At 39.6% G+C, this 140,951-nt stretch overlaps 1 long non-coding RNA gene across 1 annotated transcript; it reads left to right on the forward strand.

The window, feature by feature from the left end:
- Nucleotides 1–22,950: 22,950 nt before the first annotated feature.
- LOC144290699 (uncharacterized) lies at nt 22,951–93,626 on the forward strand. The gene is made up of 3 exons (XR_013358268.1): nt 22,951–23,192; nt 67,815–67,965; nt 93,552–93,626. It is a non-coding gene; the product is annotated as an uncharacterized LOC144290699 (long non-coding RNA).
- The last annotated feature ends 47,325 nt before the right edge of the window (nt 93,627–140,951 follow it).

Here is a 140,951-nt window from a genome sequence, read left to right on the forward strand (position 1 = left end):
GGCTGGATATCTGTCTGTAGGTAAATGCAAAGGTAGTTCAAGAAAGTGACCAAATGGTCTTTCTTAGTTTTCATAGTTTGGTGGAACATGAAGAAACTGGAGACAAGTCTGCAGTTATAAGTGAAAGGTCTGTTAGTGGAGCCACAATAACTTTGGGAAACTCAGGATTTCATAACTGAGTCTCAAGTCTTATGACAGTTTTCCCACTGAGATTTTGTGTCATTGACATCATTCTCTACAATGCAAACAGATTGTCTTCTACATAATACATGCATTCCTAAAAGGTTGTGTGCAAATCAAATTTTTATATTTGGGAGACAGTTCTAATCTCAGCTGCTTCACCTATACAATGCAGAAAATCAAATTCTATTTCAAACCCACCAGGAAGCATTATATTATTTAAAAAGCCATGTTGTGAATTTTCTCTGTGGTTGGAATACCAGTCCACTAATTGATCTGTTTTGCAAATTTGGATTTTCATCCATCAGGCTTTCTTGAAACTATCTTAGAAAGCCAAACAGTAGTGTTGGAGAAAGTCTAAGTGCCAGAAAAATAAAAAATACTTATAAGCTGAAATGTGAAACCCAGAATTCTAAGTTCCACTTAGCAATTTAAGTAAATTACATTGATTCAAGGATGATCTTCAGTGATCCAAAGTAGCAGAGTTCTTTTTTTTTGAAGTCCTTTGCATTTTAATAGTCTCTGCCTCTGTAAGTAACAAGCAAGCTTCTGTAAAGAACCCATTTCAAATCCCTGCCTAAAAGCTCTGCTCTTCACCTTTCAAGGAATAGAACTCATGAAATTGAGTAAACAAATTGCAGATGGCATGCCACATTCATTCAGAAAACATGCTGATTACTCAGCAAAATGGCATTTAGCACCACAAAGAAGCCAAGAACTGAGCTGCTACATCAAATCCTCAATGGAATCCAATATCCCCACCTGTGGGATGCCTAGAGATAACAGGCAATTGTGTCCAAAAATGCAATCACCAGAAGGAAAGAAAAAAGATGTACTCTCTTTCCTGAGGAATGGAATCATGAAAAGAGTCTTTCATCATGGACCAAGTATACTCAAAGCCTGGTTTATCCTGTCTTAACGCCCAGTAATGGTCTGATTCCCCCCTCTCATTATCTACTCAGTGGATGCAAGATGGCCTTATCATTTGCATCTAGAATAGCATCTTACTCCCCACCCCCGTGCCCAGGCAGTCAGTCAGCCTGTTGTACTGACCAGCCTGTTGTACTGTACCAGTACTGACATAGAGCAACTACAAATAAATAGGACCAATATTCTTTTTTTTTTTCCAAAAAGGTGAGCTTTCAGAATCTCTTTTTCCTCACAACACATTTTTAAGGGTGTTATTGTAATCATAAAAATAACCTGAATGAATGAGAATCGGCAATTGAATATCATCAAAATAAACTTGGGAGGGGGTAGGTAAAGCATACAGTGACCAGGAAAAGTCCAAGCATTTTCTTCAATACCTACATACATTTATGGGTAGGTGGAAAATATCATCCCTGGTTTACTGATGAGGAAAGGGAGATCGTGCTTGCCTAAAAGACATATTTAGGATGTCTAAATCATCCCCCCAAAATATTAATTAACCAGGTGACTTCTCCACCTAAGGATGACATGGCTTTAGAGTCTGAGTCTCTCCCATGGGTCCTCCAACAGACAGAATACCACAGGAGGCTGAGACTGCTCTTCAAGAAGCAGGCGGGGAAACATCCATGACGAGGAAGGGGAAGGAAAACGCGCTTCTACCCTCTCAGGTTCTGTGACTGGGTCTAGGATCGAACTAACATAAGATAAATCAACAAGAGAAAAACTAACACAAGTTGTAATTAATACTTTTACATGCATGAGAGCCTTCATAAGTAAAACAAAAACCTCAAGAAACCATCAAGCCCAAAAGCTTTTCAAATAAAGAACAATTAATTGTGGAAATGTGACAAGACAAAAAGGTTTGGATCGGGGCAGTAAATTGTGGGACTGTGGGAAATATATGTGGGAAGCTAACAGAAAGTAAGGATTTTTTACTAGGTTTGTTTATACAGATCTATTTCAGCATCGACCCCCAACTTCCAGTGATAAGAATGTTCTCTTCCCAGTACAGGGAGGTTACCTTTCTAGTGGGAAATTTTATGACCTGCTTTTAGGTAGAAATGGGAAGATCAGAGAGTTGATCCTACAGCTCCTGTTTCTCAAGAGCCTTCAGCTCAAAATAATCAATATGTCAAAGTGCTGTATCTTGAGGGGCACATTCTTGAACCTCTCCAATGACAAGAGACACCATACACTTTGAAGAGTGACTAGCATCTATCCCCTTCAGCTCCAGAGTGGAGGCATTCTGTGTCATCATAAGCCAGCAGGGGCCTAATCGGATGCATCCTGCCTTCCCTTCCAAAAACTTTTATGTTAGAAGATAATGATGACTTAGTCAAAAATCATGTTGAAAGATTTCAGGAAAGATGGTGCCTTACAAGTCGAGGAGATATTTGGCAGAAGCAAAAGCTGAAAGGACTCCATGATAGGTATACCACCCACAAAGGGCAAGGCATTCAGTACAGATGAAAGTGGAATAAAACAGAAGCAAGAGAAGTCCAACCCTGAACTGTGTGACTCTGAGCAGGTCACCTCACTTACTCGGGGACCCAGCTCTCCTACATGTAAAATGTTTTAAAAAATAATTTCCATGCTAGCTTCTTCAGTCTGGATGGACCCACAAGGGAATGAAGCTGGGGACTCAGTTGGTGAGGTTGGGAGGCCTGGGGGAAGTATCCCACCACTGCCCATCAACTAGTAAATAAAACATTTACCACTTGCAAATACTGAAGTACTGTCTACCCACCAAAGAGAGACCACTGGCAAGCACATATGCATTATTTAGTTCGTACGCACTTGTTTATATGTGTATGTAGATTTAATAAGTATCCAGTGGCAGCTAGATACAGAATTATATCCCTGTCTTCAGGAACATGCCTCCAAGGAGGATTCGAAAGCTGTATTTCTCCACTCCTTGCCCGGCAGGTCTCAGAAGGTCAAGGTTTTGTGTTGCCCTGGCAACAGCTGATAGCATCACTACCACCTGAAGCCACCCAGGGGGCTGCAGGCTCAGCAGCCTATAAGTGGTTATGATGTTATCCCAGTTGCTGGGGAAACGCACAACCTTGCACCAAGCAGGTGGGTAACCGTGGAGTCGATTTCCAACCATTTTGCTTTTAACAGTCTATACTGGCAAATGCATTCATCTCTGCATAAATTCTGTGAACAATTGGGATCTTAAAGAGTTTGAGTCGTGTGTTCCCTTTTTAAAAAGCTCTTAAGTGGTTCACCTTTACCACCCGAAACATAGTGCTTTTGTATGAAAAAATAAAAACAGATTTATTATTGCTCTATTTTAAATGAAATTGCCACCTACACTAAAGTAGGCCAGTTACTCTTCTACCTCTCCTCCCTAAGCAAGCCCATGGAATTTTTTAGGTCTCTGCTATATCTGTGGGGGGAAAAATGTCTTAAGATAATATTGGATCTTTAAAAGTAGATTCATAAAAGCAGAGAAGTCCTGTTCACCATCTGAGTCATCCTTGATTGGCTCTCTTTTAAAATGCATCCTCTGTCTTTCTTATAACCAAGGGCTTTAAAATTCAAATGTTCATGAACACCAGCTTTATTAAAATTAGAGCTTGGGGAAATGGCTTGGAAAAGGGAGAAAAGAATATTACCCAACCATTTAAAAGATGCTAATTAATGAAGTTCTGAAGCCCAGGGAGGACATTTGATACAGCAAGGGTTTCTCTACCAAGGAGGAATGAAACTCATCTAAAAACAAAAAAAACCCAGAATAAAATAAAATTGAAGTAGATCAACCCAAATCTTCCCCTAGGTGCTGGAGTGGCCTCAGGAGCTCTGTTAGCTTGCAAGAACTCCTGTGTGCCTGCCCACAAGCTGAACGTATTAGCATTTTCTGGTCCCACTCCAAGTCGATGTCTTAGCTCTTGGGGACTTGACTTTAATGCTCAGGGAAAGCCACCTCACCCATTGGATTTGAGTTGCCTGCCTGTCCTGAGCACCTACTCAGCAGTGCAGGAAGTGGGGAATGGGAGGAGAGAGGCTATCCAAATGTGTGTCTCCATTCTGCTTTATCTCTCTTGGCCAGAAGCTCCTCTCATGCTTAATTATGGGGAAGGGACACATTCTCCCCTCTCTATGCCACACCCTTCTCACCTCATTCATCCGCCACCCTTTAGGATTTGGAGCTTACAGCAATATTTCCCTGCCATGTGTTAGACATCAGAGGATCCTTTCAAAAAGCCCAGAGTTAATCTTGTATCAACGTTGCCAGTGGTTCCCTACATTCAATGGACTAAGTTATGTTTGATTTTATCTTTTTAGTACTTCATGTTGTGGAAGCCTTGTCCTGAATTCTACAGAAATTTCTCTCATTCTCTCTGTCTCTATCTCTGTCTCTCTCTTTCTCTCCAGATATAGCTGTAAGCCAAGAACTGAAAATTTTCATTGAGTGAAAAATAGATTCCTTGATTCGAAAATAAATAATTAACCCCAGTTCTGTAACAGAAAATCATTTTCTGGGGCCTAATAATGATTTCCTAATCCTGAGATATCCATCAGATGATCCATGTGTTGTCTAACAAAAGTGCTGGGTCTAGAGGAGAAGTGCTAAGTCTGTGGAGGAGAAGAAGATGGCCCCATGGATGCAAGGCTGGGAGAAGAAGAAACAGCAGGATAGCACTCAACGTCAAAACTCTGAAAACAGGGTTTAGAATCGCGTATATGGTAATTCTGCTGCCCTGTGAATATTCAGATGCCTTCCTGTTGAGCTCTACCTTCCCTAGACCAGGGCCAGATCTTATATTTTATAGCTCTGCAAGTCCAAGGGGTAGCAGCAGGGGAAGAGATATCCCTAACCTTTGTATATGCTGTGCTGTCTTCTGGAATGTTCTCCTTTTTGCCCACTCATTTGTCTCTCAATAAACACAACATTAATATTAAAATAGCTAAGGTAGCTTTGTGTCAGGCACCTTGCTAAGTGCTTGATATATCTCATTCACGTTCGCCACAATCCTAGGTCTTCTATTTCCTACTTTCCATATGGCAAGTCTGGGCCTTGGAGAGGTTAAGTTAGTGGGGCAAGGGTGTCTAGGTTAGGAGCAGCAGAGAAGGGATTTATCCATTCAAAGCTTTTGTTTTCCTTCTTTTTTCTTTAATATTTTATTTATTTATTCATGAGAGACACAGGGAGAGAAAGGCACAGAGAGAAAGGCACAGACACAGGCATAGGAAGAAGCAGGCTCCATGCAGAGAGCCTGATGTGGGACTCGATCCAGGATCTACCAGGATCAAGCCCTGGGCTGAAGGCAGCACTAAACCGCTGAGCCACCGGGGCTGTCCAAAGCTTTTGTTTTCAACTACTATAAAAGAAGCAGCTCAAAAGTGGCCTCCTCTAGGTAGCCTTTTCTAACGTCCCCAGAAAACATGTCCATACCCCCCTACCATCAAAACTCGGATATCTTGTATAAACTTCTCTTAGAGCACTTCTTACACTGAATTGCACGTAGTTCATGGAATATTTTAAATATTTCCTTCTCTATTGGAACACGTGCTGCATGGAAGTATCTCTACAGTCTTGACACCTAGAAAATTACCTGACACACATCAGTTGCTCAAAAATGTTTGCAGAAAGGAAGAATAGTGGCTCATGTGAATAGATGGTGAGACGGAATAGCACAGTCTAGGGGACCTCTGGACATAGACACCAGGGTCCTTCCTTTTCAGCTGATTGAGATGAAGATTAGAACTCTCTTTTCATCAAGGGGTTTGAGGAGGTTAGCCAGAGAGTCTGCATCAGGAAGAGGGCTGGAGAGCTGACTGCAGGCTGACATCTAGACCCAGGACCACATTTACCTGTGTATCCCCAAAGGTGATGAGATGGGGCTGGGATTGGGTCAAGAAAGACAATAAAATCTCACAATTTCCATCTTAAAGATCCAGACTGCCTGGCAGGGAATCAGCAAGGACCAATGTGGCACAGAGCAGAGGAGAGACCTTCACTCTGCAGAGGGGCCACTCACCCTGCTCTGTGCTACTGAGGATTTCTCTAGCCAGGAGAGGAGCAGATACATGGGAATATTCAACCTTCTTTTCTTTAATCCTCCAGCTGTGCAAACCAGGTATAAGAGATGGCAGGACAAACATTATATGTTCTCATTCATTTGGGGAATATAAATAATAGTGAAGGGGAATAGAAGGGAAGGGAGAAGAAATATGTGGGAAATATCAGAAAGGGAGACAGAACGTAAAGACTGCTGACTCTGGGAAACGAACTGGGGGTGGTGGAAGGGGAGAAGGGCGGGGGGTGGGAGTGAATGGGTGACGGGCACTGGGGGTTATTCTGTATGTTAGTAAATTGAACACCAATAAAAAATAAATTAAAAAATAAAAAATAAAAAAAAAGAGATGGCAGGCAAGGGACTCTGGGGTAAGTAGAGAGCAGGGCTGTGTGGGTCCTCAGATAGGAAGCCACTCAGGGCAGGTAGAGCAGGGCAGCATGTACTTGGAGTCTCTCACCTGGACAAGATGGATGCTGAGAGGAGTGGCTGCTACTCAGGCAATTTCCTTGCCATTAAAGGTCACACAGACATCACAGCTTCTGTGACAATGACAGGGATATTTATGCATAGTTCTCTTATAGGCATGTGTTCATTATCTCTTTATCTCGTTTTTTTTCAAAATACAACTCAATGCAAACATGTAAATAAAAGAAAGGCTAATAAGGTACATGGAGCTGACATGAAGGAGTGTGGAGAGATGCAGGTAAGTAGACCCAGGAATCTTAAAACGGTCCTACTGCAAGCACTCTCTGGGTTGTCATCAGAAGGTCCTTGGAAAGGGGGAACCCTGAGCATGCTGGATTCTCTTATTTGAGAGTCCCTATTACTGACAAACCCCTTCTAGGGGTGAGTGGGTTATAAAGATCTTGAGAGAGAAGGGGTGTTTTGCATCTCGTATGCTGGGAACTCTGGATCCCAGAGCCCTTGGCAAAGCTGCAAACCAAAGACAGTCAGTTCAAGGCTCTTCCTGCAGAGGCTGGACAGGGTCACAGCAAAGTCGTCCAAGGGAAGAGCTCAGAGGCAACTAGAAGTCATGGGGTCTGACTTGCTCATTTGATGAGGCCCAGAGAAAATGTCAGAGCTGGATTTCCAGTAACCAAGCAAGTGTGTTCTTAGAGGATCAACGAAAGAGGGCATCACCCAAATAAATAAGTGATAAAAGCAAAATAAATTAGAAAAATTCAGCTTCAGTGAACTTATCTAGAATCAGGTAATAAGAGGAAACTTAAGCTATTTTAACCTTAGCATTTGTGTAAGTTTGGGGTTTGGATACCTTTAATTGCACAGAGGAGATGGTTCCTACACATAATATTTTAGCACTTTGTGTCACAGAAGGTCTTCCCGGGGCTGTAGAGAGGGTTATCATATTCTTACAGAATCAAGTTCAGTCTGGAGAACCCAGAGTGAGGGCAGATAATTTTTTAAAAGAGGTGACTCTTCAGGAAAGTAAAGTTTTTCTAGGTTATACGAAATGGAAAACAACATATGAATACATCTCAAAATAACACAGACTGAATTCCTGAACTAAAATGTCCCACCTGGCCTGCCTGGCTCTTCCTCCTCATCTCGACCATCAGACTTCATTTTGCACAAGGTATCACTTACTCGGTTCCTGTTGTCTTTCCAAAAGCCTTTTGCATGTCTTCATTACTTGTAGTTAAAACAGCAATTCCCCAGCATGAGCTACACAACATTCATGATGTAATAGGAGGGTTAGTAAAAGGAGACCCTGCTCAGGTACTAAATGATGGTGTGCACCCGCCTAGGGTCTTTAGCTCCTCAACATCTGTTTCCCTATGTCTAAATATGAGGTTGGAATAAATGGATTCTAAGAAGCTTCTCAGTTCTAGTATGTGGTTCAGAATTTGCCTTACTTCTTGGTTTCTTTGATCTAAATAGAAGTTCTTTTCCTTCTATGCCACAGAGTAGTAGTTAAATCCCTACTTGTTGGTTCTGCTCAGGCTGCTCCCCCATGGGAATGCTCTCTTCCCTTACCGCTTCCTGTACTTTCTCCCCTTCTGCCTCAAAATGCACTCATCACGTAGATCTGATCCAACTCAGCTGAGAATGTGAACCAATGCCAACCTCCAGTTGCCTAAAACCCTCGAGTGTCCATGGTGGCCCCAACAGACACAGAGCTCCCCTTGCCCCTAATTTAGACTTAAGAGCGCTGTCCCAAAAGTGAATTCTATTCCATTTATCTCTTACTCCATATTTCTTAGTGTATCCCTCCACTGTGGTCTTGCCATGATCAGATTTCTAGCACTGACTCTCCCTTGAGTGTCGCTCATCAATCCAACAGCCTTTTTTTTTTTTACATCTATGTGGTATCTAAGAGATGCTTCCAATTTATATGCCTCCCCACATATACCCCAAACCTGTAGATGATACCATTGCTTATCTAGTGTCTCAGAACTCCAAATTCCACTTTCCCTCATCTCTGACATCTAATCCACAAGCAAATTCCATTGGTGATACCTAGAAAATATATTGCAAAAGTAGTCACTTCTCATCATCTCCATTGCTAGACATCTAAAGGCAAAATATCACACTCTTTTGTCTGGACAGTTGATTACCTGAGTCTGTCTTGTCTTGTTACAATGTAATTTCCAAATAACATTGACAGGTGGACTTCAGATCTTTAGGGTGGTCCACAAAGATTCTATGAGCCCTACAAGTCCCGTGTCTGGCTGTTTCTCCTACTGATGCCTTTCTCATGAAACCTGCTCCTCAAACACAGAAGTACATTCCTGCCTCGGGGCCTTCACACTTCTGTTCATTCTGCTCACTTTGCTGCACCCTACCTCAGTTGTTTGCATATTTAGGTCTGTCTTACCATTCCAGGTGATATTCAACTGTCACCTCTTGGAGACCACTTTCCTGATGGCCTAATCTGAAGTCCTCTTCACCTCTTCCTGTGTCTTTTGACCATGTTACCCTGCTTTATTTCCTTTATGAACTTACTAATACATCAGTTTTTGTTGTCGTTCCTTATTCAATTTTTTTCTCTTTTCTCTAATACAAGTTCTATGAAGACAAGTACCTAGCCTGTCGTATTCATCCTTGTATTTACAATGTTTAACAGAACAGTTGGCACCTAGCAGGCTTTCAAATAAGTATTGGATAAATAAATGAATGACAAGTGAATGGGCCACATTGGAATCTATCTACTCGATAGTAAAATGTGTTTGTCCATGGAGTCTTGGCTGGCCCAGAGCAGTATAATCACATCTAAGTTTCCCTAAGGAGCTTCTCTTTGTGCCTCTTACAAGGCATTTGTCCTGGTGATTGAGCTACTCTCTTAACTCACCCTTCTCTGTGTTCTGGGATGCTGAGGCTGGACTCGAACACCCCACCTCATCTTGGCCCGCTGCTCCCCGCTGACGTCTCGTGTAGGGGGCGCCTGGGGGAGATTGGGAGGTAGCCTTGCTTTCTCCCTCCTGCGTCCAGCCCCGCCCAACTTTCTGCAGTCGTGAGTCTGCCCCTGGCAGGTGCAGGGATCTCAAAACCTGCACCCTCCTCCCACCCACCCACCTGCACAGGCCCGGACACTTCCTCCCGCGTCCCTCTTTGACTTCCTCGGTACCTGTGTGGGGAGGGCCACCTGACTCCTCGGAGACCTGGGTCCAACTCCACCGGCCCCTCCTCCAGCTCCTGGGCTCTAGACAGCCCCTTCCTCTAGTTTTCCCCCAGCCTGGGAAGTCATGGAACTTGCTTCTTGAAGTTAGCATCTCTGTGTTACTCAACAGCCACATTTGCCTTTTGCTGTTCAGGATCGGCTCACTAAATCCTGGTAATCATTTCTGAATGTTTAAAGTAACTGGATGAGGGCACCTGGGTGGCTCAGATGTTTAAGTGTCTGCGCTTGGCTCAGGTCATGATCCTGGGTCTTGGGATCGAGCTTCGCATCTCTTCTCCTTTTGCCCACCCTCCTTGTACTCTCTCTGTCTCAAATAAATAAATATATATTTTTTTAAGTACCTAAGGTGGTTTTTATTGCCCAGACTGGACATTGGCCAACAGAGGAATTTACAGTTTGACACCTGTTCTGTCTCAGAGCACGTTTCTCTTGGCTCCTAAGGACTGCGATCTTATTTAGAGTAGGAATTACCTCTGTGCCTACCGCCCGTGGTGCCTCCCACGCTGCAAAGAGTCGGTGCGTGTCTGATAACTGACCGGTTGTAGTTTCAGAGGTAAATGGGGTCATCCTTCTGTTTTTAGAAGTAACTTTCTTCAACCTTTCTGGAGAGTAGCTATCTTAGTCTTCAAACCCTCCAGAAGAAATTCCTCAAATGGTTATTCTAATTGTAAAAAAACTGCTTGTAAACCGGGCCAGAGAATCTTTGCTCTCAAGAAGGGCTTCCCATGTAGACCTGGCAGGAGAGACTCCCACAAAGGGGGAAATGCTTGGATCTGAGAAAAACGTTGATCGGGAAAATGGGGAATGAAATGTGTCCCCCAAACAGGTTCCTGCTGATTTCCAAATAACTTAATTATCTGACCCATCTCCAGTTGGGTTCTCGCTTTCTCTTCTCTACCCTAGTTTCTCTGTGTGTGTAGAGAAGGACTGTTTGTTTAGTATGTGTGAAAACTTCCTGGTAAATACACCTGGCTGAAATCAGCTCTCCCTGCCAAAATTAAAAGTGTATTAATTTGTTTTTAAAAGATGTAATATTTTGGGACTGTGTGGTATGCCATTCCTGCTTCCCTTAGCAGTGAAACCTAGGGTCCCCTGGGCCTGGCACTCAAACAGGGAGGGGAGTAGGAGCACCTGCAGGTGGAGCCCAATGCCCTGGTCCCTCTTGGATGTGCATGCAGTTCACCTCAGTGGCAAGGTCATTGCCTTCCTTTCCCGGTTATCATTTAGTTTTATGTTTGATCTAGGAGGACCCTGCCCTGCCCTGCAGACTGCTAGCTCTGCGGCATCCGTGAATCCCCACCGGTTATTATAATCCCTCTTCTTTAGTATTGGATGGCATCCCCTCCAGCACCTGTCCACTCTCTCCCCACCACTTCCCCCCAGACTGGCCTCCATCCTCCCATGTTCACTCCTGTATCCTTGGACTGGAGTTTTCTATGACACTTTGAAAACTGACACATGAACTTCTGGCTACTTTCCTTCTGTGTAGTCTTTTCCTGAGGCCCTGGTTTTCTCTGGCTCTGACCTCCTTGCTTCCCTATTGTCCTGGGGTCTCTGTCTGTCCCCCATCCCCCTCTCCTATCCCCCTCCTTCTCCCTCTATCCCTCCTGCACTGCCTCCCCTCTGGTCCCTGTTGCCTTGGGGTCTCTGTCTGTCTGTCTGTCTGTCTCTGTCTGTCATGTCAGGAGCAACACTATAGATGGTCACAGTAATTAGAAGGAACTCCCTCTGTCTCTGCTACCTCATGGGGAGTGTTGGATTCTTCTAGTGACCTGGAAGAGACCACCTGCATGGCTCATGGAAATGTCCTAGCCACTTACTTCAAAGAATTTTGGCTCACAATTTTGTTTAGCAGTAATTAGCTATTTGCATCTCAAGATTACTTTTTCAGTCAAATAGAGGCTTCATTCTGACTTTAAAATAACAGTGCTGATTTCCATATATGATGTATGAAATTGGTCTTCTTACTTCATCATTATATCATTGTTTTCTTTATTTTTTTCATTGTTTTCTTTAAATTTTTACTTAAAATCCAATTAGGTAGCATACAGTATAGTATTAGTGTCAGGTGTACAATGTAGTGATTCAACACTTCCATACAACACCCAGTGCTCATCATAGCAAGTGGACTCCTTGCTATCTCATCCCCTCTCCCATCCCCCTCCTCCTCCCTGTATCCTTCCTCCACCTCCTTTTCCTCTGGTAACCAGCAGTTTGTTATCTATAGTAAAGAGGCTGTTTCTTGCTTTGCTTCTCCCGCACACACACTTTTTTTCCATTTGCTCATTTGTTTTGCTTCCAAATTCCACATATGAGTGAGATCATATGGTATTTGTCTTTCTCTGACTGACTTGTTTTACTTAGCATCATACTTTCTAGATCCAGTCATGTAATTGTAAATGGTAAGATTTCATTCTTTGTATGGCCAAGTAATACTCCTTTGTGTGTGTGTGTGTATCACATATTCTGTGGTTTGATAACTGACCAATTGTAATTTCAGATGTAAATGGGGTCATCCTTCTGTTTTTAAAAGTAGCATTTTAAAACCTTTCTGGAGAGAAGCTATCTTAATCTTCAAGCCCATTTTTTAAAGATTTTATTTATTTATTCATGAGACACACACACACAGAGAGAAAGAGAGAGAGAGAGAGAGAGAGAGAGAGAGAGAGGCAGAGACACAGGCAGAGGGAAAAGCAGGCTCCATGCAGGGAGCCCGATGTGAGACTCAATCTCGGGACTCCAGGATCACGCCCTGGGCCGAAGGCAGGGGCTAAACTGCTGAGCCACCCAGGGATCCCCTTCAAGCCCATTTTTTATCCATTCATCAGTTGATGAACCCTTGGGCTGTTTCCATAATTCAGTTCTTTTTTTTTTTTTTTAATTTTTATTTATGATAGTCACACAGAGAGAGAGAGAGAGGCAGAGACACAGGCAGAGGGAGAAGCAGGCTCCATGCAGGGAGCCCGACGTGGGATTCGATCCTGGGTCTCCAGGATCGCGCCCTGGGCCAAAGGCAGGCGCCAAACCGCTGAGCCACTCAGGGATCCCCATAATTCAGTTCTTATAGATAATGCTGCTATAAACATCAGAGTGCATATATCCCTTTAAATTAGTATGTTTTGTATTCTTTGGGCAAATACCCAGAAGTGTAATTGCTGGAATATAACAAAGAACTCTTTTCTAAGTTGTAGTATCTCATTATAGGGCTACCATTTGTGGGTGTTTTCCAATAGCAGTAATGATAATGTTAACATTTGAGTCAATATGTGTTAAGCAAAATCTTTAGTGCTTTTTGCATATTAACTCAGATTATTCTCAAAAAAAGAACCCCAGGGAATAGATTTTATTATTTTCTCCACTTAATACATAAAGAAACTGAAAAGCTGCAAAGCTGAAGTAACTCACCTAAGTTTGCTAGTTAAGCAGTAAACTGGTAAACGACCCCAGGTCTCCCAAGTCTAGGGCTCAAGCTCTTGAGCACTATTGTGCTACTTCTCCAGGTGGATGCAAGTCCTCTCCATTCCTTTTTCTGTCTTGATTTCCAGCAAGTCCTGCAAAACAGAATGGCCAGCCACAACCTACTTGAGTAAGAGGTTCTGGAAAGTTTCAGACTTGGACTCCAGTCTAAGTCCCTCATATGCAAGCTGTGTGACCCAGATAAATTACTTAACCTTTCTGATCCTTAGTTTTCTCTTAATATTCTGTTGCTTTTCTCTTTTCTCTGACATTGCTTCTGACACCAAATAAGTGTCCAACTCTTCCATCCCATTCTGATGCTAACTACTTGGTGTTAGCACAGATCTCACAAATCAAGAGCTCAGTCCCCCTAGATTGCTCCTACTTCAGACATGAGCTGCAAGTCCTGGGGCAAACCTGCATTTCGGATGAACCAGTGATAAATCTGAGGTTTCTACTACCCCTTCCTCAGGTTTGATAATCCAACTAGAACAATTCACAGAACTCAGGAAAACACTTTACTTATGTTTACTGGCTAAATATTAAAGATCCAACTCAAGAACTGCCAAATGGAAGAGATTCACAGAATGAGGTTTGTTGAGCACAAAGCTTCCATGACCCCTCTCTGTGGGTGTTACCTTCCCAGCATCTAAATATGTTCACCAACCCATATCTCCAAATACTATCTTTTCATGGAAGTTCCATTACATAGGCATGGTTGATTGAATCATTGGCCGTTGGTGATCGAACTCAATCACCGGCCCTCCCCCCTCCCCAGAAGTCAGGGGTTGAACTAAACTCTCTAATCATGGCTTGGTCTTTTTTTTTTTTTTATAAAGATTTTATTTATTTATTCATGAGAAACACAGAGGAGAGAGAGAGGCAGAGACACAGGCAGAGGGAGAAGCAGGCTCCATGCAGGGAGCCCGACGCGGGACTCGATCCCGGGTCTCCAGAATCATGCCCCGGGCTGAAGGCAGGCACCAAACCACTGAGCTACCCAGGCTGCCCATGGCTTGGTCTTTCTAGAAACAAGCCCCATCCTGAAGCTACCTAGAGGCTCCAGCCATGAGCCATCTCATTAACTTACCAAAGACACCATTCTGGAAGTTCTAAGCTATAGGACCAACAGCCTGGTATGAATTCTTTATTATAGCACAATTGCAAAAGGGATGAAAGAACATCTATGTCATGGGTTTAAATTAGATAGATTGATATAAAATTGATATAATTAGTCCATTGAAAGCCTTAAAACAAATGAGAGTTATTTCTATTTTTCTTCACATGGCCCCTAGTGCTGCTCCATGTATCACTTTCCTTATTATAAGTCACACCAGGCACAGGATATATACCTCAGCTTATTTGAGAATCTTTAGTACATTTAACATGACATGTCCAAGTGGACTAGGAGTCCCTGTCAGAGGTGATCTGTGTCTCAATCATGAAATGCGGGCAGCCCCGTGGTGCAGCAGTTTAGCACTGCCTGCAGCCTGGGGTGTGATCTTGGAGACCCAGAATCAAGTCCCATGTCAGGCTCCCTGCATGAAGCCTGCTTCTCCCTCTGCCTGTGTCTCTGCCTCTCTCTCTCTCTCTCTCTCTCTCTCTCTGTGTGTGTGTGTATGTGTGTCTCTATGAACGAATAAATAAAAATCTTTAAAAAAATAATAAAATCAATCATGAAATGCAACAAAATAATTGTGAGTTTTCACTGAGCACCTATTGCATGCAGCCCACTTTATCAGCCACTGGAAGAATCCAGAGGCTCATAATCAAAGGTGTTTACTTGGTGACTTTTTCTCCATCACCCATATAGCTAGTTGCAATGAACTGAATATGTATGCCCCCCTCTCCCCCAGCTCAGACATTTAAATCCTAACCCCCAATGTAATGGTTTTAGAAGGTGGGGTCTTTTGGAGGTGATTATGTCATAAGGGTGCAGCCTTCATAAATAGAATCAATGCCCTTATAAAAGAACTCTAGGGAGCTCTGTGGCCCTCTTTCCACCATGTGATGACATGACACAATGAGAATCAGCAGGCTAACATGTCAGAAGAAGGTTGTTACTAGAACCTAAACAACGTCCAGCCTCCAGAAACTATGAGAAATACATCTTTGGTTTTTGTAAGCCACTCAGTCTATGGCACTTGTTATAGGAGCCAGAAGGGGCTCATCAGTCTAAATTTGCCCCCACATTGTCTTTAAAACACATCTCCATTGTTTACGATCTTATATTTATTCATAATGCCATCCACTGTCTGGTGGAATGCCCACTGCTGCTGAGTGTCAGTCCCAATGCCAATTGCTCCAGGTGGTCCACCTCACAAGGACATCCCCTCAGCAGATCTGCTCTTGCTATTTGCATCATAGCACAGCACCCTCACCCCCAGTGGCATCAGCTGTTTGAGGATTCCTGTGCAAACCTCATAGAATTTCTGGATAGAAAGTTCCAAAAAGGCAAATGTATCACCTTACGCATCTCCCAAATAACCCAGTGTTCTACAGAGAATGGACTGGGAACGGATGTGCATTGAGTGAAATATGAAATAGATTCAAATCTAATCAAGCACAACAAGCTGTGACTAACTGTAACTATGAACACCTTCCATGGACTTAGCACTACTCCCCCCTCCTTGCCAAAATTCCAGAGCCACTTGTTGCCTCAAACAGGCTTTCTGGAAGCATTTCACCCCTCCAAGAGATGAGGTCTGGCTGCTGAGCCCTCTCACTAAGATCAAAGCAGGCGTTACCAAAAAAATCTCTCAGCCTTGAAAATTAAAATTGTAATAAAAAGTTTGCTTGGAAGAAGGGTAAATAATACAAAATTGTCTCTGAGGGAGAGACACTTGGATCATCTCAGATCCACCCCTCTGGTCCCATGAATATTCCTGTATTCTGGATTCAGTTTGTCCTTCCCCTTTCCTGTCTTTCTCTCAGTTCCACTGTGTCTCTCTACCTCTCTATCTCTCTTTCTCTTTCTTTCTGTTTTCCTGCCTCTGTCTCTCCTCATATCGCTTGTCTCCTGCAATGCTGAATAAAAAATAGCAAAGCCTTAATCTTCTACCCTTTCTTTTCCTAGACTCTGTCAATTCTCTTGAGACCTTCTTCCTTCCTTCCTTGATGCTAATATACCTGATTGGAGTCCAGGTTTCTTTGCTGTGGATCACAGTCAAGCTGGACCTCTGCACATGTGATACCTCAGCCTGCTTGATTGGACCTGGGTGTTGCCCAAATTTTTCCGTATCCACACAGATGTTCAGACTGTTTTCAGAGAGCTTAATTCAACAGATGGTTAATCTCATTTTTTGTGTTGATTTTTCCTAGTGCCTCTCACAGAGGGTAATTTATTTCTAAGCTCCAGGAACACTTTACTGTAACCTCTTCTTTGTTGGTTATCACAATAATAACAACCATCATTTATTGGATGCTTATTATGCATCAGTCACAGTGTTAAGGACTTTGTGTAAGTTCACTGATTTAATTTCCACAATAACCCCATGAGATATGTGTTTTGTCTGTTTGTTAAATTTTTAAAATACATTCTGCGTTGCTTTAAAGATGAGGAGACCAAGACTGAGGGAGATTAATGAAATTTCCAAAGACCCAAATAGGAGCTTAACTCTTAACAATGTCCCTTTCTGCCACTGTTCTTTTAAGCATATCGGACTGGACAGAACCTGCCTCAGAGGCCAGGCCTGCAGCCAGGGCAGGTTCTGCAACCCTAGTCCCACCCAGAGTCCACTCATTCCCAGCTGTTTCTCCTTCACCATCTCCCAGGACAGGTAGGCGACACACCTCCAGACACACCCTGCTCAGGCTTGGTGTACAGCTCAGGGCTGAGCTATACACCAAGAGAGACACATCTTTGTACTATGTCTTAGATTCAGTTCCAACCAAGTGATACAGATGATACAGTTGAAAGAAGTACCGAGAATGCATGTGGAGACAACGAAAGGTTGTAGCATTCAATGCTGCCGTCACATAGGAGATGGATTCTGAAGAAACAGTATAACTCAGACAGAAAGAGAAGAGTTTGGAGGACCCCTTGGGTAGGAAATGGTTGGAGCCAGTTTGGGAGCCAGGAATGCATCTGCCGCCTCTGGGGACACTGTGAGAACCGTGTCTCCATAGAAGAATCAGGAGTAGATACTATTGGAAGCATCTGGTACCAGGTTATGAAGGCATATGAAATGTCAAGACAAGAAATCTGGTTACAGTGTATGTATTCAGAAGCTCATTTTCCACCAATAGAATTTTCACATGTAAAAGGTCCATAGGTTAAAACATGTTCCTTCAGCTATAAGGAATTAGGGATGCTCAACCACGGTTTATAGTTCATCTAATGTCCTCTAGAGGCCATTCCCACAAGGCAAAGGAAACAAGAGTTGCTTTCCTGAAAGTTTTCTGAGCTGTACAAATTTAAGTTATATTATCTTATTCAAAAATAGTATATATTCAATTTTCTAAGCCTGAGGCAGAATTCTCCAGCATGTGGATTCTGTTTAAACTCATTGCCATTACCATGCACAAACCAATTGATCATTTCTTATTTTGTCAATCATGACACTTTAGTAGCAAATATCATGGGATCCGCAAGTTAATTTATCTTTAAATTACACAGCAAAGTGCATAAAGGTAAAGGACATATCTCCAATGTGGGTGATTACACATAGTTTCATGCTACCGCCAGTGACCTTTCTAGCAGGCAATGAATTAACCATGTCCCTCCCCAATTAAAAAAATCCCCCAGTGAGTCTCCACAGATGCAAGGGAAGCTCCATAAAACTTGACACTCACTGCTTTCTATATCTGGACACAATAGACCTTGAACCCAAAAGCCAGTTCTATTCACTCTTTGTAATCCATCCCATCTCTATAGATCAGCAAATGCCTTAGCTTCTGCCTGGAAATATCCTCTCCTCAAAATGTGTGGCAGTGTTTCAAAAGCAATTTAGTAACTTATTTAATATTTATTTCCTTTTTGTACTTTGTTACATTTATTAAGCCATTATTCTTATTAATCATTAGTAGTATGATTTTGCCCAGTACCCGGCTTGTATAAGCCTCAAAAGTGTGTATTAAGGCAGATATTATGAGTACTCCTATTTTATATAAGAAAAACTGAGGACCAAAAAATCTTAAGATATCTTCTCAAGGGCAAAATCCACAAGGTTCAAAATTAGAATTTGAGCCCTGGTATCTATGTATGCTCTGAACTTATAAACCCTACTACCTGCTGTGCAAGCAAAGGGAGACCCCTGGGAGGGGGATGAGTGTAAAACACAAACATGATCTTGTTGCAGAAGGCAGACTTCACCACTGCCTGGGGGCCTGTAATAAGGAGCAACATATGTCCAGGAAGATGAGTCCAGAGAAACTCTCTCCCTGGGGAAAGAGTGGTTGTATTTCCTCACCTGAAAAATTCCCTCTCAGGGGTGTCTGTAGCCAGTGCCTTTTATTTGGTAGTTTTGCTCCAAATGTGGGCTTTGAAGGCCCAATAGGCCTACTGAATATTTGGCCCATTACCTGATGTGAGGCAGGCTCATAGATTTTCTTTCGTCTTTCCTGTCTCCTGGGAATAGCTCTATTCACACACTAGTATGCCTCATCTCTTCCTGCCTCAGTGTTTTAAATGGGGATGTCAATATCACTGCACAGAGGCTCACGGGTCACCAGGGAATTGGCAATCCCATCTGTAATAGGCCCTTTACACTGAGGACACTGAATAGCTAAGGTGTAACGTACCAGAGGAAAAAGAAATGAAGCTTCGAGTGAAATCATTGTTTAAAACAGCATTTCCCAAATTATGCCCCATAGAATGCAGTCCTGTGAGATGCTCTGTTAAAATATTGATAATTGATGAACCATGGGTTTCGGAAGTTTTGCAAATGCTGTTTACTATATCCTTATGCTAGAGATTCACATTCTACGCTAGAATACTAAAGGCTCTGAGATGTCCTGTATTATGGACTTTAACTTCAATTTCTGAATTCATTTGGACACAGAACATCTCTTCAAGCCTCCCCTTTGATTTGTATAAGATCTATTAATAACTCACAGAATTAGCATTCCATGAATCACAGTTTAGGGAGCACTGATTTAAAGCACCTATTTTACTAACTGGAGTTTAAATAAAAATCTCAAAAAAAAAAAAGCACCTACTTTAATTGCCTACTTTTAGACTGTCAGCTAATATCTAAAATTGTACCCCTGGGAGGAAGGAAAAGTTCAATTCACAAGTTCTTTGTGTTCATAAATTGGGCATCAGAACAGCTGGATTGTCTTTCCTTTCAATTTTTTCTTACATTACCTACATTCCAAGCAGCTACCAGCACTAACAGCCCTGGGACAGGAAGCAGCGATTGTGTCCCAAACACAGCTCTGGTGGCCACCTTTCTTTTTAGAAGAAAGGCTTCTCATTGATGCCTCTGGACTATGTCCCTTCTTTCCACTAATTTAGTTCAAATTATTTCACCAGGACTACTGCAGTAGTCACTTAACTGGTTTATCTACTCTCAGCTTCACCTTGCTCCCATCTAAATGGAATGCACATCACTGACCGATTTGTTTTCCTAAAACACCACTTTGATCAAAGATGCCAGTGAGGATCAGGTTTCCTTACAGTCCTACCATTTTCTCTTTATTGCCCTAAAAACTATATTGTCTTCTCATGGTTACAATGTAGCAGCTGCAGCTCTAGGCACCAGCGATGTTAAATAAAAATTTGTTTTCTCCATGTTATTGGTTGATTGTACCCCTTCAAAATTCTTATTTTGAAATCCTAATCCCCAGTGCCTCATAGTGCAGACTTATTTGGAGATAAGATTGTTACAGAGGTGGGGCTCCTGGGTGCTCAGTCAGTTACACATCTGCTTTCTGCTCAGGTCATGATCCCAAGACCCTGGGATTGAGCCCTGCATCAGACTCCCTGTGGAGCAGGGAGCCTGCTTCCCCCCTCCCTCTGACTCTACCCCTACTTGTACACTGTCTCTCTTTCTCTCTCTCCCAAATAAATAAATAAAATCTTAAAAAAAAAAAAAAAGATTGTTACAGAGATAATAAAGCCAAAATGAGGTCATTCAACTGAGCCCTAATTCAATATGACTGATGTCCTCATGAAAAGGAGAAATTTGGACACAGGGACACACACACACACACAGGGAGAATATAAAGATGACCATTTAAAACTGAGATAGAGATCCCTGGGTGGCGCAGCGGTTTGGCGCCTGCCTTTGGCCCAGGGCACGATCCTGGAGACCCGGGATCAAATCCCACGTCGGGCTCCCTGCATGGAGCCTGCTTCTCCCTCTGCCTGTGTTTCTGCCTCTCTCTCTCTCACTGTTGCCTATCATAAATAAATAAAAAACTTAAAAAAATATTATTAAAACTGAGATAAACTTAGACCAGATCTTTAACAGCCCTCAGAAGGAACCACCCTGTTGGCACCTTGATTTCATACTTCTAACTCCCAGAACTGCAAGACCATAAATTTCTGTTGTTTAAGCCACTTAGTTTGTGGTACTTTGTTACAGCAGCCTTAACAAACCTATATGCTTCCTCTTCTTATTACTTTGGAAAATGTACTCTAGAGGCTTTGCCCCAGGCAGGAGAAAAATTCAAAAGTGCTACAGAGAGCTCAGGTGAAAGGAGGACTCAGAAGAAAACATTAGATCTGGCAAGTAAGGCTTCCAGGTGACTTTATTAAGAATAATTTCAGCAGAGATTTGATGCAAGACCAAGTGCATACTTCAATAGACTGATGAGCCAATAGTAGGTAAGGCACTAAGGCAGCATGGTTGGCGGTCATTCTATACTGTAAGTTGCAGGTCACCTACAATTACATATGGTCAGCAAAATAGCAAATGAAGAACTTGCACTGGGATGATGTCGCTAGTTCCACCACTGCTGCCATTGTGGTTTGCAAAATGGGAGATAGGTTACAAGATTAATGGGGTAACGAAATGGACTTAGTGGAAGAGGATTATGGATAATATTTTTCAGGTCCCATCCCTAAGAAAGAGAAATTTACTATGAATTCACACCATTAAGGCAATACTTCTTTCCTATTCCTTGCATTTCTTGTCTTATGAAGGGAGTCTGTTAGTGCCATAGCCCCGGCCTCCTGCCACTGCTCTCTTTATTCCACTTAGCGGAGGTAGAGTACATGCATTATCTGCAAGCCATGCTTGCTTTATCAGGACTTCCTTTTCCTTTTGAGAACCTGCCAACCCATGGAAAGCAAGACTTTTCCAGTGTTCCATGTAGGTCTTTATCATGTGTGGGGCATGATGTGCTTTGGGATTGCCCATGACTCAGTAGATAGATCTTTCTGCTGTGGGTGTTTGACTTATAGCGTGATTTAACTCTCACATTAAACTGTGTCTTCTGACTTAGTCATTACTGATAATGAAGTGATGATTGGCCCCCATCTGTCTTATGCCTTACTTTATTTCCTTGTTTCAAAAAAATAAGGTAGGGACAGGAGGCTCTGTTTAATGGGCTCTCTCATCCCCATGACCACACACATAGCCAAAGAAATTGAGTTTCCCTCTGGAAACCATCATCTACAAAGAATAGTTCAGACAGCAATCCAATTATCAGAGCAAAACATCTAACATTGTTTTTCCCATCCCATAAAATGGTAAAAATGTTCTGGAAAATCTACAGTTCATGAAAAACACTCAATACCATATGGACAATTTCTCTACTCTTCTAGCCCTCTTCCTTATTAAACCCAAACCACAGGGGGTGCCTGAGTGTGGGTGGATCAGTCAGTTAAGTGTCTGATTCTTGATTTCAGCTCAGGTCGTGATGTCAGGGTTGCAAGATGGAGCTCTACATTGGGCATGGAGTCTGCTCAAGATTCTCTCTCTCCCTCTGTGCCTCAATCCCACTTTCTTTCACTGTTTCTCTGTCTCTCTCTCTCTTAATAATAATAATAATAATAATAATAATAATAATAATTTAAAATAAACCTAAACCACAGATTTATAATGCAGATAGTTATCGCTGTGCTTCTCATTAATGACTGCTAAAGCAGCAATTACTATAATGTTTTACAAAATTTATTCACTAATTAGTAGTACTAATTCTTTTTATCTGCAAAAACCTTTTCCAGTGCTTCAAATATGAGGAGGGATTTGATACTTAAGCATAACAATAGTATTAAAGATTGACTAGATGGACTGAAAGAGGGATGGATGAGATAAATACATTAATGGTTTAAGAATCCTTGAAAAAAGGCAGATGGACTTGAGTGTCCTCAGCTACATCCTCATGAAATCATGAATAAATGTTCTTTCCATGAACCCATTGTGCTCAAGTTGGATTCTACAGTGTAGGCATTTACAAAATTCACATGTATCTCTGCATGAGTGCTTCCAAAATTCCAGGCTCACTTCCAGCTTGTCCATCGTCATTGCAGGCACCAACATCCCTGCTGCAGCAACTGCAGATTCCCAAGACGAGTGGTTTTTCTTGGAAATGTTGATAAGCCCCAACAAAGACTAAATTAAGACTGTTCATGTCACCTCAGTACTCAGACCCATCTCCAAGGAAAGGAGCCCCATGCCTTAAGCACATCAACACCCTACTGAGCACCTTTGCACCAGTGAGGATTTGATCATAAAAGCAGAGCAGTGATGTAGAATAAGCAATTGTTATAGGGATTGGACCTGAAGCCATATGGTAGTTGGTGGAGGAGTTTGTAATTGAGTCTAAGTCAACAGAGGTCAGGCAGACCACATCCATGATGGGTGTGGATAAGGACAAAGATGAACTGGAACCCACATCTTTCTCCCAGCACCTAAAACCTGGATTGTGAGGGTGATATGCAAGAGAAGCCAGCACCCTTGGCCCTGGAGTTGTAGGCACACTTGGCCCAGGAATTGGAAAATCTGAAACAGGAGATTTAGTGAAAGCTGGAGTCACTGGAATGCTAGGTGCTTCTCCACACCAATAAGGTGAGTCAATAGATCAGCAGCAACGTACATGAGCTGACTCAGGATCTGATGCCTCATATTAACCTTCTGAGAATAAAAACTATACTGCCTAATCTCCACCTTCTAAGTGGCTCTTATGACTGTTAAGGGAATAGTCTTATGGGAGAAAATTTCTGTTTCAATTGCTACTATTGCATGATAAATCACCCCAAAACTCAGTGGCTTAAAATAAGCACAATTATTTTTATCATATCTCCGTTTGTATGGATCAGAGATTCAGAAGCACTTGGCTGGATGTTCTTACCTGGGCTCTCTCCTGCAATTGCAAACAATCTGTAACTGGATTTGAAAGAGCAAGAAGGTAGAGCAGCTGCAGGATGTAGCTCTAGGACCTCTCTGCATGGTCTGCCCATGTGGGCTACTTTTGGTCTCATTATATTTGGGCTGCTAGCAAGAATCTAGCATATTGTATTGTTTGAAACAGTGCACTCAGAGTCAAGGGAGGATGGGTGTTCACTTCTTTTTATGAGAGAGAGAGAGAGACAGAGAGAGAGAGACACAGAGAGAGAAGGTGGAGGGGGCAAAAGGAGAGGGAGAGAAAGTCTTAAGCAGACTGCGTTGAATGCAGAGCTTGATCTCATAGGGCTTGATCTCACAACTTGAGCCAAAGCCAAGTTTAAGATATTCAACCAACCTTGCCACCTAGGCAACCTAGGGGTTTACCTATTGATGGGGAAGTGATAAGGTTCTAAAAGAGCACATGGGATAGGAGACATTGGAAGGTACAATTCTAACATATTTAATGTCCAAACAAATACATGGGGAATGTTAAAGAAATCAGCTCTTGAGCTTTTCCACCTTTCATATTCCCCAGTAATTCTTGAAGCCAAACAATATCAATGATTAATATCAGGTTAATGTAAATTCTGTTTGTACTTCCTGACGTAATTGTGATATATCTCTAAGTGTGGTCATGATAATCTCGGCAATAAATATTTTTTGAAGATTGAGATGATGTTTATCCAGGAGATGAGACATCAGTGAAATAAAATAAAACCAACACTAAAATGATTATAAACAACTTTAAAGTACTCATTATTTTAACTTCTCTGGGCCTCCATTTTCTCGTCTATGAAATGAAAACATTCTACTTGAATGACTTTATCTGATCTTTCCCATATTTATTGAATATGCAATAAAGAAGATTAAAACACTCTGCAAGAACTATTAACTATTTTCTTACCAAATGATAAAACCAGTCTTGAGGAATGGTATTTTTGCCTATTCTTTCCTATAGTTTTACATGAGAAGTAAACAGCAATGCTAAGAAATATAACTCTGTGTCCTTCCAATCGTTTTGATTTTCAGACATGTGCAGTGATTTTTATCTAAAGCTATGATTCAAAGATAAGCCAATTTTAAGAGATGGATATGGATTACTAAAATATTTACTGTTCAAAAAAGAAAAGAAAGCTGCTATAATTCTCCTATATTTCTCCTCATTATAACCCTCCACAATGTTTGCTCATATGGATCACAAATGAATCTTGGGAAAAAATCTAGCAGAGACTTTTGATTAAAAGGTATGTTGAATAAACAATGCTGAGACATTTTAATGAGGTCAGATAAAAAGGCTCTGCTGAAAAGAAATATTTTAAAAATCACTTTGAGGCTCTATCCTTAAACCATTTCCTGGAGACTTGGGGCTCTATTTCTTCTTCTTGTGCCATTATTCAAAGACTTTCAAAACCCTCATTGGTTTTGCTACCATGAATGATCCAGGGCTCCTCAGCACATAGATTTCTATTGCTAGATTTCTGAAAAATTACTGAGGCCCATTCTAGTGAAATCCACATAAATAAACATCCTGTTCAAAATCAATGGCATTAAGTCACCTTTTTACAGAAATAAAAAACAATTAATAGTATGCCTATAGCTCTTTATGAAGCAATGCTAAGACATTGCTTCTTGCCTATGATGGTTGCTGATTGCCACTGAGTTATGGGACTTATAAAAGTCAATTAGAGAATTTTGAGACAAAGGACCAAAGACTTGAAAAGTGAAATGCACAGACCAAACTCATATAATCAATTAACAACTGTTGCTGAATCTGACTTTAATATGATTGGCTTGGAAATGAAGTAAGAGCATACGGGAAGAAAAATCCTTATCTATAGCGGGCATGCAAACAAGGGGAAAAAAGAATCAGAAGAAACCAACCAATGGCAGGCAGAGCCACTGAGTATGGTCAGCAAATAGAAGATTGGCATTGCATATAGAAGGGTTAGAATGGTTTGAGCTAATATAAAGGTCCAGGGTGACCTCATGGAGATTGGTGACGTAAGTAGAATGAAGTCAAGAAACCAAGACAGGCACGGGTGGCAACTGGGACATTGACATACCTACTAGGACCCCCCCACCCCAGATGATGGCAATATGCAGTGGAGAGAAAGGCTGTAAGTTTTCAAAGTATAACTGATTTAGAGGACTAAAGAGGAGGTCACCAGATGACAGGAACAATGGGGAGATGAGGACAATAGCTAGATGCAAGGGATCTCAGGGGACTAAGGGTTCTCTCAGGGGGTTGGAGACATACTGGTGTAGAATTGGCATGGGAAGTCTAGAAGTGGGCCACTTTCTGTTCTTGACATATTTGAGTCTTGGGAAAATGAACTTGTATGCTTAAGTGGGCCACCCAGAACTGTAACCTCTGAGAAAAACAGGATTCAGTGAAGACAACAAAATAAACGAATGTGCTTGTAAGAAATGATGATGCAAAGACATTTGTTCAACTTATAAGTGGAAATCTCCAAAAGGCAAAACAGAAAAATTTGAGAGGGTGGGTTGTGGTAGAAACTTGGGTCCAGAGGTCTAAGGGTCTGAGGGATGGAACCAGGAAGCTAAAGATATAGCCAGCAACATAAAAGATAAAAATACAGAAGCATTTGCTGCAAAAAGAATACAGTCTATTTGATAAGACTGCTCTAGCAAATGTAGCTATTGTTAAAATAGTATCTCTATTATACATATTTTTATGTCCATATAGCAAGAATACACATAGATACTTTTTTTTTTTTTTTAGTTTTTTTTTTTTTTTTTCAATTTTTTTATGATAGTCACAGAGAGAGAGAGAGAGAGGCAGAGACACAGGCCGAGGGAGAAGCAGGCTCCATGCACCGGGAGCCCGATGTGGGATTCGATCCCGGGTCTCCAGGATCGCGCCCTGGGCCAAAGGCAGGCGCCAAACCGCTGCGCCACCCAGGGATCCCCCACATAGATACTTTTAAAAGTTGTTCGCTATTTATTCAGGGATAAATCTTATCTCTTATTTAGATTGTAAGCTATTAAGAAAAAGACTATGTTGTGTTATCAGCATTATTAGCATTGATCAATATCCAACCAACAATCAATGTGCCCAACCAAATTAAGATTACCTGAGAATGCTCACCCACTTTCTTTTTTTCATTTGCTGAATATAAAATTAATATATTTTCCTATCTGAGACTCCTAAGAATCTGTCACTGTGAGCCACCATGTTGATAATGAGGCTGAAGACAGCAAAGGCACGTCTCTTTCATTGAACTCACTGAATTCTCATTCCCGATTTCACTTCTGAAGCTTCTACTTCTACACCATAGCTCCTGTCATTGGCGATGTTCTACAAGATTGTCTCTTGCTAATTCCAACTATATTTCACCACTCCAGTCCCTGGAACTTGAAAATTCCCACAAAGCAAAACAATGGGATTAATCTAGGAAACAATTGTCTTTATTTCCAACAGTGCTCAGAAATCCAACAAGGAGAAGTCAGCCTGAGAAGCTTCTTTACAAGTAGTAAATCAGGAATCATTTGGATTCAGGTCCAAATACATAGTCCATTCTGATGAACTCCCATCAGAAGTGACTCCATCATTGGCACTGCTTATTGGTTAAAATTGTGAAAGGCAATTGTGAACACATTTCCCAGGAAAGGTGAAAATAGTCAAGCCAAGTGGTTTTAGTAATAACAGGTCATTGTTCTATCCTGGCTCCATAAGACCATTATGTTAGAAGAGGCAGGGCTTCCATCGACCTTGCACTAGTTTATTCCCATCTTCTGTCTGAATGATGCTTCTGGGCCTACTCAGAAAAGAGTGGCTTGAAGCAAGTACTTTCCTTTGCCCCACTCAAATCTTTAAATTCCTAAGTTTAACCTGTTCCCCTCATTTTTATCTTCAGTGCATATCCCTAGCAGGAGTACTATCTAAGTTTTATGTATATCCCTGGAGACTGAAAGACTATACTTTTTCAATCCATTACACAGCCATAAAGACTGAATCTAAAACTGGTAGCTTTGATTTATTTTTTTTCTGTCTTGCATCAAAGCACATGCAACATGACAATGGAGTCTTTTGCTCCTAAGACTACTGTATCATACGGAATTCTTACTTCCTGGTTCCACTCAGCTGATAAGCCATATGGCACCAATGTATTGGGAAGAGTCTGAGCAAGCTTTTCCAAATACAAATTATTATTCATATTTTCCTAAATTATGCAAATGATACCATTCATTTTCCTACCTAATCCTCGCTGGAGATGCTCCAAGGTTTGAAATGAAAGAAATTCTTTCAGATATATGTAATCCACATTAATCGCTTTTGACAGCAAGGAGTGGGATGGTTAGATACTGCAGTAGTTAATACTTTGATCATTTCACCTCTGCAATAAACTTAGCTGGATGCAGTGCTCTAAAGAACAGCCATGCCAAAGCACTCTCATTGTAGAATCAAAATGCAAAAGTTCATATTTCTCCAATGGATTTTAATGTAAGTGAACTTAAGGCAGGTGAAGGAGAAAAGAGGATCAGAAGTGGGGGAAGACTTATCTAACATCTCTGGGGACAAAAACATTGATCTTGCCATTTAGTCTCTTCCTATGGAAAAAAAGGTCCAGTTTTCAAGCCTATGAGAGTTTGAATAAATTATCCTGCCTTTCCTCTATTTCTGCCTCTATTACCTCCAGTAGCCTCATTCTGCCCACTCCCCACCTCTGGTTTCTCACTCGTATCTCTACTTTTGCATTTGTTTTATTTTTATTTTTTTCTTTTACTTTTGCTTTTAATACTCTATTCATCCTCCAAGCCTTAATTCAAATGCCAAAAGGCTCATGGATTTTTTTTCTTCTTTCCCGAGCTAGAAATTACCTTTCTCTTCTCTATAATGTCATAACACATCCAAGCCCTGTAATAGCATTTATCCAGAAAGACCCTATAATTTAGTTATTGGTATTTATGTCTTACTTTCCTGAGGTTTATGTCTGGGGATCAAGGGAAAAGAAAAATCATAGCTTGACAAAAGCAAAACAAAAATTTAAAAATATTGCTTAGTGCAGGCACATAATAGATGCACAATTTTAAAAAATTCATGAATGTCTTAATGAATAAATGAATATCTACTTTGATAAATCATGAGCTCTGAGAAGGAGGAGACTATGTCTTCAAGATGTATATGGTACTTTCCAAACTCTACTCCCATTAAACAAAATCTAGTGGGGTGCCAGAGTGACTCAGTTTGTTGAACATCCAACTCTTGGTTTTGGTTCAGGTTGTGATCTCACAGTGGTGAAATTGAGCCCTGCGTGTGCCTCTGCACTCAGTGGAGAGTCTGCTTGAAGATTCCCTCCCTCTGCCCCTCTTTTCCATCTCTCTCTCTCTCGGATGAATAAACCTTTTAAAAAAATCTAGCAAGACATCTTACTCCTGATAGAGCTTAATGAACATAAGTGGGAATTACATTGAACTGTGATGGCGATAACAGGTGGTTGTGATGAGCCAGATATGATATGTAGTTACAGCAATGGACCTTAGACTTTCTGTCTCTGAGTTCGAGAACAATGGGAGTTCTTTGCCTCTCCTGAAAAAAAAAATTAATTGACTGGGGTTAGACCCAGGATGAAAGTCCTCTCTTAAGACATCTAAATTTTAATTCAACCATTATGGAATTATGTTCCCAAGAAAAAGAATGGCAAAGATTAAAAAAAATAAGTAGTTATGAATTTCATTTATACTGTTCATAAATAAAAGAATTGATTACAAGACAGTTGAAAAACAGAACATATGTTAGTTTCATAAGCTAAATTTAGACTGTTTGTAATTTCTTATAATTTCTACCATTGAATGTGAGGCATCACAAACTGTAGGTAAGGCAATTAAATGAAAGTAGTAAATAAATCTCCCAAACAAGCTGCCATATTTTTAATGGGGTCTATTTAACAGTCAATATGAACACAAAGACAAAGTGTTTTCACAAAAGCCACAATAATAGCAGCATAGTGAGTCATAAGGCAGAGAAAGTTTTCAATAAATATTTCTGGAAGGAATACCTCATGGCTATGAAATATTAACTACCCTAGAATCCTCTATGACCCAGTCATCATTTATGCACATTTATGACAACTGTTGAAACTCAAAGGAAAAAATTAACTTTCAATCATAATGCCTATCAAAACTTCATTCCACTCAATGCTTAAGAGTCTACTTGGTGTTTACATAGTTATTTAAACAACCAAAGCCCTAAAAATTCTGCAAATCATTGTATAATAATCTTTAAAATTTGTCATTGGAGCCACAGTGCACCCTAAAGGACTTCTCTGAAGTCTAAAAAACAAACAAACAAACAAACAAACAAACAAACAAACACAGCATGTCAGGATGTTTGGCTGTTTCTCTGACACATCATCTCGACCAATCCCTCTATCCTGACTTCAGTGACAGCATGGCTTTGGTTGATTCGGCATTAGTGACACTGATCTAGATATGCAGAGCCAATTGGAAAATGTGGATGTTGCTTTCCTCCTCTATACTCACAACCTGCATGAATAATGACTCATGAGTCCCTCCAGCTCTCCTTGCAGAGTATCAGCAATATATACATCTGCCCACCTTTTCAGGATTTCTAGGAAGATTAATGGGATAACTATAAAGCAGTCTAAAATGTTTGAGGATACAGAAGTCATAATAATAATAATAAATGCCATGATTCTGTGGTTCCTTTATATATTTTAATTGCACACTTATAATTTCTAGGACAAAAACAAAAAAAAATACGTCAATTCTAATGGGTGAATCATGAAAGAATTTAGTCCCATTTCTATGGCAAGTCCTATCAACCCAATATGATGGACATTTTGACTTTGTTCACCTCCCTAATGGGTGGGGGGCTGAGTCAAGGGTGATTTTTCTCTGGTCATTAAGATGACCAATGTTTCAAACCTATTTAATCAACATGCTGCCTCATGCCAATATAGAATTAAATTCTTTTTTTTTTAATTTTTTTATTGGAGTTCAATTTGCCAACATATAGCATAACACACAGTGCTCATCCCGCCAAGTGACCCCCTCAGTGCCCATCACCCAGTCACCCCAATAGAATTAAATTCTAAACCTGCAAGCAGATACTTCCAAAAGGAGTCCTCTACCCTCTGTGAATTATTATTGCTTCGTGCAAGGAACCTCTTAATTCATCGTTTTCTAAACTTAAGTTATTCTTGTACCACTTTCCAATTTTCATCATGTCTATGATACCACCTGTAATGTAAATTACTTAAAATATTTCTTTATATCTTTAAGCAATACTATCCACAAAATAAGGTTTGAGGTGTTAGTTAGAATTTCATACATGAAATAAATACTTTACTTCAAAACTTCCTCCACTTATGATGGGGTTACATCCCAATAAACCCATAATAAGGTGAAAATACTGGAAGTTGAAAATGCATTTTAACACACCTAACACCGTAGCTTCACCTAGCCTATCTTAAATGTGCTCAGAACACTTATATTAGCCTAAATAGGGCAAAATCATCTTACACAAAGCCTCTTTTATAATAAAGTATTAAATACTGCATGTCATTTATTGAATACTGTATGGGAAGTGAAAAACAGAATGGTTGAATGGGTACAGAATGGTTGTAAGTGTATCAGTTGTTCACCCTCATGATTGCACAGCTCATTTTGAGTTGTGGTTTGTCGGCATTGGTAGCATCAGGAGAAAGTATTGTACTGCTTATTACAAGGCCAGGAAAAGATAAAAATAAAGCATGTTTCTACTGAATCCATGTCACTCACACACCATCACAAAGTTGAAAAATCATTAAGTCAAATCATCTTAAATCAGAGACTACTGTATAAAAATTAAAAAGTGCTACCAGAGATCTTTTTTAAGATTTTATTTACTTATTCGTGAAAGACACAGAGGCAGAGACACAGGCAGAGGGAGAGGCAAAGGGAGAAGCGGGCTTCCTATGGGGAGCCCAATGCAGGACTCAATCCCAGGACCCTGGGTTCATGCCCTGAGTGGAAGGCAGATGCTCAACCACTGAGCCACTCAGGCATCCCAACCAGAGATCATTTCAGACAACATCACAGTTATATACGCCATATTCTGAGGAATATTCTTTGAATATATTACTGAAAACCAAACTACTTATGAAGAGGTTCAGGATTTGTACCAGCATTACATTCACATGAATCCTGTAATGTCTGGGACATATTTATTGAGCACATTATTCTTTTTTTTTAAAAAAAATGTAAGACCAATTAGTAAATAAATAAATGTACAATCATTAACTCTTATGCTTTTTCTGCTCTTCCTTTGTGCATATACTAAAAGATACATGTTGATCATTATCAAATGCTTGTACACCCCTTTCAGAAAAGGTTGGACTGTTAAACTAAATATAACCTAAGGTCTTTTTTTTTTTTAGCTCTATTTCCTTTAGCCCATAATTAATCCATCCTAAAGATTTAATGTAAAGGAATATTAGAGGCCTGGTCTCATAAGCTTCCTCAAAAGTGCTTTACAAGTGTCTCCTAAACTAAATTCCAATTTCCTTTTTTGAATATATAAAATTAATATTGTATTTGGAAAATGTACACCCCATAATCATACAATAAATAAACAATTTTCTACCAAAGAATGGCCTCAATGTTTGGCTTTGAGGAAAATAGCCAATCTCATTCATCACCTGAGCAGACAAACTGGGAATTTATAGAAGAGAACAATAGTTATAATTTCTAAATGTTCTCTGAGAGGGTAAATTAAACTCAGCCTGCATTCCAGTCCTTGCCAGAGGAATTCTACCGAAAGACAAGAGAGCTAAAATAGTTTTAGGAACAGCAAACTTTAGGGAGACTCACATTCATTCTCTGTATTACTTTCCTATTGTTTATCTTTTAATTTGGATATATTTGCTTACATGTAAGCCTTGCCAGTTATTTTTATAGCCCAATATTTTTTATTTCTTACATTGCCTGAAAGCTTAGAGAATTTTCTCTAGAGAGGTAGTACGTGTTCATCTCTATGTTCTTCTAATTTTTTTCCTAACCAATGTCACTATAATCATTTGTTCTCAACCCAAACATGTGTTTATTCATTTGCTCATAAAGCTGAATGGGAAAGTCTTCTAAGGCTTTTGGGCTCTCTATGACATATTCCATGCAGAGAGTGAATTGTCCATGTGCATCCCTCAAACCTCTAAAAGTATAAGGATGGATTCCTACTGTAGAGTTAACAAGTGCTAGAAGGCATTCTTTTCAGTATGTTATTATTTTTCTCATTATATGTGGTCATTAGAAACAATGTAAATAAAGCCAAAGGAATATAATTGAAAAAAATTGGCAATTAAAGCCACTCAATTACAAACCAACCCATGGGATACCATACTGATGTAATTCTTCTATGAAAAGACCCTTATCTTTTTTCCCCATTTTTGGGGGGTTAAAATGTTAAATTTAATCATGTTTGTGATCATTCTTCTGTACATGATTTTGTATCCTGTCTTTCCTGTAATATAATAACATAATACTTTATATTATTACAAGTTATCTACATACATTTTTAACATCCACATGGTATTTCATTTGATAACTGAATCACATTTAACCTAACATTATCCATTTTTAAACTCTTAGTTTATTTCCAAATTTGTATAGTATAAACAATAAATGTCTTCTCTTGCAAATCTGAGATTTATTTCCGGTTTTTGTTGTAATTATTTTAGTATTATTTTTCCAAAAGTAGAATTATTAGATCAGTAGGTCAAATCATTTTTATGGATCTTGACAAATATCACTAAATTTCTTTCTTTGCAAGGCTTGTGTAAATTTACTTTCCCATCAGCATTATATATAAGGCCTTTTCCCCTTTGAGAGGGTAGGATTTTTTTTTATTGAGTTTTGCAAATTTGATAGGAGAAAACAAAATAAAACCTTACTTTTATTTTGTATTTTTTAGTTTATAAATTGAATTTTTGCCTATAATCATATTAACCTGATGAACTTTTTTATAAATTAACTGATACTTTTTTTGCCCAGTTATTTGACGTCTCATTTTTATAACAATTTGTATTACCTTTATATATATAAAATATTCACTCATTCTGCAATACATTCTGTGAATATTTTTCCCATTTCATTTTTTACCCTTTAATTTAGACTTAATTTGTTTATATATAGTCATACATTTGTGAGTTATTTCATTGTTCTTTCACTGAAACCCAAAAACTCTCCCCTAGAGAGCTGATAAATATTAATTTCTATTTTCTCTCTTTTTCTAACACTTTATTATTTATTTTAAAATTTCTTACTACCAACAAGGACAAAATCTTGAATAGAATATCTAAAAATCACTTTGGAAGAAAAGATCAGCTTCTGGGTATAAGGTTTAGTCATCAAGTGTTCTTAGGTATTTTGGTAACCCATGAATTACTAAACCTAGCCATTTTGAACATCAACCTAGAAATGACTACAGACTACTACTATTTTGATTATTCAAAGCTCTGTACCATGCAATATGGGAAAAAGAAATGGGAGGAGAATGTAACAACATAACCTTGTGTAACCAATCCCACATCTTATATGCAATTCCTCTGCAAGTAATGGCAAAAAATGATATGACAATCCTTAATCTGGGTTCTTACTCTTCCTATAGGAGATAGTCACTGAGCACTGTAGTCCGTTTTAAGTACCTAATAGAAGAAAGACTCTAAGTCATGGCTTTTATGTTTTAGAGAGAAAATGTTTACTCTGTACCATATTATATGGTATACCCAAACTAATTTTATTTTGGGTGCTTTGTAATGGTACTTTTCTCTAATCGAACCAGCCATGATTAGTCCAATGATCCATCTTCTGAATGGTCAGTCTGAATACCAGAATCAATGCCATCACTCATGGGTGATAGAGGAGATTTGTTTATAATGCATTTAACAGATTTTCTCTGAACACTCTTTGTGCCAGACCCTTCTCTAAAGACTAAAGATCCAAAATATAACTAGTGCATTAACCTTGTTCTTTAGGACAGTGATTTTTTAATCTGATGGATGGATTTTTGAGGTATATATTCCCAGACTCCATCTCAGATCCACTAATTCAGTGCAGAGCATAATAATATTTGTGTTTTAAATTCCTCATGGTAACTTTGATGAGTCAGAAAGGAAGACCTCTCTTTAAGCTCAGAGAGCAGTGGATCTCTATTTCTTCAGATCTTAGAAGGTAATAGGAATAAACTTCCATTTACTGGTCATTAATCTAAAGTTAGAGCCTTAACATATAGAATCTCATACACTTCATATTATATTTAAAAATTAATCAAAGTTGCCCCCATCTCATGGATAAAGACACTGATCTTAAGAAAGGTTCAGGAAGTTGCCCAGGGTAAATATCTGTAGTGAGTGGGCCTGTGATTCTAATTCAGAGTTCTCTGATATTAAAGTCCACATGAGAGAAAACACACACACACACACACACACTCACACACACACACACCATTTGGATTAATTGGATTGGGAATTCTTGAGAATTAAATTAAAAAGTTTAAGTATTTTAGTCAAGGCTGCATATTTCAAAACCGACCCATACATCAGAGAGTGGTGGCGAATGACTCCAAACTCTTTTGCTGGGGTTTCTAGTTTTATTTGTGTTGAAACTTTACATAACCCATCATGTCCTTCCAGGTTGATATTAATCTTCTCTTCCAACTACATCATAAACTGTAGGTTATATTTGCTTTCTTGATTGGTCTGGCAACTGACTCCTTCAAACAACTTTCAGGGAGCAAAGAAAATACAACCACTTTTCATCTATGACTATTTCCAAAAGGAAAAAAAAAAAGTGTTTTGTTCCCTTCAATAAAGAAAAAGGCACAGCAAAAACTATAGTCATGTAGCCATATCTCCTTGTCAGCAACATGGAACTCCATGAGTTACACCAACTGAAAAAAAGATTCATCCCCCACCCCCTTTTGAAAAACAAAACATTTGAAGATGTGCTTTCTCCCCATGGGCACAATCACTAGATGTCTTTACCTTTGCAAAAAATTGCTTCTCACAACCAGACTTATCCTTAGCATGAATATAATTATCTTTTCATATAAGCTATTTGAATGTCAGAGTAGGCAAGGATTTTATAAACCAAGTATTAATGGATCAACTTCATGTTACATGTGAAAAACTAAAATTCTGATACCTTGCTTTCAGGAAGTGTTTATCAGTGCAATCCCAATCATCAATAAATTTTATTGAGCAATGGTTGTATGTAAGACACTTAGCTAGGTGCCACGGGAAACAGAGAAAACTAATGTAATCTCTAATCTCTAAGAATTGACACAAGTATTCACACACACACAAAAAAAAACATATTTCTATGAACAAAGGATGAACATTCAATGCTAAACTACAGTTTTTCAAAACTGAATAGTATTCCACATCTTTTTTTAATGTCAAAGATTCTTTAACATCAACATAAAATGCTCTCATACTGTAATACATATGTTCTTTAAATATATGCAAACCTGAAATTATTTTCAAATATCTAATGTTTAGTGCACTTATAAAGCTGTAAAACCAGGGATGCCTGGGTGGCTCAGCAGTTGAGCATCTGCCTTTGGCTCAATGTGTTCCCGGACTCCCAGGATCAAGTCCCATATCGGGTTTCCTGCATGGGGCTTGGTTCTCCCTCTGCCTATGTCTCTGCCTCTCTCTCTCTGTGTCTCTCATGAATAAATAAATAAAATCTTTAAAAAAGCTGTAAAACCAAATCAAATTTAGCAACTAAATCCAAACAAAAGTACAAAAACCAGTAACATTTAAATCAACAATACTGGGACACCTGTGTGGCTCAGCTGTTGAACATCTGCCTTCAACTCAGGGCATGAACCCGTCTTGGGATCAAATTCCACTTTGGGCTCCCTGTGAGGAGTCTGCTTCTCCCTCTGCCTATGTCTCTGTCTCTCTCTCTGTGTCTCTCATGAATAAAATCTTTAAAAAATTAAAAAATAAATCAACAATACTAATTTAGTGAGATGGACAGTGTTATTTTACTGAAACTGAACTTCTACATTCTGTGTGAGTATAGTCTTGAGGGCTTCCATGCAAGTTCTTTGGAATCCTTCTTTCCATGTCATTGGACTATACAACCATTTATGTTCCCCAATTTTTTTTTTCACAGGAAAGCCACTTTTCTCACAACATCTCCTGAATTATTTGGCTTTCAGTTGTTATGAACCTACTTTATATTTAGTTAATACCTGCTCCAGTATTCACAGAGGAATCCTGGTGCCAATGAGATCACAAAATCATATGCAAGCTTGCCTACACAGTGAAATGGTAGAGGGGGGTCAGTTATTTCTACACAATCTAACTGATCAAGCATATGCTTTTATTAATTTTTTTAGATAAAAATCAAGGTGAAAGTATTTAAATGTCTCCCTCTTTTGCTAAACAAACCAAAACAATAAAAATAAAAATGGACACATTAGAGAATATGTGATCAGACATGCAGAAGCACACAGATTCATGCTGAAAAATGCTCACAACTCAACACATTTTCCAGAAAAAAAATATGACAAGATAGAGAAGTCACCTAGCAGGATAGTGAAAGCAGGTTCCAAAAGGACTTCCCAACTATGTGTAGAATTTTAAGTAGATGTACAAAGAGAGAGCTTTCCAGAGCAGAAGTGATGTGAAGAAAATCAAAGAAGCAGGAAACTTTCAGACATGCTTGGGGATAGTGAGTGGACCAGTTAGCCGGAATATTCTAAAAGGGACACAGTGATTTAAATTTGCAAAAAGAGAATTTGCCCCCAAAGTATGGTAATTCTAAGTAATGCTCAGACAGAAGCATAAGTTGGTGAATAGAGAATTAAAGTATTTTAATCACTAGTAATGAAGGATGTCATGCAAAGGGTGTTTGTGGGCTCCAATCACCTCTGTTTCATTTCATATTTGCTGCTAAAGTCAATTCAGTTTCTTTTTTATTGAGACATAGTTTACATACCCTAAAATGCACTCCTTTTTAAGGCTGAGTAATACACCATCATAGAGCTATGCCACATGGCAGGTATGTCTGTTTGCTTAACTTTTACAACGTGATACCAAAATCTACTGGTATCATCTAGTTGGGGAACAGAGCTCTTCCTGCTTATGTAGGAAGGAAAGCAGAGGTGATATATACTTCTCTGTTCATACTCCCATTTAACTTCTAAATCTACGGGAAATTTAATTTTTCCTTTAGTAACCCCCCTTGATTCTAAAGATATACTTTTTATTTTTTTTTAAGATATACTTTTTAATAAGTTATGTTATTTTGATTAGCTGTTTTCTATTTTTCTTAATATGCGTTAGCCATCAGGGGAGTGGCAAGGAGCCCTCCTAAGTACTGACATACCATCTGATTAGACAGGTCCTGCCTTTTCAAGCACTATTTTGCATTTTGGTGATTTAATAAGGAATAATAGGATTCTGAGAAGGACTTCTCTGTTCCTCTGGACCAGGTCACAAAGGTAGGACATATGAGTCAAGTATTCTACACTCTAAAATAAGATTCAAACATTTATGGGACAAAAGTCCTTTCCAGGACTTTATAGTATATATTGGAGGGTGGGGGATAAATTACTTTGCTATGTCAGTATAATTGAGCAAACACCACTACCCAAGTCTGATGAATGGGGGAGAACTGGAAAATTGTCAGAGACATGACTTATTAACCTGGGAGAGTAAGTGTGCACATCTGCCTCCCTGCCATGGGGAAAGTAGATGTTTCTTCCAAATGTTTCAAATGAGAGGGTCTGTCTCCAGGAGAGCAATTTGCAGAGATTATAAGGTTAGTGCTTCAGGAAAGGAAGAATCGCATCTTATTGGTTTATTGGAATATCTGCTTATGTGGTGGACCAGCTAAGTGTTCTCTCAACCTATTTGAACAGAAGCATACAGGAAACACAAGAGAAGTCAAAGAACAGAGTATGGCACCAGAGCACTCTGAACACCCTCTGTTTGTTGTGGCAAGGAGACCTGAGTTTTCTATGAATGAGTGAAAGGAACACCATGCAAGGAAGCCTGACTGTGCTGGCTTGTTAGAGTCCCACCCCAAGAAGGCTGGCACACTGGGCAAAGGAATGCAGCAACCAGGAGCTGTTAGGTGGACCCCTCGAGGGAGAAGCTGAGAAGTCAGGAGGAAGAAATGGGGTGAAACTGGAGCAGATCTCCCAATTAGGGAATCTTAACAACGGAGATGTCTCTAATAACCCCTGGATAGCTTACACATGCATTCCATAAGAGAGCCAACATCTAGATACCTGTAGAATTTGACAAAGAAGCCAAAATAGGACCAACAGGATGCTAGTTATACAAGATCATTTCTTGTCTCTCTCAGATTTCCACTCCTCAAGCTTATATCACAGGAGCTGCAATCAGAAGAGAAGCAAATGGAGAAAATGCCCCATGTGCCACTTACAACCTCTCTCTTGGGTTGCAAATTTCTTAGATTGAAATCTTATATTACAGAAAAGGAAGATGATAAACATTTAATGAGGGTATGAGGGTTGGACGAAATTGGGTTAGACTGGACTTTTCAATGATGGCAACTGATAGATAACCTATGAAATCTGTCACCCCCCCCCCTACAAAAGGGAAGGGCTAGAGCTCATGGGTAGCTCAGTTGGTTAAGCATCTGCCTTTGGCTCAGGTAGTGATCCTGGGATCCTAGGATCCTGGGATATGGATGGAGTCAGGGTCCCTGCTCAGTAGGGAGTCTGTTTCTCCTTCTGCCCCTCCCCTGCTCGTTTTTTTTTTTCCCTCTCTCTCTCATATAAATAAAATCTTTAAGAGAAAAAAAGATATGACAAGGGCAGATTCAACATGAGAACAGAAGTAGAAAAAAAAAAAAGAATCACCTCATATTGGTACCTCATCACATTCAGACTTCAATGAGTTCCTAACCCAAGAAAAAAAAAAGGAAAGCTATTAAATTCTATTTCACTGGGTTGTGGATCAATGAATTTGAGCATTAACAGAGCTGAGTTTTAATCTTGTCTCTGCCCTTATCAGCTGGGTGTCCCTGGACAAATTATATAAATTGTCTGTATGTTAATTTTTCATCCATAAAATTGGGATATTACCAACCTCATCAAGTCGTTCATGGGGTTATATGAAAATAATTGACAGGGAATCTGGCAGGTATGTCTGTTTGCTTTTTTTTTTTTCCCCATATCCTCTTCTGTTTTTTCCTTAATACACACACACAGAGTATTTTTTAATATATAAAATGTTGGAATCAGTTGACGTATAATTTTGTGTTTTGTTAATTTGCTTCATAGTTTAGAGCTTTTCACATATTGAAATTGCCGCACATATTATCATTTTAATATGCTAAAAGAAGCCATCAGTTGTTAGACAGTTTGCTTAGCTCATTCCCTTTTGTAGGAAGTTTGGGTTGTTTCCAAGCTCCTTCCTCCCAATACAAATTGTGATGTTGCTAACAATAAAAAGAAATTACTTAAACACTTTACCCATCCTTAAGAAGAAAAGGGCTTAGCCAGTCATTATTACCTTGAGATATCACTTCCCAAATGGAATTATTTATTCTATCAATTAATATTTTTATTGGCATCTCTTGAACATGCTGATATCCCTAGAATACCTGGACCTCTAATTGGAAAAAAAGAAAGAACGAAAGAAAAGAAGGCTTCCTCTTGACTCATGAGTCTTCACTTCTTCTCTAGAGAACACTGATTTATTTAATTTGGTCTGGTTAAAAGGAAACTCCCCATGAGTTTTCCCTGGGATTTTCCAAAGACCCTTCCCAATTTAGACTCCAGATTAAATAGCCTGTAATAATTTCATGCCAGAGTATAGCAGAACACACCGATTTAGTTCTATTAGTGCTTTTTACCTGTATTTCAGCTTCCTCTTCCCCAAAAGGCTGAAATGCAGTTTATCTTTCCCAAGGCTACTGTAGAAATCTCTTCCTCCTATCTGCCATCTGCTTTAATACTGTCTTTCGTCCCAAACCCCACTTGCTCAGTTTCTAATTACTATCAACTTACCCATTCAGGTAGCTGAAAGTCTTTTGAATAAATTACACACTACCATACATTAAAAAGCATATCAGGAAAATCCACTATTCCTATCATGCAAAGGGTGTTTGTGGGCTCCAATCACTTCTGTTTCATTTCATATTTGCTGCTAAAGTCAATTCAGTTTCTTTTTTGTTGAGACATAGTTTACATACTCTAAAATGCACTCCTTTTTAAGGCTGAGTAATACACCATCATAGAGCTATGCCACATTTTGTTTATCCATTTATCACTGGATGGACTTTTAGATTGTTTCTACCGTTGGGCTTTTATGAATAACACTGCTATGAATATTTGTTTATAAGTTTTTATGCAGGCATATGTTATTTTTCTTGGATATATACATAGGCATGGAATTGCCTGGTCATATGCTAAGACTGTCCTAATCCTTGAGGAACTGACAGACTGTTTACCAAAACAGCTGCACCATTCTGCTTTGTTATCAACAATATATCACTGTTCCCATGTCCCATATCTTACCAACACCTTTTATTGTCTGTTTTTCTAACTATAGCCATCCTAGTGGGTGTGAAGTGATATCTAACTGAGGTTTTGATTTTGATTTACCCAATGGCTAAAGGTGTAGTAAGGCTGAGCATTTTTTTCATATGGTGATTAGCTACTTGTACATCTTCATTGCAGAAATGGCCATTAAAATAATTTGCTTATTTTTTAGCTGGGTTATCTTTTTACTTGTGATATGTAAGTGTTAGTATAGTTATCAGATGTATGATTTGCAAGTATTTTTCCCATTCTGTGGATAGTCCTTTCACTTTATTGATAATATCCTTCAAAGTACAAAAGATTTACATTTGATGAAACTCCATTTATCTATTTTTTCTTTGTTTACTTCTACTTATGGTATCATATTCAAGGAACCATTACCTAATCCAGTCGTAAATATATATATTTAAGTTTTCTTCTAAGAGTTATATACATTTCATTTTGATCATTGATCCATTTGAGTTAATTTTTGTATATAGACTAAGACATAGTTTCAAACTTATTAGTTTGCATGCGGATATCCAGCTATCCCAACACCATTTGCGAAGACTATTCTTTTCCCTTATTGAACTGTCTTGACGCTCTTGTCAAAAATCAATTGAACCAATTCTTTCTGGACTCTCCGTTCCATTCCATTGACCTAAATGTATGTCTTTACGCCAAGACTATATCATCTTGTTTACTGTAGCTTGGTAGTGAGTTTTGAAATATGGAAGAGTAAATCCTCCACCTTTGTTCTTCTTTTTCAAGATTGCTTTAGCTCTTCTGGGTCCCTTTAATTTCCATGCAAATTATCAGCTTTTCAATATGTGCAAAAAAAGCAGCTAGGATTTTGACAGGGACTGCATTAAACATACACCAATTTGAGGAGACTGCTTTCTTAAAAAGCAGGTCTACTAATGAACATAGAACGTATTTAATTTCTTTCAGTGATGTTCTGTACTTTTAAGTGCGCAAATCTTGTATTTCTTTCATTTAATTTATTCTTCAATATTTTATTCTTTTGAGAGTATTTTAAATTACATTGTTTTAATTTTATTTTGTATGGTTCATTTATAGTGTATAGAAACACAATTTATTTTTCTGCATTGATTTTTGTATCCTACAACCTTGCTGAACTCATTTATTAGCTCTAATATTGTGGGTATCATATAAAAGGTTAGCATCCAAGATATATAAAAAACTTATAAAACGGAACATCCAAAAACTGAATAACAGGTAAAAAAAGAGCAGAAGACATGAATAGACATTTTTTCCAAAGAAGACATACAATGGCTAACAGACACATGGAATGATGCTCAACATCATGCATCATCAGGGAAATACAAATCCTTCATATTTCTATGTACAATATCAAACAATCAGCAAATAGATCATTGTATTTTTTTCCTTTCCAATCTGGATGTCTTTTATCTCTTTTTCCTTCCTAACTTCCATGTCTGAAATGTTCAGTACAATGTGGAAAAGAAGTTTGAAGAGGAGGATGCCTAGGTGGCTCAGTGGTTGAGTGTCTGCCTGTGGCTCAGGTCATGATCCCCGGGTCCTGGGATTAAGCCCTGCATCAGGATCCCCCTAAGGAGTCTATTGCTCCCTTCTGCGCATGTTTCTGCCTCTTTATCTTTGTTTCTCATGAACAAATAAATAGAATCTTAAAAAAAAAAAAAAGAAGTTTGAAGAGCAAACATTGTTTCCTTATTTCTGCTCCTAGAGGAAAGATTTCAACCTTTTACTAAGTAAGTATGACATGCTATGTGGCTTTTGCATAGATGCACTTTCTCAGGTTGAAGAAATTCCCTTCTATTCCTAATATGTTGAATATTTTTATGATAAAAAGATATTGCATTTTGTCAAATGATTTCACTATATAGATGATGAAGTGGGTTTTGCTCTTTAGTCTATTAATATAGTTATCACAGTGATCTGTTTTTATAATTGAACCAACTTTGCACTCCTGGGATAAACCCAAAGGATTGTAATGAATAAACTTTCACATATATTACCAGGTGCGTATTGTATTTTGAAGATTTTTGTGCCTATATTCATAGAGATATGAAGATAGTTGGCCTGTAGTTTGCTTCTGATGTCTTTGGTTTTGGTATCAGGGTAATACTGATGTCTTAGAATTGTTGGAAAGTGTTCCCTCCTCTTCTATGTTCTGGGACAGTTTGTGAAGCTTGCACATTTATTCATTTAAAGTTTATTACAGTTAACCAGTAAAGGTAAGTGCACCTAAAGTTTTCTTAAGAAGTTTTTTGACTATTTATTCCATTTCTTTGTTAAAGATCTATTTAGATTTTCTCTTCCTTCTTGAGTTAATTTTGGCAGTTGATGTGTTTTTAGAAACTTGTTCATTGCTTCTAGGTTATCCAATTTGTTGACATAAAATTACTTATAATATTCTCTTCTGATCCTCTTTATTCCTGTAAAGTCAGTAGTAACTTTTATTTTTGATTTAGTAATTTAGGACTTTTCTCTTTCTCCAAGTCAGTCTAGTTAAAATTTTCCATTTTTTAAAATATTTTTAAAACACCATCCTTTGTTTCGTTGATTCTACTGTTTTTCAAGTTACTATTTTATTTATCCCCACTCTATTATTTCTTTCTTTTTTTAATTTTTTATTGGAGTTCAATGTATCCACATATAGCATAACACCCAGTGCTCATCCCACCAAGTGTCCCCCTCAATGCCCATCACCCAGTCACCCCAACCCCCCACTCACCTCCCCTTCCACTACCCCTTGTTCATTTCCCAGAGTTAGGTGTCTCTCATGTTTTGTCACCCTCACTGATATTTTCACTCATTTTCTCTCCTTTCCCCTTTATTCCCTTTCACTAATTTTTATATTCCCCAAATGAATGAGACCATATAACGTTTGTCCATTTCCGATTGACTTATTTCGCTCAGCATAATACCCTCCAGTTCCATCCATGTCGAAGCAAATGGTGGGTATTTGTCGTTTCTAATGTCTGAGTAATATTCCATTGTATACATAGACCACATCTTCTTTATCCATTCATCTTTCGATGGACATCGAGTCTCCTTCCACAGTTTGGCTATTGTGGACATTGCTGCTATAAACATTGGGGTGCAGGTGTCCTGGCGTTTCACTGCATCTGTATCTTTGGGGTAAATCCCCAGCAGTGCAATTGCTGGGTCGTAGGGCAGATCTATTTTTAACTCTTTGAGGAACCTCCACACAGTTTTCCAAAGTGGCTGCACCAGTTCACACTCCCACCAACAGTGCAGGAGGGTTCCCCTTTCTCCACATCCTCTCCAACATTTGTGGTTTCCTGCCTTGTTAATTTTCCCCATTCTCACTGGTGTGAGGTGGTTCTAATCAAAACTCTTCAAAGTGTAGGGATAGAGAGAACATTCTTCAGCTTCTTAAAAGCCATCTATGAAAAGCCCACAGCAAATATCATTGTCAATGGAGAAACACTGGGAGCCTTTCCCCTAAGATCAGGAACACGACAGGGATGTCCACTCTCACCACTGCTATTCAACATAGTACTAGAAGTCCTAGCCTCAGAAATCAGGCAACAAAAAGAAATAAAAGGCATTCAAATTGGCAAAGAAGAAGTCAAACTCTCCCTCTTCGCAGATGACATGGTACTGTACATAGAAAACCCAAAAGACTCCATCCCAAGATTGCTAGAACTCGTACAGCAATTTGGCAGTGTGGTAGGATACAAAATGAATGCCCAGAAATCAATGGCATTTCTATACACTAACAATGAGACTGAAGAAAGAGAAATTAAGGAGGCAGTCCCATTTACAATTGCACCCAAAAGCATAAGATACCTAGGAATAAACCTAACCAAAGAGGTAAAGGATCTATACCCTCAAAACTACAGAATACTTCTGAAAGAAATTGAGGAAGACACAAAGAGATGGAAAAATATTCCATGCTCATGGATTGGAAGAATTAATATTGTGAAAATGTTACTCAGGGCAATTTGCACATTCAATGCAATTCCTATCAAAATACCATGGACTTTCTTCAGAGAGTTGGAGCAAATCATCTTAAGATTTGTGTGGAATCAGAAAAGACCCCAAATAGCCAGGGGAATTTTAAAATAGAAAACCATAGCTGGGGCATCACAATGCCAAATTTCAGGTTAACAGTCCCCCGTAATATTTCTTGCAGAGCTGGTTTGGTGGTCACATATTCTTTCAGTTTCTGCCTATCTTGGAAGCTTTTTATATCTCCTTCTATTCTGAATGAGAGCCTTGCTAGATAAAGTATTCTTGGTTGCATGTTATTCTCATTTAGGACCCTGAATATACCCCGCCAGCCCTTTCTGGCCTGCCAGGTCTCTGTGGAGAGGTCTGCTATTAACCTAATACTTGTCCCCATAAAGGTTAGGGATCTCTTGTCTCTTGCTGCTTTAAGGATCTTCTCTTTATCTTTGGAATTTGCAAGTTTCACTATTAAATGTTGAGGTGTTGAGAGGTTTTTTTTATTGATTTTAAGGAGGGATCTCTCTATCTTCTGGATCTGAATGCCTGTTTCCCTTTCCAAGTTAGGGAAGTTCTCAGCTATGATTTGTTCAAATATACTTTCTGGTCCTCTGTCTCTTTTGGCGCCCTCTGGAATCCCAATTAAACATAGATTTTTCCTTCTGAGGCTGTCATTTATTTCCCTTAACCTATCCTCATGATCTTTTAATTGTTTTTCTCTTTTTTTCCTCAGATTCTTTCCTAGCCATCAACTTGACCACTATGTCACTCACTTGTTCTTCTACCTCGTTAACCCTCGTCGTTAGGACCTCTAGTTTGGATTGAATCTCATTTAATTGATTTTTAATTTCGGCCTGATTAGATCTAAATTCTGCAGTCATGAAGTCTCTTGAATCCTTTATGCTTTTTTCTAGAGCCACCAGTAGCTTTATAATTGTGCTTCTGAATTAGCTTTATGACATGGAATTATAATCCAAATTTTGTAACTCTGTGGGAGAGAGTACTGTTTCTGATTCTTTCTTTTGGGGTGAGTTTTTCCTTCTAGTCATTTTACTCAGTGGTGAGTAGCTAAAAACAAGTTGTACTGGAAAAAGGAGGAAAAGAGAGGAAAAAAAAAAGGGGGAGGGGGACAAACAGAAAACAAAAAACAAAGGGGAGTGTCCTGATTCTATATACTGTAAATCCCTTGACTTCCCCTGGAACTTTCCAGCGCTTCTTGGTCAATAACTTGCTTTTCCCCTGTCCTCCCAGCTGGTCTTCTGGAGGAGGGGCCTGCTGTGCTGATTCTCAGATGTGTGCACCTGGGGGAGCTGCTCAGAACCCTGCCAGGTGCACAGCTTAGTGGGAGCTGTTTATCCTGTGAGGCCCCTGCTCAGTCCCAAGTACAAGGTGACACCAGGAGGAACAACAAGAGTGGTGGCGGCCAGCTCTCCAGCCCTGGAGTCAGCTTCCGCAGTAACTACCGCAGTTCCCCGTCTGCACTGGCCTGGATGCTCCGGGGGCAGGGGTCACTGATCTGCACAGCTCGGGTCACCCGGTGGCAGGAGTGTCCTGCTGTCCTGGGCCCTCCCGGCCTCTACCTGTCCCAGGGTAGCGCCGGATCCTGGGCTGTGTCCCCCAGCGCCCTGGGCTCCAGGGCCTGCGCAGCTCCAATCGCTCCTGGGCGGTGCAGCCCCCCTTTGCGTGGAACCACCACCGGATCTGCTCCCGGAGCCCTGCGGGGCACGATCCGGCCCGCAGTGTGTGGCGCCCTCCCCCCGGGGGCGCAGGTCTTCTGTTAGTGCCTCAGGGAGCCTGAGGGCATCCCCGACCCTCCTGGGATCCTGCCCGAACTCTCTGTGAGCGCCTTTCTGTCCGGGAAGGTTGGTGAAGCTCCTGCTTCTCTGGGCCTAGGCTTTCCTGTCCTGGGGGCGATTGTTGCTGGCCTTAGCCCGGCTCCTCGCGGGGCTCCTCCCCCTTGGATGCTTTTTTATTTTTATTTTTTCTGTCTTCCTACCTTGATAGAAGCACGAACTCGTCTCACTGTAGCATTCCAGCTGTTCTCTCTTTAAATCTCAGGCCAAATTAGTAGGTTTTCAGGATGATTTGAAAGCTATCTAGGTAAGTTAATGGGGACAGGTGACTTGGGGACCCTATTCTTCTGCCATCTTGCCCGGCCTCCTCGGAAACTTGTTATTTTTTTCTTTTTGCTTGTTTTGTGATTAGTTTTCTCTTCTTTTCCCAGTTTCTTAAAGTCGACTTACTGATTTGCTATTTTTCTTTGCAAATACAGTCATCTGCATTTAAAATTTTCCTCTAAGCACTGCTTTCATTATATTACATACTGTGTTTTTGTTTTCATTTATGAGTCTAATGTGTATCTTCAGCACTTCAGCATAAAATATTTGCTAACTTTCCTGTGATTTCTCTTTGATCCATTGGTTATAGAGGAATAAGTTTAATTTCCACGAATTTCTGGATCTCATAAATTTCCTTGTCTTATTGTTTCTCATTCTATTACATGGTGACCATAGAAAATATTCTGTATGATAACAAGTTCTTCATATTCATTGAGACTTGCTTGGTAGCTTAAACTATGGTCTATCCTAAGGAATATTCCATATGCACTTGAGAAGAGTGTGTTTGTAGTTGCTGATGGGTGAAGTGTTCTATAGATGTCTTTAATGTCTAGTTTTGCACAGTATCATTCAAATCTATTTCTTTCTTGATCTACTGTCTGGTGTTCTTTCTCAATATTGAAAGTGGAATGTTGACATCCCCAACTATATTTTGGGGTCTGTTTACAGGTGCGTATATGTTTATACTGTTATACCTTACTATGGATGTCAATTTTATCATTACAAAATGTTTTCCTTTGTCTTTAGTAACAATTTTTCTCCAAAAATTAATGTTGCCTGACATTACTATAATCACTCCAACTCCCTTTTGTTTAAAGATTGCATGGTACTTTTCCCATATTTTTTATCTATTTATGTCTTTGGGTCTAATGTGTATCTATTCCAGGCAGCATGTTGTTGTATAATGGTTTGTTTTATTTTTTACTTTCTTCCTATCTTTGCCCTTTAATTGGAGTACTTCATTTACTTACATTTAATATACTTACTGAGAAGGTAAGAATTTTGTCTGACATTTCGCTCTTTGGTTTCTGTCCATCTTATGTCTTTGTTATTACCCTATTCTGCCAATATTACCCTCTTTTGTATTAAATAGATGTTGTTTAGTATACCATTATAATTTCCTTGTCATTTATCTTGCTATATTTTTTTAGTTTTCTTAGTGATTTCCTTGAGGATTGCAATTGAGATTTTAAGTGTTAACAATTTAAACCACATTGATACAACTTGATTTCAATAATCTATAAAAATTTTGCTTCTATATAATGTCATGTCCTCTCTCTCCTTTATGCGCTTATTGTGCATCTTTGTACATTATATGCCCATTAACCAAGATTTATAATTATAGCTTTATTCTATTGCCTTATAAATCAGATAGGAGGGGGAAAAGTACAAATTTAAAAACACCGTAACACCATGTTTTGTATTTATATATAAGTAGCCTTCACTGGTGCCTTTTATTTCTTCATTTTAATTCTAGTTACTGTCTCATGTTCTTGCACTTCATCCTGAAGGACTCCCTTTAATATTTCTTATAGGTAGATTTGCTAGGAATAAATTCTCTCAGGTTTTTTTAATATATATCATAATTATTCCTTCATTTTGTTGGTGAGTTTTGCTAGGTGGGAAATTCTTGCTTGACAATCTTTTTTCAGCACTTAGAATGTCAGTCCACTGCCTTCTGACCTCCACAGTTTCCGTTGAGAAATCATCTTTTAATCTTACCAAGCATCACTCGTATGTATGAGTTGTTTCTCTCTTGCTGTATTCCATATTCTCTTTGTCTTTGATGGCTTGATTATGTGTCTATGTATTGATCTCTTGAAATTTATCCTCTTCAGTTTGTTGAGTTTCTTCAATGTGTAGATTTGTGTTTTGCATAAAATTTGGAAAATTTCAGTTATATGTGTTCAACTATACTGTCTGCCCCTTTCTCTCCTCACTTTCTTGAACTCCCATTCAAATATATCAGTATGCTTGATGGTATCTCATAGTCTCTGTGAAGTTCTAAGGCTCTGTTCATTTTCTTCACTCAGTTTTGTTTCTTTTCTCAGATTTGATAATCTCGCCTGATCTATCTTCAAGTTTGATGATTCTTTCCTTTGCCAGGTCATATCTGATGATGACCCCTGCTAGTAATATTTTCATTAGTTATACTTTTCAACTTCAGATTCCTATTTCATTATTTAAAAAAAATAATTTATGCCTTTTGTTGATATTCTGTTTTTGATGAGGCATTATTCTCATACTATCTTTTAATTCTTTAGATATTAAAGATATCTTTCTTTTCGTTCTCTGAATATATTTTAAATAGTTTTGTTTACTAAGTCCAATGTCTGCTATTCCTTAGTGACAAATTCTATTGGTTCATTTTTTTCCTTTGTATAGACCATACTGTCTTTATTTCTGCTGTTGTTTGCTTAGTGACTTTTCTGAGGTAGTTCTGTAAATTCTTTGTGTTGTGTGATCTGAAGTTTCTCCTTGTTAGTTTAGTGATCAGTTTAGTGATTGGATAATTTCCTTAAACATCTGAAATTAATGTCTTCCAGTTTTTGCCTAGTGGTTCTCTCTGTGTTAGGAGATGACTTCAGCACTTATCAAGGTAGTTTACAATGCTATTCTTGCCTTCACTTCGTCTTTGCTCAAAACTCAAGTCTAGTGAAAGGTGAGAGCTTCAGACTTTCTCAGATCTTTCCTGAGTGTGCACAGTCCTTACACATGCATGCAACCTTCTATATTCCCAGGAATAGGCCAGAGCTTTTAAAGCCCTGATAGACATCTTGTTTTCTAGGATTTCCTTTCTAGATTTTTGGTTAATCTATTGTTTGCCCGAATTTTTATCCGCAACCTCAGGCAACCACAATGTTAAATATTTGTATGTGATTATTTTTGATGAACATCAGGGAAATACTGTTTGTTATGAACAAATTCTGTGTCAGGTCAAATAAAAGCATCTCTGTCAGTGAGGTCTTCCAGAGAACTAGGAAATTGATTAAATAAGGACAGTTCTCTGAGAAGACTTAAAAAAAGCTCTAGCCCTCCCGTTCTGCCCCCGTCCCCCTCAGTGGCTTTCAAGGTTATGATTTTCAATATTATCACAGGATCTTGATCCTCAAGGCTACTTTGGAGCTGAAAATAGGAGGATGGAAACAGAACAAGCAAAAGCCTAAAATTTTTTCTTCTCATGGACATTGAAGTATTTGTTTTAAAATAGTCTCCCAGAATGCTTCAAGCCTTAGGTTAATTTTCAGAGTTCTGAAAAACTTCATCCTGACAATTTTGACCACTGTTATTGCTTTCATGGAAGAGAAGATTACTGAAGGTTCTGACTTTGTTAATGTTATCCTCTCTAGTAGCTTCTTAGACTGCCAGGTTTGTCTCTCTCCAAACCATTCCACATATGAATGGCAGACTAATCCTTCTAAAGCCCAGCTAGGACCATATCATCATTTTAGAAAGTTTGATAGATTGCACATCTTCACTCCTTGACCTGATACTTGGAAATCCACAACATTAGTTGCAACCCACCTCTCCTTAGCCTTGGCTGCCACCATTTCCTTCACATCTTTTCAAATCTTTAACCTGATGAACTACTGTTTCTAGGGTTTCTCGCCTTCATGCTATTTCCCTTTCATTGGGAGAATCCTGACTGTTGGATGGAACTTGTTTTAATGGATCAGCAGCTCACATATTTTGTGTGTGGAAAGATTGGTTGGCTAATGGACCAGAGTCTGAGTGGTGGAGAGAGGCATGTTCATCCAAGCTCTTTGGGAGGTCAGCTGCCTTTTCTGATATATCTTTGCTGAGTCTATGGAGTTAGGCTCTGCTGACTCACCATTTGTGAGATCAAGTGTGGTTAACATCAACAAGACACTTTCTACTTAGATTTTGCAAAATGTCAGTGTCCCTAAGAAAAATCTACAGCCCAGAAAAACCTACAGTTCTTCTCCACTATGTGTTTCCTTCCTGTGTGTCGCTTTTAAACACACACACACACACACACAATCACTTCACTGCTGACACTTCTGGTCAACAAATATGTGGAGACATTTCCCCCACAACAAGCAATTCTCTGTGACACCAGCTGATTGTCCTACAATTTGACTCAATTCCAACACTATCTGTCAGTAAATAGTGTCAGATCCCACAAGCAAGGGCTCAGTCCCACTGCCCCTACCCCGATTCAGAGGCCAGTCACAAGCTCAGGTTGTCACCTGTGCTTTTGAGCAAACAGGTTACAGATTGGAGGCTCCAATGACCCCCTCAAGGATTTTGATTAATTTACTAGCATGGTTCATAAAGCTCAGAGAAACATTTTACTTACTAGGTCACCATCTTGTTATAAAATGATATAACTCAGGAATAGTCAGATGGAAGAGAGATCTAGGGCAAGGTATGAGGAAAAATCATGTAGTATTCATGTCCTCCTCTCCAGGCACACTACTCTTCCAATACTTCCATGTGTTCACCAATCCAGAAGCTCTCCAAATACTCTCAACTTGGGGTTTTAATGGAGTCTCCATTACATAGGCATGCTTGAGTAACTCATTGGCCATTAGCAATTGATCTCAATCTCCAGCCCCTCTTCCCTCCCTAAAGTTTATGGAGTAGGAATGTAAGTCCCAACCCCCTAATCATATGATTGGTTCCTCTGGCAACCAGTCTGTAGGTGCTTCCCAAAAGTCACCTCTTTAATATAACAAAGATGTCTTTTATTATTTTCAACACTTGGGGTCAAAGACCAAATATATATTTCTTGTTATAGATCACAATTTTACAGTATAAAATTACATAATAGTATATAGTACATAGAAAATATAGCAATATAGGATATAGTAAGTATATAGTAATATAAATATAATATATAAATATATAGAAAATATACATTATAAATACTATATAGTATACTATAAAATATATAGTAAATACTATAAAAGTATAAATATATTTACTATATTATACTATAAATATATATATATGATAAGTATATAGTAAATATAGTAACATAATACATATGTAATAGTATGTGGTAAATATCTAGTATAAAATTATAGCATTGTTTCATAAAAATTACATGAACATAAGAGGTAGATATAGTCAATCTCCAACCACTTATTATGGTACTCTCTGTGCTTGCTCTTTGAATTGTCTGAAAATAGTATGCAGTGTGATGTTTGACTTTGAGGAGTTTACAACCATACCAGATTAATAGACCTAAGAATGTGACTAAATGCCAGAAAAGAAATTAGCAGTGTGTAGTACGTTAGTATTTTACTACAGCCAAAGGAGAAAGATGTTAGGGAAATCTCCTGTGGATGAGGGATTTAAGTAAGGTTTTAAGGATTTGGGGAGACAGAAAAAGAGGAAAGATTTTGAGAATAGGACATTAGAGTGTATAGAAAGTGTTCAAAATCTGGAAAAAAATAGACTTCTGATTTAACTACAACACAATTTAAAAGGAAGTGGTTGTCATTCTCAATGACAAAGTTTCTCAGCCTCAGTATTACTGATATTTGCAGCCTAATCATTCTGTGTTATGGGGGGATGCTATGTGCATCATCAGATGTTTAGCAACATTCCTGGCCTCTACATAGTGGGTGACACTAGCACTCCCCACTCAGTATGAAAGCCAGAAATGTTTCCAGACATTTTTAAATGTCCTCTGTTTGGAAAGGGGAACAAAGTATCCCCTAATTGAGAATTACTCTCAGAACTTAGTGGCTTGAGACAAAAATTTATTATCATCTCTCATAATTCTGTGGGTTGGCTAGACTCAGGAGGTTCACCCATACCAAGTCCTTAGCAGAAAGCTAAAGAAATTAGGTGTAAATGCCAAATTTAGAAAACATGGAACAGAACTGATTTCGGATTAGAGAGCCAAGCATCTGAAGCAGAGGTTGTGGGCTGAGAATCAAGCAATTTGAATGTTAAATAAATGGCTGTGAAGGTTCTGGCACATTCTGTGAACACCTCTGGATGGATGGTGGCCAGAGTAAATAGATTGGCAGGTATATCAGTTATATGGATAGACTTGATTGGCTTATTGACGAAGGCAAGGCAGACATTTACTTGCTTCCCAAATGCCAAGAGATTCAGGAAAGGACCTCAATAATCTGAGTTGTGACTCTTCAAATATAATAGCTTTTCCAACAAAAAGCACCCTGAACACATATATACTATGATGTTTTAATGTTTTCACCTGCTACTTTCATTCAGCTGCTTTACCTCTCTAGTTGCTACATTTATAACTATTTCATAAATGTTTGTAATAAAAAGTTTTAACTTTTCTCTTTGGGTTTTAGGAAAACCAACATGAATTCAGTTGCATCTCCACCATTTAGCTCACCCTCCTAGGCCCATGTAATACATGTAACATGGCATAAAACTTATGCTTGTATGTCAGTCTTGTTTTCAGGAAACATCACATACTTTTTCTCATTCTATCTTCACAAGAATTATTTGATGTATGCATAGTATCTCCTTCATGAGAACGTGTGTTTATGGTTATTTTATTCATTGTTTTGTAAACCCAACATAGAACTTCCTCTATCAGTTATCACTGTCTTGCATACAAAGTAATAAGTGAGGAAATGAGAGTCAGTGTTAAATGGTTGAATGGAAAACTGAAAGGAATCATGTCCATGAAAAGATATGCAGGAAAGTTAAATGCATATTGGTAAGTGAAAGAAACCAATCTAAAAGGTTATATACTGTATGATGCCAACGATACGACATTCTGGAAAAGACATAACTATGGAAACAGCAAACATATTGGTAGTTGCCAGAGGTACGGTTTAGGGGAGGGATGGATAGGCAGAGCACAGAATATTTTTAAGGAAGTGAAAATATTATGTATTACACTATAATGATGGGTACTTATCATTATATATTTGTCCAAACTTACAGAATGAACAACACCAAAAGTAAATCATAATGCAAACTATAATTGGGAAATTATGATGTGTCAATGTAGGTTCATCACCTGTAAAAAAATGCAGCATTCTGGTCAGCGTTTTGATAATGGAGGAGAGTATGCATATGTGGGGGAAGGGAGTATATGGGAAATCTTTGTACCTTCTCCTAATTTTGTTACAAACTTAAACTGCTCTAAAAATAAAGGGTTTAGGGAGTTGTATTCCGTTGGTTTTGTTTTTGTTTTTGTTTTTTAAAGAACAATGTATTGATAATAGAGGGTCATGGATTTTCATTGTATAGCTCACTGAAAAAAATGTTGAAAGGTATGACTTTATGTAAGATACTCCACCCTGTGAATCTCATTTTTCTTGTTTATAAAAAAGAGGATATCCTTATTTGTTAAGGGTACAGGTTCTATTTCAGTCATGCCTATTGCATAGAAGATATCTGAAACCTATTACATGAAGGAATGAGCCAGCAAATAAATGATTGTACTAGATGACCTCTTCTGCCCTTGTCCACTCAAACACTCTAAGATCCCAGGAATTCATGGTTTGCACAACCATCCAGCATCCTGACTTCTTCACTTGTGTTCTAGATCACAACCATACATCCTTTCTCAAGGAATTTGTTAGTGCAAATATATATTCTCTTTGGCAGCATTAAGTTCTTCATTTTTACTGGAGCATCTCATAAACAAACACACACGTTCCATTATCTCCTACCTTAAAGCACAGCAACAACAAAATAAAAACAAACAAACCAAAAAACCTTTTGACTTTAGTCCCCGTGTGTCTACAGCCCATGTTTCTTCTGTCCATTCACAGAAAACCTTCAGTCACTCTCCCACTGCCTGTAACCTGTCCTGGTCAAATCTTTCTTACAACAACCTCAGTGAAACCAAGCACCCCTTTATTATAAAATTCAAAAGTCGCTTCTCAGACCTTACTTTTCCAGACTATTCTGTAGTATTTGGCAAGTAGACCACTGCCTTATTTTGAATCATCTACTTTTCTTGGATTTTAAAACAACACATTCTATTCTAGTTTCCCCTCCCTCACTGATTATTTTGCCCAGTGCATGTCCTTGGATCAACCTCTAAATGTCACAGTGCCTTCAGGCTTGGTCAAAGTCATTAGTTTCTCCCTATATATATTTTTCCAAGATGAGTTTATCCCATCCAATGGCTTTATTGCTTGTGAGTCCCAAGTTTATATATCTAGGTGTAAATTCTCCAAATAAGCTCCAAGATTTTTATACCCAGTTGCATATTTGACAATATGAGTGGATGTTGAATAAGTACAGTGTGATTAATGTGAACAGGTCAGAACACCAGAATTTTTCACCCAGATAAATTTTTCTGCAAGTCTTCCCCATCGAGTTGATCAATCCAGAAATCAGGGATTTATTTGTAAGTTCTTCTTTTGGTTCACCTTCTACTGTGAAGCTACCAGGAAGACTCATTCTTTTTATTCACTTATATAAATATTTTTAAATGAATGGACATGAACATTCTCGTTCTACTTTTTTTTATTCTAAGGTAAGTTAATACAATTTGTAGCAATTAAAATCTATAATTCACTCTGTTCAACTGAGAGTTGGTAAGAAACATATCCACAGCAAAAAAAAAAAAAAAAATATATATATATATATATATATATATATATCCTACAGAGTTTCATGATGCCAGCTAGCAACATGAAAAGTCAGCACCAAAAATAAATGAAATAGAGACTAGAGAAACAATAGAAAAAAATCAATGAAGCTAAGAATTGACTTTCCTGAAAAATAAACAAAATCACAAACATTTTGCTAGACTAACCATGATAAAAAGAGGAAGGACTCAACACAATTATAAATGAGGAGGATATATTACAACTGGAACCTCAGAAATACAAAGCATCATAAGAAGCTTTTATAAAAAATCATATGCCAAAAAAATGGATCACCTAAAAGAAATGGATACATTTCTAGAAATATATAATCTACTAAGACTAAATCATGAAGAAATAAAATGTATGAACAAATCAATAATGACTAAGGAGATTTTTAAAAATATTTTATTTATTTATTCATGAGAGACACAGAGAGACAAACAGAGAGAGAGGCAGAGACACAGACACAAGCTCCCATGCGGGGAGCCTGATGTAGGACTTGATCCCGGGACCACAGGATCATGCCCTGGGCTGAAGATGGCACTAAACCGCTGAGCCACCCAAGGATCTCAACTAAGGAGATTAAAGCAGTAATCAAAAGTCTCCCAACAAAGAAAAGTTCAGGGCTAGATGGCTTCATGGGTGAATTCTACTGAACACTTACAGAAAGATTAATGTCAATCTTTGTCAAAAATCTTCCAAAAAATTAAAGAGGAGGGAACACTTGCAAACTCATTTTATGAAGCCAATGTCAACCTGATGCCAAACCCAGAAACTACAAGACCAATATTCCTGATTAATATAGATGTAAAAATTTTCAACAAAATTCTAGCAAAGCAAATTCAACAGCACATTAAAAGGATCATACACTGTGATCAAGTGGGTTTTTTCCTTGGGATGTAAGGATTATTCAACATATGGAAATCAGCACATGTAATACACCACATTAGGAAAACAGAAGATTAAAAATCATATGTTTTCAGTAGATGCAGAAAAAACACTTGACAAAATTCACTGCACTTTTTTGAGAGAAGCTCTCAACAGATTTAGTATAGAAGGAACATACCACAACATAATAAAGGCCATATATGGTAAACTCACTACTAGTATGCCCAAGAATAAAAAACTGAAAGTTTTTCCTCTGAAAATCAGAAATAAGACAAGAATGCATGTCCTTACTACTCCTATTCAACGTTGTACTAAAGACCTAGCCACAGTAATTTAGGCAACAGAGAAATAAGTCATCCAAATTGGAAAAAAAGAATCAAAATTTTCTGTTTGCAAATGACACAATCTTACATAAAGAAAACCCTGAAGACTCTACTAACTCATTGTTAGAACTAATAAACAAATTTGGTAAAGTCGCAGGATGCAAAATTAACATGCAAAAATCAGTCGTATTTTTATATACTGACAACAAAATATCTGATAGAAAAAAAATCCTATTTACAATAGGCTCAAAACAGTAAAATAGGAATAAACTTAATCAAAGAAGTGAAAGATCTGTACATTGAAAACTATAAAACATTTATGAAATTTTCACTGAAGGAAAACAAATACATAGAAAGGTATCCCGTGTTCATGGATAAGAAAAATTAATATTGTCAAAATGCCCATACTACCCAAGTCAATCTGTAGATTTCATTTCCTCGAAGTTTGTATTCTAATTCAGTTGTAACTAATGTAACTTAGGTATTACAAAATGTCAAAGATATTATATTTTACCAATGTTTACCAATACCAACAGCAGTAATTGACTCAGGTTCTATTATTCTAGGATTTTATAAATAACACCTCTGTTTAATCCATTGTTAAGCAAATAAGTATTTTGGTAAATATAATGAAGTCACCAATCATCATTTGCATAGCAAGTTCCTTGAAGGCAAGTGTGATTTCTATCATCTCTTAGTTCCTAGGGTAAGAGTAGGAGTCAATAAAAATGTGGTATGAAATAATGCTGCACAAACTCTGTCAGACACTTCAAGTTTCAACATTTCTTCCAGCTTGTGTTCCTTTTTTAATGACAACCACACATTTCTATAGGCACTGACTCCTTTTTCTAATTACAGCTCTATCAGAGTGAGAGTAATCCTTATTCTTTACAACTTCCCTTGCTCCTAATTTAACACTTAGCGTAGAAGGAACTTACACAATAAACACAAAATGATGATAATAACAAAGAGGCGATGGCTCTGAATGCAATCACAAAAGTGAGTCAAAGTGCCTTCTTTCCTCACACAGCTGTCAGATCCTGATGATGTGTTTCTGTCACTTGGCTGGGAATTGGTATTCGATACATCTGAAACTGAGTCAGAGTCCTGCTGCTAGTAATTGGATCCCATTGATTTTTAATGAGTATAATTGTCTCAAGGGTGACTGAAGCTACTTTGTTTTTCCCCCAATATCTAAAGCTCTTGTGGTGGCTAACACTGGGAACAGCCAAAGGGTTAACCATAAGCTAATGCTAGTTAGCCACAAATTGAAAGGTAGCAGAGTTGAGGAGTGAGAGAGAGAAACCTCTGGCAGGAGCAGTGACTAATCATGACAAACAATTTATTTGCTTCAAAGCTCATTGCAAAGGGCAATAATTGTTTTAAATAGAAAAGGTGTTGAATTATAATTGGGAGTAATTGAAACTCACCAAAATATTGAATAAAACATTAGATATTTTAACTGGTGCTATCTTTATAATTATCTTTGGGAGTAATAGCAGCAGAGCCCCTGAACTGCTGTGAGCCTCACCCAAACCCCAAGTCTTTGCCAATCATTTCTGCCATGTGTTTACTAGCAAGACCCTGGCTGAGTAGATACCAGGTCCAACTGGTTGTATGTATATAGCACCATGGAACAAGAATAAGCAGAGAGTCAGTTTCCAAAAGAGTGAGCTTTGTAAATGTGACAAGGAAGTGCACAGAGCTGGGTGTCTTGCAACAGCCTCCGTGGGCTCAGAGCAATATTTCCACAAGCCATTACGATGTTGCTCAGCATGCCATCTCTCTGAGCACAGCCTGGGCAGGGGCTATTAACTGTTATTTTCCAGCTGTCACCCTCGCCATGTCTGCTGTCACATCGTTTGTCGGACAGATTCCAGCTTTGTGGCACATTCCCTCCTTCTTCTCCTCACCCTGCACCCATTGACAGGCTCTTCTTGTATTCCATCTGCCCAGGACACCAAAATGACAGGCAGAGGGATGAGGGCGGGAGGCATAGGTGGCCGAGACTAGAAAATTTAACCAAGTCTGGCAGATGGGGAGGACAGTCACAGATGACACAAAGATGGCAATGGTGGAACACACAAGGGAAGCATACTTTATGTCCTCTCATTAGATCATGAGGATTGGTGGCAGGCTGTGGCCTATTATTCTATCTCAGTGTCCCCAAGACCTAGACCAGTGCCTGCTCAATAGATGGAATACTACCAGCTTGTTGAACGAACCAAGTGCAAGTCTATACAGCACAATGTTGTGATCAACAGCAAGGGCTCAGGAGTTAGACAGAGCTGGATTTAAATCTTACCTCTATTTGTGCCCTAGATTTCATACATAGTAAGATAGTCTGAATAAATATAACAGGTGCTTAATGGCTATATACCTGATTTTCACTATCTGTAAAATGGGAGTAATAGTTGTCCCCAACTCATAGATGAGATCATGCAGGGAAATCACAGAGCACAGAGCCTGGCACATGATGCACCATCAAGAACCTGAGAAGATAGCAACCATCTTACATGGCCATGGAAGGTTCTCAAAAGACATATATGATGGTCCAAGTGTTTCTTTTCACAACACATTTAGTGCTGAGCTGAAAATCTTTGTTACCAGCTCAGACTTTTGAAATAGTTTACTATGTGGAGTGAGCTGGGCTAGTCAAGAGAAATCCTGAAAGGTTCCCTGTGTTTTCTGCTTTAGGCCAAGACTATAAGGCTCAGGAAGCAGTTTCTCTTCCCCAAAGTCCTCAGTATGGCCTTAACCCTTTGGACGTAGCTCCCCGAAGCTGAGGAGGAAATGAGCAACAAGAAAAAGAAATTTTCTCCTTAAAGTCTGCAACTATCAGCCTTACCTCTATGAGGGCTTGGCTCCTCTTGCACCCACCAGGTCTGTCCCAGGGGCAGCGCTGCCCTGCATGCCAGCTTTGCATGCCCTTCTTATTTATTCCTTTAACTAAAATCCCTAGACCTCATGATCATGACCTAATGGTGTGATCCTGAGGACTCTATTTTGTCTTGGCCCCAAGAGAGTATTTTCCTCCCAGACGAGTAAAGAGAGAGAAATGCTGGAAGGTTAGTGAGTATATGAGATTGGGATAAGGAAGTTGTACGGGGTTTGGTTACAATCTGACATCAGGAAGACTTTGGGAGGCTACCCAAACTGAGCTATTGGAGGAAGCTGATTTAGAGAGATAGGGATCAGATGCCTGGCTGACCATAAAAAGTCTAAAACATGATGAAAAAAAGTAGGATATTCTGAACTACACACAAAGTCCTGTCAAAACATAAAACCTTGATTGGAGATACAGCATATGTATGTGGGCCGGCACTGGGTCAGTTTAGACATGGTCCAGATATGGTCCAGATGTGGTCAGAAGCCTGCTATTTGGGGAACCTGTGACCTGTACCCTTGGGCTGTATCAGATGTGCTAAGAAACAGAGTCATGTTGGGAGGATGCTATTAACATAATCTTACATGAGTACTTCCTTAAGAAAGTTCTGGGTGCTATACCCCTAGAGAGATCATCCCCTCAAAAGAAGTAATGCTATCAGAAGAAACAGAAAAGACAAATACCAGTGACAAATACCCCAGAAGGAAAGCAAGACTGTGTTCACATTCCAGCTTTCAATGGCTCAAAATATACAGCAGAAAGCGAAAAATCCTGCCTCAGTCTCTCCTTTGCACGATCACTCTCTCACTCTTTCTTCAACAAAGAGATTAATGGAGTCAGTGGGATTCTTAGAGTCATTTTAGAATGGACAGCCCTGAAGTGCAAATTTCCTCATTAGCAAGTTACAAGCATATGGTGAAGAGAAAAATAAGATTCTCCCTTCAGCCCACTGCTCCTCCCTGTCCACTTTCATTTGTGGTGCCTCTTGAATAAAAATGAGAGGCACATTCTGCTGCCCAGACTGAGTGTGAGCAAGAGCTCTGGACCCCTGGGAGATTTCCATGCACCCAGCAGGCTGAATAAAACCCTTTCTGGGCACAGGAGTTGAAGAGGTATCAGGAAATCCCCTGATTGGGGCAGCTCATGTCTCAATTAGGGAGGAAAGCAGTCATAGGGAGGGCAATAGGCAGTGTATGACTGCAGGGTTGGTGAGACTACAGAGCATCACTTTATCTTATTATAGGAGAAGAAAAGTGTGTAGCTTTTTTTTGTTTTGTTTTGTTTTGTTTTGTTTTAACTAAATTTCACTGAATAGCTGATATTAGCTCACACTTAAGAAGAGTCTCAGATCTGCCTTTGGCGTCAGCTTCCCCCCATGGACTCTGTTTGCTATCCCAAGATATTAATGATAGGCTGGATTCCACAGTGACCACTCAAAGGCTCTGAAAGTACAGGGCACAGCCTGGATCCCTTTAGAGGGCTGAAATCAGGCACCATGGCATGCTCATTTTAAGCTGTTTACAATTAAAAATAAATGAAAATCAAATATGTTATCTCCCAAGACCCATGTCATCCAGATGTAGTCTCTCTAAAACTGCAACAGCCAACTCAACGAATGGCAGAAAATCAAGAAGAATTGCAAGAAGCCACCTCAAGGAGGGGAAAGAACTTTTCCTGGAGAGCAATTAGGGTGTTTGGGGCTCAGCACAAGGAGAGGGTTCAAGGTTAGGAAGCTTGACTTTGCTTCCTCTGAGAACTTCTTCCAAGGCACATCACAGCTGGTGAGACCCCTCTGGGTGTTGGCTTGTTCTGCCATTTACCACATTCTCATCTTGGAAGATGTGCAGTATTCTGCACATATGCTCCCTTTAAGTTCTTGAGGGAGATTCAACTTGGGGAAGAATTTAGCCAGACTTCAGGACAGTACCAATGGGTGAGTCATGGTGGGAAGGATTTGGCCTAGGTTGAAGTGACTTCTTTGTCCCTCAGAGGGTTGAACCAGTGGCCATATTTTAAATGAATGTAGGCCAACATTGTATTGGGATCAGAGTATAAGAAAACCTCCCTTTACCCTATCAAGTCTCCCTCCAATTGAGAACACTGGTGTATGGAACGGGTCTCTGAGAGGAAGGCAGAATCATTCTTATAAAGAGCTTCTGGGAGGGAGGATCAGACCCCCAAAACTGACTCCTGATATCTGAAGCAAAAATATATATGAGAGCACAACATGCAGAGAGTGGAAACAGAACTGCAAATATTAAAATTAGCAGACCTGAGAGAACCTAAGCTAGTGATCTGAGTTCAAGACAAGTTACTCAAAATATGTGAGGTGGGCTGTAGTGGGCACTTGGTGACTATTGCTGAAACTTATCAGTGTACCCCTGTGCTGAGAACTAACATCTCAACATGGGATCCTATCTGAAAAGGAAGTGAACAGGGGGTGCTCCAGACACATGAACCTTCTGTGCAGGAACTGTGCAGGGTGAGATCAACACCACCACTGGAGATACTCAGAAACAATAGCAGTGGCAGAGCCACCACCAGAAGAACCCATTCATGGCTGGAACTTAGATCCTCTTATTGTGGGAAGTACGAGTCTGAGCTTTGGGGGAGGGAGAGACAAGACTTCCTGTGAATGTGACACATTGTCCTGGAGAGAAGATCTTTTTAAAAACCATGTAATGATTGAAACTTTTCAAAACGTTAACACAATTGTGCCAGTTGATAAGTGTTAACATATATGGGGCTCTTCCCAGGACCTACTACATAGTTTGCAGGGCCTACTGCAAAAGGGAAATGGGAGGCCTCTTGTTCAAAAGTTATTAAGCAGAGCATTAAACCAAACAGAGGGCCCCTCTCAGCTTTTAGGTACAGCCAACCCTGGCTGTTTCTAAGTGCCAGTTATCATTCTAAGTGCTTCACACATCTTAACTAAATAAAGTGAAACAAAACAGCTCTACAAGGTGAGAGCTATTATCTCCAAATGTTAAAGAAACCATTTGCAGAGGTTAAGGTAGGAACTCAAGGGATCTCAGGCTCCCAGAAAGTTCTCTCCCTGAGTGGCACTGCCATTTCTGACCCCTGTGTTGCAGTGGCCTTCCACGAAAGACAACCACCCAAGATGGCATATGTGAGAACAGAATGGGCCCACCCTTGAGAGAAGGAGCTTCCTGTCTCTGGAGGCAGCCAAAATGAAGCTGGTATACCAGTCTCAGGAATCCAAAGGAGGTGATGCATTTCCTGGAAATCAAGCAAGATGAGGAGAAATGGAGTCTCTAGTGAATGAATGCCAGCAGCAGTTCAAACTTTTACAGAAGAATCATGTGATGAGGGGTGCCTGGGTGGCTCAGTCAGTTGGTTAAGTGTCTACCTTCGACTCAGGTCATGATCCAGGCTTCCTGCTCAGTGGGGGCCTGCTTCTCCCTCTCCTTCTGCCCCTCCCTCTCTGCTTGTACTCTCTCTCTTGCTCACTATCTCTCAAATAAATAAATAAAACCTTTTTTTAAAAAAAGAATCATGTAGTGAGTATGGAGAATGTAGACTCTTGTTCCATGGAGGCCAGGGAGTCTGAATTTGCAATATCTACAGATTCTGATAGAGTTTGTCAACAGGTCAGACTTAAAGACATAATCCCCTCTATAGGAGGCCGTTTCCAGTTTCCCTTCCAAGGGTAAGTTCTTCATTCTGTATTAATTCTGTGAAATGATTGCATGTTGAGAATACCACTGCTCCTCGTCACTCTCCCTCCTGCTTATCCTTTCCTTTTTCTTCTTTTTCCATATCACATAACCCATTCCTACTGCCAAGCAGAGAGTCTGCCTTGCCACTCATTATCATTTTGTACTTGGCACCTTTCCTGGGATTGTGCTCATCCTTTTGCCAAGACTTATGCCTCCCCTTCCTCAATATTCTTTCTCGAGTATCTAGGGATTTATCTATTCTTCCTTGAACTTGAGCAAGTCACTTTCCTTGTCCATTTCTGCAGCTCAGTCCATAAGATGATGGACTAGATCATGTCCATGATTCCTTCCAGCCCTAATGAGACATACCATTAACATGAATATCTGGGAGTAATGTCATTGTAGTGATCTCCACCAGACCCTCGATCCCCTGATGCTCAGATTAAGATCTTTCTAGGTTGGAACCTCACTACAAGACTCACATACGGAATTCCATTTACACAGATCCACTGTCCAATAAGTATCTTTGTATACACCCCATGACAAGGTCACAAGGTGTTTCTATTGAAATGATAAGGCTTATGTAACAAGCCGCTGGCATATTTCTGTTTCTTTCACTTACAAGTAGTTGGTATATTTATGAGGTCAGCTATTAGATGATAACTCTTTAGACCAAGCAAGGGTGTGTTCTTTCCTCAGCAAAATCCAAGGGTGCTGTGAATTCTGTATCATGCACAAACTGGTTAAACTGTTGGGGTTTTCTTCATTCCTACTAGTTCCTAAGCCCTGGAGCAGGAACCTCTGCAACATCTAAAAAGTTTTCCTAGAAATGTAGATTCTCAAACTCCACCTAAGACCTCTGAATCAAACACTGAGGTGGGGCCCAGCAACCAGTGTTTTTCTAGGCCTTCCAGGTGATTCTGATGTTTGTAAAGTTGGATAACCACAGATCCAGCAAAACTGACAAAAAGTGCAGACCATCAGGCCCCAGTTAGAGATTCTAAGTCAGTTTTGGGGGGGCAATAGGGCCTGGTAGTCTGTATTTATGCTTTTACCTCATCTTTCCATGGGAAGATACCACATTTTTCATTCACAGACTTTAAATTCTAATTTTCCTCTTTGGAGAATTGAGGATAGTTTCAGGTGGCTATTTAGTTATTGTCTCTTTTCATTTGATACCTATCTTGCTGGTATTAGAGTTATTTATGGGCACCCTATCACTCTTCCTAAATTGTAAGTGCCTGGAGGAAAGAGGTATCATTTTCATCAGCTTTGCATAATCCTGGCTGTAGCCCAGTGGTTTTCTTATAAAAGGGGACCAATAACTAGTTGAATTTTATCCAGATACACATCTGTACATTGTTAGTTAACTTTGGGGGACAGGATGACCAGGTGAGCCCTATATTCTAAGCTTACCTGCAACTAGTTTGACCTTCAGAGCAGCCACTAAGGCAATGTCTATAAACACAAAGTGAAAAGAAAGAGAGAAGGGAATTAGTTTTGCTGATAATTAAGCTCAGAAATACACATGCATCAATTATTCAGTTTCTACAAGTCCTCGTTAATATAGGCTTCTCAAGTGCAGACAGCATAATAATTCAAATGAGCACTGGCCTCAAGTTTATCCCTGCATATTCACTAAAAGAAAAATAAAGTGTGTGGGAGGGACAGTCATGGTGCAAGATTGGTTAAGCAACCAGTGACAGTGAAATGGTGGGCAACATATAACCAAGTACTTACAATTCCAGCAGTGCATATAAAAGGCAGGTACCATATACAGATGACCTTACCTTAAAGCTATGCCCATATTTATGCCTCACATCTATCCCAAATCAAAGGATTTGGGATAGTCGAGACCCAGCAACCTATAATTTATATTCATTTGCCATTGGTTCAAAATGCTGCAATTGGAAGTAGATTTTACTCACTTATATGCTTTTTAAGGAGAGCCCCATAACTGAGGGAGGTTTTTGTGGTTTTAAAACCCATTCTTAGAGACCTGAACAACTTAAGTTTAAATTTATCTCATTCCTTCATTTTGTGGGTTATTCATTTAAGTGTAGGTCCTTCTATGAAAGCTTTGAGAAAGGAATTGCCTATGATCCCTCCCAACTCTGAATGGGTAGGACAGTGGCTTATGGATGTACATACATAAGAGGTAAGCAACAAGAACAAAACATGGTTGAGACACATCTGCCACACATCAGCTTCAGGATAATGGTCACTGCCAGGAGGGGGAGGAGAGTGAAAATGGGAAGAAGCAGGCCTCTGTAATATTCGTAAGGCTTTATTTAAAAAAAAATCCCTAAGGGGAACCTGGGTGGCTCAGTAGCTTAATCTTCTGACGTCAGCTCAGGTCGTGATCTCAGGGTCCTGGGATCTCCCTCTGCTCCTTCCCCATGCTTGTGCATGGTCTTGCTCTTTATCTCCCTCTCTCTCTCTCTCTTTCTCTCTCTCTCTCTCTCTCTAAAAAAAATAAATATAAATACAAATTATATAAAAATAAAAACATTTACTAAAATTAATTACTTTGAAGCAAATCAATATATAACAGTTACTTTTACAATGTGGCATAGAAAGGAGCTTGTCCAACTCTGGACATGGTTCTGGCTTCTTTTTTTTAAATATTTTATTTATTCATGCACGAGAGACACAAAGAGAGAGGGGCAGAGACACAGGCAGAGGGAGAAGCAGGCTCCATGCAGGGAGCCCGATGTGGGACTCAATCCTGGGTCCCCAGGATCACACCCTGGGCCAAAGGTAGCGCTAAACCGCTGAACCACCCGGGATTCTGGCTTCTTAATGGGAGACAGACTATGGTCAAATCAGGTCCCTAAATAAGGCCCACCTGTCCAAGCTTATAATTGAAGCATGGGGCCGCAGGCTGACTACACTTTGCAGGACCTCAGAGAGCAGATGACAGCATATCTGCTTCAGGAAGTCTAGGGTCATAGCTGGGGGTGCAGGCTGAGAGAGTGAGAAGGAGGGCAAAGTGGGCTAAGAAAGACACTTGTAGAATGCCTTGTCTGAAAATGTAATTTATGAGATTTAGGAAATGATGAGGGATACCAAATGCATGCGAGTATGTGCACGTACTTGCATGTGGGTGTGTGGGAGCATGTGCAGGAGTGCATGCACACGCACACATGCACAATGACAAACATATTCACAAGCACCCAGAAGGCCAAAAGAGCAGAAGTTTTTGTTCCTGGCTTTTGAACTGGGTTAGTAACGGAAGCATCCCTAAAGAGATCAATCCAGACCACACCAGGTTCTGGGGGCCTTCCAACTGCAGGGTAAAAGAGCCATGGAGAATAAAACAGGTGTTGATGGTCTCCCAGCCTCTGCTCCACTACAGGACACCTGGTGCCTAAGGATCCAGATCACATCTGCAGTTTGGTATCTATTCTGATCTGAACAATAGACCTTTGGATCACCTACACTAGAATCACTCAGGGAAGTCGGCTCCGAAGGCAGATTCCAAAGCTTCAGCTCAGATCCCCTAAAGCAGATTCTTTGGGGTGGTGTTGGGCACCTGCGAGCTCCCCAGGGATGTTTATGCATACTGAAACTGAGAAACAGTAAAAGCTCCAGTGTGCACCACAGTTGTGAGCTGATGTTATCAGGGAGTGCAGCACCCCAAAAAAGGACCCACAATGTCTTGTTGAAAACAGTGAAAGCAGGTCGAGTTTCAGTCTCAACGTGCATTAGCAATTTATGACATTTCTTGGTGTCTTTGCCTTCTCCAAACAATAGCAGACCGGGAGAGGCTCTAAGACCATAACAGGGACTCTCTGGCCAGGGTTACTGGAAGGGAGAAAATTAAATTTTCCCTGTGTCGGGAGGCTGGTCAGAAGCCAGGCTGCACCTCACAGCAAGTGCAGGACCAGAGGAGCTCACCTCCTGGCCTCAGCAGCCTCCTGCCATTCTCTGAAAGGTTTTACCCACACAGCGGTCCTCGTATCCAGAGCCCTGGGACTCAAGAAGCTACAGAGTGATAAATCAATTATGAAATGGAAACCTCGATTACTGCCTGTCTGCTTAATTGTTTGACAAGTTAATTAATCTCCCAAGCAACTGGGCTCTGTTCTCCCTGTAAATTGTGGGGAAACAGCTATGGCAGGTCCCTGAGGTCTTGGCAGTATAGTATCAATGAGGCTCCGAGAAAATGATGAATAATAAGCATTTAGAGGGGTCAGTGCCTCAACATAGGAATGAAGAGGTTTGCTCCAACTTCTGCCCGGAGGCGGTTTTGTCACTAATTATTTTGCGACTAATTACAATCTGCACTTGTCTGTTTATTTATTTGTTTGTTTTTATTTCTCTTCCAGGAGACACATTTCTTTCCTTTCAAATGAGACCCTGTGATTCAAACAGCCAATACTTCCAGATTGTGAGAAACTTGAAGGGGGTATAGACGTTTCCCTCCTGAAACTGCACCTAGAGAGCTGCCATGATGTGTGACACCAGACCTTCTGAACGGTATGTGTCGTGCGCCTGGCTAACTGGTTGCATAAAGTGGCTATTTCTGTCTCTTGTGACCATGTCACATTTTCCTGTCATCTGTGGCCTTTAGAAATTCCAAACGACAGAGTGAATTTGAGAAACTAGATTATGCCCAATGAGTTTCAATAACTTCCCTGCACCAGACTCACCCAGAGTGCTCGACTGGAATTCACACAACTGGATAACAGCTAGACCTACCTGAATTGGAATTACTGGGGATATAACTCAGCAACATTTAATAAGCTCCCTGGATAGATTGAGACCCACTTGGATTAGAGTGGGGAAGAATTGGTTGCTGGCAGTAATACTGAACAATTCAGAAATGCACTCCCTAAGTAGTGCCATACTTTCTTATCCTTTTACTCTTTATTATTATTTTGTTTATATCTTATACCCTGCCCCTGGCCCTTTGCACCAGCTGTTTCATCAGTCATGAAGGCTCTTTGCCACTTGACCAAGCGTGGCCCGTTTGCTTCATTCAGATCTTCATTCAAATGACATGTCCTCAGAGTCTTTCCTGATCTCTATCTAAAACAAGACTCTTACCACATGGGATAATGAAACTTTATAAGTTTCTTCATAGCACATATCACTACTTATAATTATATTGTATCTTTGTTTATTACCTATCTTCTCACTAAGATATAAACTTCCAATGGATGGGAATTCTCATCAGTTTTGTTCAGTGCTCTATCTGAGGTGCTCAGAACAGTGGCTGGATTATGGGAAACACCCAATAAACATCAGTCCGGGAAATGAAGGAGTAAATGAATGATAAGGCATAAATTGCCAGGTGTGGTAAATGTTAAACTCATATATGTTGGCAAAACCACAGCTATAAAGTCCATGATGGATCCTAACAGTTTAAAATGTAATAAGTTTGTAGAAAACAGGACATAAAAATCTACAAAGGATAACAAAACTGGAAACACAGGCTATCAAAATATGTGGTATTCACCTAAAGCAGTGCTTACAGGGAAATTTATAGTACAAAATACTTATGTTAGAACAGAAGAATGGTCTCCAATCTATAAACTTGCTTCCACATTACAAAACTAGATGCAAAGAGACAATTAAACCCAAGCAAGCAGAAAGAAGAAAATAATAGATAAAAGCAGAAGCAGATGAAATTGAAATATAAAAATGATAGAGAATATAAATGAAACCAAAAGCTGATTTCTTGAAAAGATCAATGAAATTGTGCCAGTACCACACTGTCTTGATGACCACAGCTTTGTAGTACAACCTGAAATCTGGCATTGTGATGCCCCCAGATATGGTTTTCTTTTTTAAAATGATAAGACTCTAGCAAGATTTACAAAGTAGATTTAAAAAAGAATGAAAGGACACAATTTACCAATAACTTTGAAATGAAAGAGCAGATATCACTTCATGATACTATAGACATTAAAAGAATAATTAATAAGGGAATCAGAATCTATAATCAACTCTTTGTACATAAATTTGAGAAATGAGATAAGAAAGACCAATTCCTCAAAAAGCATGAAGTGCTAAAACTTACCCAAGATGAAACAGATAATGTGATATCCTTATAACTATTAAACAATTTGAATTTGTAGCTAAAAGCCTTCCAAAAGTGAAAATCTCCAGGCTCAAATAATTACTGGGAAATTCTACCAAAACTTTAAAGATGATATAATACTATTTCTCTCCAACCTATTCAAGAAAATCAAAAAGAGAAAATTTTGCCTTTCCTTTTGTAAGTCAAGCATTACTCTGAAACAAAAAACAAAGCCAGTGCCAAAAGTGAACAATAACATATCAATACCCTTCATGAGCATAGACATGAAAAACTGTTAACAACATGCAAGCAAATCAATAGATGAATATATACAAATAATAATATATCACAACCAATTAGTGTTTGTCCCAGAAATACAAGGTTTAGGTCAATGTTCTGAACCCTATGAATGTGAATTCACTATTAATTGTAAAAATGTGTCTACACATATGATCCACAGGATCATATCAATCAATGCAGAAAAAGCAAAGACTCTTAATAAAATATATCTACCCATAAGAAAACCTCAACAGATTAGAAATATAAGGGAACTTTTTCAACCTAACAGAAAACATCCATATAACACATATAACTATCATCATACTTATTGATGACAGACTCAATACTTTCCTCTTAAGATTGAGAGGAAGAGAATTTCCCATGCCACTGGTCTTATTCAACATAGTACTGGAACCCATCACTAGTGCAATGAGGGGGGAACAATATAAAAGGCCTACAGATGAGAAATAAAAAACCATAACTCCTACTTGAATGCAATATGATTATCTTTAGAGAATTTCAAGGAATCTACAGAAAACAAACAAACAAAAAGCCAACAATCCTCTCAGAATTGATAAGTGAGCCTAGCACGGTCATAGAATACAAAAAAAAAAAAAAAAAATCTCATAGGTATGGCATCAAAAACATAATCCATAGAAGAAAAACTGATAAACTAATCTTCTTAAAAAAAAAAAAACATGCTGGTGAAAGGCACTATTAAGAGAATACATAGACAAGTTACAGACTGGGAGAAAATATTTGCAAATCACACATCAAAGGGCTTGTATTTAGAGTATATAAAGAACTCTTGAAATTCAGTAGTAAGAAAACAAAGCCAATTTTAAAAAGGTTCAAAAGAGGTGAATAGAGACTTCCCCAGAGATTATTTAAGGATGACATAAGCACATGAAAAGATTTGCAACATCTTTAGCCATTAGAAAAATGCCAATTAAAACCGTGATGAGATTCCCTCCACCTACACATTCATTAAAATCCCTAACACAGAGCTAAGACAGCAAGTGTTTGTAGGATGAGAGGCAAATAGAATTCTCATACTTTGCTGGTGTGAATGAACAATGGTATAGCCACTTTGTTAAACTGTCAGTTTCTTGTAAAGGTAAACACACACTTACCATATGACCCTAGAAAATAAACTTATGCGCACACAAAAACTTGCACACAAAGGTTTACAGCAACTCTATTCATAATTGTCAAAAACTGGAAGCAACCCAAATGTCCTTCAATTCATGAATGGATAAATAAAATGTGGTACATTCATATAATAACACTCATATAATGAGATGCTATTTAGCATTAAAAAGGAATAAACCATTGATACACATAATAATTTGGATGAATCACATAAACATTATACTGAGTGCAAGAAGCTAGTCTCAAAAGGTCACATACATTGTACCTACATTTAAATTACATCCTAAAAAAACCAAACCATGGTGATGGACAGCATATCAGTTGTCACCAGAGCTGGGGTTGTTGGAGGATGCAACTATAAATGGGTATCACAAGGTAGTTTTTTTAGGTGACCATTCTGTATTCCAATTGTGAGTGTCACATAAATTTGACCATGCATTAAGATTTTTATAATACAATTTTCATAATGACCACATGGTCATTTTTAAATTAAAATTAATTTTTAAAAATCTACATAGGGGGATCCCTGGGTGGCACAGCGGTTTGGCGCCTGCCTTTGGCCCAGGGCGCGATCCTGGAGACCTGGGATCGAATCCCACATCGGGCTCCCGGTGCATGGAGCCTGCTTCTCCCTCTGCCTGTGTCTCTGCCTCTCTCTCTCTCTGTGATTATCATAAAAAAAAAAAAAATCTACATAGGGAAAGGAAAGGAAAGGAAAGGAAAGGAAAGGAAAGGAAAGGAAAGGAAAGGAAAGGAAAGGAAAGGAAAGGAAAGGAAAGGAAAGGAAAGGAAAGGAAAGGTAGGTCAAAAAGAGAAAAGAAAATCATAATGTTTTGGGGTCCCTCCCGGAAACACTAGACAATTAATGATCCTTCCCCGGTATTCAGCACCTGGGTTTGGTGCATAGCTTTCACCTGGATCAGCTTTCTCTCAGAACCACTTGGGCAAAGACTGGATTTGAGGTTCCACTCAGTTTTCCATCCCCATTGTCCATTAGTCCCTAAGGTTTGCCTTATTGATTTTCTCACCAGTTTCTAGACCTGTGGAATCAGCCCTAGTAGAAGTGCAGAATATTATAATCACCTGATTTAGAAAATTCTAACACTCTTGGGCTTCATCTCGTGGAATGAGCCCTCAGCATCTTTATTTGTTAAGAATTTGTTAGGTGAGCCTAATGTGAAAGCCACGATGAAACAATAAAAATAATACAACAAAGAAAACAAAATAGAAACAGACTGATAAATACAGAGAACAAACTGATGGTTGCCAGAGGGGATGGAAGGGGTGGGTAGATGAAATAAATAGGTGAAGGGGAATAAGACGTACAGTCTTCCAGTTATAAAATAAATAAGACACAGGGATGTAAAGTACAGCATAGGGAATGTAGTCAACAATATTGTAACAACCTTATACGGTGGCTGATGGAAACTAGACTTATTTTGGTGGCCATGTTGTAATATACATAAATATCATATTGCTACGATGTACACCTGAAACAAATACAATATTATATGTTAATTATTCTTCATTTTAATTTAAAAGAAGAAAAAGAGGGACACCTGGGTGGCTTAGCGGTTGAGCATCTGCCTTCAGCTCAGGGTGTAATCCTGGGATCTGGGATCGAGTCCCACATCCTGCTCTTTTGCAGGGAGCCTGCTTCTCCCTCTGCCTGTGTCTCTGCTTCTCTCTCTCTCTCTCTCTCGGTCTCTCTCTCTCTCTCTCTCTCTCTGTCTCTCATGAATAAATAAATAAAATCTCAAATAAATAAAAGAAGAAAAAGAAATAGAAATAAAGGCACACAAGTATTGTGTACGAGAGAGCTATCAATCTATTCAGAGAATGGAAGCAAGTTTTCCTGGACAAAGAGAAGTATGTCGGGACTTGATGAGCATCGTTTGATCCCATACTTCAAGCCTGGATGAGAATTTTGTCTTGAGACAGAGAAAATATGATTTGTGTATGAAAGGACTTTTGAAGGATTCTATTGCCAGAAGGAAGATTATGAGAGATTGCAAAAGTGAGATTTTGTCCTCCATCAGGGATATGTCCTCTCCTCCCTTTTGAGTCTGTGTTGGCCACGTGACTGGCATTAGCCAATGGGAAATTGGCACTTGTAAAGCATACACTCACCTGAAGAGCATTTGTACTAGCTGCTTTTGAAACATTTGTCATCATGTAAATGAGATGTTTGAGAAAGGGTATGTGGCCCAGTGGCCCCCGTGACCCAGCTGTCATCCAGTCAACCTCCTGAAATAATGTGTTGACTTGACCAGAAGCTGACTACAGAAGATTGAGTCTAACTTGGGCCATCAGAGAATGACCTAGCCCAAGTCAACCCAAATTCATCCTCAGAATCAAGAGCTCAAGGGGTGCCTGGGTGGCATGGTTGGTTACGTTTCCAACTCTTGGTTTCAGCTCAGGTCGTGATCTCAGAGTCCTGGGTTGAGGCCCATGTCAGGCTTCATACTTACCATGGAGTCTGGTTGAGATTCTTTCTCCCCTCTCCTTTTGTCACTCCCTCTAAAATAAATAAATCTTTTTTAAAAATCAAGAGCTCAATAAATGGCTGTTAACTTAAACAAACAAACAAACATGAGCACGATTTAGGTTGCTTCTGTGAAAGTTAGTACCAATCAAGGTCATTGCTATTATCCTGCCATCCAAAATGTTGATGCTAAGTACAACAAAGGCTGCAGGTCTAGTTCAGACTGAGGCAGGAGGCACAGATCCAGGGACCATAGGAGACAAGGTTTCACAGAGGTCATGGGGGGTGGAAGGAGGGCTCCTGTCTGGTTGCAGCTGCAAAGCACCTAACCATTTGCTGCAAGATCACAGAGTGGGATGAAAGAACAGATTTCCAATAACTGACACATTCTTTATGACCCAGGGCTCTCCACATGCTCAATCTCAATGAATCCTCATGAAATTCCTCTAGGAAAGTGGCTATCATCAAATCAAGCAATTTGCCCAAGGCCCTACATCTCACAAGTGTGAATGATGAGGCTGAGCTTTGAAGAGCTAACACCCTTACCCACTGCTCAGATTTGCACGCAGGGGAAGGAACGCACAATTTAGCATTACATGGATTTATAGTCAAATTATCTCCATAGCACTTATTAGATATAGACTCTGAGCAATTAAATTGAGACTCTCTGAGCCTCAGTTTGCTAATCTGAGAAAATAGGGTACAGCAATACCTATCACTTAGGGAAAACATAAATGGGTTACATGATAGAAATGTCACTCAATAAACGTTTCCTGTTTTTCTCTCATGTTCTAAGATGTGATATTGGCTTTCTGCAGGTCATGGCAGTTTATCTTGAAGTTTCTGTGTGAAGTGCAATGCTTTGCTGCATCACTCTATATTCCCAGAGCATTTCTTGCGTTAATTTTTGCTATTTCTCTTCTCTTTCTCTCATACACACACACACACACACACACACACACACACTCACTCATTCACAGTTTTCAAAAAACACATCTGCTCTTACCCTCACTTTTTTTCCAGACAGCACACACACTTTGCCTTGGGCCATACTCTGTTTATTCACCTGCTCTGTGCTACATCTGTTCATCCACATCTGTACGTACATGTGAAGCAGCACCTTTCTGGAAATCATTTCCCTACTCCCTTTCTCCCCACCATCAGAGGAAGGCCGTGGGTCTCACCTGAATGAGGCTTTGTGAAATAGCCTCCTGAAGCTGTCGTCTTCAGTTAGTGGGGATAATGGGATTATTCTATCTGTGTAATAATAACATGTTCAATTTAAAGAGAAAAAAAATCTGAAGCCACTTAAAAGCTGCTGTTTGGCGCCGACATATTATTTCAGTAATGAATAATCACTAAAGATATTATTCTGGATGCAGTTACCATGCAGTGATGTGAATAGAATGCATTAGATGGAAAATTGTATTTCAAGTAAATATATGCACTGGTTGAAATGTATTACCACCCATTAATATGTATTAATTCAGAACCAAATGCCAACTGGAGTGCGCCTCCATGGGTTTGAATGGCAGGCAGTGATTTGGAAGTAGGAGGAAAGAGGTTTGGATTTGGTCAAAGAGACTGAGAAATGATAATGAGGGTGGTGGCTCATGATTCAAAATGAGTGGGTGACAGAGCAAGCACAGGGAGCACACCTCCCACACCTCCTCGAAAGACTTTATCTTTGGCTAAAGCCTATCGATAACTGTTGAGATCTCTGAAGCAGGGGCTCTTTCCTCTCCCCCCACAACCTGCTTCTTCAAGTACTCTTTCCAAAGGAAAGGAAAAAACAAACTTGTATGTTTTTTGCAAGGGTAACTGCCTTCACACATCCCTCCCTCTGTCCCTCCGTGTCTCCCTCCCTTCCTTTCACTTAGTATACAACGGAAGCAACTGCCAAGCTTGACATCATTAAGATGGGCTTCCCCAACTCTGAATCTATAGGGGTTCCCTCATTAGCAGAGGGCTCCAAATCGAAACAGCAAACATCGAATAGGAATGGCTTTCCTATTCTTAAATTGGACACCTACAGAGTGCCTGGATGGCTCAGCCGGTTAAAAGTGTCTGACTCTTGGTTTCAACTCGAGTCATGAATTCAGATTCATGAGATTTAGCCCCACCTTGGGCTCCACTCTCAATGCAGAGTCTTCTTGGGATTCTCTCTCTCCCTCTCCCTCTGCCCTTCTCCACCCATAGTCATGCATGCGTGAGCTCTCTCTTTCTCTCAAATAAATAAATAAATAAAATCTTTTAGAAAAAAAAACTATATTTAAATGGCACACCCTCAAGTTCTCCCCTTTTCTCATTTTATGGTTTCTCAAGTACTCCAAAGACTTAAGGACTCCACGGGTATCTTGGGCTTTGTCAAGCATGCATTTTCTCCTATTTGGAGCAATTTTATTTAAAAAGATACAATTACAATTGTAAATCTCTCTTTCATTAAAAGACACCCTAGAAAGAGTGAAAGCACATAATAATATTTTAAGGCCCATAATCAACAAAAGATTAGTATCTAGAATATATAAAGAATAGTCTCAATATTAACATAAAAAAGACAGACAACCAATAGGGAAATTGACAAAGACTAGACCAGGGGTCTCACAAAAAAAAAAAAAAAAAAAAAAAAAGGAAAGGAAGAAAGGAAGGAAGGAGAAAGGAAAGGAAAAAAGGAGAGAAGAGAAGAAGAGAAGAGAAAGAAGAGAAAGAAGAGAAGAAAAATCCAAGTAGCAAAAAATCAACATTACAGATTTCAAAATAGAAAATAAATCAACAAAAAGATATCTTTGAACACCTGTCAAATGCCAAAAAAAAAGTATTCCATTGATACCAAGTGGATAAAAATTTGGAACAAGAGAAATTTTCAAACACTGCTGGTAGGAGTGTAAATGAGTAAAATCTCTTTTGAAACAGTGTGCCACGGTCTTCCATAGCTAAGGGCGTGCATATTCTATGATATAGTGGTTCAAATCTCAGACATGTATCCCCAAGAAACACATGTACACAAACACCCATAAGAACAGCACTCAAAATCGCCTCAAACTAGAATCACCAGTAGAATGGACAGTAAATGTGGCGCACCCACAAAACAGAACGCTCTACAAGAATGAAAGTGACCAGGCTATAATTTCTTGCAGCAAGATGAACATCCCAAATGTAAAACTGAGGTAGAAACAAGATTTCAAAATACATATGATGTGATTGCTTTTGCGTATTATTAAAAAATGAGGTAAAGCTAAACCGTATTGTTTAAGGATACACACATTATGATAAAGTATAAAGGAAAACAAGTAAATGACCATCGCTGGGTCAAGAAGGTGGTTACCTCCACGTGGAAGAAAGAGGTGCATAACAGGGATTCTGGGTGCTGATGTCATTCTAGGTCATGACCTATATGGATGTTAGGTATTTGCTTCATGAACATCTCCTTTAAATACACAGCACCATTGCCTATTCTTGACTCCACATATGCCTATTATATTTTGCAATAAGAATTTAATGTTAAAGGGGCACTTGCATGGCTCAGTTGGTTAAGAGTCTGACTCTTGATTTTGGCTCAGGGTCATGACCTCGGGGTTGTGAGATCAAGCCCCACCTCAGGACCACAATCAGCATGGGGTCTTTCTCTCTCTCTCTCTCCCTCTGCCCCTCCCCTCGCTGTCTTTCTATCTCAAATGAATACAAAATGTTTTTTAAAAAAAAGTTAGGGATGCCTGGGTGGCTCAGCGGTTAAGCTCAACTGCCTTCGGCTCAGGATGTGATCTTGGAGTATTGGGATTGAGTCCCACATCAAGTTCCCTGCATGGAGCCTGCTTCTCCCTCTGCCTATGTCTCTGCCTCTCTCTTTCTGTGTCTCTCATGAATAAATTTATTTTTAAAAATCTTTAAAAAATTAAAAATAAGTTAACATTAAAAATGTAATTCAAACTGGCATATTCCCCAGCTGACTATTGCAGATGCCCCGGCTCTAGCTTCATATCTTTTTCCAAACTTTGGTTACAATTTCAGCGTGCTTCCCTGTCCTCTCCCTAGCCCTTCTCTGCTGGCCGCAGCACCTTTTTCCACATTCCCAGAGGTAGGCTTGCTCCACTAAGTGTACTCAAAACAATAGTGCAGACAAGTGCCACTCCCTCCTTCTTGATACATCGTCTCCTGAGTTCCACAATACCTATGTCTCCTTCCTAGCGATCATCTTATGCCATTGGCTGCTCCTCATCTCCTCTTGGATCCTCTTCCCTCCCTCCACTCAATCGGCGTAGCCCAGGACTCAGCCTTTTGGCTCCTCATGATCTCCTTCTCTTCCATCTGCTCCTCTTCTCTTCCCTCCCCTCCCCATTCTTTCTTGATGGTCTCATCTAGACCCATGGCTTTAAATATCCTCCCCGATTGCCATGCCTTATATGGTTTCTGAACTCCAGAGAACACATCTGCTGTCAACTTGGCACTTGAATTTGTATGCCTACAAGGAATATCAACCTGAACTTGTCTGGAACAAGAGTTCTTGCTCCCCAAACCCACTGTCAAACCTGCCACCCCTCCATTCTTCTCATTCTAGATCAATAGCTATTTTATTAAACCAGTTTCCCAGGTAAAAACCCACAGTAACCAGGAACCACATCTCTTTCCCCCTCTCTTCCTCCCCACATTCCATTTATTGCCATGAACTATCACTTCTGCCCATAAGAAGTATGTGGACTCCATGCTTTCCTCCATCTCAGCTGCTCCCACTGTAGGGCAGACCACCATCACCTTTAATTAGCTGTTGCCATGTCCTCTTGGTACATCTCCCGGCTGCCACTTGAGCCCCTACCTCCTGCAATCCATTCTCTGCCAAGCAGTTCAGGAGATCTTCTTTAAATAAATAATGCAACACTCTACTGTTAAAAAACTTCCAATCATTTTCTGTTACACTTAGAATACAATCTGCCCTCCTTTCCATGAGTGAAGCATCTCTTACCATCTTCCCTGCTCAGCCCACCAACAACCCTTATTTTCAGTCCCCATCTGCCTCACTCACTGTGCTGTAGACACAATCATCTTTTTGTTGTTGTTGTTTCCACCAAAACCAAGAGCTTTCCCTGTGACCTCAAGGCCTTCTGGCTTCCCATTTCCTCTTCTAGAATGCACTTTTTCTAGGTCTTCCATGTCTGACCCCTTATGATCACCTGAAAGAGGCCCTCCCTGACTGGCCATTCTGGCATGGCTCCCCTGGCACCTTCCACCAACTCCTTGCTTTATTTAATTCCCCTAATTGTTTTACAAAATACTCTATTTGCTGAGTTGAGGTCTTGCCTCCTGTCATGTCCCCAGTCACTAAAAGAAAGCCTGACATTCAGTAAGAATTGATTGAATTTAAGACTGAAAGATGAGAGGGAGCTTTTCCTAACTTTGCATTATTGTCTTTTCCAGAAGTTACTGCATTATCAATAGTGGATAGGAGACAGTTTTCCTATTTTATGATACAAAGTCCTGCTAATGTTACTGAATTTTTAAGGATTCTCATGATTGCCGTGAGTATCCATTGTACCGTGTAGTGTGAATGACCATGAATGAAAATTCTCATTTGCTGCCAGTGCATTAACTCAATAGAATTTGGAATTCTTTGGAATTTGTTGGCAGTATTTATCAGAAGGTTAGAAAATGTGCAGAGACCATTATAGCCACTTTTAACATTTTATCTTGGGGGGAGGAGAATAAAACATATGACTATATAATCATAATAACAAAACAAAAACTAAATAAATACGAAAATCCTGGAAACAATTTGAGTATATGACAGCTAGAATCTGGTCTAATAAGCTAGCTGAAAGCTGAATATCTTGAAATCATTAAAATTATGTAGTAAAAGATTATTTAATATAATGGAAAGTTGATCTTTTAAGTCATAAAAAGATATTTACAATGTGATCATATTTTCATTGAAAAAAGTCATGATATTTTTATTATATAAAATTATGCATAATGAAAAGGTTGAACAGGCATATGATACAAAGCAGTGGGTGGTAGCATTATGAATGAATACCTGTATTTTCCAAAGCATCTACAATGAATTATATGTTTCAATTTATAAAAATAACAATTTATTTGGTCTTAAAAAATATATATGTATTAAATGAAAAAATGACGGATATCTCCACTAGATAATTCTTGCTGATTTTTCAAATGAAAAATCTTCACTATGTGAGCAAAACAAAACAGTATAAAGAGTGAAAGCTTTCCTAATATGCCCTTCCTCTGTCTTATTTCTTCCCACAAGAACCTCTACTAACATTTTCTTATGCATAAGAAATATTTTCCCCATAATAACTTTATTTCGTCAATAGCTGGAGAATATGTCATTGCAAGGATGTGCCATAATTTATTTAACCATTGCCATAATGAGGGACATTAGGATAGCTATCAGGTTTTTTCACTATTATGAAAGATGATGTAGGGTGTAGGGAAAATTCTAGAAGTTTAATTACCAAGTCAACATACAGGTACCTTTGCCTATTTTGAGATATAGTACTAAACGGCTCTCCCAAAACACAACTGTCAAATCATATTTGGTGATTTGCTTTAGGGCTGCCTTTTATGTCATGATGATATGAGAGGATGTTTCATTTTTCCAATTAATTCATAAAGGAAACTAGAGCATCTCCTTTCTCAGGATGGGGAATTTGGGCAAGGTGATTTGTAATGCCACTTCTAGCACTAAAGTTTTAAGGATTCTGCATGCTACACACAGAAACATGAAAAAGTATTACTAGAACTACACAGTAAGGAAGAAAACTTGGGTTACGAGAAAGAGCACTGGAATGAGAGCCTAGACCCTGTACTTTATTAGGCATGTGAGTGACATGGTGTTTGTGAGTCCTTGAATTTGGGAAGAGGGTCCAGTGTCATTCGGAATTGACCTTTGAAACCAGGAAGTGGGCTCTGTGCATAACCCACAATGGCCCAGTGTTGTGAGCCAACAATGGATGGCATGCAATGCCCCATAGCAAGGGATATCACGTGTAAATGTTACTGCATGGCCCTGTGGTGTCCATTTTGTGGCTGGGCCATTGTGTTCCAAGGGGTATGTAGATATAGGGGAGTAGGTCAGTGACCCTGGAAGCATGTGACATTCACTTGGAAAATTCCTAGCATGCAAGTTAATTATGAATGACCTCTTTAACATTTGAAAGTTCAACATTAGGCCTTCTCTACCCAGGCAAGGTGAAGGGAGCAAGTAAAGTGTATGCTGCCCATTACCCTCATAAACAGCCACTGGATTAGCACTCAAAAGAAGACAATCTTTTCTTTTTATTAACCTGAATTCCTTGGAACAAATTGGATTTGCTAGTTCTAATTATCCTCAGGTATGCCTGAATCCCAATGTATTTTACCATTTCAATAAGTTGAGGTATTGGTTTGATTGTGCTTAAAACTCAGGCACTTGTAGAATAAAATATATGCAGATTATGCAACAATCCTGTATAATTATTTCAGAAACAGACCTAGTGAGAACAATCTTTGTTGTGTGGAAGCCAGAGCAAGAGTGTTAAGATGATGAGATAATTATGGCTCAAGATACCACTCTCTTCCAGAGAGAAGATAGAGGTTGGTCAACCAGGTCGCTAAATATTATAAATATTCCCAGGGAGAGGGAAACTAGTGGCCTAGAGCTCGGAAAGTAGGAAGGAAGCTGTGTTTTTAGGATGGGTAGAGCACAGCAGTATATCGTGTATAAGGATGAGATGGCAGCACGCAGGGCTCCGAGGCTGAGGCAGATGGACCCAGAACAGAACCCAGAGATCACAACAGCAACAACAGCAATAGGTCACACTTGGTGCTGACCATGTGCCAAGTACCAACCGAAGCTTTCCACATGAAAGGAGTCCTTAATTCTCACAAAAAGCATTTGATGTGGATATGATCGTGGTGTCCACTCTATAAATGAGAAAACCAAGCAGAGGAGAAAAGGAACTTGCCCACCATCATGCAGTTAGTAAGTGGAGGCATCAAGCCTGAGACCAAGTCATTCAGACTTGAGAGCCCCTCTCTGTAACGAGATCTGCCTGGGAATTGGAAGACCAAAGTCCTTAAGAAAGCTGTCACATCATATTTTTGACAGTTTTGTCCTCAGTGTTCTAGTGCTGCCTTTGTCACCTACAATGTTGGTTCAGTTTCTCAGAGCAACATCTTGAGAAACTTCTTGGAACCTCAGTTTTCTCAGTGGAAACCCAAGACAGGTACGTTAAGGGACCCTGAAAGACTGCCTCCTTCCCCATGTAGAACTATGGCTGAGGAGTAACTGCCAAGAAGGGGCTCCATTTCTCAGCCTGCCTTGCATATAGGGGGCCTCATGTGACTGATGCTAACCCATGTCACTTCCAGGATGAAATGCATAAGTAAGTCTTTCCCATACTCTCTTCATCTCTGGCAATCATGGAGGTCACATGGTACCAAAGGTGACAGTGTCCTAAAAAGAAAGAAGGTTGGATCCTTGAGTCACTGTTGAAATGTGCTCAGGTGCCACACTGGTACATGGGCATTGAAAAGTTTACACAAGAAAGAAAATGAATATTTATTCTATTAAGCCTCTGAAAACTGAAGTTCTGTGGTACAGAACTCAGCCCTACATGGTTATTTGGGGACCTGAAAAGGCAAATGCATGCAAGACAATTCGGCATCTTATACGCAGTTCCTTGAAATCATTTCAGAGCCTTAAAGGTGAATGCGTATCTCGTTATCCATAACAAGCTCCTTTACAAAACAAGTGGGTTTATGTTCATGAGGTGAACTTTGGAAGCACCTAAGGATGGGTGCCAGTTCCTAGGGGAACCAACCATAAATAGTGGGGTGGAAATTTAAGTCCTGCCCCCCTAATTTCTGGGAGGAAAGAGGAGGCTGGAGGTTGAATCAATTAGCAGTGGCCAATGATGTCACACCCAAATGTGAAGCCTCTACAAGAACCCAAAAGGAGGGGATTTGAAGAGCTTCCAGATTGGAGAAACCAGAACATTGCCTTATGCCACCATGCCTAGCCTCAAATTTCACACAAACAGACTCCCTTGTTTGGGACCTTGTCCTATATCTATCTTCACCTGGTTATTTATTTGTCTCCTTTCATATCCTTGGTAAGAAAACAGTAATCTAGTGAGCAAATGTTTTGAGAGCTCTGTGAAGTTCTCTGGTAATTTAATTGAATCCCAGAAGTGGGAATCTTCAAAATGGAGCCAGTTGTTCAGAAGCACAGTAACAACCTGGGTCAGTGACTGGCATTTGAAGGTGAGGGGGATGTATTTGTCTTACCCTGTGGAATCTGGTACTGTCTCTAGGTAGACAGTGTCATAATTGAGTTGAATTGTAGGACACACAGCTCATGTTGGAAAATTACTTGGTGTTGTGGGGAAATCCCTGCCCCCACACACATCAGAGGTGGGTCCAGAACCTTTAACCCTAAAATTAAGTCCCTCATTGTTTCCACGACCCTATTCCAAAAAAAGCTCCCACATATCTTACAGCCAGGATTTTATGAATGCGGCCTCCAAAGCTTTGAAGTCTTTCAATATCAGTGGCAGATTGAGCAGTTTATACTTTTAGTATTAACAGTGCTTTATCCTTGGATGTAGGCCCTTCAAAAGAATCACTGACATAATGAATATAGTAATAAGAATTCGTGGGAACTGGGGCACCTGGTGGCTTAGTGGTTGAGTGTCTGCCTTTGGCTCAGGTTGTGATCCCAGGGTCTTGGGATCAAGTCCTGCATCAGGCTCCCCACAGGGAGCCTGTTCCTCCCTCTGCCTATGTCTCTGAGTCTCTCTTTGTGCCTCTCATGAATAAATAAATAAAATTATAAAAAAAAGAATTCAGGGGGACTGACCTTAAGTAAAACATAACCTCTGACTCAATTCTTATGTACTACTGATAGATTTAAACTTGAATTGTGTCCATAAAGACTAATTCTACTCTGATCACTAAAAGAATTCATCAATATTCATTCTGAGAGTGTGATCCTCCCAATATTCCAGATCTTACTATTGCTTTTGACTAGATGCCCATTTAGATTGGTTTCTAACATCCAGAGTTAACTAGTCACACAAACATGTATTGCTCATATGCTGGTTCATAACAGATTGTCACAAATTTAGTCACACAAACTTCAAACCCCACACATTTCTTATCTCATAGTTCCTTTGAGTCAGGAGTTTGGGTTTTTTTTTTTTAAGATTTTATTTATCCATTAGAGACACAGAGAGAGAGAGAGGGAGAGAGAGAGAGAGAGGTGGAAACACAGGCAGAGAGAGAAGCAGTCTTCATGCAGGGAGCCTGACGTGGGACTCGATACTGGGACTCCAGGATCAGGCCCTGGGCTGAAGGCAGCGCTAAACTGCTGAGCCACCCGGGGTGCCCTGGGTCAGGAGTTTAAGCACAGAACAGTTGGGTGTCTCATAAGACTATGGTCAAGTTGTTTGCCAGGGTTGGTGTCTCATCTGAAGGCTTGACTGGGGAAGGATCCGTGTCCGGGCTTATCTACATGGTCGAGGCTAACCTTCTTTGTTGTGGTCTATTGGAAGGAAGGCCTCTGCTTCTCATTGGCTATTGGCTAGAAGTCCCCATCTGTTCCTTACCATGTGGTCCTCTTCAGTATGGCAATTGACTTTGTCAAAGCAAGCAAGAGGAAGAATGCAAATGTCCCTGATATCCACTTTCCATCTTACAGCCTCGGTAATATATTTAAAACATTAATTAGATCAAATCACGTCCCTGTTTACAACCCTCTAACGGCTTCTCATTACATTTAGAGAAAAATTCCACATTCTTTATCAGGTATCCATGCTCTAGGCCCTCTCTAGCTCCTTGACCTCAACCCTTACCATTCTCCAACTTTATAATTGTGCTTCAACACACTGGCCTTCCTCCCTTTCCCCTACATTGCCAAACTAATGTCAGTTGCAGGGCTCTTGCACATGTGTGTTCTGCCTCAGAACTTCATATGATTCCTTTGCACATTTAAGGAGGTCAAAAATCTCCCCCTTAGTGAGGCCTTTCTCAACCATTCAGTCTAAAGAAGCCTCCCCAAACCCATCACATTCTCTCACATCCCTGGGTTTTACACCTCTCCATAGCATGTAGTCCTCTTAAAAACTATCTTGTCCATTTATTTGTTTCCTTATTATCCATCTCCCTCCACCAAGTTAGATGAAATGCATGTAGGTAAAGACTGGTGGTGATTTGCTCACTATTTTTGTAGTGTAACATTTATTGGATGGACAGATGCACAGATGGATAGATGTATTGATGCATGTTTGGGAATTCCTTCAGGAGGCCATGAGGTAGCAGCACTATGAACATTGACAATGAAGTAGTAAAGCAGGGTATGTTCTTGAGTCATCAAACTGAGGACAGTCGTCTCCTTCTGCCTGTCTCACTCCAGGTCATTTGGAGTATAAGTTTCAAAACCCTCATAAACGGAAAATTATGAGGGGCAATACTTAAAGCATATTTCTGCTCTTAAAAATGTATGATCTAGAAAGTTCTGGGAAGAAAGATGAAGCACACTTAGACTCCATGGGAAAAGAACAACAGGTTAGCAATAGGAAGAAAGGTGGCTAAGAGGCTAGGGATAGTGCACGAACCCCAAAAACCCCACTTCTGGGAACTGAATCAGCCAGGAAGAAATATCAGCTACTCAATAGACTATAGACTGAGCAAGACTGGGAGATTAGAAGAATCATCCAGAAAAGGGGAAGCTGAGTAATGCCAAACAGGGGATGGAGGAATGTAGAAGCAGAGTAGGCAGGAATTTGGCAGGGCCACAAAGAGTTGCATTCAGAGTAAAGGAGGCCACCTTAATGTCACTCCCAACTCATTGTACTTGTGTATCACTCTAGACCTTCAGGAGATAGGAAAGAAGGCGCTGGGTGTATCTTGTCAACGCTACTTCCTCTTTGCAAGGGGAAGAAAGTCTGCAGCCTGGCAGGACCCAGTGAGACCACAAAGGTAGTTAAGGTCAAGCTCAAATTGGAATAAAAGCAATGTGGTCGTTTCAAGACTTGGAAAGCATCTCTAAGTGAAGAAAATAGTAGTGGACAGAAATGTCAAGAGGCCAGTTCCATGGCTGACCCTTTCCAGAGACTGCCTATGTAGACTGGATGTAACACCGCTTCCCCCAGAGCCTTAGTTTCTCCATCTGTAACATGAATGAAGTGAACAATAACAAGGATCACACATTCAAATGCTTCCAAGAACCAGGGTGGTTATGCAAATGGTCAAAGCAAACGGGACATGATGTTGGATGGGACCAGTGGAGCCCTGAGAGAAGCCTACCTATTTAGGGAAATTGTCCTATGAAAATAAATAAATAACAAATAAATATTCTAAGTGTCACATAAGTATGTCTGCCACCTACTGGTTTACAATCTTCCAGGAGAGAGAGTCTCTGACACCCTTGTCAGTTATAACACAATTTTGTGGATCTGCTTATTATATTTGCTTATTTATGTAGCTAAGTCCCTTGGAAAGCAGGTCAGGGTTGTAAATGTGGCTCGGGACTATGGGATGTGTGATCTCCCCATCTTTCCTATCCTACCCACTGCTGCTGCCCACCTCACTCGGCCTGTGTCTACTCTGCCCCTATTCAGCTCTGGGAGCATAAGAGGAGTGAGGGCAGAAGCAAAACCAGCACTTGTCTATGGGGTCTCCATGAACCTACTAGCAAAAAGCAGCCCCTCGGGGCAGACACATTGCCATGGGCACACTGCTTTGCAATGGAGTTCCTCTGGCTGGCTGTTTAGATCCCCCTGGTCCTTTTTGGCTGATCCTTTTGGGCAGCACAGCAACTACACCATAAATCACAGCTGCCTTGACAGAAAGGGAGGAGATGTCTTCACACAGAGAACTGAGGGATATGGGGAGGGCAGTGGTGAATGGAGGGCCATGCCCCTGTAGTGACACAAGATCCCTGTCACCATCCCCAGGCCTGCGGCTGGAAAATTTCTAATGACAACAAGGCAACAAGAAGCCACAGCATCAGTGCTGCTTCCATGCCCATCTCAGTCTCCCTCTTGACAGCACAGCTAAGAGATGGTTCTTTGTGACACCAAAGCCTGGCAAAATGAACCATGAACACATCTCATGGTACCATCTGCCTGGCAGAGGTAGAGGTGAGTCCTGCAGCTCCCTAGGACATCTGGGTCTGCTTTCCAATGTAATATGATGATTTCAGGTGGCCTTCCCCTGCAGCTCAGGAGCTCAGCAGAAAGACTTCCTGCGGTTCTGTCTAAAGGACTGGGAACTTGTCCTTTGACGGGCATGTAATTCACACCATCAGTTTTTCATCCTCTCCCAGGCTGACTGCAGCTTCTGCCTGCAATTCCCAAGTGCATCCAGGGTAAGAGCACCACTTCAACACCCTCCTCCCCAGAGCTCCTCTTAAATGCCCTTGGCACCGCCCCCCCCCCCCCCACTTATCTGCAGGAGCCCACAAATACAAAACTCCTCATTTTGGAACTCTCAGCAGACTCATGAATATCACAAAGATGTATCACAGCATCTTTTCTCTCCAGACCCCGACCAGTTGATACTCGGTGCACGTTCACAAGGAAAAGGCCAGTAATTGGTTTTGCTGGAGGAACAACCTCAGAGATAAATGTCCTGTGTACAATCATTTACCTTCCCTGGGTGTATGTGTGTTTCTGTCTCAGGTGCCGGGCCCCCTCATTGCTCACTCCTCGAACCCTGGATGCCCATCGTGGTGACGGAGGGGCTGTCAGAACTGCCAGCACACAGCTTTTGGAGGAAAGAAGCCTGGCTATCCTTGGCCCCAGGCAGACAGGCACATGGCTCCTGAATCAATTTGCTCCTCCTTTATACAAGCCTCTCTTTTAGTCTCATGCCAGAGTAGGAAAGCTTTAAAAAGAGAGACTATTTGGCAACATTAATTTGCATCCAGTGGATGGTGCATCTCAGGGCAAAGAGCCATGTTAAGTCTGCACCCTCCATCCCTGCAGGAGGAAATTAGACTGTTCTCGTTGAATACAAGGATGTCATTCACTGGCCCCTGTCTGCCTGGCCTCTTAGGTTCTCCCTTATCTGACATCTCCTCTACCTTCCCTGAGCCCCCTGTACTGGCTCCATCAAGCCACTGTGGCTCCATAATGCTCTTGCAATTCTGCACCAGGGCATGAGTTATCTCTTCCATCCAGACTACCCTTCCCACCCTGGGTGACTTACAAATTCTACTCATCTTTTCAGATCTGGATAAGTGTCACCTGCCTAGGTCTTCTTTGACCTCTCTCACTACCCATCTGTCTCTTCACCTCCCTGAGCACCCCAAGCCTCAGTGGACGCTCTGCATGGTCTCCCATGTGGCAGGCTTGCATAGCTAGGGTCCTTCCCCAACTCCCATCTAGGACTGGTGAGTTCTGAAGGATAGAAGCCAGTAGGGTCTGATCTGTGTGTTTCTCCAGACCTTTGAGATGGTCTTAGAATGGGATGATGGCTCATCCCCAACTCCCGATAAGCCATGTACTAACTGCTTAAAGAAGGGGAGGAGGCAACGAACTTCAAGCTCACCGCTTGTCCCACACAAGATGCTGATTAACACCATCGCAAGGGACAAGAGAGTGTTTAGATTTGGACATTCTTGGGTTTCCTTTGCAGCTCCTTCCTTTTCTTGCTCTCTGACTTAAGGTCATCCCCTCTTCTAGGCTGCAGTGTTCTCCCCCGTAAAATGGAGATCATGAGACTTCCCATCATCACATAGCTCAGAGAATGCATGATATTCTGCACACATACTAGGGGCACCAGATGTCAGATATTAATTTAATTTGGCTTACAACATTGTTTATCCTTTCAGCTTTTATACAGATAAAATCCTGTTAAGGCAACAGTTTTAGGAAAAATCTCTGTAAAAAAAAAAAAAAATAGAAGAAAAGCTCCAATTGCTAGCTATGATTAATTTACTCAAGGCAGTATCCAGAAAAACAAAATCCCCAACTACCACATGTTTGGAAAGTGCTGTAGGTTTCTTTGGAAGTTGACTCTTATATGATTTTGTATTTAGTGTCATTCCTTCATAAATTATATGTAGATAAAATGTTGTCTAATTAATTTGGGTTCCTTTCATACATCACTTAGTACATAGCATTTAGTACTCAGCTTGAAAACTATGCATAGTAATCAATTTCACTTGAGGATGCTTCTTGACTGACATGTATCATTTGACCCAATAACATGTAGACCGCAGCATCTTTCTTATGAATCATGAATTCAAGTAGGCACTGATATGGAAAATTTTCTTAAAGCTAAGAGCTATCATAGTAATGTTATGATCATGGTCATCCTATACTTCTCCAAGGTCTTCCTCAGCTTTTTTAGAAGACTGAAGGAGCCTTATATGCCAGTTGTCCTCAGTGCCTTCAAGCAACAAGAAGGCACATGTTACTATTTTGGAGGCAGGAGAATTATGAAAGTGTCCACATGTCCTCCGGTGAGGAGATGGGAATATAACATATTATTGCCACATTCACATAAGATCATTTTCCTACCCCAAAGCCCATTCTATGTCATCCTAACCCCATTTCCAAGCCAAACTCTGGCTTTCCCTGGTGCCCACCTTCAACCAATCACCTTACCTCTGTTCTAAGATTTTTATTAAACTATGCAATCCCTATGAAAATAATTCACTTTTTAAATCCAATTTAAGGGAACTGCATTCACATTTTACCAGGGGCTTCCCATCAATTGAGTGACTTTCTTTCTATCATTCAAAATGGTTATTCAGCAACCCTCTCAGGATCTGTACTAGGTTCCCAGTAGTGGAACAGAGGCAGAATATAGGGGTTCCCCAGACCAAGCCCCTGCCTTCCATAAGGTAGAGATTCTAAGAGATGGTAGATAGTACACACATCTCCTTGCTTCTAAAACATAAATGTGGTGCCATGAGGACAGAAACACTGCCCCTAAAACATCTAAATGAAATATCAATGGCTAACCAAGTAATAGCCACAGTCCGCAAGTCCCAGTGATAGGAAAGAACAGGACATAGGTTTCAACTACTGATCTGACACTTAAGTAGTTGTGTGATTAAGGGAAGTTATTGTTATGTCTGAATCTCTTCATCTTCTATAAAATAATGCTAATAGTATTGATGGGAAGAGATGTTATGAAGTGTAAAGGTTTAGCAACTAGAAAGTGTAGTAAATAGCCATGAATATGAGCAGTGTTTCTCCAAGCCCACTCCCCACTAAGAAAGATTTGTGTGTGTCTCTGTGTTTTATGTGCATTCATTCATTCATCTTATTTCTTCAATATTTCTTCTCATATTAACCCATTTCTAGTTACCTGGTTCTTGTTCTGGGAACTTCTCATTATTGTAACATTAAGGGGAGATCAGAATGGTGTGTGCTCACTGCAGCTCATAGAAAGGAAAAATATTTCCTTCAGAAATGTTAGGATGTTCAAAAAAAAAAAGAATTCTCAAAAGTGTATAAAGCCAGCCATGGGAATTCTGAAATATCTACCAAAGATGAATCCATTACAGTTGCCAATTTTTCATCATGAGAAAATTGAAACAGAAAAAATATATGTCAGGACTACTGCACCTGATCCACCCAGAGAAATGACCTGTATCGACTGGCATCACCTATATTCCCAACACAGGCATGTTTACTCACAAGTGGATGTTACTCTCAATGCATCACATTTTTGGTTTCACTTCTTCATTCAACAAATAATTATTAAGTGCCCAGTATGTTCTTCATCTTCCAGTAATGTCTTCTATTGGAGCACACAGACAAAACAGCTCTTTGGAATTTCATGTGTACCTATGTGAGCATGTGTTCAAGTGGGTGTGTATGTGTGTCTATATGTATATACAGTTATATGTGTATCTACATACATGTGTATGCCTGTGTGCACTTGCACGTATGTATGTGTACACATGTGTGTGCTATATATGTTCACATGTATGGGGTAATAAGTATGCATAGATGTATATGTGTCTATGTGTATGTGCATGTGTGTGTGTTGGGGGTGTTTTAATCCTTCCTAAGAGGTCAATCCTGCTCTTTTAATGAGGACTTTATTTTGGTGGTCAATGTGGAAATCATCATATTGGGAAAATGGATTACTATATGGAATATTCTGCTATTTTCTTATAAGATATGGTACAGTCTTCTCATTATCTATCTTTCCATAAGGGGAAGTCAAGGAACAAATCATGCTTTCTGCTTATTGTCTCAGAAACCACTCACCCTTAGTCACTCACCAAGGACAGCCTAGCCCAAGGCCCAAGGCAGATCAGGCATTCAACAAATACTTAAGCAACTTTGCATCTCTGTGTTTGTCCATCACATGACTACCCAGATTGCCAGGTTTGGTGTGGGCAACCCAAAGATGGCTCTGGCTAAATAGGAGACTCTTAGTGACCTGATACACATGTCCGAGGCCTGGAGAATTCAAGAATCATCTAATTCTAATGTCAGTCCATTGGTTTATTCAAGAAATGACCAGTTCAGCTAAAATGCACTGCCATTGACCTCTCCACAAGGCAGGCAGTATTGCTCTGATAAGATGAGCTACCATTCCCCTAGGAGGCCTACATCCCCATAGAGCAGCCCACTGACAGGTAAGAGCATTAAAGACTCCAGAGAGATGGTGCAAGTGGCAGCATAATCCTTATGCAAATTAGGACAAAGAAGCAAAGGCACATAGAAGCTGCTTTTCAGGGCACTGCCCCTGAAGGAAATGAAAGGCAGAGCTAAGGAAATGAAGCTGGAGATGGTGACATAAGGAAGCCAAGAAAGCCAGGGCAGTCACTCTTAGGAATTTCAATTCATGTGGGAGGCTGAGCACTGGAAAAGCATCAGCATGGAGATCTTCAGAGCCGGCTTAGCAGGATGGCCAGGGATGAACCCTGAGCACAGAATCCCGGTCTGACTCTGCAGCAGCCTGATCCAGGGTGCAGTGCATAACCTCACAAGTCTAGTTTTCTCTGATTCCCATATGGGAAATAAAAGTACCTCTTCACAAACGTGTAGATTCTGTTTACCTGGACAATATATGTTTAGTAATAACTTTCTCAAACCCTGGCATGTGGTAGAGGTACAGTCGCTATTATTTGCATACCACCCCAGACATTAAACACATTTAAAAAATAATAATAAAAAATAAAAAAAAATAAAATAATAATTAAAAAAATAAACTCACTTTCTACATAAACCTCCCTGGGGAGAAAAAACAACAACAACAACAACAACAAAAACCTCCCTGGGGAAAACTCTCCTAGTGTCAACTCAACTATCCTGACTTTTGCCATTTTCACCTCTGGCTTTCCTGTTTCCCCAGATATGGGAACTGGAAGGGCATGTTTTCGGTTTGCAGAGGACCACACCACTGCTTCCCAAGTCACTGGACAAATGGATGACGTTTTCTGAACTTTCTTTCATGTCCATAAAATGAAAATAATAACTCATAGGTTTGTGATGAGGAAGAACAAAGACACTACATACAGAGTGATGACCCCAGTACTGTGAGAACAAGGGCTTAGTAATGCCCGCTGTCATCCTTCTGGATGCTAGCACAAAGCACCTACACTGGGGAGCCTCTAAATAGTGGAAATTTACTTCCTAAAGGCCTGGAGGCTGGGAAGTCAGAGATCAGGGTGCCAGCATGATCAGGTTCTGATGGACCCTTGTGTGGGCTGCAGACTGACATTTTCTATTTGTGTTCTCACATGGTTAAGAGCAGAGAGGAAGCAAGCTCTCCTTCAAATCTTACAAGGGCACTAATCTTGTTCATAAGGGCTTCACCTCCATGACCTTTCCTACTCCTAATCACCTTCCAGAAGCCCCATGTCCTAATACCATAATGTTGGGAAGGTACAATTTCAACATATGAAATTCAGGGGGGTACAAACATTTAGTCTGCAATAATTGCCTATCCCACAAATAATTATAAGTATTAATGCTACTACTACTTACTATTGACATTAATAAATCTCATTGTAACCATATAGACCCTTGCTTGTCAACCAGAGTGTCCCCTCTAGGGGAGAGGCTCTCAAGGCCTAGAATCACCAGCAAGGGGCTAATTTCTGGGTTGTCCCTGTATTTTCATTCCAATAGAAAGTCTCAGATATTTCATTCCACCAGAATTCCCTGACGTCTGGTGGTTGTTCTCATCTCTCTTGCTTGGTAACCATGAGCAACTGCGCCCATGTTTACCCAGGCCACGCCACACAAGTTGCGGTGATTGGTGACAGGTTTTCATTTCCTGCCACCATCTTTCTGGAAATGAAAGCCCATCTGTCCTGCAAAAAGGCACACAATGCAGAGCTACTGCAGGATGGAAAACGGAGACATGAGAATGAGGACCGAGCTGGAGCCAGCCCCTTCCTGCCTGCTGTGTCAGCCCCTCGGCCCTTGTCCACGGAGCATGCAGCATGCCATTGCAGGGCAAACAAAATCCCTTCAAACAGGCATCCACCCTTGAATGGTTTTCACTGTGCATAAAATATTTAGGGAGCGAGCTCAGACAGTATATAGTCATGTGCTGTTTCCTGCAGTTTCGAGAATTGTGTGAAGAATAGTAAGAAGTAGTGCCCTGGATGTGAGTTTGCAGGGAGTTGTGGAAGAAGAAGAAAGTACTGGAAGGGGCCATGTGTGTGTCTCTGCCCAAAGCCAGGCTCAGAGTACAGACAGCAGACAGGAGGGACTAGGGGAGGTTTTTGCCTCCTGGAGAGAAAAGCACTCAGCTTTGAGTGACAGTCCAGAGTTCCAAGGATCAGAGAGACAAACCTAATTAGATTTGCTAATTCTTAGTAATTCTAAGACAATTTGTTCTTATTAAACCTAACTATTGTCTCATTACCTGCTGAAAGCAGGTCTTCTCTGGCTTCCATCGCCCCTTCTCATCTTGCCTGGTTGATATCAATAATCATTTTACTGATACAAGTAATGATTGAGTGACTATCATCACATGGCCATCAGATGCAATAGCTGCATGCAGCTGGGCCTTGCTACCTCCTGATTGTCTCTGCCCCAATCCAGCCCCCCCGCCCCCATGCTCACAACAACATCCAGAATGCTTCTAGCATCCCATCAATGTTTCCTACATCTCATTACAAGTTTGGTTTTGATGTTTTATTCCTAGGTAGTCAAATATTTTGCATGGCTGAGAAGGAAAAAAGTGGTCCAGAGCAGGCTAGAGAGCCAATTGCAGAAAAGGTAAAAATGAAAGAAAAAGCATCCTCTCTCTCTTTCTTCCTTGCTCTGTCCCTCTGCCTTCTGCTGTGTTTTCTCTGCAGTTTCTATCTCTGTCTCTCTCTGCCTTTCAGTATCTCCTTCTCCAATTTTTGGTGAGGCAACCCCTTAGCGATGCCCACTGTCCACTTGATACCATACCAGGAGTCTCCCTGCCAGAAAATTGCCATCCGGGCCCCCATGTGACCACTGATATGGGATGGCTAGGTGCTTGAAATATATAATAAAAGAAGCCTTCTATGTTGTTTCAAGGTCCTAGGGGCAGGGAAGCAGGTAAACCATCAATGGTGAAGAGGACTATAATAAAGACTCATACAAACTACAGCAATTACGGAAGGGGAGCCCCTAATCTGGATGAGGTACTCAGACAAGTGTTCACACGGAAGTTTATTGAGTTACTGAATGCCTGAATGAAAGAGTATGAGTTATAAGATGAAAATATCAAAGCAAGAGAAAAGCATTGCCCGACCCTAAATAGAAGGTGTCATTTGTGTTTTCCTTACAATGAAAAATGTTCACTTTCCATAAATGCAGATGCATTTACCCTTCAAACTATGTCATCCCCATGGACCTGACTTTCACAGACAGATACCAAAGCTTCCCTACTTTCTCACTTGCCTTGCCTTCAAGAGGATCTGAGATGTTACAAGGTCTCACCAGAAAACTGGAAACCCTTCTTGGGCCATATGCACTTAGGGATGTTAGAGAGAAGTTACCTTTCTCTTAATCATCCCAAGCTACTGACCTTGAGCAGACCCCTTCCTCAGGGAGACCATCAAGCTTTATACCAACGTCTGGATCCCTACCTGCATGAGTTAGCCTGTGTCCCAGACCATCCTTTACTGCTCATCCTTCCAGACCCTTTAATGCCTAAGAGAATTTCTTCAGGGCAGAAAGGGGAAAAAAAATAAAGACAAACCCTCGATTCTGGAAGTCTTCTAAACTGTTTCATTGACCAAGTAAATCCTACCTCTTGTCTGAGATCCCTCTTGCTCAAACAAAAGTCTGCACATTTTTCAGAGTGCTCTAACCCTTAATGAAACCCCGAGTCTATTATGTCCTGTCACCGAAAGCAAACTCTGACAATGGTTGAAAAGCTTCCTGGAGAGATGTCAGTGCAAGTGTCTGATGTTTTAAGAGACAATTGTATGTGGTCATACAGAGCTTTGTGGATTGGCAGGTGGGTAGAGGAAGAGGCACCTGTCACTCTCATTCTCTCACCTGCTGCTATGACCCTCTTAGAAAGAATGAAATAATGAGCAGACAGCATCATCCAAGCATGAAGGAAGAGTCAACACTATTTGCTTCCACTAGGGGTTCTCTAAAGGTTTATGATCAGGAATATCACATTCAGAAAGTAAATGTATTTTTGCACATAGTTTTCTATATTATATCATATTATGTATACTCTTTTCATCTGTTTTCCTTATCTCTAAAATTATAAAAATAATACTATCTTCTCCTTACAGTTTATGTGATAATTAACTGAGATATGAAATGCTAAAAATAAAGGTGATCTCTATAGTATCTCAAATAAATGTTATTATTGGCAGTTATTGGTAATGTTATTATTGGTAGTGCCAATTCCATGCAATAGTAATCCATTATGCTTATAAAGAACAGTCCGTGTGCTGAGAGTTTTCATGTTCGCTGCTGATGAGACAATTGCTCACTTCTTCACTTTAGGGTATCAAGGCAGCTCAGTGACTTCCTCATGGCTCAGACTGGTAATACAGCTGGGACATGCAGAGCAGAGTGATGGTGAAGAGCTTCGCTTCTGGAACCACAGAATCCCTTGGCTTCCCGGATGGCAAGGATCTGAATCATAACTTCACTACTCATGAGCTAGGCAACACTGTGAACATCACCTGGCTCCCCCAGCCCTCCAGCTCTTCATCTTATTGTAATAGGTTCTTTTAGGTTGTTGTGTCGGTCAAATAAAATAATTGATAAAAAAAAAAGTACTTATGGTTGTATCTGTCATATCTACCATGTGCTTCACAAACCTTAGCTACCTATCACTGAATTAAGATTTTCTGAACCTCACAGTCTTACCATTACCTAGGTGTAAAGATGTCACCCTTAAGATATCTGTTTCAAAATTAAAATTAACTGGGAATTGAGATGTAGGTCTGCTCTCATCCAAGAGGTGGTGAGACTAGGCATCTATGAGGTATGCCAACAGAGCAGATATTCATGAAACAGATATGGATATCTTGTGAGAGAGGCTTACATTCTATTTTAAAATGAGGAAGAACAGATTCAATAGTGCACAAAAACTCTATACTCTTCCCCAGTCTCAATCCAAAGGTACGGCTGGTTCCTTCTTGATATACAGTGTCACATATATATAAAGGATTAAGGAGGAATTCTAACTATCCAAGAGCTGCTAGAAGCCCAAATCTGTCTTGTTAATGGCTGCTTCTCTCAGAAGAAACACAGAGATAGTAGGGATGGAGAAAACAGAGAAATTATTATTCTGGACTGCCTCATGGGGAAACCTGCTTGATTATGTGGAAGATCCAGCAATAAAAGGTGACTCTGTGATCTTATTTTTTTAATAGAAAGGAATATGTTTTTCAAGTTTACCACTTAACAGTTTGCATCTTGGTGCTGAAATTTGGATTCCGATTCCACTGACTGATCTATACATGACCTTCAAACATGTACTGGAATTCTCTGAATTTCATTTTCCTTATTTCTAAAGGAGATGCAAATGAATGTGTTCACTATTAGCACTACTGTTTGAATGAAATGAAATTATAAGTAAGACCAACCTAGCATGGTGCCTAGACTATAGTGGATGTTCAGAAAATATTAAATTGTTTTCCTTGAGTTTGAGATGTCACAGAACTCAAAGAAATAATAAGAATCCAAGAGGGTACATGGCTGACATTAGATGGGAAATTCCTGAAAAGCAAAATTATACTACAATTATGGACAATTCCAATGAAAGGAAATGCTGCTAAGGAAAGACATGTACTGTCACAGGGAGCTCTCTGGCAATCTCCAACTGCAAAAGACCAAGCATAAAAACATGGACAGGAGGGCGTGTGAGCAAGGAGAAACATAAAACATGTGTACAACAACCCCATGGGGACACTGTGTAGGGGGATAAATCTGAGTGAATACTCTCCGAAATACTACAAACAATGGAGATTTGGATACTGTGTCTGGTGTGGGCAGCTGAACAAAGAGGCCATGGGCCTCCCACTTGGATGGTGGTGGCATAGCATTAACCTAGGAGGAGGTCCTGGCAGAACTCTGTGTGTACCTCCTCCGCAGGATTTAGCTTGGGAGTTAATGAGCTTACCATGGCTACAGAAAAAGATGGAAATAAAGCAAGAGTAGAAGCCAGGGTATCCATCAGGATTATACCATAGTGCTCCACATTAGAAATGGTTGATAGATTGGACCAGGCAGTTAGCAATGGAGCAAGTGAGAAATAAGGACTCCTGGACAGATCTTCATATTTTACTAGAAAAAAATTTCAAACATACGAATGGTGAGAACTCATCAAATAACTTCAGCTCATGGCATATCTCACTTTTTATATCACCCAGTCTTTTCCCCCTGCTCCCACTGAATTAGCGAGAAGCAAATACTGATCCATAAATAATTCAGTAGGTATCACTTAAAGTTAGACTTGTTAAAATCATAACCACACTGCCATTTTACATCTAAAACATTTAAAATAATTCCTTAGCAAAATCAGATATCTAATCAGTGATCAAATGTATGCCACTATCTCATAATTTTTGTTTTTACAATTTTCTTTAAGGAGACAGTGCTCAAATAAGGGCCATACCTTCATGCATTTCTTTGATGTCTCCTAAGGTTTTAAAGCCTAGAGATTTCTCATCCCCTTCTGTACTTTCCTTAAATTTATTTTTAAAGAAACTAACTTGTTAGTACTGTAGATTTCCCCACATACTAGATCTTGCTGAATGCATCATGTGGCTTCTTTATTCATCCCTTAGATGTCACATAAACTGGCAATTGAAATTAGTTCCTTGTTCAGATTCTGTTTAATTATTTTTTGCAGAAATACTTCATTGATGGTGATGCGTACCTTCATCAGAGGCACTTGATGCTTGAGTTTTTCTTTTTTTAATGGTAAAACTGAGCAGCAGTTTAGATGTTGTCACCCTGAGCCATCATGGATCTTTCTGTAGCTGTACACTTGATGCTCTGAGTAGACATCAGAAGTATTGCATTGATCCATGATTTCATTTAGGGTTTCAAACTAGTGATTATGCAATAGCGTTCCTCTTTTGCCCATTTTATTTAAAATTCTAAAAGAGAAAATTTTCCTTATCAAATGTTTGATTTGAGATATAATTTAAACAGAAAATGCAGAAGGATGTTTGTTTATCTGCTTTATTTTCCAGTTGTCACAATAATGAGTTATTTTCCTAGCGTCCTCCAAAAGTGACCAATACAATTTGTGTTTTGTATTATTTTGAATTCATGGATTTAAGATATTTGGTCTTTTTCAATACATTTTCATACTTATTCTTTTTAAATTAAACTTTTTTAGATAATTGGAAATTCATAGGTAGCTGTAAGAAGTAATACAGAGAGATCCCACATATTATTCACTAAGTTTTCCTCAATGAAATTACTATAGTCAGTCAAGATTGCAAAAATATCTCAATCAGAACATTGACACTGATACAGTTAGGATGAAAAATATTTCAATCACCACAAGAATCCCTTGTGTTTGGCCTTTTATAGCCACACCCACTTCCCTCCTACTCCCTCCTGAAACTCAGGCAACCACTAAAATCAAAAGCTTGACATTTTGCAGTTAGGTCCATGATCCATTTTAAGTTAATTTTGTATAATGTGTGAGGTATAGGTTGATTTGTTTGGCGGTTTTGCCTACAGATATCTAAATTGCTCCAGGACCATTTGTTGGAAAAGTAATTTGACCACCATGGTATTACTTTTACACCACTGTCAGAAACAAATTGGGAATTTTTGTGTGGGTATATTTCTATATTTTCTATACTGTTCCATAGTCCATGTGTCTGTTCCTCCACTTATATCACACAGATTTAATTACTGTGGCTATATAATAAGTCTTGAACCTGGGTAGACCCATTTATCTCATGTTGTTCTCATTTTATTTTACAAAACTATTTTAGCTTTTCTATTCCTTTTACTTCCATATAGACTTTGGAATAATTGTGTCTATAGATACAAAAAGCTTCATCAAATCTTAATGGTATTTGTGTTAAATTTGTATATCAGTTTAGGAAAGATAGATATCTTTACTCTGTAGAGACATTCAATCTATGAACATAGTATCTCTTCATTTATTTAGATCTCTTTTTATTCCTTTTACCAACTCATATTTTTCACCATACTGTATACTAGTATATATTTTGTTAGATTCACATCTAAGTATTCTTTCTTTTTTTAGCAATACTAAATGGACTTGAATTTTCAGCTTTGGTGTCTGGGTATTCATTACAAGTATATAGAAATACAGTTAAATTTTATGTTTATCTTGTATCTTGTGACTTTGATGAACTCTATCAGTTCCAGGAGTTTTTTATAGACTTTTTAAGATTTTTTGTGCAATCATTTGCATTTAGTGTTCAGAAGTTTGATTGAGATATGTCTTAGTGTGGATTTAATGTTTTAAAAACCAGGAAGTATCTTGAATCTGTAGATTTATGTCCCTTACCAAATTTGAGAAGTGTTCAGCCTCCATTTCTTCAAGAATTTTCTTTTCAGTCTCATCTTTTTTTTTTTTTTTTTTTTTTTTTCTCTCCTCTTTGTCTGGAATTCCAGGGACATGAATGTTAGATCATTTGTTATAGTCTCAGGTCTCTCAAACACTGTTAATTTTCTAAAATTCTATCTTCTCTTCGTGGTTTCTCATTACTGCTATGTGGGTATAGGAGTTCAGGTCCCCCACTCTGCCTCTATTGACACACAAGAAGAGCTTCTGATTACTTCTGGAAAGATATGGCACATTTGAATCCCCACTGGGCCTCCAATGACATGCAATGGAGGGAAGAAGTGTTCCTCATGGGACATCCACTAACTTTATGGGTTAGGAGCAAGGCTGACCTCATTACCACTGGACTGTGGTGAAAGTCCTGACTCTCTGATAAACATCCTCTGACAACTGTAGTGAACAGAAAGTGAGACCTTGTTGCTAACAGCTGGGGGTGGAAGTCTAGTCTCTCTATCAGCATCAGTCCTTTCAACTGATGCTGCACAAGTAGGGAGGTTTCATTTCCACCTGGTATGAACGTACTAGTTCTTTTATTGGACCTTCTCTGCCACTATTCCAGTGGGTAGTTGGGCAAGTGTAGGCTCCCCATATGCCTTTGCTGATGTGAGTGAAGATAGAACCACATTTTTTCTATGGTATTCGAGTGCTATACAACCATTATTGTTTAAAAGTTTTTTATGTTTCTAGGGACACCTGGGTGACTTGGTTGAGCACCTAATTCTTTTTTTTTTTAATTATTTATTTACTCATGAGAGACACAAAAAGAGAAGTAGAGACATAGGCAGAGAGAGAAGCAGGCTCCCTGCATGGAGTCCAATGTGGGACTTGATCATGCCTTGAGCTGAAGGCAGAAGCTCAACATTGAGCCACCCAGGCATTCCAAGCACCTAAGTCTTAATCTTGGCTCAGGTCTTGATCTCAGGGTCATGACTTCAAGCCTCACATTGGGCTCCACATTGGACATGGGGCCTACTTAAAGAAGATAAAAAATGAAGAAAAAAAAAAGTTTTCCATATTTCTAGGCTGCCTTTTTCCTGGTCCTTTGACTAGAGGAAAGAAGTTTTGGTGGGGGAGAGGGGACTTTTTTCCCCTGCACTCATTGGAATTTTCAAGCTACCGACTTGAATCTGGGAGAGGAATATATGAGACCAAAACAAACAAACACCAAAAACAAACAAAAATTCCCACAGAACTTAACACAGTGCTATTCCTTTGATTTTGAGGTCTCCAGTCAGTCTACCTTCTCTCCACCTTCTGGAGCCTTTTTATGTGTGTTTTATACACAATGTCCAGTTTTTTTAATTGCATTTAACATAATAGGGAAAAGTGCATCTACCACATATTCCTCAAGGTAGAACTCTGATTATTCTTTTTGATTCTGAAAGTTCAGTGTTCAGTTTAAAAAAGCATCTTCAGCCTGGGTCTTGTCTCCTTTTAATATTATCCTAGCAATCTTTGATAGCTTCTCTGCTTTCTGGTACAATGAGGTGTTCCAAGTTCATCATTTTATTATATGAGCAAAAGTGTGTGCATTTGTTTTAAAATAACAGTACAATAGTATTACTAGTAATATGATTACTGGAAGCAATTTAAGATTTTTGAGATTTTTTTGCAGCTGTATTTTGTACTCTGGGTGCAGCACGCATATTGTCTGCTTTAAAACCATTTTAAATAATTCCAGTTGGTACATTTATATCAAAAAATGCTAAAATGTGATGCATTTTTAGGTTCACTTATTTTATTTTGCTTTTGAATTTTAAGAATGGTTTTACTATAATTTTGGTTTGGTTTTAATTTATATTTATGTAGAACATTTTTAGTTCTGATATCAAGCATACAAAATAAGGCATATTCCAAAATGTATATCTTCTATCTCTGTTCATTCCAGCCTGTGTTTCTCTGTCCTATTGATTTGAGGTGTTGATTTCACTGCATAAAAATGTATTATTTTCAATAGTGTCTATTTCTGGATTTTCTATTCTATTTTATTGTTCTTTTATGCTATTCATGCAGCAAACCCCATTGTTTTAATTGTAGAGGCTTTATAACATGTTTTAATATCTTGTTGAGCTACTCCTTATTGTTCCTTTTTTTCTGAGAAACTTGTCTTGCTTACTTATTTTGCCAAGTAAATTTATAATCAAGTTGTCGAACTTTTGAAATAAGTCTAATAATATTTCAAGAGAGTATCATACTAAGTTTAGAAATTAGATTATGGGTGTATTTCAGAGGTCTAGCCAACAAAATTTCCAGAGATTATTAGATGTGGGGTGTAGGAGAACAAAAACAAACAAAGATAATCCCAAAGTGTCTGGCCTAAGAAAATGGAAGGACAGAGTAATCATTATAGAGGCAGCTGTGCTGGGAGCTAGATTAGGGCTCATGAGCTTAACTTTCAATATATCAGGTTTGAGAGGCCTATATCTAATTATAAATGTCAAGTAGGGTGTTGGAAATAGGAGTCTGGAATGCACAGTTACAGAATGTAAATTTGGAAGTTGCTGTCAAGGGGTTAATATTTATTTTTTTAAGGGTTAATATTTAAAGCCATGTAACTTGCTGATGTTGCCAAAGGAAGAAAGTATCAGAAGGAGACTTTGTCTGGGTCAAATGGAGAGTTGTGACATCCTTGTTACTGGGAAAGCAAAGTAACTGAGCAACAGAACAAAGAATCTGGAAGAATTTTTATCAAAACAAGTCACAGTACAGAGAGGGAGAAGTGTACCAGTCCAAAAATTGGGGAATGGGAAGAAAAAAACAGAGATGAGTAGGGGATTCCTAGTCTAAGCAAGACCAGGAAACACAGGAAGAACAGGTCAGATGTCCATGGCTAAGGGATATGGCAAATAAAGGCAGAGTTCTGTACCTATAAATCTCTCCAGAAAGAAATGACCTCAGGAGGCAATGTTGTGGCAATAATTATAATATACTGTGTCTATAGGGTTATTTTTCTCAGAGCTTGTTGCTGAAACCATGGTTATAATCTTTAGCAATCTTAATTATTAAAAAATTATATTGGAAATATGAGTAATTTCATAAACCTGAGAGAATGAAGATCCAGGCTTAGAAATGGACAGGACTCTCGACACTTAGCAGGCAGAGACTATAACATGTGAGTTACAGGAGAAACCATTTGCTAAACACATTCTCAAATTAGAGACAATTGGGGCCACCTTGATGAAAGCACCCTGCAGCTGCTGGGAATTCACCCTAAACATCCCTTCATCTTTGCATCACCTTCTCCAAAAACAAAGTCCTAGACGGAAATATCTGATTAGCCAAGCCTAGGTCCTGTTCCTCTACACTGGCTTCCTGCTGGACGATGCTAAGAGAAGGGAGCTCTCTCCTTTGGCTTCCATTGTGGGAGCTGTGTTACTGCAATCTACCAATAGCATGTGGAATAGGAGAGTTCTTCAAAAATAAGAAAAGGTGAAATGCGGGACAGATGAAATCAAAATGTCCATCACACATGCTAAAAGAATTTGTACATCTGATAGCAGTCTCTGAGGAACAGAGAAGAGTGGAGAGGAACGCTGCTTGCAGACTGCAGACATAATTTTAATCCTAATTTCCCCAAAGCAGCAAAACATGGATTCTGGAAACTGTCAGCTCATAAAGTTGGGAGAGTCAGTAGTAAGGACTGGATGGAGTTGAAGAATCAAGGCTGAGCAGGACCAGGGTCAGGAAGGAAGTTGGTCAGGCAATATTCTAAAAGAGCTTATTAAACGGCTGATCTGTTACCATGAAATATTGAAATGCACAAAAGCTAATGCACCCAGTTACAGGGCTATAATTCAAAAAGATCTTGAAAGTCTGGAACTCCGGGCCAAAAGACACTGGAATAAATGGGACAAATGTGAAATTCTGCATGTAGTTTCAAAAAACCAATTGCTGTCTTAGAAGATTAAATCGCCTAGACTGAGAAATTTAGTAACATAAGGAACTTGAAAAAAATCATCTAGTTCAACTGCCTCATTTGACAGGGATGTTAACTTGAAGCTCAGAAAAAGGTAGGCGCTTCCCCAAGGATCCACAGCCAAACAGCAGTGGAATCAGAATTAGCACTCGAGTCTCATGACTAACTCCTTTAAAATACTTTAAAAATTGTCCTAATGTGCCTTTACCATGACATCCATTCCTAAGAAAATGATTTGATGGAGCTTAAGAAGTATGTGTTTAGTAGGAGCCAATAGCATTATGCAGCTGCTAAAATATTAACAGCTCAGTCTGCATGGGAAGAGGCACAATGTACAGAGCTCATAATAAATGGCCCTGCATTTTCTTTCCAGGTCAGTCACCCCTAAAGCACTGTGCTTGCTTCTTCCAGTAACATTCAAGGAGCACTCTGGCTAACCAGGAGGAATCCAAATAAGAGGTGGCGAAGGCTCTGTCCATGGCTGCAGAAATGTTGAAGGAAGAGTGGTGATCCTGATGGGAAAAGAAGCAGCTAAGGAAAGAAACAGCAGCTGCCCTCTAATGTATCTGGAGCTCTCATGAGAAGGAAAAGAGGTTTACAGTGTTGCCCTGAGGACAAAAATCCAACCACAGGGTAGAAGTAACAGAGAGATGATGTGTGCCTCCTGCTGGTAGGGCTATGTAAGCACAGTCTCATCTACACCTGTGGGTGACAGAGACAGAGGCGAGTAACATAAGGTCACATTCAAATCCTCACTTTTGTGATTCTATTACTTTCCTGAGGCAGATATTAATTTTTCTATCAGATATTAAGGCCTTTGAAATCGAGCTCATTATAATGTCTCAGAGAGGAGCAACCCGTCTTACTCTCTCTGTGGTCCCCATGGTGCCTAGAACAATGAAAGATAAACAAAAAGTGTTCAGTCAATACTGCCTAGCTGATAGAGCCTTTCATATTCTTTTATATTCCTCCTCCTTCTGACACAATCATTGATGCCGAGCCACTTACTGCAGAGCAGCAAAGAAAAAAAACTGGTTATACACACATGCATGGGTATCTTGAAGGAAATAGAGAATTGAGGAATGGGTTTTAAATTTTACATACTTGTGCAGAATAATACTTAAACATGCACAGTCAGTGAAAAGAAATGGCTTAATGCTGAATTCATACCTTTATACACGAGATCACATATAGCAAAGCTTGGCACTATTCCTGTGCTTATCTCCATTCTCTGCCCCTTAGTTTTTCTAGAAGATTCTTTTTTTTTTTTTTTTTTTTTTTTTTAATGTTGAGAAGCATGCTATTACAATAAGATGAAAAGAAGTTCAGCTGGAGGGCTCGGAGGAGGGTGAGGGCAGATCTATGGCAGAGCTTCTACCTCAGTTATTGAATCTAACCCTGTCTCTTGCACTATTGTGTGTTCGGAAAAGTGACTTAAATGTCAAGACTCAGTTTCCTCAGCAGACAATTGGAAATGACATTGCATGCTCTCTCTCTACAACTTGTCATGAGGATGAACGCAGTCTGGCAAATCACAGGCTCACATTAAAATTAGTTCCCTTGCATTTGCTTCTGAAACTCTTCCAACGAAGAGTCATTTCATGAAATATCAAAGGCCTTTTCTCTGCAGGAATTTTCTCTCCCAGTCCCATTTGGGAAGTTGCTACCTTAGCCAAGATTGGCAATTGTGTGTTAATTCACTTGCCAACATTGTTCAATGGGTAGTGACTGCCTAGTGTTATTCCAAGTGTTCCTAAGCTATTCTAAGCTCTTTAGGAAGGAGCAAGAGAACTGGTATACCTACAGTGGGTACCTGAGTGGAAGCAGCAACAAGGAAGCCACATATTTGTCATCCCTGACTTCTACATTAATGACCAATGCAACAGATGATGAAAAAGTTTAGATCAGAAGTGTGAATGTTAATTTTATCCTGTTTAATTCATTTCAATTACTTAGGTCTCAGGTTTCATAACTGTAAAGTGATTGAGATTAATAAAAATGATGTTGATGGTGATGATACACCTGCCTTCTCTGCCTTACTAAGGCATTGTTCACTGAGAACAATGGATGTCAAAGTGTTTGGAAAGTTGGGTACCATGAAACAATGCCAAGGCAGAGGGGCCCATGAAGTGCACACATCAAGTGTAAACCGGACTGGTAAAAAGAATCCCCTGGAGGGGGTGTGTGGGTCTGGGTGGCCATGAGTACCAAAGGAGGAGTAGGGCAAAGAAGAGAGGTTTCAAATAATTTCCCTTCTCAATGTGCATAGAGGCAACCAAACGAATCACATTGCTTTAAATTGATCTTGAGGAATCACTGCAAAATAAGATCAAGGACATTGCAAAAGGAAATGTTGTATCACTGCTGAATTAGTGGGCTGCTTCTCTATTCTTCTCTACTCTCACAAAAAGGGAAGCTGGCATGTGAGGGCTGAGGCTCCTGGAACTGTTTATTATCTCCAGGGACTTTACTTTTTTTGCTAGGAGAATCTAGCAGAACTGGATGGCAGCCCCTTCTTTTTAAGGGAGGAATGAAAGATAGGAAAAGCTGTTTCTGATAAATGGTGATAATCCGTTATTCAAACCATTTCATATTTATTAAGCTCCAACAACATACGAAACACCCAGCTGGGAAGTCGAAAAGGTAAGTGATATTTGCTATAGACAAGACCCAGAGAGGGCAGCCCGGGTCACTCAGTGGTTTAGCGCCGCCTTCAGCCCAGGGCGTGATCCTGGAGTCCTGGGATCGAGTCCCACATCGGGCTCCCAGCATGGAGCCTGCTTCTCCCTCTGCCTGTGTCTCTGCCTCTCTCTCTCTCTCTCTCTCTCTCCTCTCTGTATATTCTCATGAATAAATAACTAAAATCTTAAAAAAAAAAGACCCAGAGAGATTTTATTTGAAGATGAATTGGGTGCAGGTTCAATGAAGAAAGTAGCATTTGATATCAGGAAGCCTATCTTAGGTCAAAGGGACTCCCATCAGTATTTTGCAGAAAGATTAGCCAGTGTGAATACAGCCAATCTAGGCAGTGTCCCAAGTGAGATTGTAGGTATGTATATAAGTATGTGTGAACACGTGTGTGTTTCTGTGTGCCCATGCATGTGTAATAGCACATGGTGGAGTGGGAGCTAGAAACAGAATGGGTAGGAGGAGGTTGCTAGTGAGAAATAGGAGACCCCGGTAAAACTTGAAAGAGGCTGATTCAACTCTTCCAAATAGGTCAACAGGGATGGTAGGATAGAGCAACAGGCAAGGCCACCAGAGCCTCCCCAGTCAACTAATATACATACAGTCTTTGTAATAGCATCCTTCATAACTGATTTATAATTTGATTTAATATCTTTAGTTACAGTCACAATAAATGCTAGTTCTGATTTAGTTAAATAATGAAGAACTTTCTGGGCTTCCCACTTGCTGCCCCTTATGCCTCAATTTCCAAGCTCACTGGAGTTCTTGGAGAGCTATTTCTTTTTCTGTTATATCCACTCCCTTTTTTTATATCCATCATTCACTAAAGTCACATTTCTCTCTACTTTGCAATTTTTCTTTTTTTCCTAAGATGTTATTTGTTTGTTCATTCATTTGTTTACTGAGAGAGAGAGAACCCCAAGCAGACTCCCCACTGAACATGGAGCCCGATACAGGGCTCAATCTCACAACCCTGAGATCATGACTTGAGCCAAAACCAAGAGTCAGCTGCTTAACCAACTGAGCTGCCTAGGCATCCCATCTTTGCAATTTTTCTGATAGCCTATTTGTTCAGTAAATGATCAACCTTGCCCAAAGAAAGATGAAGCCCTTTACTGGCCCCTGAGAGGTAAACGTCAAGCCTTTGGAGTGCCCTACCTGATAAGACCACATCTCTGTTTATCTGGGAAACATGTGCCATGTCGAATAGCCTATGCCAGCAACATGATTTATGGCAGGGGCCTTGGGCTACATGTCACCATATATCATAGCTGAGAAAAGCAAGCACTGTTTGCAGAGCTCCAATGGGAAAACACAGTAGAAGCTTGGCATCAGGTCTCTCTTATACCCTGCCCTATGCTCCTTTTCCTATTGGTGTTTTTAATCTGTATATCCTTGCATGGGAGTAAATCATGGCTGTGAGTATAATAGCTTTGCTGACTTCTGTGAGCCCCTCTAGTGAATCATAAAACCTAATGGGGCTCTTGGGCTCTCAGACTACATTCTCCTTTTCCTTTTCTTTGATCAACCAATAGTTTCAAGGGATTGCAACTCACTTGGCCCACAGACAAGACTAATTACATAGTTTTCAGGACCAATACAAAAATGAAAAAGTGGGGTACTTCATTCAAAAATTATTGAGAATTTCTAGAGAGTAACAGCAGAATATGAAACCAGGCATGGAGTGGAGCCCTTCTGAGCACAGGGTCAGTGAATCTGCACAGGATGTGTGCCCATGAAAGTGGCCCTGCCCACGGCTCCTAAACCTTCTGCCTGTCCCTGCCTTCTTCCTTATTCTCCAAAGAACATCACAGAAATGCATGGCTAAATGAGTCCTTATCAACTCTTTTGCATACTGTCATTTATGATGCACCGGGAATTGTGCATTATCTTATTTAATCCTTCCAAGAACACTGAATGGTAAGTTGTACAATAACCATTTTAGCGGCAAGGAATCCGAGGCTCATAAATGTTAGATAATGTGTCCAAAACTACAGCTGATGTGGCAGAGGTTGGATTAGGGCCCAAGACTATCCAACCACAGCATCTGAACTCACGGTCACTGTGCCAGATAGCCTTATATGAGGCTCTCACTCATCTCTAAATTTATAAATAGTTATTGCATAAAATTCCAAGAAATTGGTTTTGAGAATGGGGAAGAAGCCATGTAAAAATACCCTAATCCTCTCCATTTCAAGAATAAGGACAGGTAAAATAACTGCTTTTCCCAATCCACTGCTCCAGAAGGATCTATTTCTTAATAGGCACATGTGTTCATAGGGTCAGATTCCACTGTCCCAAAAAAAGGCTTCCCTAACATCATTCATTCTAGAAGTTTTATTATGTCAGGTCCCTGCCATCATCTTCTCTGGAACTTCCCCTCTTAGAAGCTCCTGCTGAGCCGTTTACCTGCTTTAACCACTTGTTTCCATTTTGCTTTGCCCACAGGTAGACCCATGAGTGGATTGGAGCCCACTGAAGGCTCATATCACACTACGGAATTCAAATATGCACATGATAGAGGAGAGCGAAACAGATGCAGAGACAAATAATGTCAATAGCATGAGGGGTTCCTATCACCACTCCATTAATTGAGGAGATATGGTTTCAGTAGCCTCCGTATGATTGATAGGACTCTACTGTCCCCCTAGTCTGCATTGTTTCCTAAGTGCCTATGAGACTGTGAGTATCTAACCAAACTAAGGGCCAAGCTTATGTTTAAAATGCTCATGTTTATAAAGCTTGGTTCCTAAAGGCAAATCAATAACTTTATTTCATATTCAAGTAAATAAACCAAAATCTAGTCCAAGTCTTAAAAGAAACCATGGCTGAGTCTGACATACTGAGAGGTGACGTGTCACATTCTAATACAGTGCTTCCAAAGAGATTTTAAGTCAAGCTTTTGTCTTACAAGCAGACTTTACATCAAAGCTATACATGAGCTGAGCCTCCACTGTGTTGGCCAGGGGATTTGCAATCAGGTCACTGGGGAATTTCCCACACAGCTGTGGAGACCCTAGCCCCAGGTATGGAGTTATGGTGGTATCCACACCAAGGAAAGCTAAGCCCTGAATATACTGATGATTTGGAGCAGCAAGAAACAAGAGTAAGGGATGCTGGGTGGCTCAGTGGTTGAGCATCTGCCTTTGTCTCAGGGCATGATCCCGGAGTCCCAGGATTGAGTCTCACATTGGGCTCCCACAGGGAGACTGTTTCTCCCTCTGTCTATGTCTCTGCCTCTGTGTGTGTGTGTCTCTCATGAATAAATAAATAAAATCTTTAAAAAAAAAACAAGAAAGAAACAAGAGTAGACTGAGAAAACCATGCTATAGAGAACAGAGAAAGCATCTAGAGAGGTATGAAAAGGGGGATTCGCTACTGAGGACAAAGAGAAAGAGACAAAGAGATTGGAAAGGAGCCTCCCAGTTGAATAGCTGTCACCCCAGGACACTTCTCCTCTCATGCTCATTCCCCTCTCTTTCTGCAGGAATATCTCAAGGCCCAGGAATGGTTTATGCTCTGGATTCAGTTTCTGTTGCTCTATATGGTCTAACAGTCCCCAGCAAAGTTGATCCTTTCTCTTATACTCTGATGCCAAATTGCTACCTGAAGTGCCATGATAGTCTACAGCCAAGTGAATAATAATAACATAAATAATCATTTCTAATTTCCAACTTGGATCCTAAATCATAAGCCATGTGCAAAGCCTTCCTATCATTGTTTATTAAGAATGAACTATTCCTTCATTCATATCTTGGCTATTGTAAAAAAATAAATGAATGGATAAAGAAAATGTGGAAATATATCTCCAAAAAAAATATTACTCAGCTATAAGAAAGAATGAGTTGGAGTGGGAAAAAATTTGAGAGGAAGACAAATCATGAGAGACTCCTAAGCCTGGGAAACACACAGGGTTGCAGACAGGGAGGAGGGTGTGGTGATGGGGTAACTGGATGACAGGCACTAAGGAGGGCACTTGATGGGATAAGCACTAGGTGTTATACTATATGCTGGCAAATCAAATTTAAATAAAATATTAAAAACAAATAAATAAAAAGACAAAACCCTAAAAAAAAAAAAAAGAATGCATTGTTGCCATTACATTTGCAACATAGATGGACCTAGAAGGCATTATGCTAAGTGAACAAAGTCAGACAGGGAAAGACAAATACCACACTATTGCACTTACATGTGGAATTTAAAAAAAAAAATTAAAAACAAACAAAAAACCAAGCAGACTTAAATACAGAGAAAAAAACTGGTAGTTGCCAGAGGGCAGGTCAGTGGGGAATGGCAGAAATATATAAAAGATACTAAGAGGTACAAACGTCCAGTTACAAAATGAAAAATTCACAGAAAAGAAAGGCACACCATAAGAAATGTAGTCAATAATATGGTAATAATATTGTATGGTGATGGATGGTGACTACACTCAATATCTAATGCATAGAATTGTTGAGTCCATAAGGTGTAGCTAATATAACATTGTCTGTCAATTACAGTTCAACAACAAAAACAGGATGCACTATTCCTCAAGCACACTGTAGTGATTCTCTCAGCCCTCTCCAGAAGTCTTTCTTTCTCTTGTATTTGGCAACGCTGAATATGAATGCTTATTTGAAACTTTATTTTCAGGGCATCTGGGTAGCTCAGTGGTTGAGCGTCTGCCTGTGGCTCAGGTCATGATCCCAGGGTCCTGGGATTGAGTCCCACATCGGGGGCCCTGGAGGGAGCCTGCTTCTCCCTCTGCCTATGTCTCTGCTTTTCCCCCTCTCTCTAATGAATAAATAAATAAAATCTTTAAAAAAAAACAAAAACAAAACCTTTATTTTCAACCATTCCACCCTCCAATGACCTCCTGAAGGGCTGGTTCTAGATGCTGACAACTGTATAATCCTAACATCCTGTCTCAGTCTGGGTCATTCTGGCTTTCTTTGGTTTTTAAATCATTCCCACTTCAATTTTATTTTTCCATATCAGTCATCACAGCTTTGAAACACGTGTATATTTAGCACCATCTATTTGGTTGGTTTCCTCTCCATTACTTTTTGCTTGATTTTCCTAAGCTCTTCTTATTCAACTCCTTCTGCTCCCCCTTTTCTTCTCCCCTTCACCCTTCCCTTTCTCTTGGCACTGACAGCAGCAGCAGCATTGTCCTCCACCTTCCTCCTGTTAACACTGGACCACAATGTCTCTTACTACCATCAAACCTACTCATGCAGTGATTAATCATGTCTTGCTTTGTGACATCTCTTTTGCTTTCCCATTTTGCAGCTTTTTAAAGTTTATATGAGTTTCCTGAGGGCAAAGGCTCTGTCTGACCCTTTTTTCCAATGCTGTTGTTTCTCGAGGGACATGAATTAAAACTAGTGGACATTATTTTTTTTTCCAAAATGCTTAGTGGGGAACAGCTTTTGGTATAACAGCTGACAAATAACTGGGCATTGGTTTTGGTTTCTCTTCTTTAAAGTATTCAAGTACCTGTAACATTCTGGCACATAGTAGGTGCTCATTGAATTTTTGTGAATGACAAACTGAAAAGTACTTTCATGAGAATCGAAATCTGATGATTTTTCCCATCAGCAGGTTACAGGACCACCGAAGGGAGGGTATACATATGTCATTGAATGGTCCTTTGAGACAAGGCTGCTAGAAGGACAGAAAGGCACAGAACAGGGCTGTATCAGGGATGAAGAGAAATATACCGGTCCTAGAAGGTTTTAATACTGCACAGTAGTTTCATAAAGATGAAAATAAAAATGAGTCCGCATGAGGACTTATGTACTCATCTGCTAGTAACAAAGTGCCACAGACTGGGTAGCTTAAAACACAGAAACTCATATTCTCACAGTTCTGGAGCCTGGAAGTCCAAACTCAAGTGCAAGTTTCTTCTGCAGTCTCTGTCCTCAGCTTGTAGAAGGCCGTCTTCTCCACGTGCCCATGCATGGTCTTTCCTCTGTGCAGCTACAGTCCTGGGATCTCTCAATATGTCCACATTTCCTCTTCCTGTAAGCACACCAGTCCTTGTGAATCTAGGTCCACCTTAACAGGCTCATTTTCACTTAATTGCTTCTTCAAAGGCCCTGTCTCTTAATGCAATAACATTCTGAGGTCCTGGGGGTGAAGCCTTCAGTGCATGACTTAGGGGTGCAGGGGGCACATTTTGTCTTGTAATATAGATTCAGACCCTACAAAACATTTTCCCAGCCTACCCTGCTCCCTCCCAGTAATTATGTGAAGTAAGGTGATGATTAAGAGGTTGAACAATCTTTCCCAGACCACGCAGCTAGAAGCAGTAGACCTGAATCCAAACCCACAACTTCTGAGTCTAAATTGAAGGCACTTTCTATTTCAATAAAAGAAATACAAGCCATGAAGTGATTTGAGGGGGAAAAAAACAGATGAGAACCACTAGAAACTCTGTAAAATTTCATCCTGACACCAGGCCTCCTATAACATCCCAGGAAATCCGTGACTAAATCTTGTTTCTCCATCTCTGAATAAGTGACCTGAACTAACTCCCTCTGCTTCCATTTTGACATAAAAGAAATTTAATAGTAATTCTCATCTCCTTAGGGATTTTTAGGTTACCTGACAGAGACAGCACTTAGAAAAATAATAACTTTGTATCATGAGAATTTTTAAATATATAGAAAAGCAGAATTTATGACTACTCATTTATCTACCAAAATTCAACATATTTAATAGTTTGCTACTTTTGCTTATCTATCTTCTTCTCTTCCTGTTTTCATATCTACTATCTATTACCTATTTATCTCTATTTCTGATAAACCAAACAACTCATCATGCATCTCCCAAAACAAGGGTCATTTCCTACATGCCCAAATAACTATTTTCATGCCTAATAAAATTAGTAATGCTTTTCTAATATCATATAACAATCAAATCGCATTCAAATTTCCCAACTTCTTCCCAAAATGTTTCATAGAGTTTAGGAATTTTTAAAAATCAGTCTCTAATCAAGGAATACAAATTACATTTGATCACAAAATCTGTTAAATTTCTTTAATCTAAAATACTTACTTCCTCCTTTATAATGACACTACCTTGATGAAGAGATCAAGCCTCTCATTGTTATGGTTATTACAAATGCCCTACATTTTAGATCTGTCTGAATGTTTCCCCATAGTGTTCTTTAACTTGTTTACCTATTACCTGTATTTCCTGCAATCTGCAGTGTAAAGGCATAACTAATTTCAGATTAAATATTTTAAGCAAGAAAAGTTCAGGCACAGTGCAGAATTTCATTTCATATTACATTAGTAGGCATGTAATGGGTTGACTTACTCTCAGTGATGTTGAGTTTAATCACTCAATGACAACCAGACATTTCCATTGTAAAGCAGCCTGCTTCCTATATGAAGAGCAAGTTCACCTGTAGAGCGTTCTGTAGACACCACATCAATATCTACTGCATATCAGCTCTTCTCCACTGTGCTAGTATCTGTGGATGGCCCTCACCTTACGGACAACACTGAAACCACCCACTTAGAGGAAGCACTGCTCCAGGTCTTAGGTCCTTGAGGAAGGAGGCTCCTAGGATAGAGGCCACTTGTCTTTCCCACCTCTGAGATTCTCTGTACTGAGGATCTAAGTCTGACACTCCACATGCACTCAGTGAGGCTTTGTTCAGCAATGTTTATAACTCTTTACTATTTAAATGCAGAGGACAACATAGCAGGTGCCTGGGGATCCAGAAAAACATTAAACAAAAGACAGTTTGAAGCAAAGCATACTTACTACACTACCAAAGGCTATTCTCAAGAAACATAAAGGTATAACATTGCATGTAAAGAACATGTGTGTATATACATATATGTACGCACATTACTTATTATGCTTTTGAATTATATACATAAATATACACATGATTATGTATACATATATGTATATATACACAATATGCATATATACATATAAATTATATATGTACAATATACATATATATGCATACAATTTTATATATATATATTTATATTTATATACACACACACACTTTTGAATTGTGATCAGTCATTTAACTTCCTCTTCATTTCCTTTGGTTTAACATCCTATCTGTCTCCTGGAGGCAGCATTTTCCAAATTATTTGAAAGGAAGCCCACAAATAACGTTATATATGCCCCTTTATTCTGAACATTGGATGATGGTGGGATAGAGGACAGAAATAAAACATCACTTCCCTGACATGTTGCCTCCCTCATTAAATGAAAAACCAAACCATTAAATGACCTGAATACACAGGTCACAAAAGGAGAAGTAATAAAGGCTATTATATATTAGAAAGAGAAGATCTTTTTCTATTCCACCAGATTATAAGCCTTTGAGGGGCAGGGATTCAGTCCAGGTCATCTTTGCATCCCCATTACCCATGCTGGAAGCTTTACATTCAGTAGTGTTGGAATAAATTTGTATTGATTGACTTAATAAGAAGCCCCTGATAATCAAATCAATGCAAATTGGAACAATAAAATATCATTTTCAAGTATCAAATTAGAAAAGATTTTTAAACTGTTTAAAGATACTGTAGCATTAACTATAATAAAGCAGGGCTGACAAGAGCATATAAAGCATATATTTCTTAGAGCATAGAAAGAAAAATTCTAAACGTTAACATGATTACTTCTGGGAGGTAAGATATATAGGTAATATTTTTCTTATCCTTTGTACAGTTCAGTATTTTTCAAATGTAGTTCAACAGATATGTTCATTATCACAATACTGGGGCAGGGTGAGTGGGGAACAGTATTTAAAAACAAAACAAGCACCCACCTGGTGGCTCAGTCAGAGGGACGGACTTGATTTCAGCTCAGGTCATGATTTCAGAGTCATGGGATAGATCTCATGGTTGGTTCTGAGCTGGGTGTGGAGCCTGCTTAAGATTTTCTCTCTCCTCCCTCTACCCCTCCCCACCCCAGCTCGCACACACATGTTCTTTCAAACAAACAAACAAACAAACAAACAAACAGAAAAACAAAATGAGTCCTTGCCCTACTTCCTCAGAGAGAATACTGCACACCTGGACTACAGACTCTGGGAAAGTAGGGATTATTTTTGATGGTTCTGGATAGATGCTTTCTGAGTCTCAATACCTAAGTGACCTTCATATAGTGGGCATAAATATGTGTGCATATGGTTTTTTCCTTCTCTTTTTTATTTCTTTCTTCCCCAGCAGGTATGTTTGAATAGCAGCCCATTACTGCTCACTTGACACTATAAATATTTATAAGCATGTTCCAATGAAGCTATTGTATCATAAACCAGTCAGGGGCATGGCTAGCTGCCTTTTCTGAACAGAGATGTGAGACAGTTTTTGGGGATTTGGGCCCCATGCAGCATGAAACACCAGAGCCTATGAGGTGTGAAGGTCTAGGCAAAGATTCACGAAAGAGGTCCAGCCAGTCTCTAAAGGGGAGGGCCTCATCACGGGAAAGTCGATTGGAGCCATGACATCAGTCCTGGGTTGCATTTGAGAAGACAGTCTCTTGGTGCCTCAGTTTACAAAGGCAAACTTGCAGATCAATTAGACCTTGCAATATGAAGGCTGGAGCTTGTTTCCCATTTGTACTTTTAGGGAGGCATGTGTGTGTACATGGGTGTGCAACCAAGGCTGATGTCAGTGTGACACGAGATGATCAAGGTGTGGACCACTGAAGTTAGCCACCAAGACAAGAGCATCTTTTCCTTCCCTGGTGTGAAGGGAGAACTACATGCCTGTCCTAGAGACCTCGAGTCTCTGTCCTGGGACTTAGAACACTGGACCCTAAGCCAGAGGAAGACTGAATATATTACATCTAACCAGTATAAGTGGACAGGAGATGACAGCTATTCTAAACTCCAAGAAATTGTCTCGAAAATTGTTTACACTAGAATGGCCTTTGGCAGTTAAGAGATGAGCTGTCTGGGGGCGAGTGTGACTCAGTCGGTTAAGCATCAACTCTTTGTTTCCACTCAGGTCATGATTTCAGGGTGGTTAAGTCAAGCCCGACTTCAGGGTCCTCGCTCAGCATGGAGTCTACTTGAGATTCTCCCTCTACCCCTCCCTTTCCTCTACTCCTCACCTCCACTCACACATGTGCACACTGTCTCTCTCATAAATAAATACAACCTTTAAAAATAAATAAATGAATAAATAAATTATAATAAATGAGCTATTTGCCTCCTAAAGGTTTTCAAATAGTGTGGACTGACCATCCATCTCAAAACAGTCTGCTGGGAAATGTACAGAGAAGCATTCATCCATAGGCTTAGGGCAAGGGGTTGTCTCTTTGAACCTGCATGAAGCTGGTTACAATCTGCTAAGAACTCTATGCTACCAAGTGGTTGTAGCAAGGTAAATTCAGGAGGATTCCTCGTGGCTCACAAGAAATGTCTCATATAAAAGGCTGAACTGTGACTCTGACAGATTCAAACCCATCCTGGTGTATCTAGAGGGCCAATGGACCAGGTTCACTCAAGAGTCTCATTTGCAAGAACGAAGGAGTTTGCTTGAAATGATAGGTGACTGCACACATCAGAGTTGACAGCCAGCCTGATGAATAACCCTAATGTACTAGAGAACAAATGTCACCCCTCAACAGCCCCAACACTACAGAGGGAGAGAGGTCAGACAGATGCAAAGTTGGGTGAAGGAGTGACATGGACACCATGGAGGGAAACTGGACAGTTTCTTGCCTAAGATGCTGCAACATGCTTGCTTTTGTCTCTACTCCCACCACCCATGGTCTGGATGTCAGAGACAGAAGGACAGAATTCTAATCATGCGAAGTCAAATACTGTGTCATGAAGTTTCAGGAAGACACTGAGGGCAGGAGATGCAGGGAGGTTTATGACTGATGGGTTCGGGAGGAGAAATGGTCAAATCATCCTAAAAGGACAATAGAGGAGCATTTTGTAGTGGATTCTCTCGAGTTCAGCAAGTGGGACCTCAGAAACAGTAAGGTCCATTGGGGCAGTTGTCCCAGAGCTCAGTCCCAGGAGTTCACAGATGAGTGTGCACACCACCTATTTGGGGACACACCAGAAGGAATCATTCCTGCAGTTAATTGTGTTTGCTTTTATCACTTTCCTCTTTTGTATTCTCAACTACCAGCCTGAGCAACAATAGAGGAATACCCATTGTTGCGTTGAATTCTTTTGAGGATTACAGCAGACAATATAAACAAAAAAAAGTAGCCTTACACAAACAAAGAGGATTCTTCTCCTTCTCCTTCTTCTCTCCATTACTAGTATTATTATCATACGATTATTACCTTAAGGCACCATGAAGACATTTTAACCACTTTTAATAGAAATGTCCCTAAAGCCTAGGATATATCTCCTAGCATTTTAAAACAAAACATGTGGAAGACAGTGACATTTTTCATTGGGGTTTCAGAATTTTTGTTACTAATATCCATTAGCCTCTATTGCCTTAATAACGTTGATAGGCGCTGAGAAATTTGTCACTACCCAGAATGGCCAGTTCCTGCCATGGGTTTTATCTTTTTTTCTTTTTTTTTTTGCCTTCTCCCTCACTATCAGACTGTCAGTTATCACTTTTTTGTTGTCAGTCTTCCTGCCTCCTGTTTTCTGCTGTGTTTCTAATCGGTCCACTGACCATATATTGTCAAGTAACTATCAAGACACGAGATCTGGCAAAAGACATTCATACCTTGAGAGAGACAGAGAGAGACAGAGAGAGAGAGAACGTGCATGTGTGTGTGTGTGTGTGTGTGTGTGTGTAAAACAGTTTGGAACATGTCTCTGGATGCCAGAATATTAAAGATTTCTGGAACATATTGTTTGAAAGAGTACTGTCCCTGACAAATCCATGTATATGGTTGTCATGACAGCTAAATTGACAATAGCTAGGGCCTTGCTTAAGTGCCATGCGGGAAGGGCAAATAAAACAGCACCAAAAACATGCAGATTAAACGTGTGGCAGCGTAAGGTCTCACCTAGGAATGGTACCGTGGTTATTCTATCCTTCCAGCCATTACGAAGGATGCACTTGTTCGCACGAGTTGTCTTCACACATTCTTGGTAATGCACTGGCACGTCTTCTCTGAAGAATCTTAATAGTGTGTCTGCATGCCAGGGCAGCTGGTAGGAAATTGAAAAATTCCTCCAAAGCCTTAAAACTGCTGACACGCTGAACTCAAAATTGGAAGATCTGGGTTCTAGTCAACTGCATGACTGGACAAGTCACAGCCTCCTGCTGAGGGATGTTTCCTTGTTTGCAAAATAAGAAACCAGTCAAATTTTTGAAGTTCCTTTGAGCTCAGTGTCTTGATACAAACTTTCAAAGGAAAGAGATCTGAACTTTTAAAACAGGAAATTGGTTAAAGCTAGTTGTTTGTATTGTGTGTGTGTGCATGTGTGTATGTGTAGAAAGCATCTTTTTTTCTTTTTCTTTTTTTAATTTAAATTCAAATAGCCAACATATAGTACATCATTCATTTCAGGGGTAGAGTTCAGTGATTCCTTAGCTGCGTATCACACATAATGCTCACCACATCATGTGCCCTCCTTCATGCTCATCAACCAGCTATCCCATCCCCCCACCCACCTCTCCTCCAGCAACCCTCAGTTTGCTTCCTTTAGTTAAGATCAAGAGGAAATTTTTTTTTAATTTTTATTTATTTATGATAGTCATCACAGAGAGAGAGAGGCAGAGAGAGAAGCAGGCTCCATGCACCGGGAGCCGACGTGGGATTCGATCCCGGGTCTCCAGGATCGCGCCCTGGGCCAAAGGCAGGCGCCAAACCGCTGCGCCACCCAGGGATTCCCAGATCAAGAGGAAATTTTAAACCGCATAAATGGGTATTATAGTTCAAGACAGAAGTCAACTTTGGATAAAAATTTTCTCTATTGTTTAATACAGTGGCTCCTCCTTTTCCACAGGGGGATGAAGACCCAGTGGACATCCGAGACCCTGTGGATGTCAGAAACCACAGATAGTGTGAACCCTGTATATATATGTTTTCTTCCTATATATACATACCTATGACAAGGTTTAATTTATAAAGTAGGCACAGTAAAAAATGAACAATATTAATTTGTAATAAAATAGAACAATTATAATAGTAATATAACATGTATAATCTAATATAATAGGAGCTACGTGAATGTGGGGCATCCTTCTCTTACAAAATATCTTATTGCACTATACTGTTTCTTATAATGATGTGAGATGATAAAATGCCTACATGATGAGATGATATAAGATGAATGACATGGACACAGTGATGTCACATGAGGCTACTACTGACCTGTTGTATTGTTAGAAGGAGAGGAGGCATCTGGGTGGGTCAGTGGTTGAGCATCTTGCCTTTGGCTCAGGTCATGATCCTGGGGTCCTAGATTGAGTCCTGCATCAGGCTCCCTACAGGGAGCCTGCTTCTCCCTCTGCCTATGTCTCTGCCTCTCTCTGTCTCTCACAAATAAATAAAATCTTTTTAAAAAATCATTTGCTTCTGGGCCATGGTTGACCATGAATAACTGAAACCACAGAAAGTGAAACCCTGGATGATAGGGAACTACTGTATCCTCTATCTAGGTAGAGCAAATAGTTGAAATATTAAACCACCGATACAACACAGAAACCACCTGATTAGAATAGACAACTAACCAATGAGGCCATATTAGGGGGAAACGGGGCAGTTAGTTATCCATGCTGGGTTGTGGTTTTCTTAAGAGCAGCATGTTCCACTACCTTGCTCAATGCTTTTCTTGTTAGAGCTGAGAAGAAATGGGTGTTGTACAAATAAATGAGTGTGAGCACATGAATTCAAACACATTACAAATAGGTGACAGCTATCATGGCTTATGCCTCTCAGAAAAAAGACTGTGTCGAGAAAAGCAACAGCACCTTTTCCAAGAAAGATGGAAACAAGGATGCAGTGAAGGAAACAGAGGAGGGAAGCCATCAGAGTGTTTGTTTGGAGAAAAGCAGAGAGTACAATGTCACAGTTAACCTAGGGAGAAAAATACCTTATATGGAATTTAGCAATCAACAATGTCAAATTCTGAAGAGAGCACAACGTCCTGTTGCTTTTGGCCTTCTGGTCAGTTTCTTGCTTTCTTTGCTTCCCAGAGAGGATAAAGACAAAAAGGAGAGGTCATGGAAAACATCAGCCCACCACGGCCACTTCTTTAGCAATCAGAGCACAGGTTCCCAGGGGAGAAGGGCAGGCACAGCTACAACATGAGAGCTTCTCTGGGAACTCCGTCCATGCACTGGATCTCTTTCATAACCTCCCTAGCATACACACTGAGAAGAACTGTCCCTGCAATCTACCTCATGTCGCATTTCTCTAGGACTGCTACTTTGCCTGCCCAGTTCTCACTAGCTGCCAGATGCTTTACCAGATGTCCTAAACGTGAATGTGTTTATTTATTTTCTGGGAACAACAGCTTTTAACACCCAAATAAACATATTTTTGCTGAAGGTGCTAGTGAAAATAAGTTGCCAAGGAGGAGAAAGGGGAATGGTCACCAGGGTGGAGTATGTGGTATTACTGAGAAAGCCATCAAGCCATCTAGGGATACTGAACTGATGGGCTTTGCCTCTTCCCAATAGATTTTCTGTTTTATAACAAGAAGAGATGTGAAGTCATGCCCTATACGTAGATAAGGAACTCAATTGTGGTCAAATGAATTTCTGTTCACATAGGATGTGAGACTACTTGATTCACACTTTCAGAGTTCTGGTAATCATCTCCCTTTGTGCCATTCCTGAGACCCCTACCCATATGTGAGCATCCGTGGCAGGATGGCAATTCATCAGCAGTGTTAGCATACTGTGATAAAATTTCTGAAATACACTACTTTGAAGCTGATCAGAGCATCTGGCTAGAGCCTCTTATTGAAGAAGCCCAGATCACTGGTTCAGTACATATGTAGTCTGGTTTGTGTGGCCTTTGTCCCACCACCAGGTCTCCATCTACACTGGGGCCTTCAAGTATCACAAAGGCCATAGGAGCATGCAAGTGTGCATGAATCAGCACAATCTTTTACCAATACTGAACATTATCCCATATAAGTGACAACTCTGCTCCCTTCTTCTTCCTCTCTTAGCCATTTACTGAGCCAAGAACCTCATGTGTAGTTATCCTCAGATCTTCTGAATGAAGCAATAGCTATTATTGTCTCTAAGGCAGGGATGGCCACTAAAGGTAGAAAAGTTGAGTGATCCAAAGTCACACAACCAGTAGTTGGCAAAACCAGAACTGTCAATTCAGAAAACTCAATTTTCATAGTTAATACATCAGTCTGTTCTCATCAGAAAAACAGCATACTGTTGGACTTTACCATATTTTCCCATAAAGTCTAGTGCATGCCAGCTCTTCACCCTCCTTAGGACAGAGACCATAGAGCCTTCTTCCAGGCCTCAAACTCTCAGCCTCAGATGACTCAGATGCTTACCACACTATCTGGTGTGGTATGCCTAGTTACTTGAAGAAATACACTGTTTATACAAAGGAGAGTAGTATCACTCTCTTCTCTACATAAATTTGGTTTACATAAATGTATATGTACATATGTATATTACCCTCACCTTCAACTTCAGACTCTATACAAGTTACTTTCATATTTGTACTCCTGATGCTTGATGCTCCCTTTAGAGAGAGGAGGAAAGGGAAAGGAGGAAAGACAATTGTGCCAAACATAACTAGGCATCATTGTGCAATTATAGTGGACATTTGGTCATGGAGCTGCGAAAAAGTGGAGTTTGCTACCATTTCCATCCTTGAAATTCTGGCAAAGATTGTAGAGTACCCTCTCAGATTCTTATGGGGAAAGCTTAATTTTCTTTTGAAATTCTAAGCATTTTTCCCACTCATGACTCCCCATGGAGTTTGATATTTTGTTGTATCCTGTTGAAGTGATAGAACAAAAATCCTAATACTATTGCCCAACCACAGATACACCTGTGCTAACTCATTCCAGAACATTTACCCAAGGAAGAGTCCACAGGTGGCAGTCTTCACCACTACACAACTCCCAAGCACAGACATGTTCTGTGCACACTCTCACATGCATTCACATATGGAGAAAAATCTTTTCTGATACCTGAGTTGGGCAGGAGACATTTTCCTCCAACAAGGAATAGATATCATTTCAATCAATTCACAACTTCACCTTCATCAGATTTCTAGTGCAAGCTGTATATATTCATTGATTCAAAAATAAGAAGAAAAAGAGAGAGGGAGAAATGGGCAGAAAAAAGTTGTGAATAAATAATGGCCAAAAATTTCCCAGAAGGTATATAAAGCACTCATCTGAAAATCCAAAAAGCTTGACAAACTCCAAGCAGAATAAACACAAAGAAATACATTGGCACATTACACTTAAATTCTCAAAGGTCAAAGACAAAGAGAAAAATATCAAAAACAGCAAGAGAGTAGTGGTTCATCACATACATGGAGTCCTCAATAAGAATTAATGGCTGAAATTAAAGGCAGAAATATTAAAAGGTTGAAATAAAAAAGTAACTTGATTCCACATGAAAAAATGCAGCCAATTATAGAGGTAATTATATAAATATATAAAAAGAATATTAATACATTTTAATTTTATGCATATTTCTCCTAATTTAAAAGTAAACTGCATAAAGCAATAATTATAACTGTATTGATGGGCACATAATGTACAAAGATATAATTTTATGACGTTAAAGCACAAAGGATGGAGGGAATGAAACTATATAGTAGCAAGTTTTTGTATGCTATTGAAATTAAGTTGTTATTAATCCAAACCTGATTGTTATAAATTAAAATACTAATAGTATTCTTCAACACAACCACTAAGAAAATAACTCAAAAATAAGGTAAAAGAAATGAGGAGGAGAAATAGTACACTACAAAGTATCTATTTGACAAAAATGTTAGTAATAAAGGAATAAAAAATATAAGACATATAAAAAACTGATAGCCAATAGGCAGCCATAAATCTCTTAACAGTAATTACATTAAATATAAATGGGTTAAATGCCCCCATTTAAAGACAGAAATTGCCAGAATGAATAATCATAATTCAACTGTATGCTGTGTTCAAATATGAAATTCAAATTCAACTATGAAAAAAATTGTTGAGAATAAAAAGATGAAAAAAGACATAAAATACAGTAACAAAAAACAGCTGAAGTGCCCATACTGATATCAGACAAGACTTTAAGACTTTAAATTGCTACTAGAGGGAATGAGAAACATTTTTAAGAATAAAAAGGACAATCAATCAAGAAGATATAAGTATTTATAGACCTAACAACAAAGCTCCAAAATACATAAAGGAAAAACTATGAGAATTGAAGGGAGAAATGAACAGTTCAACAGTAATGGTTGGAGACTTCAACAACTCTCTTTTTTATAATGCTAGAGCAACTAAAGAAAAGAGATCAACAAGGAGGGACTTGAAAAATACTATAAACAAAACCAAAAGTTGTTTCTATGAAGAAGTCCATAAAATTGGCAAGCCTTTAGACAGACCAAACACAAGAAAACAAGAGAAAACTCAAATTGCTAAAGGGAACAATGAAAGAGCAGCTGTTACTATGGTCCTTACAAAAATAAAAAAGATTATAAAGGAATACTATGAAAGATTATATGTCAGCATATGATATAATTAGATGAAATAAACAGATTTCTAGAAAAACACAGACTACTATAAGTGGCTCAAGAACAAATGGGAAATCTGAAGAAAACTATACTAAGAGAAGATGTTCAATTAGTAATCAAAACACTACCCATGAAGAAAAACCCAGAAACATAGACTTCACTGGTAAATTCTACCAAACATTTAAAGAATTAACACCACTCCTTCATAGACACCAAAAACATGGGAGAGAACACTCACCAACTCATTTTATGAAGCTAGTATTAACTCCAATACCAAAACCAGAAACCAATGTCCCTTATGAATGTAACATGCAAAAATACCAGAAAGCTTCATAGAGCAACATATAAAAAGGAATATACACCATGTCCAAGTGGGACTTATGCCAGGAATGGACTGTTAGCTTTACATAAATAATCACTATGTCTTAGTAATAATAATAAAGTACAAAACCCCATGACCATCTCCGTAGTCAAAGAAAAAGAATTTAACAAAAATCTAATATCGTTCATGATAAAAAACAGCCAACAAAATAGGAAATGAGGAGCACTATCTTAACCTGAGAATGAGTATCTTTGTAAAACCCACGAACCGTGTAATACAAATACTGAAAGTTTCCTTCTTTAGATCAGGATCAAGAAAAAGTCTGTTCTCACCACTTCAGTTGAACATTGTACTGGAGGTTCTAGCCAAGGTAAAGAAAAAGAAAAAGAAATAGAAGCCATCCAGGTGGAAAAGAGAGAGAGAGAGAGAGAGAGAGAGAGAGAGAAAACTATTTCTATTTGCAGATGGCTTAATTTTGTGTATAGAAAATACAAAGAAATCTAAAAAATAATTGTCAGAGCTAATAAACCAGTTCAGAAATTATATCATCTGTTAATATACAAAAATCAATCTCATTTATATAAACTTGAAATAAACAACTCAAAAGTGTAATTAAGAAAACAATTACATTTATAACAGCAACAAAAAGAACAAAATCCATAGCAATTATTTTCCTTAAAGTACAAGACTTATACACAGAAAACTATAGAAGCATCATTGAAAGAAATCAAAAAACAATAAATAAAGTGTGTTCAGAGATGGATATTAAATATTGTTAAGAATTGGAAATTAAGACTGCCACCTGGTCACTTTGAGCTAATCTTGCCCACTAGATCTACAGTTTCAATATTTACCAAAATCCCAGATATATGTCCATGAGCATGGATGACTTGATCCTAAAATTTGTATGGAAATGGAAAGGAGCCAGAATAGACAAAACAATCTTGAAAAAGAAGAACGAATTTGAAGGGCTGACACTTACTGATTTCTAAATTTACTACAGTTTTAGTGTCAAGAATGCTACATGGTAACTATACGGATTAGAATTAAGACTTCAGAAATAAATGCATACATTTTTAAGCAACTCATTCTTGACAATGGTGCCAAGAGTACTCAATGAGAAAACAATAGACTTTTCAACAAGTGGTGCTGAAACATTTTGATATCCACCACAAAACAATGAAGTTGAACCAACACTACACACCATATACAATAATTAACCTAAAATGGATGGAGACCCAAATATAAGAGCTATAACTATAAAATCCTTACAAGAAAACGTAACATAACATAACAAAACATAACATTGTTACCTCGGAAAAGGCAATGGTTTCTTAAATATGTTGCCTAAAACACAAGCAAAGAAAGAAAAATATAGATAATTGCACTTAATCAAAATTTAAAACTTTTATGCTACTTCAATCAACCCTATCAAGAAAGTAAAAAACCCCCCAAATGGGAGAATTATTAGTAAATCATATATTTGATAAAGTTCTAGTATCTAAAATATATAAAGAACTCTTTTGAATGAGCAACAAAAAGACAAATTAACAAACAGGCAAAAATTGGAATCGACATTTCTCTGAAAAAGATACACAAATAGCCAGTAAGCACATACAAAGACCTCAACATCATTAGTCGTTAGAGAAATGAAAATCAAAACCACAACAAGTTCCTATTTCATACCCACTAGGATACTATAATCAAAAATATAAACCATGATGTGTTGATAGGTATGGAGAAATTGGAATTCTTATACATTGCTGATGGAAGAGTGGGAAAAATTAGAGAAGGTGACAAAACATGAGAGACTCCTAACTCTGGGAAATGAACAAGGGAAAGAGGGAGAGGAGGTGGGCAGGGGGGATCAGGTGACTGGGTGGTGGGCACTGAGGAGGGCACTTGACAGGATGAGCACTGGGTGTTATACTATATGTTGGCAAATCAAACTTCAATAAAATAAAAGAACACATCAAAAAAAAATAAAATGATGCAGTCATTCTGGAAAACATTTTGACAATTCCTCAAATAATTAAACATAAAACTATTATAAGACTCAGAAATTCTACTCCTAGGTATATGCAAGAGAATTACAAACATACATTTATGAAAAACCCTTATAAATGAATATTCAAAGCACCATTATCCATAATAGCCAAAAAGTGAAAACAGCCCATATTTTTCAACTGATGAATGGGTGAACAAGATATATTCCATACAATGGGATATACTTTTTTATACTTAGGCATGAAAAATGAAGTACTGATACGTGTTACAACATGAATGAAACTCAGAAACATTATATTAAATGAAATAAATAGTCACATATTATATGATGTCATTTTATGAAATAACTCAGAATAGACAAACCCACAGAGACAGAAAATGTATTAGTGACTGCCAAGGACAGAGACAGGCATAATTAATAGCTGCGAATGATAGAAGGTTTGTTTTTAGTGTTAGTGGAAATGTTCTGAACTTAGATGGTGGTTTTGGTTGCACAGCCTGTAAATACAATAAAAAACACTAAATAATAAACCTAAAAATGGTTGAAATTAGAACTAGCGCAATATGAAATAAGTAGTTGTAATAATATCCTTATAACTGTTAAGAAATTAAACTTATAATTTGAAAACTCCCAAAAAGAAATCTCTATTTCCAAATGGTTTTACTGGAAAATTCTATCATATATTTAAAGAATAAATAATACCAATTGCACACAAATCTCTTTGAGAAAATAGAAGAGAGTACTTTCCAATTCATTTTATGAAGCTTATGTTAACCCAGTGCCCAAACTAGACAGACTATACAAAAAAGAAAACAAGTCAATGACTCATGAAAATTGACCTAAATATCCTTAATAAAGTACTAGCAAATAAGATTCAGAAATATATAAAAGGAATTATATACTACAACTAAGTGAGGTTTATTCCAAAATTGTAAGGATGGCTTAACATTTGAAAGTAATCCACTCTAATCCAGCCTATTAATTGGTCAAAGAGGAAAAATCACATGTTCATATCAGTCAATGTAGAAAAGAATCTTTGTGAAAATTTGACCTCTGTTAATGATTAAAAACACTCAGAAAGGTAAGAATAAAGAACATCCTCAACTTCATAAGGAGCATCTACAAACAGGCCTACAACTAATATTTTGCCTAATAGTGAAAGGCTGAAAATTTTCCCCTAAGATCACAAACAAAGGAAGAATGTCTGCTCTCTTCACTCTAATTCAAAATATTGCTAGACAGTTTACTCAATACAGTAATGAAAGAAAAGGAAATAAAAGGCACACGGATCAGAAAGAAAGAAATAAAATTGCCCCTATTTGCAGATGGCTTAATTTTGTACAGAAAATCCCAAAGAACCCACAAAACAACTCTTAGAAATAATAATGATTTCAGCAATTTCTCAGAATACAAGATAAGCATAAAAATTTCAACTACATTTCTTTATTCTAACAATGAACACATAGATACCAAAATGTAAAATGTATTGCTATTTATAATCAGACAAAATAAAGAAATATTAGGTATAAAACTAACAAGACATGTGTATGGGATGCCTGGGTGGCTCAGCGGTTGAGCATCTGCCTTCGGGTCCAGGCCTGATCCCTGGAGTCAGTGATTGAGTCCCGCATCAGGCTCCCTGCATGGAGCCTGCTGCACCCTCTGCCTGTGTCTCTGCCTCTCTCTCATGAATAAATAATAAAATCTTTTTAAAAACACACACACAAGACATGTGTAGGACTTATATGCTTAAAACTACAAAATTGCTGATAAAAGATATCAAAAATGAGCTGGATAAAGAGGGGGCTATCTCATGTTCATGGGTGGATTGTTCATGGATATAATTGAGATGTCAGTTCTCCCAAGGTAGGTATATACCTTTTTTTTTTTTTTTAAGGTATATACCTTTAACACAATTCCTGACAAACATCTAGCGAGAAGGTCGGTAGATCTTCTTGTAGATCTGTAGTAAGCATGCTTACTCTGAAATATATGCAAAGTAAAAGGGGCTAGAAAAGAAAGCGAAAACAGTTTTGAGAAATAAGAATAAAATGGGAGAAATCTTTCTACTCTATATCATGACTTATTCTAAGGCTACAATAATCAAGACTGTGTGATATTGTTTGATGGATGTATGTACTGATTAACAGAACATAACAGAAATCCTAGAAACAGACTCATAGAAAAATGCTCACCTGATTTGGAAGAGTACAAAAGCAAATTAATAGGGGTAGATTAGCCTTTCCAATAAAAATGCTAGAGAAACTGGATATTCATAAAGAAAAATGAACCTCAACCCTATACAAAAATTGTCAAAATTGATCATAGACTTAAATATAGAAGGTAAGTGTATTAAACTTTTAGAAAAAAGATTGGAGAAAAACCTTCAGGACATAAGGGAAGGCAAAGAGTTTTTAGACTTAATATCAAAAGTATGATACATGAAGGATAAATAATAAATTGGAAAACTTGTAGAGCTTAAAAACTTCAGCTCTACAAAAGACTGTTAGGAAGACAAAGATACAAGCTACAGTTGGAAAAAAAAATATTTGCAAATGTCCCACAAAGGACTAGTATCTAGAATATATAAAGAACTTTACAAACTCAAGAGTAAAAAACATTCCATTTAAAAACTAGAAAAATACGTAAGACATTTCATTGAAGAGGAGATTCAGATATCAAAGAAACATATGAAAATATGATTAACATCATTAGCCACAATGTGATATCACTACGAATCTATCAGAATGGCTAAAATAAAAACAGTGACACTATGAAATGCTGATGAAGATGCAGAGAAACTGGGTCACTGATATATTGCAGGTTAGATATAAAATGGAATCACTCTTCTGGAAAACAATTTCGGCAGAAAAATACTAAAGGTACAACTACCATTCAACTCATCAATTGCACTCCTGATCATTTACCTTAGAAAAGTGAAATTGTATGTATACAAGTACACACATGTACACACACACACACACACACACAAACACACAACACACACACACACATCCTGTACATGAACTCTTATATCAGCTTTCCTGATTCAAACTGAAAACAACACAGATTTTCTTCAGGGAATGAAAGCTTAAGCAAACTGTGGTTACATCGATATTATGGAATACTACTCAACATTTAAAGGCAAAGGCCTATGGTTACATGCTACCATCTAGCTAAATCTCCAGAGAATTATGTTGATGGAAGCGACCTATATCAAAAGGTTATATACTATATGATTTCATTTATATAACATTACTGAAATGGCAAAATTGCAGAAGCAGAGACAGATTAGTGGTTGCTGGTGATTAAAGACAAGGGATTGAAAGGAGGAGGAGGACAGTGGGGCATCTCTACCTTGACCGTATCAATAATAATATCCTGGTTGTATTACTGCACCATAGTTTTGAAAGGTGTTACCAATGAAAAGACTGGTTAAAGGATATGTAGGATCTCTGTGTTATTTATTAAACTGTGTGTGAATCTACGATTATTTCAAAATAGAGAGTTTAATTAAATTTTAAAAGAGAAAGAGGCACCTAAAGCCTCAAGAGCATGCTATAAGGGATATGGCTCAATTGAAGGGTATCAGGAAAGGCTTCCCTGGGGTGTAAAACCTAAAGAATGGGTTGGAGTGCATTAAGAAGTAGAAAGTGAAAATCACATACATATGACACTCATCTTGGGTGGCTATAAACCAAGTAGATCAGAACACATTCCAAGGACAGAGGTTCGAGTGAGGAGTTTCTGATTGCCCAGGTCCAGCTGGTGGTCCACTGGTGGGCACATCCTCTCAATGACCTTCCCCAACATACAGCTTTTCAGTTCAGTTTTCACTGGCTAGCCCCTGAGCTCCAAGTGGAGGGATAGACACAAAATGGATAAGCACAATCCCTGCTGCTCAGGAACTATCACATGAAAGAAATGGACACACATACTAACAGCAGTAACAGCAAAAAGCACATGCAAGCTGCTACACAATATAGACATGTGATATTATAAGAGCCCTGCCTACCTCTCTGATTAGTATTTTCTCTTTATAGTGGTCTTTAGTCAACCTATCAATACATGGAACAGCATCGTTGTGACTAGAGCATGTTATTTAGAACCACAGAAACCAGAATGCAAATCCTGGTTCTACTACTTACTAGCTCTGTAGCTTTGGCTTTAGTGGTTTATTTTTCTTGTTATTGTTTTTGTTTTCCTTCTTAATTGCCCTATTTGGGATTATTTAACTATAAACTACAATCTTACTTTTCCTCTATACTGATTTAAAAAGTATAGTCATTTAGAATCACACTGTCCAAGTTTAGCCACTAGTGACTTATGTTTAATTTTAAATTAACTAAAATTAGATGAGGTTTAAAATTAAGTTCCTTAGCCACAACTAGCCACTTGTCAAGTCCTCAATAACCACATTTGGCATACAGCTCTGTTTTGAATAACGCAGTTCTATGGAAAATTTTCATCATCACTAAAAACTCTACTTGACTGTGCTGCTCTAGAAATTCTAACATGCAGAGTTATTGTAAAATGTAAACTTCACCAGTCTTTGCTCTTTTCTCAAATAACACCAGTACTTCAGATGCTTTCATTCTTACCAACTAACCTTGAGTTGACTTATTTTTTTGTTTGTATTTTAGTGCAATACTTCCTTTTAACAACACAAACTATACATTGCTCTTATTGTTTTATACCATCAAGATTTGCTTAGATTTACCTACTTGTTTACCAGTGTCTTTCTCTCTGTTTCTCTTGTAACTCAGATGTTCCTCTTGGTAACACTTTTTTTTTTTTTTTCCCTGAGGTTCCTTCTGCAGGAGTTTCATTTGAGCAAATCTTCTGCTAGTTAACTCTTCTGATTTCTGTTTGTCTGAAATCATTTTACTTTCTTGATCCTGGAAGAGACATTTTAAAAGGAAAAATATTTTGAGGAGCCTGTGTGGTTCAGCAGTTGAATGTCTGCCTTTGGCTCAGGTTGTGATCCTGGGATCCTGAGATCAAGTTCCACATTGGGCTTCCCACAGGGAGCCTGCTTCTCCCTCTGCCTATGTCTCTGCCTGTGTGTGTGTGTGTGTCTCATGAATAAATAAATAAAATCTTTTTTTAAAAAAGGAAAAATATCTTAGTTTAACTTTGAAGATAAAGATTCACTTTCTCCCTGATTCCACTGCTACTTTTGTGAAATTAACTATTAACAGCCATTTCATTGTAGGTAATCTTTTATTCTCTGATTATTTTTCAGAACTTCTGTATGTCCATTGTGTTCTACACTGTGTTTCACTGAAATTCAGTTAAGAACAAATTTAACTTTATTTATTTCAGATGTGATTTAGTGGCCTTTCTGTATTTAATGATCAGTATATTTTATTAATTAGCCATTAGTAATGGACATATTGGCTTTCCTTCATTCTCTTTATTTTTATTTTTATTTTACCTTATTCCATTTATATATAGTGTACCTTCTTTTTTAAAGATTGTATTTATTTATTTATTATTTATTTGAGATAGAGAAAGCAAGAGAGAGCAAGCAGTGGGCGTTGCGGGGAGGGGGTGCAGAAACAGGCTCCCCTCTGAGCAGAGAGCCCAAAGCAGGGCTCAGGCCCAGTCCTGGGATCATGACCCAAGCCAAAGGCAGACACTTAACCAACTGAGTCACCCAGGTGCCCCATATTGTGCCTTTTCATTGTATCTTCTGTATCTCTTTGACTCTGATATTTTCCATCTCGCTGATCTTTTGTCTATATTCTCAATAGTTTGTTTTTAGATTGCAGTTCACTAATTCTCTCATGTCCTCCATTATAGTAATTCTCTATCCAATATAATTTATTGTACATTATTATGGTATTCATTTCTAGAATGTTCAGTTTGTTTCTTTTTCCTATGCATCACAATAGTCTTGAAATGCTCTTTTTCTTTATCTTACTACATATCCTAATTTCTTCATATTTCTTAAACATTCTTTTGATATCCTGTATCTAAATTCAGTACATGAAGTCTTTATGGGTCTGTTGATGAATTTGTTTTTTGTTTTGTTTTGTTGTTTAATGTTGCTCATCTTGACTTTTCCTCTTCATGGGTTTTAATTTATTTTTTATTGTAAGTTATGTTCTTTTTATCTGTGGAGATTCTTTAAAGCCTAGGTTTTTATTCCTCCACACAGGATTTGGTTTGCTTTTGCAAGTCACCTGGGAAATGGCTAACCTTGAATTATTTAAATATGTATGTTTAAGCTTGGGTTTTGTTTTTGTAGGTCACAAGCCTAGAATAAGGACTTCCAAATAGCAATTCTTAAAGGATACTTTCATCCCTCCTCTTTGAGTGTTCAGTGAAAAACCCTGCATATATCCCCACTACCTTACTTGACAGAATTTTTTTTCCTATATTATATCATCTGATATCAATCTTTATAAGTCTCAGCTTTATCCTAGCTGTCTGGTTTTTCTTCCTTTTCTGTGTTAGGCCAGCTTTTGATTTTTCTGGTATACATGGTCCATTGAAACCCAGAGTATAAACTACCATGGCAAGTGCCAGATCCTGCAGGTTTGCATACTTATTTCATAACTAATCCTTAATAAATTCCCTTATTTTTCCCCCAGATGAGCCATGTAGCATTTAGCCAGTGCATATAGTTCTATACGGGAAGAATATACATTTCTATGACCTTTAATCCACCATATTTCTCAGATTCCTATTTCTTAAGGATTTCCTTGCTCTGAACCACAGAGTTTAATTTAAAATGAGATTAAGAGTTGAAACAGGAGGATGTGTTAGAATTTGTTGAAATAGTCTAGGCAAAAAATTGAAATTTCAATTGCTATGGACTTGATAAAAGTGGAGAGTAGGGATGGATTTGAGAGATATTGAAGAAGTACAATCAACATTATGGTGAATTGGATGTGGAAGTTAAGAGAGATGTTTGGGATGATGCCAATGTTCAGGATCCCGTCTACCTTGTGTAACTAGATGGATAGTTCTGAGCACTAAAAGAGGAATAGGTGAAGAGAGTGAAGATGATGGGTTCAGGGTTTAACTAAATGTGATGCCTTCAAGATTTCCACACCATATATGTGGGCCTAAGGGTCAAGTCAGACTCTGAACTAGAGATATGAACTCATATGCCACTCTCATAAAGGAAAGATGAAACTGGGGCATGGACAAGGTTGCCCAGGAGGAGGACACAGAGTAGAAGAAAAGTAGGTTCAGGATCAAGGCTTGAAAACTTTAAGCTCTAACGACCAGGCAGAGGACAAGCTTGCAGAGACACAAGAGCAGAGCCAACAAGGCATGAAAGGAGAAGAGTGTTGCCTTTGATCACTTTTTTTCTTATACCTACCTAATGTCAGCCATATCGACCTTCCTACCATTCCTTATCTTTTGATTTTTCTGTTTCCATGCCTTTGTACATGCATACTCTCCCTTCTCCCATGAATCTCTCCAGCCTCTTCTCCTTTTCCACTGTTCATTATCGGTCCTGATGAACTCCTATACAACCTTTAGGGTCCTGCTCAAATGTCGGCATTGTCCTTCCTGAACCTTGTCTTAATCCTTTCTCATATAGGCATGGTTCATTGTCTTTTTCCCTGTCCCCACTGCATGTATTAGATGATATTTCAACTACCCTTCTGCCGTCTGATGACAATAGATTTCCCCTTAATTGTGGGCCCAGGGTCTTATACAACACTTCTCTCAGTGCACTTGGTTAACAGAGGAACCATTTCTTTTGAATAAAAAAACTAAAAGTAGGTCTCCAACAGGATGTAGGAAGCATTTGGACAGAGAAGTCAGCCCACCAGCTGGCATTAAAAGGACCTAAGTTGTCCAATTACAGTCAAAGCAAATTAGGGCTACTCATAGATATTTACCAAGGATCAGCCAACACATGCACAATCACTATATTTCTCCCCTTCCCTTCTATCCTTACTCATAAAACTGCTGTCCTCAGTGACATCATCTCTTCTTACTCTCTTTAAAGTCACACCTAATACATTCCAGCCAATCATTGTCTAAATGAAATATTAAGAGGTGGGCATTACAGTCAGCATGGGGAACATACCATGTGATTTCTCTTTTATCCTTTCTCTTGCTAAAGAATTTACTGCAGATAACAACATTGAACAAACTGCATAAATTACATTAAGCAAAGTAAGCAAGTACATGGCATGAGGATTAATGAATCAGCAACAGGGTGAGTGAACTTCACAAGGTGGCCAGAGAAGGAAAGAGGGCTTGGGGTAGAACTGGCACTGTCTTTAAGCAGAGAGAAGCTCGGGAGGGATGAATTAGAAGGGAATCCCTGAGAATGTTACAACGTATGGGTAGAGGATGGGGAGTGATGGAAATCTAGCAGTCAGAAGAGGCAGGAAATCAAAAAGAGCCTTTAGTGGCATTGGTGTGGGTATTTGCAACGCTCTCAGTGATGCTCAGTATTGTGGGGGATGTTCCTGGATCAGGTTACCCGAAAAGAGAGGACTGAGAGGCAGTTTCAAGACTGTTTGGGTTTTCTTCCCAGTGTTAATGCTTATTATGACTGAAATGGAATGACAAACAGCTTGTGCTGCTGACATCACTCCAGAAAAATTGGGGCAATGTAAGAAATCTGAAACAATTCTTTGGGGTATAGGGAAAAATGTCACATTGAGCTGTATTGGGCTGTGGGTAAGAGAATGATGGCCTTGCATGAAATCATGACAGATGGCCATCTATCAGCACCCAACAGCCACAGCACCCAGAGCCTAGGATCATGAGCTTAGCATTCAACTTTTTCTAGCATCTGCCCTTCTTACTCTTTTTTTCTTCTTACTCTTACTCTTCATTTCCCATTATTTTCCTGCACAACCCACACCTCCCTGGCAAACAGAACTGTGTATGGTTCTTCTAATTTTAATGTGCCTTCCAATGCCCATCACATCATTGTCTCTTTTTTTCCCCACCTGGAATGCTCACATTTCTGCTGCTGATCTACCAAACACAGCTTCTTCTGTGGGTCCCTTACCAGGGAAATAACTGTCAAATAACTCTCTTTATGACATGTATGTCTGTGTGTGTATGCATGTTCCTATCTACCTACAAACTCACACACCCATGTGCCCAGCAGCTCTTGGCAGAGCACAGACAACACAAACACTGAACCTAAGTAAACAGGGTCAGCAGATGGCTGTGTCACTAACCAACTCTGTGATCTTGGGAATTTTATTTAACCTGTCTAGGCCTCAGTTTCCTCATCTGTTCTATTTATACCACAGGGGTTTGGGGACTATCAAATAACCTAATGTATATAAAACACCTGCAGTTCCAATGCATGATAAATGCTGATTCGAGTCCCTTACCCCTTATATAGAATTGACTATACAATTGACTGACATAAAGATATATCCCTCCCTCACTATTTTGTAAGCTCCAGAAGTAATGCTATGATTTTTGTAGTCCTTTTCTTTACATCTCTACAGGGCACTTCTCACTCAACAAACCACAGACTAATGAAAGAATGAGCAAACACACAAGAAGAAGTAAATTCCAGCACTACTTCAAGTGTGTCTGAACTGCTTCCTGAGACATGAAATTGTGGTATTTTAAACAAAAACAAACTCAAAACAAAAGCCAATGACTCTGCTGAGTTATTTCTGCTATTTTAGTCCCAATGACTGAAATGACTCTGTAATACCCATGAAGGGAAAAACTGCACTTTGCAAAGGTCATGGGGAAATCTAGGTGGTATGTCTCAACTAGCTCAAAACAGGCTCAGAGCTTTGCTTCAAACCTATATTCGTTCAAAGATCAAGCTTAGGATTACCATTTATAGCAAAGTATTTACCTCTCTACTCTGATGTTCACCCAGTTCTCCAAGAGCATCCTTCCTCTGCACCAAAAGGATCCCTTCTTTGCAGGAGAGAAGCCCTGGTGGCTTGGAAGTGGGGAGGATGAGAGAGGACTGGATTATCTCTATAGATCCCTTTCAGCTTAACAAATGAAGTTCATTCAAAAGAATACGCAGCACCTTCCAGGATAAAGAGCAGTTGCTTCATTCCTAGCCTCCCTTTCTCTCTGGAAATAAATCAACAAACCAGTAGAAATCCATGGAAATGTCATCCTGTGCACTGGCCCTGCTTTGCCAAGCTACATCTGAATTTTCCTCACTGATGTGAAACAGGCAGACATGGGGAGTGTAAGGAAGTAAAGCAAGAGGAATTGCTGTTCTAAGGAGCTCAAGAGGTGCTAATTATTGCTAAAGATCTTATCAGGTCTTAGTTAGAGGCATCGTTTAACCTCTGGCTCCTGGTGGCTGCTCTCCCAACCCCCACTGCTAGCACACTAGCTACAGTGGAGAACAGCCTTCTCCTCCCCAGACCTTCACTGTGCCCATGAGCACTGCAGAGAAAAGGCGCTTTTTGAGGGTGAGAGACCCCGAGCCAGGATCAAAGTCATCCAAGTGGTGGTAAAGCTGTCAGGGCCACCTAGGCCCAGAGGCCTAGTCCTCCCCACTTCCAAAACCTAAAGAACCACAATTTGAACTGGGGTTGAGCATCTGTATTTTCCAAATCCTTTCATTTTCTTTGATAACAGAAAACAGTGAGAGAGCCTGAAAACAGGTTAGGAGCACCCCACACTGCCTGGGTATATTTCCTGGCTCTCCACTAACAACTTCGGGTATATAATTTGTTAGTATTTGTAAAGCACCTAGAACAGCATCTTGAACATAGTAGGTATGACAAAAGACTATTTAAAATAACACTAAATAAATATCATTGCTGTAGCCTTTCATCTAATCCAGAGGTTCTCCAAGTATAGCATTGAGACCAGAAGCCCCAGCATCACCTAGAAACCTGTTAGATATGCAAATTCCTGAAAGCCTCGGTGGCTCAGATCTGCCTTTGGCTCAGGTTATGATCCCAGGGTCCTGGGATCAATTCCCACATCAGGCTCCCTGCTCAGCAGGGAGTCTGCTTCTCTACCCCTCCTCCCTTGTGCTTGCTTGTGTTCTCTCTCTCTCTCTCTCTCTCTCCCTCCCTCTTTCTTTGTCAAATGAATAAAGAAAAGAAAAGAAATGCAAATTGCTGCTGTTCTACCCCAGACCTCTTAAACTGGAAATGCTGGAGGTGGGGCCCAGCAATCTGTCTTAACAAGCCCTCTAAGTGCACATTCAAGTTGACAACAACTGATTTTAGCTATAAACTCTCAAATTTTTCTTCTTAACCAGTCACCTGCCCAATGTACTCTTGCCAATCACCCTCTTTGTGCTCTCTGGAGAGGCATTTGAGTCATCCTAGAATTCCAGGTACTCCTCAAAATGCATATTTATTACTGAGAATTCTTTCGGTAGCAAGTGACAGACATCCTATTCAAACCAACGGGGGCCCCAAAGAAGATGTATTGTCTTGTATAACAGAAGTGATCAATGCAGATGATGACAAGCCATGTTTATTGAGCATGCATACTGTGCCTGGCACTATTCTAAGCATTTTATACATATTAACTCAGGTAATCTCCACACAGGTCTATAAAGGAGAGACTATTATTACCCTCATTGAAGAGCCAAAGGAATGAGGAACAGAGAGGTGCAGGAACTTCCCCAAAGCTGTACAGGGAATATGTGTGGTGGACCTGGGGCTCCAACACACAAGGCAACTGCAAAATTTTTTGCAAGGTCCCTTGCAAGGCCAGGCTGGGTCCAGGTACTTACTCTAGGACCGTAGGTCTGTTTTTTCCATTTCCAGGCCTTGCTTTATGTTGGACTGGCCCCACTCTCAGGCAGAGAGCCCTTCCATGGGGTCCCTGGGAGCACCAGGACAATGCCTTACATACTAGCCAGCTTAAGAGCAAAAGGTCGCCTCCCCCTCACTGTCCTAACAAAAGCCATGGAACTGACTCTGAAAGGACTGATCTGTGCTACATAGTCATCGCTAGACCAGTAACCAGTCTGCCTCTGGAGAACAGAATGTGCCATTTGGCCAGGCTGAGTCCTGTGGCTACCCTGGATTCAGATACCCACAGAGCCCAAGAGCTTGGAGGAGGCTTTCTCTGGAGAAGGAGGAAGCATGCTAGGTAGGCAAAAAGTAGCCATATCATGTGCTAGGCCATGTTTCAATTCTTTTAAAGATTATATTTACTTATTTGAGAGAAATAACAAGAGAGCACAAGCAGGGGGAGTGGTAGAGGGAGAGGGAGAAGCAGGCTCCCTGCTGAGCAGAAAGTCAAATGTGGGGCTGTATCCTAGGACCCTGGGATCAGGACCTGAGCTGAAGGCAGATGCTTAAGGGACTGAGCTACTCAGTAGACTATTTTAAAAGCATCATTGGGACACCATCTTTGGGTGTCTCAGTGGGTTAAGCATCCAACTCTTCATTTCAGCTCAGGTCATGATCTCAAGGTGGTGAGATCAAGCCTCCCATTGGGCTCCATGCTTGGCAGGGAGCCTGCTTAGGATTCTCTCTCCCTCTCCTTCTGCCCCTTCCACCCCCACTTGTGTGCTCTCTCTCTCTCTCTCTCTCAAAAATAAAATAAAAATGTTTTAAAGCAGCATATATATCACACCATTGAATTATCACAGAAATCCTGTGAGATAGCTACTGTCACTGCCTCATTTTTCAAATGAAGAAACGGAGGCAGCAGAAGATTAAGTAGCTTGTCCAGAGTAGCAGAGCTAATGAATAGCAGAATCAGCCCTGGACCTGTGCTGCCCACTATGGAGGTTTATGCACCTAACAACTAGACCAACTCCTACCTAGTGATGCTTTTGTCAGCCCTGAGTTAAAGATACTCACTACCCTATAGGTTAGGCTCAGTTTCCCTTAAAACCTTTCTTGCTTGATGAGAAGACAAAGAATTTCCCAATCTCCCCCACATGGGAGTTTCTCCAAATAACAAATATCTCCCCTTCACAATATACCAAGCACCCCAGAGTAGGGTTACCAGATTCAGCAAATGAAAACACAGGATATCCAATTAAACTTGAATTTCAGATAAAGAATAATGTTTGGGTTTTTTTTTTGGGGGGGGGTGGTTTAAGCATAAGTATACCTCATGAAATATTTTACCTGGCAATCCTTACCTCAGCATGATTTGCATCTAGCATTTCTAAATGTAACGGTCAGCCCAAGACAGAGTGGGTTTCCCAGACATTGAATTTTCCATGCTAAAATCAGGAAAGTTCTGGGTAAACCAGAACAAGTTGGTCACCCTGCATCTATCCCAGGGGCCGTTAAACAACGAGATTCAGAACTGGCAGGTGTCCTCCTGTGCCCAACAGCCAGTCCCTCTCAGATCAACTACCTTTGTGATCACTCCCTGGGGAGGTATGGTCAAATCCTGGGGAGCACACACACACATGCCAGCCACTCATTGAGTTCCAGGCTCCTAGCTCCTCACCCAGCCAGAGCTCAAGGTCTCACACAGACACCTTCAAAGCAAGCTGACACACTTACCATGCAAGGGCAAGACATATTTCCCTTCCTCCCCATCCTCCTCAGAGCCTCCAATAGTCTCCTCTCCTCCCACAGTACCTTGGCCACCAAAAGGCATAGGCCACCACAGGGCCATCTTGGTCCTTGTCAGCTGTGTCTGGAGCCTCAAGAAATGGGGGGCCAGGGTGCTTGCCTGGGAAACATGAGGATTGTGTCTCCACATCCAGGGCATTCTGAAACTAAGGATTCCTTGTTCAGTTATTTATCTAGGGTGGCTTCCTACATGGAGCTTAGAAACCATGGAATATCCAAGGTTGGAAAAAGAAGGTAGTACTGTCTGTGGGGGAAGCTGCTCGATTTAGCAAAAGCAGAGATGGAGGCACAATGGCCATAACATATCATTACATTCACACTCAGATACAGAAAGCTGCTACTCCCAATCAATGCCATATGGGCAATCTCTAGCCCAGTGGGCAGGATAGAACTCCCATCTTCCTCAATTGATCAATCAGTTATCAATCTTTTATACTGGGGCCCTCTGAGCTGAGCTGGCACCTGCCCTGGTGCACATAATCTATGAAGTGGCCTTTGGACTCTTCAACATTTAACGCCTTCCCTTGGACCTCTTTCATTCTTCTTTTTACTCCTTGAACTCCTCTTCTCCATAAACCTCTCTCCTGCAACCAGGATAAAGCAGACAGCTATGCCCCTTTGAAAATATTTGTGTGACCTGGCATTGCCCCCACTCAAACACAAGCTCAACTATAGCAGAGATTTTGTCTTCCTCCCTCTGTTCTTTCTAAGATTTAGAACTGTCTGAACTGTCTGGCAATAGGCAGAAAGATTTTAAACACAGACTCTGGAGCCAGAGCCCCTTGGGTTCCAGTCCTAGTCCTTCCATTTACTCACTGGGTAACCCTGGATGCACAGCTAATAAGTAACTAGTTTACCCTTTCATGTCTGAGTTTCCCCCCAACACAGATGGGGATATGTATTAGTCAGGGTTCTCTAGAGAAACAGAACAGATAGGATCTGTATAGAGAAAGGAAGATTTATTTTTAATGAAATTAATTGGCTTACTCAATTACAGAGCCTGACAAGTCCAACATTTGTGTGATGGGCCAACAGGCTGGAGACTCAGAGTCAATGTTGCAGTTCAAGCTCAAAAGCCCTCTGCTGGCAGTATTCCCTCTTGCTTGAGAGAGGTCAGTCTTGTTCTAATCAAGACTTCCACTGATTGGATTAGGCTCATGTTAGGAAAAGCGATCGCTTTACTCAAAGTCCTCCACGAATTTAAATGTAACTCTTACCCAAAATTATCTTTACAGAAACATCCAGAAGAAAATGTTTCACCAAATATCTGGGCACTGATGCCCAGTCAGTTTGATGCATAAAATACACCATCACAGAATATAGCAGTGCCTATTTCACAGGGTTGTTTTTGAGGACTGAGTCAAAATCTATATAAAGGATTGAGAAGTAGGTGCCCAATTAAAATTGGCCGCACAAAGGAGCTTTCTGAGCTCTTCCTCTGTGCCAGGTGCTGTAGGTGTTAAGGATGAAGAAAATATATTCCCTGACCCCA

The sequence above is a fragment of the Canis aureus genome, chromosome 2 (genome assembly GCF_053574225.1).
Source record: "Canis aureus isolate CA01 chromosome 2, VMU_Caureus_v.1.0, whole genome shotgun sequence".
NCBI lineage: Eukaryota > Metazoa > Chordata > Mammalia > Carnivora > Canidae > Canis > Canis aureus.